Source organism: Triturus cristatus, chromosome 7 (genome assembly GCF_964204655.1).
Source record: "Triturus cristatus chromosome 7, aTriCri1.1, whole genome shotgun sequence".
Lineage (NCBI taxonomy): Eukaryota > Metazoa > Chordata > Amphibia > Caudata > Salamandridae > Triturus > Triturus cristatus.
In genome coordinates this window covers 1872419215-1872563393 of record NC_140590.1, presented here as the reverse complement: position 1 = coordinate 1872563393, position 144179 = coordinate 1872419215, and the positions used below count along the sequence as shown (strand labels likewise).

Sequence of the window (144179 nt, the reverse complement as noted above, 5' to 3'; positions counted from 1 at the left end):
GAAGAGACTCCTGTGGGAGCCTGATCATTCAGTCATGATGCTTCCGCACTGTCTGACAGTCTCGCGCCATAAGAATGAGGTCGTCCCAGTAACAGGGCGTTACTGGGGAGCTCACAGGTGTAGGAATCATTATGTGGTGACGACGGTTTGGCTTTACCATGCAATACTCTCACAAACCCCAAAGATGGTCCTTGGATTCACACTAATGAATCCTTAGCTCGCTCCTGGTAGAGTGGCAAAGAGCATTCAGGCTTTATTAGAGGAACATGTGTTAGGAATTTCAGAGTACCATCATGGACGATAAATAATTGACACAAATCGAAAGAAATCCGACACCAATTTATGAAAATAAAGTATATTCAAGCTGTGTGCTCTTTCTAGCCGTACTCTCAGTTGAAATTATACGTTGTGTCTCAGTGTCATGTGCATCCGGTTAACCAACTCTTGGGCAAGGACAATCTGCAGCTGTAGTTGTTGCTGAGGGTTTGGGACCTTCGTTCCCGTTAGTCCGTCAACCAGATCCAAGTTGTCAGTTTCCTAAAGGGCGTGTAAAGGATTAACATTCTTCACTGATAAGGTTTTGATCCACCTGAGACCGATTCTGGATTCAAACAGGGAGTGTGTATATGAATTCAAGGCTATCAAACAATCTGCGATGAATTTTGATTAAAAGTTAATTTTATGTCATCCAGACTCCCTATTTCTTGGCGGTGGCGTTCAGCATTGGCGCCTATTTCGAATCCAGCTTTAGCTTTGTTCTTTAGTGAATCCTCGTCTAACCTGATGCCCTGCTTTAAGCCAGGAACGTTTGTCATGAAGACATTGTAGACCCCTGCCTTAGGCTGATTAAAGTGTAGTTTGCTGGTGTGGGAGGTACGGTTTATTTGTTCTGAATGACTGTGAACCCCTCAGGTTCCCTTGTCCTGGTCTGTGGTTTGGCCTGATTCCCTTTGATGATACGGGTTTAGGGATAATCGGGTTGTGAATGCCTAGGTGCTCCATGTATGGTTCCTCATATGTAAGTGCGGGGAACCTTTTTGGCTTCGGTCCTGTATGCCGATGGTTGTTTTCCAGACCTCATGTGAATAGTGGAAAGTTGGGATGTGGTGGGCTATCGACATTCCTGCCATGTGGACTTGAGAAATCCAATTGCAGATTTGTGTGTGACCACCCCGAGGATTATCGCATTGGGTCTTTGTCGGTTTCGCACCAAAATGATATTTGCTGATATCTACATTGGCCTTTTCGGGGATGTTATTCCGAGTTAATAAGTCCCCAATCGTGTTTTTTAGGGCTAGTACCTCATCCTTCAAAGAATTCAATTTTTGTTGTATATATGGTGTAGTCAATGTTTTCTAACTTGTGTCTGTGCTGGAGCAGAGTTTTCTATTGAAAATTTATTGAGATTTAAACTCCAGTTTGTTATTTGTCATGATTAAAATTACTAATTTATAATCATTAATTATTAACTTTGTTAGAAATTTTGACTAATCAACATTACTAATGAGAGAAATTACACGCGGGTATGCATTTATGTTGCTTTACTAACATGTGAACTAAATTGGTGAGCGAATTAATTGGATATGTGTGGTTAATGTGCTATTTGTTATTTGTTTAAGCGCAAACGCTTTAAAATAACGTGCTTCTAATGCTTCTTTATGTTGCAGATGGCTAGGTAATTACATACACATAAGGGTGTTAGTGGGAATTAACACTGTTTAATCATTATGATGTAGTAACGTTGTTTTGTGTTCCTTTTAATTAAGATGCTCCGTTCAGGCCTAAACCAAGATGGCCGATATTTACAGCCTGCACTCGAGTGATTGAAATTTAACGAGAGGCCTTGCTGAATATGGTTGAAAGTCACCTGACCATGGCTTCTGGCTGAATTAAAAGTTTCCGTGAGGACAGCAGCTTCGGGCTTGCTTCCAAGTGCCCTTGGAAAAGAATAAAGCCACAATGGACTGTGATAACTTGCGGTGGCTTCACTATGGTACCAAGGAAGAGCATTCATGAATGTATCGATTGCCTAGTTTGAGTTTCCTTCTTCCGTGTTTTTATTTTTGTGATTTTTCTGAGCGGAGGTTTTCTAAATGTTGCCAGATAACATTCTTTCCTGCCCGCTCTGCTCAGCGGCTCAACGGACGTTCAGAGTTTGTTACTTTATTATTGTTATTTTTCTTATAAATATTACTAGACTAGAGAGGGTCTGTAGCATTTGAGGCCACTCCTTCCTGAACCTATGCTCGTGAGGATCGATGCTGGTCGAGAGGACGGCGATTCGGGAGACTTTACTGAGAGACCTGTCCTGACCCATTTATGACATTTAGCTAGAATAGGTAACTATGAGAATAATGATTTTGCTGTTGATTGACTTTCATTTGAACTAATTTAGATAAACAACCATTTGTTTGAATTCCAGTGTCGGGTGGTTATTTCTTTGTCATTTATTGAGTTTCAGATGTATTTCCTGTGTTTAAAATCATGACTCAAGACATATCTTTAAGGTTGCATTGACCTCGCATCAGATGCAGATTGGTTTAGGCTTTCTCTCGTATCTACAGTGTGGATAGAGTAATAGTTATGAATGTTACTGTGATGGGCCCTAGCGTATGATGAATGTATGTGCGTGTGACTGTGGAATTACTCTGTCCGTGGAAGTAGGGAGAATTTATATGTTCTGATCTGCAGCAGTTTCCTGGTAGCAGTATGATGGTTTAGATTATTGTCTTGATCTGATAGATTGCTTGTACATAGGCTTTTGATTCATTGATTTATTGATTGATGTTGATATATGTATTAACACTATATGTTGAAGTCGTCGTGTTGAGTTTTATGTAGTGTGTACGGCTTCTGGAACATGGGGAGCTGGTGACAGTTTCGTAGTAAGGCAGAGGGAAGTGTGTGCTGCTCTCGGGAAAAGCGGAATTGTTGGAATTACCTGTACGTATGCAGGAAAAACGTGTGACAATTGAAGTTGCGCGTCGCATTGTCTGGTTTCGGAATAAGTGACATCGTCGTGTGTTACTATTAGAGACATATTTTCAGTATGAAAGGAGTCTGTATGGTAGCGAAGGTTATCTGTGAAACTCTGGTCTTAAGTCCCAGGGATCCGTAAGGTTTGCCGTTAAAGCTTTCTGCTGGAGGAGTAATAGATATTCTCTGAGCTTGTTTGAAGGACTGGGCAGAGGTAAGCGTTGCTTGGTTAACGTGTGTTATAATTCTGTAGTGGAACAGACTGTTCGCTGTTCTTGGGAAAGGCAGGATTCTGTGTGTATGTACTACATTTTTCTGGTATGAAAGTGCGTGAATGTATGAGCATTTAGTTGATTGTGAGACTCTTTGGAGCATTCCAGGAGGAAACAGTTAATGGATGCATGTTAGAAGGGCAGAGTAGAGGGATGTGCTACTGTGTCAACGAAAGTGGTAATTCCGTAGTGGAGCAGAGGTAAGCGCTGTTCTAGAGAGAAGCGGGATCCTTGTGAGAAAGACTTTTCTTTACTATTCTGAGGTTAGCGAAGCAGACAATGGAGATGTTTATATGTTGTAACTAATAGACTTTGTAGAATCTGAAACGAAGTCTACTAAGAAGGCTTTGTAAAGGAGGAGTAGACGAGTGACAGGAGACAAAAGTAGAAGCTGCAGCCAGCGACTTCTGACGTCAGCAGGGAAGAGAGTCAGAGACAGACCGCGCTGTGATTGGACAGTAGATTAGAACAGTGCTCGCTCTGGGATTGGTGCGTTGGTGTGAGCCGCACAGGGATTGGAAGGAGTACAGGGTGACGTAGACGCTCCAGGATTGGTGCGTTGGTGTGAGTCGCGCTGTTATTGGACAAAGGATCGTACAGTTGCGGAAGGGACTAGAGAATTGTGGTAAACGCTAAAATGTATTACCAAACGGAGGAAAAGAAGAAAAAGTCCTTGTTCGGTAAAATAAAGAGATGGTTCGACAAGGATAAGAACATAATAACTAGAGAAGGTGAATTGCTACCTCCGACAAGAACTCCTGCATCCTTCATGGTTGCGAAATATGGGTATCATACCTGTATTTGGTTAGACCACTGGGCTAAGTACACTAAGGAGGATGGTGTTTTAGCGTTCCCGGAACATGGTTCATTTAATTTGGCCGTGTTGAGAAATTTACGGGACAAAATGATGTGTCTAGAGCCTAGACCAAGGCCGACACAGTTCGAGGCGTTGGTGGAATGGGAAGATGAGGTACATGAGCGAGAAAAGCAGAGGAATGGAGCTAACTATAGGTATATTTTCGGGAGGAAAAATGATCGTGAGACTCATCATGATCGAATGAGGAGATGGCGAGATGCTAGTATGACAGAGGGATTATATCCTATGAGGACAGTTGACGAGAAAGAAGAGAGGAAGGGTACGGAAAAGATACCTGATACAGAAGTGAGGAGGTATGGGGCTAATGATTATGAGGATGAAGTCTTGGATGACATGATCTATAAGAGACCGCCTCCATATAGACCAGAAGAGAGAACGCCAGTTGCTACTCCCATAAGAGATACTTTGCGAATTGTTAAAACTGAGATTGCGACACCTGATCTGAAAAGCGGTAGCTCTTTCACGGAAAGGGAGAGAGAGGGAGAGCGAGAGAGAGAGAATCGGATCAGTGAAGAGAAAACAAGAGAATTAGCCAGAACCACATCTGAGCTGACTGAGAAAATTAGAGAGCTGACGAAAAATCTAAAAGCTGTTACAGTGCCTGTAACCATAGGTCCGGTTGTGCCTATTTTTGATAAACAAAGAATGGGTGAGAATGGTTTGACAGTTCCCTATGTAGGAAATGGTTTGGTTGGCTCTTGTTCTTTGGAGGAATCAGGAATGAGGATGGGAGAAAATAATTTGAGACAGCTGAGACATGACACATGTAGTGGAGGATCAGATGTACAGCCTAATTCAGGATTGAATACTGGTTGTTTGGGAGGATCAATATTGGAACCACAGAGGATGGCAGAGCAAGTATGTACAGTGAAAAGGTCTACAGAAATAACAGCTGAGGATTTGAATGATTGGTTGAAGGTTCTTCAAAAGAAGGATAAAGATTCACAGGCAATTGATGTAGCCAGGTTGCGTATAGAATTGGAAGAGCTTATTGCAGGAACAATTCCTACAGAAATGTTGAAATATCATCATGATGGAGAGTTGTTATTTATGTGCAAGAGTATCACCTGGAGGGCTAAAAGTACACATGACAGGTTAAGGAGTATAGCGAGTGAAATGGGGGTTGACATGGATAAGGTGAAAGCTCTGCAGAAGCCTTAGAGTGGATTTCTCGGATAAGGACATTGAAAATCTAAATGGTGTTGGCAGAACAGGGCAGATTAAGGAAATTATTGCTTTATTGCGAAAATGGGGTGATGTGGAAAAGTGGAAGGATAGGTGGTACAAGAAAAGGGAAGATTCAGTGGACAGGACTTATTCAGCTTTCCCTATGAGAGAAAAAGAAAAAACAGTGGATGCTTAGCCTATGAGAGAGATTCCTGGAGGAGGATATGTACATGTCCCATGGACTAGACAGGATATTTTGTCATTTACAAATGATTTCCCTCGACTGAGAGAAAAGCCTGTCGAGTGGTATAGGCAGGTAGACAGGTTTGTGAAATTGTCAAAAGTGCTGTGGATTGACCTGAATAGTCTGTTTGATATAATTGTTCCAGCAGACTTGTGGGCAGAGTGTAAAATAGTTGTAGATTGGCCTGCTAAGGAGTATCCAAGAGATCCGAAAACGGGAGCACCAGACCCAGAGGTCATGAGGAAATATGATCAGGTTATAGTATTCCTGAAGAATAAAGTACCCCCTAAAGAGACAGATTGGGTTAAGATAGATCGAACACATCAGGAAGCGAAAGAATCAGTTCATGCTTTCTATGAAAGATTAATACTGGCTTTTAAACAGTTCATTGGAGATGAACATCTGGGTGATAAGGATTTGAGTCATTTTGTATACAGATTTGTATATGGCTTGAGACCTGAAATCAGTGAAATGATACGTGAGCATACGGTCGACTGGCAGAGTAAAAAGATTGATGAAATCTTGAGACATGCAAAATATTTCAGTGATGAGATTGAGGCAAAGCAGAGAAAGCTGAAAGAAAAAGCAATGTGGGCACAGGTGAAAGTTGCTGAAAGACAAGAAGCACAGATGGTGGAACAAGCAAATAATCCAGGAAATAGGCCCAGATATGCAGGAAAAGGAAAAGGGAATTTAGAAGAGGCAAAGAAAAAGTTCCCTTGTCACAACTGTGGACAATTGGGGCATTGGAGATCCGAGTGTACCAATCCACCATTAGTAAGTAATGGGAATAAACCCTTGAATCAACAGGTGCAGAACGAGGGGTGTAATCATCAGCAGCAACAGCAGCAGAAGGTGGTCAGACAGCAGAGTCAAGAGCCAAAACCGCCCTTGCCGCAGAATAGAGGGTCCCAGAAGTATAACCAGGACTCGGGATTCTACAATGATGAGCAGGTAAACAAACCGAGACGTACTAGTTACATCAGATTGGTCGCACACTGCTACACCTACCAGTCGTGTTCCCCCAATGAAAATGGTCCCTGAAGGTCAGCGTCGGCGGATACACCTATGCTCAAGAGTGCGTGCAAGTATGCGTGGCGTGTGCCATCCCTGGACACGTGTTTCGAGGTAGTTGCCTCTCGTCAGCAGGGAGTAGGAAAATGAGAGTGGGGTTGCTGTGTAAGCTGCTAAAAACATAATCAGGTCTAGTACCTCTCTTAGCGCGCAGGTGCGTAACCATGAGTCCGTCGACTCCACCGGCTCAAGGGAGCCTGAATATAAAGTTACATCAGATTGGTCGCACACTGCTACACCTACCAGTCGTGTTCCCCCAATGAAAATGGTCCCTGAAGGTCAGCGTCGGCGGATACACCTATGCTCAAGAGTGCGTGCAAGTATGCGTGGCGTGTGCCATCCCTGGACACGTGTTTCGAGGTAGTTGCCTCTCGTCAGCAGGGAGTAGGAAAATGAGAGTGGGGTTGCTGTGTAAGCTGCTAAAAACATAATCAGGTCTAGTACCTCTCTTAGCGCGCAGGTGCGTAACCATGAGTCCGTCGACTCCACCGGCTCAAGGGAGCCTGAATATAAAGTTACATCAGATTGGTCGCACACTGCTACACCTACCAGTCGTGTTCCCCCAATGAAAATGGTCCCTGAAGGTCAGCGTCGGCGGATACACCTATGCTCAAGAGTGCGTGCAAGTATGCGTGGCGTGTGCCATCCCTGGACACGTGTTTCGAGGTAGTTGCCTCTCGTCAGCAGGGAGTAGGAAAATGAGAGTGGGGTTGCTGTGTAAGCTGCTAAAAACATAATCAGGTCTAGTACCTCTCTTAGCGCGCAGGTGCGTAACCATGAGTCCGTCGACTCCACTGGCTCAAGGGAGCCTGAATATAAAGTTACATCAGATTGGTCGCACACTGCTACACCTACCAGTCGTGTTCCCCCAATGAAAATGGTCCCTGAAGGTCAGCGTCGGTGGATACACCTATGCTCAAGAGTGCGTGCAAGTATGCGTGGCGTGTGCCATCCCTGGACACGTGTTTCGAGGTAGTTGCCTCTCGTCAGCAGGGAGTAGGAAAATGAGAGTGGGGTTGCTGTGTAAGCTGCTAAAAACATAATCCGGTCTAGTACCTCTCTTAGCGCGCAGGTGCGTAACCATGAGTCCGTCGACTCCACCGGCTCAAGGGAGCCTGAATATAAAGTTACATCAGATTGGTCGCACACTGCTACACCTACCAGTCGTGTTCCCCCAATGAAAATGGTCCCTGAAGGTCAGCGTCGGCGGATACACCTATGCTCAAGAGTGCGTGCAAGTATGCGTGGCGTGTGCCATCCCTGGACACGTGTTTCGAGGTAGTTGTCTCTCGTCAGCAGGGAGTAGGAAAATGAGAGTGGGGTTGCTGTGTAAGCTGCTAAAAACATAATCAGGTCTAGTACCTCTCTTAGCGCGCAGGTGCGTAACCATGAGTCCGTCGACTCCACCGGCTCAAGGGAGCCTGAATATAAAGTTACATCAGATTGGTCGCACACTGCTACACCTACCAGTCGTGTTCCCCCAATGAAAATGGTCCCTGAAGGTCAGCGTCGGCGGATACACCTATGCTCAAGAGTGCGTGCAAGTATGCGTGGCGTGTGCCATCCCTGGACACGTGTTTCGAGGTAGTTGCCTCTCGTCAGCAGGGAGTAGGAAAATGAGAGTGGGGTTGCTGTGTAAGCTGCTAAAAACATAATCAGGTCTAGTACCTCTCTTAGCGCGCAGGTGCGTAACCATGAGTCCGTCGACTCCACCGGCTCAAGGGAGCCTGAATATAAAGTTACATCAGATTGGTCGCACACTGCTACACCTACCAGTCGTGTTCCCCCAATGAAAATGGTCCCTGAAGGTCAGCGTCGGCGGATACACCTATGCTCAAGAGTGCGTGCAAGTATGCGTGGCGTGTGCCATCCCTGGACACGTGTTTCGAGGTAGTTGCCTCTCGTCAGCAGGGAGTAGGAAAATGAGTGGGGTTGCTGTGTAAGCTGCTAAAAACATAATCAGGTCTAGTACCTCTCTTAGCGCGCAGGTGCGTAACCATGAGTCCGTCGACTCCACCGGCTCAAGGGAGCCTGAATATAAAGTTACATCAGATTGGTCGCACACTGCTACACCTACCAGTCGTGTTCCCCCAATGAAAATGGTCCCTGAAGGTCAGCGTCGGCGGATACACCGAGACGTACTAACCTGGTACAGCAGTACTGGTTAAAGAATGAGGGGAGTGAGTCTGAAGGGGACTATTGACGGTGCCGAAGAGAGGAAGAAGAGTGCATACTTGGTGCAACTCTAGAAATAGATCAGGCAGGACCATTTGTAGATGGGAAAATAAATGGGGAGAGTGTTACTTTTTTGGTAGACACAGGAGCGACAAGATCAACTGTCAGGTCAGCAGATATTAGAAATCTTCCTCTCTCGGACGAAGCAATCCAAGTGGTTGGTGTGGCTAATACACAGATTAAAACTCGTCTTACCGAACCAGTAAGGGTAAGAATAGGGAAATTTTCAGACATGCACAGATTTGTAGTCTGTGACACCAGTCCAGTGAATTTGTTAGGTAGGGACTTGTTATGTAAGATGAACTGCACAATTTTCTGTACTCCAGATGGAATAGCTTTTGAGACACCAGATGAGGATGTTCTGTACAGGATGACTCTAGATAATAGAGAAAGTGAGATTGTTGGTACATATGCTGTGTTTAATCCAGATGATTTGCCTCAAGAGTTGAGACACACAGTGAAGACAGTGGTTTGGGATTTTACTGGAGAAGATGTGGGATTGATGAATAATGTAGATCCGGTGAAGATTTCAGTGAAAGAGGGAATCGTTTATCCTAATATCCCTCAGTACAGATTGACACCAGAGATAATTGAAGGAATAACACCTATAATTGACAAAATGATTCAGCAGGGTGTTTTGAGAGAGTTACTGAGTAGCCCATGTAATTCACCGATAATGGGGCTGAAGAAACCTAATGGAAAGTTCAGGATTGTACAAGATTTGAGAAAAGTTAACAAAATTGTGGTGGCATGTTGTCCCATTGTGCCAAATCCGTCAGTGATTTTGTATCAGATTCCTCATGATGCTGAGTGGTACACAGTAATTGATTTGTGTCATGCTTTCTTTTCAATTCCATTGCATCATGACAGCCAGCCGATTTTTGCATTTCGGTTTGGACAGTGTATTTTAGCATGGTGTCGTATCCCACAGGGATATACAGAGAGTCCTTCGATATTCAATCAGTTACTGAAAAAGTCATTGGAGAGTTTGATCATGCCTGAAAGCTCAGTACTAGTGCAGTACATCGATGACCTACTGGTGGCATCGAAGACACGGGAAGCTTGTGAAGTAGATACCATAGCTTTACTGAATCATCTGGCAGATGGAGGGTTAAAGGTATCTCCAGCCAAATTGCAATTTTGCAAGAAAGAGGTGCATTATCTTGGACACAATATTGAGAAGGGTCTGAGAAAGGTGACCGATGACAGGATCAAGATTATCAGAGGAATGAGAGCCCCAGTGACCCAGAGAGAAGTGAGGATGTTTCTGGGGATGGTGGGTTATTGTCGTCAGTGGATAAGTAATTTTTCCCTGATAGCAAAGCCACTGATTAAATTGACTAAAAGTGAGGTGAGAGATCCATTGGAACTGAATGCAGAACAAATGGCAGCATTTGAAGAGTTGAAGAGCAGAATGTGTGAAGCTCCTGCTTTGGGAATGCCAGATTATGAGAAAGAGTTTGAGTTGTACTGCAGTGAGAGAAATGGTTGTGCACTTTCAGTGTTAATCCAGAAACATGGACAACTGAGAAGGCCCATTGCGTACTTCTCATCAACACTTGACCCTGTAGCTGTGGGTTTGCCAGGTTGCCTGAAAGCAGTAGCTGCTACATGCAGAAGCTTGGAACAGAGTGAGGGTATAATAATGGGATATCCTGTACGGGTATTCGTACCTCATGATGTGGCAATTCTTTTGACAAGAAGCAGAACTCAATATATGTCACATAGTCGGCTGACTAAATATGAGAAAATCATTCTGGGAGCATCAAATGTGACTCTTGAGAGATGTGTAAATGTGAATCCAGCAACTCTGTTGCCAGATGCTGAGAATGTGAATGTGGGAGATGATGTTGATCATGATTGTTTGGATGTGCTTGATTACTGCACGAAACCAAGACCAGACATAAGAGATCTGCCATTACCTGAGAGTGATCATGTGGTGTTTGTGGATGGATCATGTCTGAGAACTGATGATGGTGTGCTGAGTGCAGCATATGCGGTGTGCAAGGTTTCAGAAGTTATGGAAGCTTCGTCTTTGAAAGGAGTAGGATCTGCTCAAGTGGCTGAATTGGTTGCATTGACGAAAGCTTGCAAGATTGGGAAGAATCTGAGAGTGACTGTGATGACTGATAGTCAGTATGGATTTGGAGTGGTTCATGATTTTGGCCGACTTTGGCTACAGAGAGGTTTCTTGACGTCGAGTGGAACTCCCATAAAGAATGCTGAAGTGATTGGGAAGTTGCTTGAGGCGATACAGCTGTCTAAAGAACTAGCAGTTGTAAAATGTGCTGCTCATGGACAAGGAGATGATTTTGTAACCCTTGGTAATCGTTTTGCCAATGACATAGCACAGTATTGTGCAAAGAACAATCATTCGATTAATAGGGGACGAGAAAGGGAAATGTCTTTTTGTTCTGTGATGTTTACTAATGTCCTGGAAACGTGGGATGAAGTGAAACAGTTGCAGGATGAAGCAGGAGATGAGGAAATGAGGGATTGGATTAAGGCAGGTTGTGCCCCAAGAGAGACAGATCATGTTTGGATCTTTAGAGATGGAAGACCAGTCATGCCAAATAGCATGTTGTCAACGATGGCAAGAATGTATCATGGCCAGGGACATCTGGGGAGGGACGCAATGATTAGGTCCTTTAAACAAACTTGGTACAATGCAAAGTTCAGGCTGATTGCAGAAAGCATCTGTCAAAGATGTTTGATTTGTCAGCAGTTCAATACTGGAAAGAAGACAGTGGTGAGTCTAGGAACAATAGGCAGAGAAGGAGGTCCTTTTACCAGAATGCAAATAGATTTCATTGAAATGCCCCAAGTGAATAGATTGAGGTATGTTCTAGTGGTAGTCTGTTTGTTCTCAAGATGGGTGGAGGCCTATCCGACTAGGAGAAATGATGGAATAACAGTGGCGAAATTACTGTTAAGAGAGTTGATTCCTAGGTACGGGTTCCCAGTGACAATTGAGTCAGACAGAGGTGGACACTTCTACAATGAGCTCATGGGTTTAATTTGTGAAGCATTGAGCATACAGCAGAAGCTACATTGTGCATACAGACCAGAGGATTCTGGCGTTGTTGAGCAGATGAACGGCACAATAAAAAACAGGATTGGTAAGATGTGTTTAGCCACTGGAATGAAATGGCCTGATGTCTTGCCTCTAGTGCTGATGACTATTAGATCTACTCCAGATAGAACAACAGGGTTGAGTCCACATGAAATATTGATGGGACGTGCGATGAGACATGCTTTCGTGCCTGTCAACAAGTTGATGACAATAACTGATGACATGATTTTGGATTACTGTAAAGGCCTGGCTGACGCAGTTCATTCTGTGTTTCACCAGGTTGGAGAAGACGCTACTACACTTGAAAAGAAGCAAGCCCATGATCTGAGTCCAGGGGACTGGGTGAGGATAAAAGTGAACAGAAGAAGAAATTGCTTGGTTCCAAGGTGGGGAAGACCAAGACAAGTCATTCTGACTACAACGACTGCTGTAAAGTGTGCTGGTGTGAAAAGCTGGGTTCATGCAAGTCATACTCTGAGAGTTCCGAATCCAAAGGATGGGACTGGTAAGGAGTATTTTGAAGAGTCAGATTCCAGTGATGATCCAGACACTGAGCAAGTAAGAAGAAAAAAGAATCCTGAAAGGGGTGAAGGAGAAAGAGAGTCAGGTGATTCTTTTTTCTTACCAAGAGAGACTTCAAGAGAAACGTTGAGAGTCTCAGAAGAGAGATCGGATTCTGTAAGAGTGCCTGAAGTTCCGACGAGTGGTGAAGAAAGAGGAGAGAGGAGCAATTCCACAGAGACTACACCTGAGTCAAATGAAGAGATTGAAAATCCACATGAGATTAATCCTGAAGAAGTAGGGTCAGAAGAAGATAGAGAGGGACAGATTGCGGAAGACCCCCGAGGAGGTGTAGGGAACATTCCTGATAAGCTAGGTGAAAGGACAAGTAGACAGCAAGAAGATTGCGTGTCGGAGACCCGAGGAGGGACAGAAATAGGGAAATCTCAATCGGTGGAGGAAAAGTCTGTGGAGCAAGAGAAAGTTGTTCATGGACCAGAGGCAAATGAAATAGAATCAGATGAAAGTGAGAATGAGAAATCAGATGGTCGAGTTCTGAGAAAGAGAACTTGGATCAGAGAAAGAAATAATAAAGAAGTGAGACCGAAAAGGGTTGTGAGAGGAGATCTTTGGCCCAACAGGATAAAGAGGCTAAGGTACAGACTGACACGAGCAAGTTGAAGTTCATCGAAGGCTGAACAGGTGAACGAGGTGTCGAGTCAGAATCAAGCAAAGGGTGAGAAACAAGAAGTATCAAAAGCACCAGAGGAGATCAAGAGAATCAGAAAACCTAACCAGAAGTATAGGTCACCGGAATGGACGTACGTGGCACTGTCTGAAGGAGAAGAGACAGAAAGTCAAGGAAATCCAGAGGGGACCGTACGAGAAGTGGTTAAGGAGAAAACTGTTGGAATCCTGAAAGTTATCTTGACTGACATTGGAGAAGGGTCGGATGCTCAGGATGTTGAAGATCTGATACAATTTGATGTTGCTGAAGAAGAAGTAAAAAGTGATGAAAATCCAAATTGAGTAAATCAAAGGAGTCACTTGGAAAGAGTGAAAAGGAGAAAATCTAAAATTGGCTGTTTTGAAATAATCTAGAATTCTAGAAATTCAGTAGTGGAGTAATAGAGGCTAAGTCAAAAGACACTGCCAAAGTAATAACATGGCTAACACAGAAAATAATCAAAGTAGATGTGCCTTCTTGAAAAGATGGTGTAGAATGTGCTGCTGCTGTACAGGATTATTAATGCTACTATGGGGTGTACTTGCTTTACTAGTTACATTTAGAGTTACAATAGACACTTTTGGAATACATACTGAGAATGTGACTAACGTAGAGAAGAGTTCACAGAAAGTAGTTCCGACTAGAATTAGTAACATTTACATACATAAAGATAGGTCAATTAATGATTTTTCTAGCAATGTTTTTTCAAAGTTGTTGTACGAATACGTAAAGACAATGGAAGTAAGGGATTGCTACGTCTGTATGCAATTACCTGCATCCGTTTCAGAGGGTGTTACTTATCACCATCTACCAGCTACGTATGGGATTTCATGTAGTGTGTTGAGTAGTGTTTTTTATTTGTTAGGGAAAATAGATTATGAAATGTCTAACAAAGATAACATTTTTGGGCAGTTGCCTATGGATAAGAAGCTGAATCCAGCTAAAGAAGCTAACATTTTTGGTGAGATTTTTATTGAGACAGAAGAATTAACATTAGATTAAATTTTTAGAAACAATTTAACTTGCAGTTTGAAAGAAGAAGAAAAGGCTTTCCTAGACATGGTAGAGAAAAGGAGAGTGAGCATGCATGAAGAAGCAGGGAAATATAAAATGAGTGAGACAATATGGGATATTGAGATGGGAAAGGAGTTGAGGAATGGGGCCAGTCCAACTTTGGCTTTAGATGCACCACAGAAGGGTAAACTATGCATTACCAGAAAGAAGTCTCAATATGATAGCTATTTTGTTGGGACTAGTGAGTGCCATGATACATACTTTATTGCAACCGGATGGGGATTCAAGGGAGGAGAAGATCCAGTTTTCCCGGGAGTGTATTATATTTGTGGGAATAAGGCTTATTACAGGTTGCCTGACCATTGGTATGGCACGTGTGATGTTGGCCTGGTCTTTCCAAAAAATTTTCATGTAGATAAGATAGAAGATGTAGAACACATTAATCTACTAACACGTTTTAAGAGAGAATCTTGGTCAGAGATTGTAGGTGATATTTTTGGAGCTTTAATTCCAGCAGTGGGAATTTCTTTAAATGCATATGGAATTCGGAAACTGTCAACAGTGGTGGATCGCTTATCGACAAGTACCGCTGGAGGGTTTCTTTTGTAAAATACGGAGATGGTTGCCGTACGTGCCATGTCTATGCAAAATGGACTTGCCCTTGATCTTTTATTGGCCAAAGAGGGTGGAGTTTGTGGAATGCTGAAGGTTCAACATTGTTGCACTTACATTCCTGATGAAAGCAAAGATCTAAAGGTCTATATAAAAAATATTACTGATTTGCATGAAGAATTAGTACCACTGGAAGCTGAAAGTATCTGGACTAAAATAGCTAATAAGATAGTTGCTGTTAAGAGTTTTATTGCTAAGATAGGTAGTACCATTATTGGTAAGATATTTCCTTTGACATGTGTGGTTGTTGCTTTATTGATACTTAGATTAGGGTGTTTGTGTTGTAAAAACAGGGGAGGGAAAAAGAAAATAATTAGGCAGAATACTGAAAAGAAACAAAAGAGGTCAAAGAGAGACCCACAAGAAATAGAATTAGAAGAATTGAGGGAGAGTGTTTACTTGGAGTCGAAGAGGGATGATGAAAGAGAATCTGGTGTTTAATGTTGTGTCACAAAAGACATTTTCAATTTCTCCTAGAATTGGGACTATTTTTTTTTTTTTTTGGGTTGGTTTTTGTGGTGATATATATCACCAAAGGGGGGATTGCTGGAGCAGAGTTTTCTATTGAAAATGTATTGAGATTTAAACTCCAGTTTATGTTATTTGTCATGATTAAAATTACTAATTTATAATCATTAATTATTAACTTTGTTAGAAATTTTGACTAATCAACATTACTAATGAGAAATTACACGCGGGAATGCATTTATGTTGCTTTACTAACATGTGAACTAAATTGGTGAGCGAATTAATTGGATATGTGTGGTTAATGTGCTATTTGTTATTTGTTTAAGTGCAAACGCTTTAAAATAACGTGCTTCTAATGCTTCTTTATGTTGCAGATGGCTAGGTAATTACATAGACATAAGGGTGTTAGTGGGAATTAACACAGTTTAATCATTATGATGTAGTAACGTTGTTTTGTGTTCCTTTTAATTAAGATGGTCCGTTCAGGCCTAAACCAAGATGGCCGATATTTACAGCCTGCACTCGAGTGATTGAAATTTAACGAGAGGCCTTGCTGAATATGGTTGAAAGTCACCTGACCATGGCTTCTGGCTGAATTAAAAGTTTCCGTGAGGACAGCAGCTTCGGGCTTGCTTCCAAGTGCACTTGGAAAAGAATAAAGCCACAATGGACTGTGATAACTTGCGGTGGCTTCACTATGGTACCAAGGAAGAGCATTCATGAATGTATCGATTGCCTAGTTTGAGTTTCCTTCTTCCGTGTTTTTATTTTTGTGATTTTTCTGAGCGGAGGTTTTCTAAATGTTGCCAGATAACATTCTTTCCTGCCCGCTCTGCTCAGCGGCTCAACGGACGTTCAGAGTTTGTTACTTTATTATTGTTATTTTTCTTATAAATATTACTAGACTAGAGAGGGTCTGTAGCATTTGAGGCCACTCCTTCCTGAACCTATGCTCGTGAGGATCGATGCTGATCGAGAGGACGGCGATTCGGGAGACTTTACTGAGAGACCTGTCCTGACCCATTTAGCTAGAATAGGTAACTATGAGAATAATGATTTTGCTGTTGATTGACTTTCATTTGAACTAATTTAGATAAACAACCATTTGTTTGAATTCCAGTGTCAGGTGGTTATTTCTTTGTCATTTATTGAGTTTCAGATGTATTTCCTGTGTTTAAAATCATGACTCAAGACATATCTTTATGGTCACATTGACCTCGCATCAGATGCAGATGGGTTTAGGTTTTCTCTCTTATCTACAGTGTGGATAGAGTAATAGTTATGAATGTTACTGTGATGGGCCCTAGCGTATGATGAATGTATGTGCGTGTGACTGTGGAATTACTCTGTCCGTGGAAGTAGGGAGAATTTATATGCGCCGATCTGCAGCATCTGCACCCCCATGTCCTTGCTACTGGTTAATTTGGACATACTACTTTGTACCAGCTTCAAAAGACACGGACATACTTGATCTTGTAATGTTGCTAAAGGTGCATCTCTATTTGAGCAGCTAACACCTACTGCCTCACTGTCGGTATTCCCATTCTTAGTGGGAGTTAGTGTCCCAGGTTTAGGAACATATATTTGGGAATAATCACTTGTCGCCTGTCTCGGGGGGAGCGTTGGTGAAACTAAATTCTGGGGCCCTGTCTAACGGAGATTTTAGGTGATCGGGGTTGGACTGTTTGCTGTGATAGGTAGATATCTTTTTTGTGCTTGCACTGGGTAGTTTTTTCCCATTGGATAGTATTGTTTCTACTTCCGCTACTAAGTTGTCGATTGCTGCTAATGTACAATTCTCTGCTGCAGTTTTCTTAGACTTAGTTATCTTAGATACTTTGGGGAAGATTTACAAGCCCCTTGTGACACATTTGCGTGACGCAGCGGCGGCGTAAACTGTGCACCACATTGTGACTTATTTACAAAGTGACGCATCTAGGCAGATGTGTCACGTTGTAAAGCCCTTGCAAATGTGTTTGGTTCATGATATATATAGTTTAAACATGCACATTCCCCTAAACCATTCAGAATGACTGACCCGACTAAAAACATTCAGTCTAAATATCAGGCAACACTTGAACGCAGATTTTGCTACAAATTCAGGCACAGTTCGGAAAGGGATTTCGGCCAAGTCACAGATTTCCCCCGCTCCTTAAATGGAATAAAAGGAAGTTCTCGATAACTTTAGATAGATCCTACATGTGGGCTTGCATGACGCAGTCAATAGAGATGAGGAAGACCAAGGGGGGTGGCTCTGCCCTGTCTCTTCCTGTCTCTGATGGGTGGGATGGACCCGCCCTTGGCCCGGACTTTGGACAGGCGCGTCCTGCGCTGCGGGGTACGAGGCAGCTATATATGCGCAAGGTGGCCACGCCTCTCCCCGAGCTGCTGTGGCAGTTTACGGGCCTTCGGTACACCCTGGGACCTGGAGTCCCACCAGGGTGAGATGCACGGCAGCAAAAGAAAGCAGCACGATGACAAACAGCGTCCAGCACTGTGGGGGACGAGGCAGGTGGCCATGACTATCTCTGAGCAGCTGCGGCAGATTATGGGCATTCGGTGCACCCTGGGATCTGGAGTCCCACCAGGGTGAGATGCACAGCAGCAAAAGAAAGCAGCCCAGATGACAAACAGTGCCCCTTGCTGCAGGGGACGAGGCAGCGCTATAAGCACAAGGTGGCCACGCCTCCCCCCGAGCAGCTGTGGCAGGTTACGGGCCTTCGGTGCACCCTGGGATCTGGAGTCCCACCAGGGTGAAATGCACATCAGCAAAAGAGAACAGCCCCGATGACAAACAGCATACCATATTCTAGGGCTTTATAAGTGGGTTAAAGTTTGGATTACTAATCCACAGAGTTATAACCATCGGCATTAGAGCAAAATGTGGGGAAGTGACCATCCAAACAAGCCTTAAAAATGCAATAGGTCTCACGTTTGATGAAGTTAAAGCCATTTGCTTTGCTATACAATACCATTAGCAAAGCAAATGGCTTTAACTTAATCAAAGGCGAGACCTATTGCATTTTCAATGCTTGTTCTTCTTCTCTGTCCTCCTTGTTGAACCTTTTGCCTTCTGTAGCATAGATATGTTTTACTATGCCACACACACTTAAAAGTAGCCCTTTTCTTCTTTGAAATGGAGGTTTATTCTGACAACAGATGTTATCTGCTTTTATTATCACAACAGATGTTATATGTATTTACACTAAGACATGGGTGTAATTGCTTTATTTATGTGAAAGGATTTTTGGGCAAATGACATTTTTTATTTTTTCCATATTCACGCCTAGGCAGATTAACTGATTTACTCAGAATCACAGGGATCATGTGCCAAAACCTAAAAACCATAGGCAAAGCGGATAGGTCTCGCCTTTGACACTATTGCCTATGCCATTGACTTTTAACTATTCTGTACAGCATGGGCATTGCTGACTTTGTCAATAATTTGTAGCCATATTGTAGAGCAGTTAGTAGTAGTTCGGCTGCTATGTAGATTGGCAAAAAATGATAGTAAAAAATGGCTATAATCACCCACTGTTAATGCACTTTTAAATTAAAAAAACACTTTAGCCCTGGTTGCATCATAGCACTTTTTAAAATTGCTTTAAGCCGCACTGCAAAGCATCCGCGCTGCTATACAGCATAGCTACAAAACATTGCTAAATCTAGCAGCTCTCAAAGGCGAGACCTATTGGCTTTGTCAATGCTTGTTTATCGGTGTAATTGTTGACCTACTGGGCGCGAGGTTCCGGGGTTATCACTCTATGTATGTATGCCATTGATATGTTTTGTAGTTTGCCTTATCATTTGTGTAGACCCGTTTTTTCTTATATAGATTAGCAGGGGTGCGTAGTGAAGGCCGTCCGTTGCCCCAAACATGGTTATCTTTTGTATGACAAAGTAATATATGTTGACATTATTCTGGCTTTTCCTGGTTCATTAAAAGCAACAGGGAGGGTCACCGCCATGCCTAACTTCCTTTTGTGTTGCAATCCATCCGTAAAGGGCTGCAGGGGTTGTGAATACGTAGTACAAGGGCAGTGAGCTCCCAGTGGGAATTAATTGAAAGCTAATAGCTAACTTTTGGTGAGGAGAGTACAGGAAGGTTGCAGAAGCTGCCACTAGAAAACTATAACACTTGGAAGGGTAGTGCGGTGACTGCTATCTCTTTCGTTTCTTGGCGCTCTCCGCCCTCATACCACCATTCGTGCTCTCGAGGCTGCAGCCGCCTATGGAGCGGACAATGCCGCCGCCTCCGCCCATGGGCAGGAATGCACAGTGCAGCAGAGTGACTGTGGGATTGCTGCTGGCCTGGGGCAAAGGCATTAGGAACACACAGTGTAGACAAAATACGTCCGTGTTAAAGTCCCCAACCAGTTCATGCTTGCTATATCTGATCCTAGGCACGCTCCTGCAGTTCCAGACACACTCGTGCAAGAATACCAAAACTAATAGAACATGTCCACCTCACCCTTTAACCCCACAGAGGAATGCAGCATTCTCTCATTTTAGAATATATCCCTTGTTTGCTTCTGAGAGCGCCTCCGGCTCAGCAGCGCTGCTGGAAGGGACGAGCGTTTCTTGTGAGAAACTCCGTACAATATGTTTTACCCCGTGACACTAGGAGGGCTCCCAAACATCCGAACAAGGCACAGAGTGGGTTAAAGTAAAGAGTGGAGTAATAAGTGACAAAGCTCTGCGCATGAGATAAACAGCTCTACCACCCATGGATGGATGGCACACAGTCAAACTTTCTGCTCCACTGTGCGAGGGGCAAGGCTCAAGAGTTCCCTAGAGCTACTTACTGTATTAACCAAGCCATGACTAACTCCTTGGGAGGCACACTGGTCTGAGTTGTTCTGTTTGCATTTGGTGACTCGTCCTGTATGCTAGATGGCCAAAACCTTGCAGCAACCAACCAAGAACCGCATTACCAATATTGTACATTTGGAGTGCAAAGTAGCAGATTACCATAAACTTTCCTGCAAAGAGCCTCTTACCAAACATAGAACAAGCGCTCGCCATTCCCGCTGTTTATTTTTGCATCACGCTTTCACTTTAAAGTGAAAGCGAGATGCAAAAATAAACACGTGGCGCCATGTCACTTTTTTGTCCGGCCCAATCAGAGAGCCGGACTGGTGCGTGCATGGCAGCGTGACAAAGCTTCTGATAAGAAACTTCGTCATGACAGCCGTAATGCAGGCAAGCCAGTCGGAGTGGGCCGGAACAAAAAGCCAAAGGGAGGCAACCCAAAACCCTCCTTTTCAATGGGAAGCCAGCTACTCAATCAAAATGAGGGGCGGGGCTTTGAGTCCCCTTCTTGAAACTGACTTCATGACTATAGCTCTCGCAGGCGACAGCGCATGCACGCTCCAACGTCAGGCGAGACCTAAAAAGGCACTTTCCTACAACCGGACCAAGACGTACAGGCAGCAGGAGGAATGCACCAGCGATGCGTTCAGTTAAAGCTGCGCTTGTAGGAGCCGGAAATTCATTGGCACAAATGTGTGTTAGGGCCTGTGGACATAGAAAAGCGGTTACGCTGCTAAAAGAGACCAGGGTGTCCTGTTCCCCGCTCCCAATCCACAGTATAGGACTCTTGCTGCACAGCTGTCGAGTCAGGAGGCGAAGAGCGCTCCATCTGTAAATTAAAACGTTGATTAAGCGGTAAATTGAGTGCCGAAACGCAATGCAAATTATTGCACATTTCAGTCCATTTAATCTACAGAATATTACTTACGGCCTACAATGCTATTCTTAACACCAGTATCAACGATAAATTAAGTACATTGCATAAAAAGGAATAAAATACGCTTAACTGGATACCAGCAGCAAAGAAAGAGGACCTATGATGGCGGTTTCCAGTTAATATAGGGCTAGCTGCATTGATTAGAGCATGTGGCTGCTGGTATTTGCATGCTCATGGGAAATGTAGTTTTTGATTTTCTTGTTTATATTTGACTCTGCTCGGCTTTGTTCACTGATTAACTTCCTCTTCTGCAACTCTCTGATCATTGTAGGAAGGTGGAATCTGACTGCATGGTTACCCCCACTTTTTTCCTGGTGTTTTGCTGGTTTTTGACCACTCTGACTAAGATCCTGCTATCCAGGACCCCAGTCTATCTGCCTTCTCCCTTAAATTGCAATGCATGTACCCAGGGCAGAGGCCTCCCAGGGGCTGAAGCATGTATTATGCCACCCCTGAGAGACCATTTAAAATGGCACCACAGGTCTGCTACTGCTACCTATATCCACATATATACAGACACATATAAACCTATAAGTCACTCCTATGGCAGGCCTTAACAATCCAGAAGGCAGAGTGCTGGGTTTTATGTGAGAGGGTGCCCCTGCATGAGCAGAGCCCCTCTGCAGCCTTCGAAAACAATTTTCCGGGGTTGTCTGTGATGCAGCCAACCATATATATTTAAATGCATTATAACCTCGCAGTAAATGCTAACTTTAAAACGATTGCTTAGAAACATGTTGTGTTTGGTGTTAAACACCTTGGAATCATACCTCCCTGCCAGTAGCTGGCGGGGGAAGCATGATTTCACCCTTCTAGAGGGACTTATGTGAAACACCGGTACACCTGGTACCAGCTTTCTCGACCTGGGCTGCACAAAATGGATGCTGCCAGTCACAGACACGAGTCTGCCCTCCTGCTGCTGAGCCAAGTTCAAGCAGAGGAAGGTCTGACAATAGGTTTCCTGTCACAGGGAGGTGTGGCCAGCTCACAGACAAGCTTTAGTGTATTGGGGCTGGGTGGGCGCACTCTGAGAGCGCCAGAAAGTCTGCACTGGGGGCACATTTGGCGTCCCTGTGCATAGTCCAGCTCAAACCGGTCGCAGGAGCCATTTGCTCCTGCTCTGGCGCGAAACTGGACAAACGACATGGGTGTAGCCAGCTCTCTATCCTGACCCTCCCCTAGGTGGGTCCCCAGAGTTAGTCCAACCCCTTCCTTGGGTATAAAGTAGGAAACCTGACTACAGGACATTGGATTTTACCTGGACTAAACTCTGCAAGCAGAAACCGTGTACTTCGACGGTCTACACTTCGCTGGACGACAGAAGAATCTCCCTTGGAGTAAAGGAGTTACTCCCCTGCAGCAGTAGGCACCTTAACGCATCTGACCGGTTTGCATCTCCGAGCTCCTGAGGACTCCAAAGATTTCTGCAACACAGGGGGTGGGTTCCCAAGCGTCTGAGGTTGATCTGCTCTCTCAGCAATCCTGAGACCAGTATCCTTCGCGGGGACCGTGCAACCCGAACCCCTGTGCACCGTGTACTTTTGCAGCAGCATATGCTTTTTAGTGATCCCTGAAGCTGTGCTTTGGGCTACGTGTAGTCCTGACCCGAGCAGTATTTCCACTGAAAATTTCCGGCCTCCATTCCACGAGTGCTCCGTGGGCTGGTACTTTGTGATTCAGCTCCAGGTTCCTTTGCGATCCCTGGTCAGTTGGCCTGTGGGTCCCTGTGAAGGTAACTTTGATTTCCCGTGTGCTTCCCTGGTTGCTCAAGACGTGCCCTGACTCCCCATAGCTTGTCGAGTCTACTGGACCTTACTGGTCCTCACCGTAACTTGTTTCTTCTGCCCGCGTCGATTGCATTTGTCAAGACTTGTTGGTGTTCAATCTGGACACTGACCCCTCAGCACTCGACATTCTTCGTGGGACAGCTCACATCTGGACTTTGGTCATCATCGACATCTCCTGGTCCCCGTGGCTGCAGATTCAAGCATCCCATCTTCACACCTGAAGCCCCCAAGATCGGAGGGCATTCGTCTACCGAGCCCCTGGTCACACTGAAGTGATCCAGACTCTCTCCCCTCTGCATTCAGGTTCTTCTCACTTTGGATCCAGGCTTGGATTCCACCGGACACTTTTCATCTTCCCGGCAGCAGCACTTCTTCGCATCATGCCATTGAAAACAATGAGGGTTTCCGACACCACTTGACCCCTATGCACCCGGCTCCTCTGGGATAGGTAACACGGGTACCTTGGTACTCTCAAGGGTGCTGGCATTAGAACCTTCTATGGTCGAAAGGGTTTGCTTGAAGTCCTCTCCGAATTGTCCTTAAACTGTAATTTTCCAACCGCGACTTTCCCATAGAGTTGTACGGAGCTCGCATCTGTGTTCTCACACTGCACCTGTCCTCCATGGGCTCCCTGTGTCGCTCCTTTGGGTGGTTCCTTGGGGTCCCAGCGATTCTACGTGCTCTAGGCACTGTGTCTAGTGAAGTCATTGTTGTTATATCATTTTTTTAATATATGGTTCGGTCTCCCCCTGGAGCCCGCTGTGTGTTGTGCTATTTACTGTTGTTCTATTGATTCAGTATTGTGTGCCTTGTGCTCTAATCTGATAAAGAGGTTATTAGAGAGTGTTTAGTAATAAATACATATATTTATATAACCCTTGTGTGGTTCTCCTTTCATTTGGTCACTCAGGAGGTTTTGATCTGGTAAACAAGCTGCTTTACATTCCTTCGAGACTTAGCCTGAAGGCTGCTCTCCATAGCTACCACTAGGATAGCTTTCAATACAGGTTGTCTTAAACCTATCATCAATAAGGGTTGTTTGGACTGGTACAGGATGCCCACTTTAATTAGTGGACAGCATATACCAAGCCAACTTCTCACAATCATGACCAGAGCTGAGGAAAGTCCAGGATAGGCCTCATTACGCCTAACTTCTGGAGTAATGCAGCCAGGCACGCCCACTACACGCGAGCTGCTCACAGGCGCTCAAATCCCAAGGCAGCTTTCAATGCTAACTTCATCTTGCTGTGTGGCCAGGATTAGAACTGGGAAAAACATGTAGCACCAGCACACGGCACCTCCAAGTATGAAGACAGCGAAAAACTTATCAGCCTGGCACAGTGATGTGGCTGTGCTACCTTACCCCAATTCTAGGTCTACCACCTCTAGCCTTGCCTCAGGAAACACCAACCTGCCACTGCACCTCGAGCTCTGCTTACAGGGCCTCCGTGCCCACAGCTTCCATCCCTGTCTCTGATAAAGAGAGCGACATTAACCCGAGCTAGCTGCCAGGTTGTGGGGTGGGCATAGAGGTCAGGGGTGGGTATCACCCTCCTGGTAGCCTCAGTCCTGGCATGTTTGCAGGGAGCAAACGTACCTGTCCAGTCAACAACCGGTGTCACAACACCGTGGAAGACAATGGGCGTTTATGAATTACCTTCCAATCCCGTTTCCTGTGAATACTACCTGCAGGAAGGCAGAATGGCCCAGCAAAGAATTGGAAATGCTGACTCGGAAAAAATACATAAAACATAAGAATTATAAAATCATTTACAGTGCCTTAACACATTTTTTATTCACAGTACTGGGGAGAAAATGGATGCTTTTATATATGAAGCCTGTAAAAAGATATCAAATGACTGCACATATCGTTTTTTAGGCATTGCAGTGCAAAATAAAGTTGGTATCAAAATTAAAGTATTAAATAAAGTTGTTTACATGTGGAATGCCTGTTGCATAATGAATTTGTGCCCTGTGCACAGTTTACTATTGTTAAATGGGCTGTATTAATTGTGAAGGATGCACAATCTTTTGTGATGAAACTGTATGAATCTTTCCACATTTTCCAAGACTGGAATCGGACTCAAAAATGCAGATCAGAATGTTATGTGAACAACTTTTACATACTGATGTGTGAAGCCCATCGTTGAAAGGGAAAAGCTAAGCTAGCTGCTTCAGAATGCAAAGTGTTCTATCAAACAAGCTCAGACTAGCAATTACCATCCATAACACGGGCAGGTTTGGAGGTTATGCTTTTACTGTGGGGCGCATCGACAAGTTTGATTTTGCATTTAAGACAGGTTGGGCAGGTTTCAAAGCCTGCTCCTTGTAGAGCAGGAGAGTTGCCTAACGCGTGTCATTGGTACCTGTCTCAATATATGGACGCTGTTTCAAGGAGCTCACTATAATGCTCACTCCTTCTTTCATATTTTAGGAGATATGTTTGAAAGATTTGATGACATCATATTTATTTAGGAAACCTCAACATTACAAGTTTAAAATCTAACAGGGCCTACTCAATCTTGTCAGATGTTCAGCAAAACTATTGATTTTGATTATGCATTGACAGCTGCCACCGTCTTCAGCATTCATTTAACAATGTGCTGTGTTCTGTGATTGTAGCCCTGGAACACTTGTTTTGCATAACAGTACCAAATGACTTGCACAAAGAGGGCTTTTATTAATATTTATTCGATTACAGCTGCTGCTGTGGATTGGTCAGCCAAGCCCCATGCCCCGCCCCCCAATCCATCACCCTTAATACTTCCTGGCTACAGCCCTGGCAATTGGACTATGTTGGTGTCTCCCTTTGATAACAGGGCCACCTGATTACACCTGCGGCTACAGTGGTGAGTTTGAGGAAGATGACCCCGCACAGGGGGTCACTTTGGCGCACACTGCAGACAGGCCGGCTCCCACTACTCCAGTCTTTCTCCCACAGCACCGAACAAATAACTACCTTTCCTCCATTTACGTACTCCCCTACACCGGCTATGGATCCTTCATGCCCTCCTAGCAAAGCTACACCCTTTCTCACAGCTGGAGCCCAGCACGGCTCAAGAACAGCCCCGGGGTCCAGCATGCTGCCTTCACCCATCACCACCCGGCCTTCTACCTGTACATCCATCACCACCTCAGGGATCTCTCCAGGCCCTAGATCACGGCCCGTGAGTGCAACAGCACCCTGAAGGCTGAGCTCAACGAGCTCCGCAAAAACCCCAGCGATGGCGAGAAGATCATGCTGTGTAAATATGTAATATATATTTATCCAACGCTCATCGCTTCAACTCTTCTTAAAATGTAATCTCGAGTGAACTGGCAACTTGTATACATGTAACTCTAACCGCTAGTATCTATAGTAGACTTATGTACTCACTACCATTCTTATGTGAGTTTAGAGCTTATCTGTTTCGTATATTTTATGTAATGCATGTACTCTGAAGTCCTCATGTAATGTAACAGGTTCTATTGTAAAGCACTCTGACACCTTCGGGGGTTAAAGTTTGTGCAATATAAAAACGCATAAATAAAATTAAATAAATTACCTGGGCGTCACAGCTATGTTCTATTCACAATGAAGTGTCTCTCTAAGTGTCACACACATGGGATGTCGATCTCACACATAAACACATAGAAAACTTATGTCACACATAATGAAACTGAAACTAGGCAGCTATGTCATTGGCTGCTGTGAATTAAATGCTGCAGAAGCATAATCAGAGCCTCCGGGCCTGACATAGAATCAGAGCCTCCGGGCCTGACATAGAATCGGAGCCTCCGGGCCTGACACAGAATCGGAGCCTTCGGGCCTGACACAGAATCTGAGTCTCCGGGCCTGACACAGAATCGGAGCCTTCGGGCCTGAGATAGAATCAGAGCCTCCGGGCGTGACAGAATCAGAGCCTCCGGGCCTGACACAGAATCAGAGCCTCCAGGCCTGACATAGAATCAGAGCCTCCAGGCCTGACACAGAATCGGAGCCTCCGGGCCTGACACAATCAGAGCCTCCGGGCCTGACACAGAATCAGAGCCTCCGGGCCTGACATAGAATCAGAGCCTCCGGGCCTGACATAGAATCAGAGCCTCCGGGCCTGACACAGAATCGGAGCCTCCGGGCCTGACACAGAATCAGAGCCTCCGGGCCTGACACAGAATCGTAACCTCCGGGCCTGACATAGAATCCGAGCCTCCGGGCCTGACAGAATCCGAGCCTCCAGTCCTGGCATAGAATCCGAGCCTCCGGGCCTGACATAGAATCCGAGCCTCCGGGCCTGACAGAATCCGAGCCTCTGGGCCTGACATAGAATCGGAGCCTCCGGGCCTGACACGGAATCAGAGCCTCCAGTCCTGGCATAGAATCAGAGCCTCCGGGCCTGACATAGAACCAGAGCCTCCGGGCCTGACATAGAACCAGAGCCTCCGGGCCTGACATAGAACCAGAGCCTCCGGGCCTGACATGGAACCAGAGCCTCCGGGCCTGACATGGAACCAGAGCCTCCGGGCCTGACACAGAATCAGAGCCTCCGGGCCTGACATAGAATCGGAGCCTCCGGGCCTGACATAGAATCAGAGCCTCCGGGCCTGACATAGAATCGGATGCTCCGGGCCTGACATAGAATCGGAGCCTCCGGGCCTGACATAGAATCGGAGCCTCCGGGCCTGACACAGAATCGGAGCCTCCGGGCCTGACATAGAATCGGAGCCTCCGGGCCTGACACAGAATGCACAGAATTGGAGCCTCCAGGCCTGACATAGAATCGGAGCTTCCGGTCCTGACACAGAATCAGAGCTTCCGGTCCTGACACAGAATCGGAGCCTCCGGGCCTGACATGGAATCAGAGCCTCCGGGCCTGGCATAGAATCAGAGCCTCCGGGCCTGACATAGAATCAGAGCCTCCGGGCCTGACAGAATCAGAGCCTCCGGGCCTGACAGAATCAGAGCCTCCGGGCCTGACATAGAATCAGAGCCTCCGGGCCTGACAGAATCCGAGCCTCCAGTCCTGGCATAGAATCAGAGCCTCCGGGCCTGACATAGAACCAGAGCCTCCGGGCCTGACACGGAATCGGAGCCTCCGGGCCTGACACGGAATCGGAGCCTCCGGGCTTGACACGGAATCGGAGCCTCCGGGCCTGACACGGAATCGGAGCCTCCGGGCCTGACCTAGAATCGGAGCCTCCGGGCCTGACATAGAATCGGAGCCTCCGGGCCTGACACAGAATCGGAGCCTCCGGGCCTGACACAGAATCGGAGCCTCCGGGCCTGACACAGAATCGGAGCCTCCGGGCCTGACACAGAATCGGATGCTCCGGGCCTGACACAGAATCGGATGCTCCGGGCCTGACACAGAATCGGATGCTCCGGGCCTGACACAGAATCGGAGGCTCCGGGCCTGACACAGAATCGGAGCCTCCGGTCCTGACACAGAATCGGAGCCTCCGGTCCTGACACAGAATCTGAGCCTTCGAGCCTGACATAGAATAGGAGCCTCCGGTCCTGACAGAATCTGAGCCTTCGAGCCTGGCATAGAATCAGAGCCTCCGGGCATGACATAGAATCAGAGCCTCCGGGCCTGACATAGAATCAGAGCCTCCGGGCCTGACATAGAATCAGAGCCTCCAGTCCTGGCATAGAATCAGAGCCTCCAGTCCTGGCATTGATCACTGCGCAAGCGCTGGTTGAAGGGCTATCTTAACACTGCGCATAGACAGAGGGGACATTCTCCTAGTGCGCATGCGCGTAGGGTACAAAAGTGTCTCAAATCTGCGCATAGGTAAAGGGGACGTTCTCCAAGTACGCGCGCGTGCGAGCTGTGCCTGTCGTGGACAGACCCGGTGGTGCACATGCGTGTGTAAGCCGTGTCCCCGCAGAGGTGGATAATTAGTGCGCATGCGTATGTACGTGGTGTCCCTGCAGAGGATGGACCGATAGTGCGCATGCGTGTGTAAGCCGTGTCCCCCGCAATGGATGGACCGTTAGTGCGCATGCGTATGTACGCGGTGTCCCTGCATTGGATGGACGCGGTAGTGCGCATGCGGCAGGGGGTGAACCCATCCCCTGTATCTCCTGCGCATGTGCAGTAGCCTGCAGCCGGATCCGCGGGTCTTGACGCCGCTCTCACCCAGGCACCAGTGTCGCAGGCCGGGTCTCTCAGGCGCGTCGCAGCCGGCTCCGCGGGAGTGCTGTTAACGAGGCCCTGTTCATCGGACCCGAGCTCTGCGCCTCACCATGAGACCCAGACCTGGCGCCCAGCAGGCTCCGGATGAGGTGAGTGCCGGGTGATCTCGCCACCTTCGTCCTCTCCCTGTGTTTATACAGCTGTTTATAGACCCCTCACGCTGTGCGCAGAGTCCGCGGGGGGGGGGGGGGGGGTCTTGGCACTTCTTTGGGCCCTAAGACCCCTCACGCTGTGTACAGGGACCTGAGGTGGCCCCTCGGTGCTTCGTTGGGCCCTAAGACCCCCTCACACTGTGCACCGGTTCCTGAGGTGGCCCATTAGTACTTTTACGGGCCCAAGGCCCATCACGTTGTGCACAGGGCCCTGAGATGGCCTCTTTGTGCTTCTCTGGGCCCTAAGACCCCTCGCGCTGTCCACAGGGTCCTGACGTAGCCCTTCTGTGCTTCTCTGGGCCCTAATACCCCCTCACACTGCCAAGGGTCCTGGGGTGGCCCCTTGGTGCTTATTTCGGCCCTAAGACCCCTCACGTTGTGCACAGGGCCCTGAGATGGTCTCTTTGTGCTTCTCTGGGCCCTAAGACCCCTTGGACTGTGCACAAGGTCCAGAGGAGGCCTCTCAGTGCTTCTTTGGACCCTAAGACCCCCTCACACTGTGCACAGGGTCTTGGGTTGCCCTCTTAGTGGTTCTTCGGGCCCTCTGCACAGCTGCCTTCTGTGCTTCAAATCAGAGCAAAGAAAGAATAAACTAGAACAGAAGCCAGGCTCATAGGAGCACGGCCTCCCTCCCTCTTCCTGACATTCCACCGTCCAGACCAAGGTGCATTCCCCAGATCCAAGTCAAGATGAAGATCCTGGAAGAAATACATATGGGGTTGAAACACAGCAACACATTGCGCTTCAGGAGAGAAAAAAACTTGACTTAAAAACTATCACATCATGGAATGAGGCAAACGTTGAAAATGTGTTACTGTCACAGTGCTCGTGCCACTCTCTGTTAAGATATCACAGGATCATTTGAATTCCAGCTGTACCGAGAACACATTGGATTCTTCCTTCTCCTACTTGTATCAAAGGCTTCTGCTGTTTTTGTTTCTAAAGATCATTCCATTTTGGAGAAATCAGAGTAGTGCATATGAGGAAATCAATCAGGTGACTTGTAAATCGCAACTACTCACCTGTATGGGCTCAAGGCGTTGGGGGAGAGGGGGCAGACTGCTGATCTGTCGCAAGCACTGCGTTTCAGTCGAACATCCAGGTCTTGAGGTCCCTCCTGCATTGGGGCAGTGAGAATGATTGCCTTAGGGAGAGTCAGGGTGTTCCAGGTCTTTGCTGTGAGGTAGGAGAAGGATCTTCCCCCGGCCGTGGTCTTGCAGAAACTTGGGTTTGCAGCCAGGGAGAGTTGGGCAGAGCGGAGGTCTCTAGTGGGTGTGTGGAATGCTGATGTATGCTGGTCCTGCATCATGTAGGGCTTTGTAGGCATGTGTGAGGAGCTTAAAGGTGATTTTTCAACAGTGTATGGAATAGTGTATGTAATCATAAATTATATGTTATGTTTACTGTGTTTGACTGGGTGTTCATATCACCTCAAGAGTATCCTGGCGCCAGACAAAGGTCCATCATTGCTGCTGCCTGGTGCACATTGTATAGGACGCTGGATCTGCGTCTGAGCACTGGGTTCTACCGAATCCTTCAAAATAAATGAATGAAGAATACATTATTGACATTAGATGCTTACCTTTCGGTATGTATGTATTGCATTAAAATTGCAAAAATCTAATTGTTTCAGGGCCTGCTGACGTTCTGCGATGTCGCTGCCTGTTTCTCTGAAGAGGAATGGACGCTCTTACAGAACTGGCAAAAGCAGTTGTACAAGAATGTGATGATGGAAATCCGCCAGGCCTTCAGTTCTCTGGGTGAGTTTACTGTACATGATAGATTTGTTTCATGTTGCGCAGAGTTTGAATTTCCATGTCCGGCCCCAGGGATGAGCCGTAGGACAGACCTCTCAGGTTTCCCTGATCTATGCGTGAATAGTCAATGCACTTTACATATTTTGTCTTGCGTTCTGCATCTTTTGGACCTATTTTTATAATGGGATAATCAGAACTGCATCTCCCAGAATGCAATGCAAATACTTAAACAGGTAAAGTTAATCATGCATATACCTGGGAAGCTTGAGTACTCTGAAAAAAAGCTTCAGGTATACCTGTTGCCTTTTAAATTCTACATTTTCTTTTCCTTAGAAAGCGAAGATTTAGAGTGAAAAACGGTAAATGTCAGGGCAGAAATCAAAAATCCAAAGTGTTTTCTGCTGCACAAGACCCAGTTTGTTTCACCTTGCTTTACTTGGAGCCCAGTTTCATTGACCACAAAGAGAATAGGCGGTACTGGCATGGTTTAAAGCCTGTGACTCATGCAGACCTGTCACGTCACCCACGTTGTGGAATAACCACTCGCAACTGAGTCTGCCACCCGCATATACAGTGAGTTGCACTGGCTGCACCTGTGCTGCACAATGTCTTTTGAGTCTGTAATGATTTAGACTCACTGATCTCAGTCCCCCTCCAGACCGCACCAGGCTGTGCCAGTTTGTGCGCTGATGGCTCCTTTTTTGGTGCTTTCCCTCCACACAAAGTAATCCTTTGATCCCTACAGGACTGCAGACATTGTGCGCACCATGCAGGGTCCAGAGAGAGAACAAAGACCCCAGAATACAGATTAGTTCTTCCCACAGATTTTCAGTGTGCACTACAAACCTACTTCGGCCCAGTGTAAGAAAGCTCTGTTCCCAGAGGAGTGAAGTGCTGTCAGATAACCTAGGGGGGCATGAGTAAGAAAGCTCTGTTCCTAGAGGAGTGAAGTGCTGCCAGATAACCTAGGGGGGCATGAGTAAGAAAGCTCTGTTCCTAGAGGAGTGAAGTGCTGCCAGATAACCGAGGGGGCCATGGGTAAAAAAGCTCTGTTCCTAGGTTAGTGAAGTGCTGCCAGATAACCTAGGGGCCCAATGTCCTTGTTAGGTAGGTCGCTCCCCCACCACACAGCTCTGCCCGTGTGTCCTAACCCTGCCCCGCTGCTGAAGAAGTTGAGGCCCTCCTCCACCTGCAGGCTGCCACCTGCACCTCATCCCTGGTGGCCAGTGGTAGGCCTTAGGTTTGTATCACTGTCGCTGTCTTTCCCTATACTGCCCTTACTGTCTTCTGGTGTCTGTGACCGCTGTTGTCTGTCTCCCCCCTTTGCCTGCCTTCTTTTCTGTGCCCGTTTTTCTTTTGTTCCCCTCGTTGCCCCTTCATTCTATGCCCTCGTTTGTCTTTTGCTCCCCCTGATTTGTGCCCGGTTGCCTTCGGTGCCCTCGCCGCTCCCGCCGCTGCGTCCCCGCACCCCTCACTGCCCATTTGCTGCCCCTGCCTCCCAGCTGCTCCTCCCTCCCACCTCCCCATATATCGCGGCCGCTGCACGGTGAGGAGAGCGACCCGTGACCTTGTTAGGTAGGTCGCTCCCCCACCACACAGCTCCGCTTGTGTATCCTGACCCTGCCCCGCTGCTGTAGAAGTTGAGGCCCTCCTCCACCCGCAGGCTGCCACCTGCCCCTCATCCATGGTGGCCAGTGGTAGGCCTTAGGTTTGTATCACTGTCGCTGTCTTTCCCTATACTGCCCTTACTGTCTTCTGGTGTCTGTGACCGCTGTTGTCTGTCTCCCCCCTTTGCCTGCATTCTTTTCTGCGCCCGTTTTTCTTTTGTTCCCCTCGTTGCCCCTTCATTCTGTGCCCCCTTTTGCCTTCTGTTCCCCCTCATTGCCCCCTGATTTGTGCCCGGTTGCCTTCGGTGCCCTCACTGCCCATTCGCTGCCCCTGCCTCCTGCCTCCCAGCTGCTCCTCCCTCCCACCTCCCCATATATGGCGGCCGTGCGCAGCGGGTGCACCTAAGGCAAGCCCGTCCACGCCTGGATCGCGCCAAGCACCAGAAACCCTGGCCCCCGCCACGACGACTGCCGCCGCTACGATGCCAGCACCCTCCACGCTCTCAGCTCCGGATGGACCCACACCTGCTTCAAAGCCGCCCCGAAACGCACACAGGGTCCCTTCACCTGCCGAAACTGCAGCTACACCAGCCTCAGAGCCGCCGACCCTCCCACCAAGAAAGGCCACAATCACCTCCGATGCATCCTACTGAACACCCGCTCCGCACGCAAACATGCCGTCGAGCTCTGGGACCTGCTTGACACTTCATCCCCGGACGTCGCCTTCCTGACAGAGACCTGGATGAACAACTCCTCCGCACCCGACATCGCCATTGCCATCCCAGACGGCTACAAGATAACCCGCAGAGACCGCACCAACGGTGTCAGAGGAGGAATCGCCATTGTCCACAAGAACAGCATCAGGGTCTCAACCAGCATCGACGACACTCTCAGCACCGCCGAACACATGCATTTCCAGATCCACATAGACCCCAACTCCACCCTCAGAGGCACCCTCGTCTACAGACACCCCGGACCCTGACCCCAGTTCAGCGACTCCATCGCTGACTTCATTAGCATGCACGCCCTGACCTCCCCAGACTATATCCTCCTCGGAGACCTGAACTTTCACGTTGAGCACAACAACAACAGCAACTCCACCACCCTGATCGATAACCTCGCCAGCCTCGGACTTAGGCAACTTGTCACAACGCCTACCCACTCCTCCAGCCACACGCTTGACCCCGTCTTCTCCTCAAGCTCCCACGTCTCCTTCAGGTACACCACCGAACTCCTCTGGACCGACCATCGCTGCATCAACTTCACCTACCAGAAACCCACCACTGCGCCAACACCGTCGCCCCGCTGAAGAAACCCTCCTACAGAGACACCAGCAAGAGGGCCAGCTGGTTCACCTCAGAACTCCTAGCCTCCAAGCAAGCCTGCCGGAAATTAGAGAAGAAATGGCACAGTGAGCGGACACCGGACAGCCACGCAGCCCACAAGGACGCCATCCGCCACCACCATCACCTCATCAGGACTGCCAAGAGGACCTCCTTCAAAGACCGCCTCAAAATCAACGCACACAATAGAAAGGAACTCTTCAACATCGCGAAGGAACTTTCCAACACCAACGACATTCCGCCGTCGCAAGCCCCGTGCGAGTCCCTCGCCACTTTTTTCCACCGCAAAATAGCAGACATTCACTACAGCTTCAACACCCAGACAGCCCCAACAGACATCAACACAACTGACGCTCCGCACACCATCGACCACGACCCCCTGCTGGCCTGGGCCAACGTGAGCATCGATGACACCATCAAGACCATGAGCACAATCCACTCCGGCTCCCCGTCAGACCCATTCCCACACCACATCTTCAACAAAGCCAGCAGCTCCATCGCACTCCATCTGCGCAACGTAATTAATCTCTCCCTCGTGACCACGACCTTCCCAGAGAGCTGGAAATGCGCCGAGATCAACACCCTACTCAAAAAACCCAAGGCGGACCCAAGAGACCTCAAGAACTTCCGGACCATCTCTGCTTCCGTTCCCGGCCAAGGTCATCGAGAAGATCGTCAACAGACAGCTAACCGATACCTCGAAGAAAACAGAATCCTGGACCCTTCCCAGTCAGGGTTCCGCAGCAACCACATCACCGAGACTGCCCTCATCGCCGCCACCGATGACATCCGGACCCTACTGGACAACGGTGAGACCGCGGCCCTCATCCTCCAGGACCTCTCTGCCGCCTTCGATACCGTCTGCCACCGCACACTACGCGCGCGCCTCCACGCCGTAGGGATCCGAGACAAGGCTCTGGAATGGACCACCTCCTTCCTCTCCGGCAGAACCCAGAGCCTCCCCACATTCTGATCCGAAGCCTCCGAGATCATCTGCGGCATACCCCAGGGATCTTCCCTCAGCCCGACACTGTTCAACATCTACATGGCCCAGCTCACACACGTCGCCCGACAGCACGTCCTCAACATAATCTCCTACGCCGACGACACTCAACTCATCCACTCCCTCACCAAGGACCCCATCACCGCCAAATCCACCCTCCACGAAGGAATGAAGGCCGTCGCCGACTGGATGAAGATCAGCTGACTGAAGTTGAACACGGCAAGACGGAGGTCCTTATCCTCGGCTCCAACCCTTCAGCCTGGGACGACTCCTGGTGGCCGACGGCACTGGGGGCAGCCCCGACACCCACCGACCATGCACGCAACCTGGGAATCATCCTCGACTCAACTCTCTCCATGACCAAGCAAGTCAACGCCGTCTCCTGCTTCAATACCCTCCACATGCTCCGCAAGATCTACAGGTGGATACCGACAGATACAAGAAGAACAGTCACCCAGGCCCTCGTCAGCAGCAGACTCGACTACGGAAACGCCCTCTACACGGGAGCCCCGACCAAGCTTATCAAACGACTGCAACGCATCCAAAACACATCTGCACGACTGATCCTCGACGTACCTCGCCACAGCCACATCACCCCCCCACCTGAGAAACCTGCACTGGCTCGCCGTCAACCAGAGGATATCCTTCAAGCTCCTCATCCACGCACACAAGGCACTCCACAAGACCGGCCCAGCCAACCTCAACAGACGACTATCCTTCTACATTCCCAACCGCCAGCTCTGCTCCGCCGACCTCGCACTCGCCACCGTCCCTCGCATCCGAAGAACAAGCACTGGCGGGAGATCCTTCTCCCACCTCGCCGCCAAGACCTGGAACGCCCTCCCTCTGAGCCTACGACAGACCCAAGACCTGCTGACCTTCAGGAGGCTACTCAAGACCTGGCTGTCTGACCACTAGCGGCCTCCCCCCCCCCCCCCCTCCCAAGTGCTGCCAGATAACCTGGGGGGCTAGGGGTAAGAAAGCTCTGTTCCTAGTGGAGTGAATTGCTGCCAGATAACCTGGAGGCCCAGTGTAAGAAAGCTCTGTTTCCAGAGGGGCAACGTGCTCCCAGATAACCTAGGGGGCCCAGTGTAAGAAAGCTCTGTTCCTAGAGGATTGACGTGCTGTCAGATAACCTAGGGGGCCAGGAGTAAGAAAGCTCTGTTCCTAGAGGAGTGACGTGCTGCCAGATAACCTAAGAGCCCAGTGTAAGAAAGCTCTGTTCCTAGAGGATTGACGTGCTGTCAGATAACCTAGGGGGCCAGGAGTAAGAAAGCTCTGTTCCTAGAGGAATGAAGTGCTGCCAGATAACCTAGGGGGCTAGCGATAAGAACGCTCTGTTTCCAGAGGAGTGAAGTGCTGTCAGATAACCTAGGGAGCCAGGGGTAAGAAAGCTCTGTTCCCAGAGGAGTGAAGTGCAGCCAGATAACCTAGGGAGCCAGGGGTAAGAAAGCTCTGTTCCCAGAGGAGTGAAGTGCTGTCAGATAACCTAGGGGGCCATGAGTAAGAAAACTCTGTTCCTAGAGGAGTGAAGTGCTGCCAGATAACTTAGGGGGCCAGTGGTAAGAAAGCTCTGTTAATAGAGGAGTGAAGTGCTGTCAGATAACCTAGGGGGCCAGGGGTAAGAAAGCTCTGTTCCCAGAGGAGTGAAGTGCTGCCAGATAACCTAGGGGGGCCAGTGTAGGAAAGCTCACTAGTTTTTTTGCACTTTTCTTCAAATGGTTCTCTTGGTGTTTCTGCTCAGTGAACAGTCGCTGTGATGCATCCCACTTTCTTTTGTTTCAGATAATTATCCACTGCAACATGCTTTGTATTTGACAATAACTTGTTTTATTTTCTGCTTTTTTCTCTTGTTAGGCCCTTTGATTGCTGCCTCGGTCTTCTCATTAAGGCCCAAAGAAAAGGAAGATTTGAGCTTCAAATTCGTTCAAGACTTGGAGGGAGTAAGAAGTGTCCACACTTCCTCTGGTGAGTTTGAAAGGCTGAAGTGATCTCTTGATCTGGGGCGATCCTGTGCAGGTGCTTGATGCTCTCAAAGAACCCTTGAATTCAGCAAGGGGTCGCTTCTGAAAGATGTTGAATACCCTTATTTTTGTTCCCTTTTCTCTGCTGTGTGGATTGCTTGCTCCCAATCTCTCCTCCTCGCCTCTCCTCTGTGGCCCCACAGTTCTCGGTTATTCATGTGCAGACCACCTAGCTTCCCCTGCAGTACAAACACCTACTGTACAGACCTCTGTGGGTGTCTCCACCTCCTGCAGTACACTTTTTGAATGCACCGGCTGCTTGCATTCATGCTACTGCCATCCATCGTCTCCCGGCGGTTCCAGAACCGTGTCTTTTACTTTATGCTTCACCACAAGGCTCACAAGCAGGGCCGGACTGGGAACGCAAACAGGCCCTGGCAAGTAAGTGGGACTGGCGTGGGGGTTGGGGCTTGAGGAAACATGCTACTCCCTAGCATGATGGATTGCTCCTTGCTTTGAGGAGACCAGACACTGCCTAGCATGTTGGGGTGCTCCTCGCTTTGAGGAGACATGCCACTGCCTAGCATGGTGGGGTGCCCCTTGCTTTGAGACATGCTACTGCCTAGCATGGTGGGGTGCCCCTCGCTTTGAGGACACATGCTACTTCCTAGCATGGTGGGGTGCCCCTCGGGTTCGAGGAGACATGCCACTCACTGCCTAGCATGGTGGGGTGCCCCTCGGGTTCTAGGAGACATGCCACTCACTTCCTAGCATGGTGGGTGCCCCTTGCTTTGAGGAGACATGCTTACTCCCTAGCATGGTGGGGTTCTCCTTGGCTTGAGGAAACATGCTACTGCCTACCATGGTGGGGTGCTCCTCGCTTCACAGAGATGTGCTCCTGCCTAGCATACTGAGGTGCCCCTCGCTTTGAGGAGACATGCTACTGCCTAGCATGGTGGGGTGCCCTCGCTTCACGGAGATGTGCTCCTGCCTAGCATACTGAGGTGCCCCTCGCTTTGAGGAGACATGCTACTGCCTACCATGGTGGGGTGCTCCTCGCTTCACAGAGATGTGCTCCTGCCTAGCATACTGAGGTGCCCCTCGCTTTGAGGAGACATGCTACTGCCTAGCATGCTGGGGTGCCCTCGCTTCACGGAGATGTGCTACTGCCTAGCATGGTGGGGTACTCCTCGGCTCAAGGAAACATGCTACTGCCTAGCATGGTAGGGTGCCCCTTACTTTGAGGAGACGTGCTAGTGTTCTATACATGTCTCATCCCTCTAAGGAGGAAGCTCGGCTCAGACAGTGCGGACGGAGATCAGATGCAACTGGCGCATATATAGAGGCCACGCAGTCACAGCTGTGGTAGAACGGACCCCCGCGGATCCGCATGACGCCATCCGTCAATGTATGAGGGAATTGCTATGAAAGCTTCTGGATCCAGTTAGGTCCCTTTGGAAATTCACGAGGTGAGGAATTTGCAGTTAGATAAAGTCTACCAGAAAAGGTGTTACTAAAGGAGTCCTGGGCAGATCTTTCATGACGCAACATCAGTCTCAGAAATAACTGCACAGATCGCTGTGGTTTGTCAAAGCCCTAGCAGTGGCCAAAATGGTAATCTACTGGAAAACAATCGTCGTACTGCAGGCAGAAGGCTGGCTGCTAGAATTGTACCAAGTAGCTACCTTTGAACAGTAGAAATATAAATTAAAGACTGTTGGACCTGGGGTCTCCAGGCCCTATGGGGCGGTAACGTGACACGAGCGGTCGGGCAACCAAAGGTCTGTGTGTAAAGCAACCATACAACACGCACCTCTCATGCGACGAGGAACACACACAATAAGTGACGCCACACTGTAGGAATTAGGTAAATACTCAAGTTTATCCAAGTAGATCACGTTAGATGCAGTTCATGAGGTAGCAGTACATTTCATAAGCTGATAACACACTTCCTAGCGATATACATGTCAGTCAGGAGCTATCAAAGTTGGTCATAACAGGAATGCAATTCATGAAATATCAGTACTGCCTGAGGTACAACTACTATTCACGTAGCTGTACACGCGCGCTTCACCTTCCTGTAGCGCCTTAGGGGGGGTGATTATGGCGCTAGGTGCGCTAACTGGTGACGACCTCAGAACGGGGCATCTAGCTCTGCGAGTTACTCGTGATCGATGGCATTTAGCACTTCAACCTAGAACATGCATAACAGAGTGCTACTCGTAATCAATAGCACGTAACACTTCAATATGGCCCATGAATAACAGAGCGCTACTCGTAATCAATAGCACGTAGCACTGCAATATGGGCGTGAATAACAGAGCGCTACTCGTAATCAATAGCACGTAGCACTGCAATATGGGCGTGAATAACCGAGCGCTACTCGTAATCAATAGCACGTAGCACTTCAATATGGAACATGAATAACAGAGCGCTACTCGTAATCAATAGCACGTAGCACTTCAATATGGAACATGAATAACAGAGCGCTACTCGTAATCAATAGCATTTAGCATTTCACTACGGAGCATAAATAACATGGCGCTGCTCGCAAGCAATGACATTTAGCACTTCAGAACGGAGCAGGGATATCAGAGCGCTACTCGTACTCAAGGACAGTCAAGGCTTCACACGGGGCTGTCAGCAGGGAGCGCACGGGACTTGCGGAGCAAGTCTCTCGAGCTCCGGTGCAGTTCGTAGGGCACTGCGCTTCAGTGCAGTCACGGGGGCACCAGGAAGGGATCCCTCGGCGGGGTCTCTCTGTCGCAAAGACAAGGGGGACTCCCACGGAGAGGGAACCCGGGCTGAGGGTGCGGTGTGGCTCCCAACCAGTAGGGGGCGCACCAGGGACAATCCCAGCCTCCGGGCTTACCTTGTTCTCTACGTCGGAAGGCGTCCGCTCCAGCGACGATGTGGGAACTCGGCCCCGGCCTCGCGCACCTTCTCACGCAGCTGCGACGGCAGCGGCGGGGCCCCGGGCTTCTCCGCGGGCCTCGTGACTCTGCAGGGCACTTCTTCCGGCCTCCGGGCCGCGGCGGTGAGCGCGCTGGCTTCCACGTCACAGGGGGGTGCTCAAGTTAAGGATGGGGGTTCCGCGCTCAGCGGAGCACGCTGCCGGGGGTCCCAGGCCAGGTCAGGGAGCGCAGGGGTCACAGCGCTAATACCTGGTCGATCCCCGGTGGCTCTTCAATCTGCTTTGCATACGGCTTCAGGGGTCAGTCTGGACACGCAGTCTCAGCGCTGGGCATATAAGTTTAGAGTTCAATCTGGACACGCAGTCTCAGTGCTTGGCTTATAAGTTTCTGCTCTCAGATGTTAGATGAAGTCTTGTTGGCGCAGATGTATCTGGCGCCCTTAAGAGGTTCTGTTACAGGAAGGGGGTAGGTATGGAGAAGGCGACTAGGTCCTTCCTAGTCAGGCTGGGCAGAGGTTCTCTGGGTCCTCCTACTGCTGGGCAAGATCAGTGGGTTTCACAGGGTCCCTCACTCACTTAAGAGGCAGCACCTAAATCCTGTCACTCTCAGAGGCATAAGTCCCTGGCAAGGCCCTACCGCCTACACTCCTGGTGGATTTTCCAGCTCTGCTTCACCCCACTGGCCAACTCAACACAAAAAGTTCCCTCCCTCACTTAAATAGCCCTAGGTCAGGTGACCTCTAGCCAAGGCGGCAAAAGTAAAACCCCACCTCTCTTCTAGAAGGTTCCAGCACATTCCAGGAGCTTCCCCACTCTACCTATGGGACAAAAAGGCGGGCTGGTGTCGCAACATTGTTGTGGGGTTCCAGCCAGCTCCTGACAGCTAGGGTGCTACTATGAAAGACCACTCTGCAGTAGCAGGGGTCTGTGGCAGCCATCTTGGGAGAAGGGAGCACCTGCACCTTAACACTGATTGGCAATGAAAAGGCGCCCGGAGACCCAGTCCAACATAAAAATAAGGGTGGAAAAAATGAGGCATGATCAAAAATAGAAGGGGAGACCACCCTAGGGCTGACAGGTCCAACAAAGACTATTTGGACACTTACGAGACAATTTCTGGATTTCTTTGCTGATGAAGCAGTTCCTGAAAAACTTAATATATCAGATAATAGCCACGCACGAATACTAGCGAATGGAAGGCGCTGGAATGCAATTCCCGAGTGGCCAGATATATACACGTGCTGAGACTCCCTGGTGTGTGAGTGGGCGTAGTGGGTTCTAATCTTCATCATAGAATAAATCCACAGCAAGATGCTGATGGTAAGTCGTACAGGCAACTTGTGCTGCAGAGGTATAAAGGCCGAGGTGAGTGGGGTGAAGGGAGGAAGGGGACAGGGCTCTGCTGCACCTGTGGCAAGAGTTTCAAAAGTTAAAGATTCGCTGTTGGTTTCTTTTGGCAGAGAACAGGGCAGAATGTACATTTGTATTGGAAAATTCAAAGAAACTTCAATGTTGAAAAAGTGGGCCTTCTTAAAATTCTGCTCGCGGGTTCCACACCCTGCTAGGAGGTCATTCACAGATATGTAGTAAGAGCACCTGCTCGGAGTTCACCTCCTGGATTCCACCACGTGCTAGGAGGTTATTCAGAGATAATCACATCAAAAGCCCAGCTCCTGTATTCCATCTGTGTGCTTAATGATCCAGCACAGATGTATGCAGTAAAGAGGGCCATGTTTGAGATCTCATCAGGATTCCATCACTTGCTAGGACTTCATTCAATCTGCAGACCCATGACAGGGCACAGCACAGAGTATACATCTCGTAGTATCTGTCCACTTAAGCAGTAAAACAGTGTTGTATTCCCTCCTACAGAGGAAGAAAGTGGGCAGGAAAATGGCCTCCTGATGTTACATTGGTTATTCCTGGTCTCCCACCCCCAGAAGAACTTATCGCTCAAGCCTGTGTTTGATGTGAAACCACTGATAACATTTACTGTTTGGGTGAAAAGACACCCTTGCTGTATGCTTTCTTCTGTGTCAACGAAACCTAGATATAAAAAGTAGCCACATTGTCTTCTTTGCTGTCATCCAGTAATCGTAGTTTCCGTCTTCTCGTGCGATTTAAAACATCCCAGTACAATTCATGGCCCACAAAAGCCTGTCCTTACACTCTGAAACACACCACAGTCTTGGCGCCGAGAGGTGGAGTTGGTAATGAGCCCACAAAAGCTGTCCTTACCCTCTGAAACACACAGCAGTGGTGCCTAGAGGTGGAGTTGGTAATGAGCCCACAAAAGCTGTCCTTACCCTCTGAAACACACAGCAGCAGTGGTGCCTTGAGGTGGAGTTGGGAAGGAGTCCACTAAAGCCTGTCCTTACCCTCTGAAACACACAGCAGCAGTGGTGCCTAGAGGTGGAGTTGGGAAGGAGTCCACTAAAGCTGTCCTTACCGTCTGAAACACACAGCAGCGGTGCCTTGAGGTGGAGTTGGTAATGAGCCCACAAAAGCCTGACCTTACCCTCTGAAACACACAGCAGTGGTGCCTAGAGGTGGAGTTGGTAATGAGCCCACAAAAGCCTGTCCTTACCCTCTGAAACACACAGCAGTGGTGCCTAGAGGTGGAGTTGGTAATGAGCCCACAAAAGCCTGTCCTTACCCTCTGAAACACACAGCAGCCGTGGTGCCTAGAGGTGGAGTTGGTAAGGAGCCCACAAAAGCCTGTCCTTACCCTCTGAAACACACAGCAGCAGTGGTGCCTTGAGGTGGAGTTGGGAAAGAGTCCACTAAAGCTGTCCTTACCCTCTGAAACACACAGCAGCAGTGGTGCCTAGAGGTGGAGTTGGGAAAGAGTCCACTAAAGCTGTCCTTACCCTCTGAAACACACAGCAGCAGTGGTGCCTAGAGGTGGAGTTGGGAAGGAGCCCACAAAAGCTGTCCTTACCCTCTGAAACACACAGCAGCGGTGCCTAGAGGTGGAGTTGGTAATGAGCCCACAAAAGCTGTCCTTACCCTCTGAAACACACAGCAGCAGTGGTGCCTTGAGGTGGAGTTGGGAAGGAGTCCACTAAAGCTGTCCTTACCGTCTGAAACACACAGCAGCGGTGCCTTGAGGTGGAGTTGGTAATGAGCCCACAAAAGCCTGACCTTACCCTCTGAAACACACAGCAGTGGTGCCTAGAGGTGGAGTTGGTAATGAGCCCACAAAAGCCTGTCCTTACCCTCTGAAACACACAGCAGTGGTGCCTAGAGGTGGAGTTGGTAATGAGCCCACAAAAGCCTGTCCTTACCCTCTGAAACACACAGCAGCCGTGGTGCCTAGAGGTGGAGTTGGTAAGGAGCCCACAAAAGCCTGTCCTTACCCTCTGAAACACACAGCAGCAGTGGTGCCTTGAGGTGGAGTTGGGAAAGAGTCCACTAAAGCTGTCCTTACCCTCTGAAACACACAGCAGCAGTGGTGCCTAGAGGTGGAGTTGGGAAGGAGTCCACTAAAGCTGTCCTTACCCTCTGAAACACACAGCAACAGTGGTGCCTAGAGGTGGAGTTGGTAATGAGCCCACAAAAGCTGTCCTTACCCTCTGAAACACACAGCAGCGGTGCCTAGAGGTGGAGTTGGTAATGAGCCCACAAAAGCTGTCCTTACCCTCTGAAACACACAGCAGCAGTGGTGCCTTGAGGTGGAGTTGGGAAGGAGTCCACTAAAGCTGTCCTTACCCTCTGAAACACACAGCAGCAGTGGTGCCTTGAGGTGGAGTTGGGAAGGAGTCCACTAAAGCTGTCCTTACCCTCTGAAACACACAGCAACAGTGGTGCCTAGAGGTGGAGTTGGTAATGAGCCCACAAAAGCCTGACCTTACCCTCTGAAACACACAGCAGTGGTGCCTAGAGGTGGAGTTGGTAATGAGCCCACAAAAGCCTGTCCTTACCCTCTGAAACACACAGCAGTGGTGCCTAGAGGTGGAGTTGGTAATGAGCCCACAAAAGCCTGTCCTTACCCTCTGAAACACACAGCAGCCGTGGTGCCTAGAGGTGGAGTTGGTAAGGAGCCCACAAAAGCCTGTCCTTGCCCTCTGAAACACACAGCAGCAGTGGTGCCTTGAGGTGGAGTTGGGAAAGAGTCCACTAAAGCTGTCCTTACCCTCTGAAACACACAGCAGCAGTGGTGCCTAGAGGTGGAGTTGGGAAGGAGTCCACTAAAGCTGTCCTTACCCTCTGAAACACACAGCAACAGTGGTGCCTAGAGGTGGAGTTGGTAATGAGCCCACAAAAGCTGTCCTTACCCTCTGAAACACGCAGCAGCGGTGCCTAGAGGTGGAGTTGGTAATGAGCCCACAAAAGCTGTCCTTACCCTCTGAAACACACAGCAGCAGTGGTGCCTTGAGGTGGAGTTGGGAAGGAGTCCACTAAAGCTGTCCTTACCCTCTGAAACACACAGCAGCAGTGGTGCCTTGAGGTGGAGTTGGGAAGGAGTCCACTAAAGCTGTCCTTACCCTCTGAAACACACAGCAACAGTGGTGCCTAGAGGTGGAGTTGGTAATGAGTCCACAAAAGCTGTCCTTACCCTCTGAAACACACAGCAGCAGTGGTGCCTTGAGGTGGAGTTGGGAAGGAGTCCACTAAAGCCTGTCCTTACCCTCTGAAACACACAGCAGCAGTGGTGCCTAGAGGTGGAGTTGGTAATGAGTCCACTAAAGCCTGTCCTTACCCTCTGAAACACACAGCAGCAGTGGTGCCTAGAGGTGGAGTTGGTAATGAGCCCACAAAAGCTGTCCTTACCCTCTGAAACACACAGCAACAGTGGTGCCTAGAGGTGGAGTTGGGAAAGAGTCCACTAAAGCTGTCCTTACCCTCTGAAACACACAGCAGCAGTGGTGCCTAGAGGTGGAGTTGGGAAGGAGCCCACAAAAGCTGTCCTTACCCTCTGAAACACACAGCAGCGGTGCCTAGAGGTGGAGTTGGTAATGAGCCCACAAAAGCTGTCCTTACCCTCTGAAACACACAGCAGCAGTGGTGCCTTGAGGTGGAGTTGGGAAGGAGTCCACTAAAGCTGTCCTTACCGTCTGAAACACACAGCAGCGGTGCCTTGAGGTGGAGTTGGTAATGAGCCCACAAAAGCCTGACCTTACCCTCTGAAACACACAGCAGTGGTGCCTAGAGGTGGAGTTGGTAATGAGCCCACAAAAGCCTGTCCTTACCCTCTGAAACACACAGCAGTGGTGCCTAGAGGTGGAGTTGGTAATGAGCCCACAAAAGCCTGTCCTTACCCTCTGAAACACACAGCAGCCGTGGTGCCTAGAGGTGGAGTTGGTAAGGAGCCCACAAAAGCCTGTCCTTACCCTCTGAAACACACAGCAGCAGTGGTGCCTTGAGGTGGAGTTGGGAAAGAGTCCACTAAAGCTGTCCTTACCCTCTGAAACACACAGCAGCAGTGGTGCCTAGAGGTGGAGTTGGGAAGGAGTCCACTAAAGCTGTCCTTACCCTCTGAAACACACAGCAACAGTGGTGCCTAGAGGTGGAGTTGGTAATGAGCCCACAAAAGCTGTCCTTACCCTCTGAAACACACAGCAGCGGTGCCTAGAGGTGGAGTTGGTAATGAGCCCACAAAAGCTGTCCTTACCCTCTGAAACACACAGCAGCAGTGGTGCCTTGAGGTGGAGTTGGGAAGGAGTCCACTAAAGCTGTCCTTACCCTCTGAAACACACAGCAGCAGTGGTGCCTTGAGGTGGAGTTGGGAAGGAGTCCACTAAAGCTGTCCTTACCCTCTGAAACACACAGCAACAGTGGTGCCTAGAGGTGGAGTTGGTAATGAGCCCACAAAAGCCTGACCTTACCCTCTGAAACACACAGCAGTGGTGCCTAGAGGTGGAGTTGGTAATGAGCCCACAAAAGCCTGTCCTTACCCTCTGAAACACACAGCAGTGGTGCCTAGAGGTGGAGTTGGTAATGAGCCCACAAAAGCCTGTCCTTACCCTCTGAAACACACAGCAGCCGTGGTGCCTAGAGGTGGAGTTGGTAAGGAGCCCACAAAAGCCTGTCCTTACCCTCTGAAACACACAGCAGCAGTGGTGCCTTGAGGTGGAGTTGGGAAAGAGTCCACTAAAGCTGTCCTTACCCTCTGAAACACACAGCAGCAGTGGTGCCTAGAGGTGGAGTTGGGAAGGAGTCCACTAAAGCTGTCCTTACCCTCTGAAACACACAGCAACAGTGGTGCCTAGAGGTGGAGTTGGTAATGAGCCCACAAAAGCTGTCCTTACCCTCTGAAACACGCAGCAGCGGTGCCTAGAGGTGGAGTTGGTAATGAGCCCACAAAAGCTGTCCTTACCCTCTGAAACACACAGCAGCAGTGGTGCCTTGAGGTGGAGTTGGGAAGGAGTCCACTAAAGCTGTCCTTACCCTCTGAAACACACAGCAGCAGTGGTGCCTTGAGGTGGAGTTGGGAAGGAGTCCACTAAAGCTGTCCTTACCCTCTGAAACACACAGCAACAGTGGTGCCTAGAGGTGGAGTTGGTAATGAGTCCACAAAAGCTGTCCTTACCCTCTGAAACACACAGCAGTGGTGCCTAGAGGTGGAGTTGGTAATGAGTCCACAAAAGCTGTCCTTACCCTCTGAAACACACAGCAGCAGTGGTGCCTTGAGGTGGAGTTGGGAAGGAGTCCACTAAAGCCTGTCCTTACCCTCTGAAACACACAGCAGCAGTGGTGCCTAGAGGTGGAGTTGGTAATGAGTCCACTAAAGCCTGTCCTTACCCTCTGAAACACACAGCAGCAGTGGTGCCTAGAGGTGGAGTTGGTAATGAGCCCACAAAAGCTGTCCTTACCCTCTGAAACACACAGCAACAGTGGTGCCTAGAGGTGGAGTTGGTAATGAGCCCACAAAAGCTGTCCTTACCCTCTGAAACACACAGCAGTGGTGCCTAGAGGTGTAGTTGGGAAGGAGTCCACTAAAGCCTGTCCTTACCCTCTGAAACACACAGCAGCAGTGGTGCCTAGAGGTGGAGTTGGTAATGAGCCCACAAAAGCTGTCCTTACCCTCTGAAACACACAGCAGCGGTGCCGAGAGGTGGAGTTGGTAATGAGTCCACAAAAGCTGTCCTTACCCTCTGAAACACACAGCAGTGGTGCCTAGAGGTGGAGTTGGTAATGAGCCCACAAAAGCTGTCCTTACCCTCTGAAACACACAGCAGCAGTGGTGCCTTGAGGTGGAGTTGGGAAGGAGTCCACTAAAGCCTGTCCTTACCCTCTGAAACACACAGCAGCAGTGGTGCCTTGAGGTGGAGTTGGGAAGGAGTCCACTAAAGCCTGTCCTTACCCTCTGAAACACACAGCAGCAGTGGTGCCTAGAGGTGGAGTTGGGAAGGAGTCCACTAAAGCTGTCCTTACCCTCTGAAACACACAGCAACAGTGGTGCCTAGAGGTGGAGTTGGTAATGAGCCCACAAAAGCTGTCCTTACCCTCTGAAACACACAGCAACGGTGCCTAGAGGTGGAGTTGGTATTGAGCCCACAAAAGCTGTCCTTACCCTCTGAAACACACAGCAGCAGTGCCTAAAGGTGGAGTTGGTAATGAGCCCACAAAAGCTGTCCTTACCCTCTGAAACACACAGCAGCAGTGGTGCCTTGAGGTGGAGTTGGGAAGGAGTCCACTAAAGCTGTCCTTACCCTCTGAAACACACAGCAGCAGTGGTGCCTTGAGGTGGAGTTGGTAATGAGTCCACAAAAGCTGTCCTTACCCTCTGAAACACACAGCAGCGGTGCCTAGAGGTGGAGTTGGTAATGAGTCCACAAAAGCTGTCCTTACCCTCTGAAACACACAGCAGCGGTGCCTAAAGGTGGAGTTGGTAATGAGCCCACTAAAGCTGTCCTTACCCTCTGAAACACACAGCAGCAGTGGTGCCTTGAGGTGGAGTTGGTAATGAGCCCACAAAAGCTGTCCTTACTCTCTGAAACACACAGCAGCGGTGCCTAGAGGTGGAGTAGGTAATGAGTCCACAAAAGCTGTCCTTACCCTCTGAAACACACAGCAGTGGTGCCTAGAGGTGGAGATGGTAATGTGGAGTTGGTAATGAGCCCACAAAAGCTGTCCTTACCCTCTGAAACACACAGCAGTGGTGCCTAGAGGTGGAGTTGGTAATGAGCCCACAAAAGCTGTCCTTACCCTCTGAAACACACAGAAGCGGTGCCGAGAGGTGGAGTTGGTAATGAGTCCACAAAAGCTGTCCTTACCCTCTGAAACACACAGCAGTGGTGCCTAGAGGTGGAGTTGGTAATGAGCCCACAAAAGCTGTCCTTACCCTCTGAAACACACAGCAGCAGTGGTGCCTTGAGGTGGAGTTGGGAAGGAGTCCACTAAAGCCTGTCCTTACCCTCTGAAACACACAGCAGCAGTGGTGCCTTGAGGTGGAGTTGGGAAGGAGTCCACTAAAGCTGTCCTTACCCTCTGAAACACACAGCAGCAGTGGTGCCTTGAGGTGGAGTTGGGAAGGAGTCCACTAAAGCCTGTCCTTACCCTCTGAAACACACAGCAGCAGTGGTGCCTAGAGGTGGAGTTGGTAATGAGCCCACAAAAGCCTGTCCTTACCCTCTGAAACACACAGCAGCAGTGGTGCCTAGAGGTGGAGTTGGTAATGAGCCCACAAAAGCTGTCCTTACCCTCTGAAACACACAGCAGCGGTGCCTAGAGGTGGAGTTGGTAATGAGTCCACAAAAGCTGTCCTTACCCTCTGAAACACACAGCAGTGGTGCCTAGAGGTGGAGTTGGTAATGAGTCCACAAAAGCTGTCCTTACCCTCTGAAACACACAGCAGTGGTGCCTAGAGGTGGAGTTGGTAATGAGCCCACAAAAGCTGTCCTTACCCTCTGAAACACACAGCAGATCTCTTGACTGGGGGAGAATGTCTGCATTGTCAGCATTCCGTCCATCATTTGTTTGATGTAACGCTTTTCGCCCTAAGTGGGATGGGTATTCCCAGACGTGGGACCCGTGCTCACTACGCCGCTGGAGTCAAGCTATCCTGGCTGATGACGGCTGATAGCCAGAAACCGGTCCTAGGATGCTTGATTCCGGTCCAGGGAAGACATGGCTTGGCAGTTCGGGCTGGACTGTTCCCATGAGGCACAGGGTCAAGACTGATTTGCATATGGCCATGTCTGAACTGGGGTGGTGTAGTGGGCAAAAGAACGATGGATTTAACCCAGATCTCTTGACTGGGGGAGAATGTATGCATTGTCAGCATTCCGTCCATCATTTGTTTGTTGTAACGCTTTTCGCCCTAAGTGGGATGGGTATTCCCAGACGTGGGACCCGTGCTCACTACGCCACTGGAGTCAAGCTATCCTGGCTGATGACGGCTGATAGCCAGAAACCGGTCCTAGGATGCTTGATTCCGGTCCAGGGAAGACATGGCTTGGCAGTTCGGGCTGGACTGTTCCCATGAGGCACAGGGTCAAGACTGATTTGCATATGGCCATGTCTGAACTGGGGTGGTGTAGTGGGCAATAGAACGATGGATTTAACCCAGATCTCTTGACTGGGGGAGAATGTCTGCATTGTCAGCATTCCGTCCATCATTTGTTTGTTGTAACACTATGTGGAAAGCAGCACTTGGGTCCAACCTTTATCATTTCCGCAAAACCACCTTGCTCTAGATGGAGCAAAGTTCCTTGGTGCCTACCAGTAGTGCAGTCTCCGTACTGCAACCTGATCTGAAACCTTTCTGAGTGGACCGGAGGACGTTTTGAGTTTCCAAGAACCAGGACAGATGTTTATTAACATAATTTTCTTGTAATTTATTCACTACTGGAAGCAGGGAGATGGGTCTATAGCTGTCTGCCAGGTTGGGATTCGCTGGAGTGTTATTTTTTTTTTGTGAGTGGTGAAGAATATCCATAAGGGTGGATAATACGGAATTGCCACCTTGACTTAAAATATCAGGAGGGGCCGGGTCCAAAGGGAATCCAGATTTAATTTCCTGAAGGGTGGAGTCCATAGTTTCCCAGTTCAGAACAGGGAAATGACGGGATGGGACCACACCTTGGCATTCCCAGAGTACTGACATTTGATATAATAGCTGGAGGTCCAATTTTGTTATTACATTTTGTTAGTAAAATAGTTGCCGAGCATATTGCACTGTTCTTTTGAAGGTGGGGGCTGCCTTGGAACATGAAGGAAGAGTCATGAGACTATTGACTACCTTAAATAATTCCTTGAAAGAATTGAGGGCGGTCTCTTTTTTCCTCCTCGAGACCGGCGGTTGTGGCCTGCCTTATTGCTTTTTTGTACTTTTTTATGGCTATTTTATAGCATAGCCGTTTTTGCTGTTATCATTATATGTGCCCTCCTCCATTCTCTTTCCTTCTTTTTAGCTTCTCTTTTTAGCACGGTCAGCTCTGGGGTGTACCATGGGGCCCTGCCTTTTATTTGGTTCGGTTTAGGATATTTACAGGGGACTCTAGGCTCTAGCATCTTTTTTTTAGCCATTTCTCAAATAAGTTATATCGTTCCGTCGTAGCACCATGTAAAGTCGGAACAGTTTCAGTGAGAGCTTCCATCTATTCCCTTGTGTTAAGCGCAGACCATGAACGCCTAGGTTTCTGAGAAGGGGTGGAGGGTTGTTTGATCCTTGTTTCAGGGACCTCAATTCAGAAGGGGGCCTATATGGCGGTCCGAGCATGAAATTGGGATAGTTTCCCCTGTGGTGAAGTTGTTCAGATTCATAAAACTGGGTCTAAGAGGTGCCCATGACTATGGGTAGATGTCTACAGTTTGGCGTAAAAGTAGAGCGTCTAGATTTTGAGTTAAAGTCTTTGCAGTTTCACAACCATTTTGTCCGAAGTTCTTATTAAGATCACCTAATAAAATGAAATGAGATTTTCGCAAGCTGCATTCAACCAGACTCCTGTAAAGCTGCCACAAATTGAGAAACCATCCAAGGGGGACGTTACATAACAATGACTGAGAAAGTGAAGGTAGGAGCCAACTTTAGTGAGAATTGAAGACTCTCTCTGCCCACTATATCAATAGGGTGGCTTTGCATTCCTTCTTAAGGATTATGGTAACCCCTCCTTCTCTTCTGTGTTCTTTGATCCGGCTAGCTATCCAGTAGCCAGGAGGAAGGGCCATTACAATATCTGGGGTGGATTCGGTTTTTAGCCATGGTTCAGTAAGAAACATGGCATCTGGTCTCCTCTCCTCTTAAAAGGTAACTAGCTCTTCGCTGTGTTTAGGGAGAGATCTGCAGTTCAATAAGTAAATCCGCAACTTGTGAGTGTAATGCAGCTTTTTAGAATATTTAATACTTGTAGTTGAGGTGGAGTAATTTCCTAGCTTCCAGTTGCGTGTTGTGCAAGTTGTGGGAACATCAAGCACAGCTGTCGCATTCTTACAAGTATTTGTCTTCACCCTCTTCAGTTGATGCAGTTTATCTTAGCCATAGGTTAATCTAATGTTCAGACAGTGAGCAGAGTCTCTAGCCCTGGCCGAACGCTGACGGGCACAGACGGTCTTTCATTTGGGGTGCCGGCGGCACACCCGCACTGCAGTGTGTCTTTTGTACCGGGCTGACTACTGCAGAAAGACTAGACCGCACTTCAAAATGACAGTTCTGGTCTGAAATAATGGCCCTCGGGGAGTGGCACTGAACACGGCCACACTTACAATTCCTAAGCAGTACAACAATCCTACAGCGGCGAAAAGTAAATCCCTTAAAATACACAAATGACTAAAATGAAGAAGAGTTCCTCCAACATCGATTTTGACGTTAAAAGTGTAATGAGTGGGGAAAAAAACTAAAGTAGTCCCCTTGTTGATAATAGCAGCAGTATTATTTGGCAGTATAAGCATATAATATTCCCCACAAGTCAGTTCTGGCTGCAATAGAATTAGGTAGGTAGTAACAGTACGGTACTGGTAGGAGCAAAGCAGTAAAGCCAACATCATCTTACTTGGATCTTGAGGCCTGGAGAGTATGGTAGATGCACCAGTGAGTGTTAACTCGCATCTTGGAGGCATGTAGGACATACAGCACTGTGCGATGGCCAGTTATGTCAGATGCTTCTGTGATACCAAGAGGATAAAAATGCCGGTGCCCCAACATCCATCGTACGATGAGCACTATTTAGCATCTGATGTTCCAGCGATTATGAAACTCAGGCTTGTTGGGACCGGGAGATTCTAATCCATTACTCTTTGCTAAGTTAGGTAGATAAAGATGGCTCCATGGTCTTTCTCAAAAAGGATAGAGCAGAAGCTGGCTTCATTGGCACCAAAACTGAGCTTGTGGGTGTGGTTGGTGCCAAGAACGACCCTCTCTCACTATAGGCTGTCAAAACTGGGGCCAGCACTAGTCATATCACACAAAAGGAAAGAAAGGTTCTGTCCTCAGTTTGGTCTCAGTCCTCACCTTCGAGTCCCAAATAAATTAAGTGAAAATAAGCACAGCCAACTTTCTCTGTTTAGCAGGAGTCACGCCCTACTGAGTCTTGCCCCGCCGAGTCTCGCCCCGCCGAGTCTGCTGAGTCTCGCCCCGCCGAGTCTGCTGAGTCTCGCCCCGCCGAGTCTGCTGAGTCTCGCCCCGCCGAGCCTGCTGAGTCTCGCCTTACTGAGTCTTACCCCACCAAGTCTGCTGAGTCTGGCCCCGCCGAGTCTGCTCTTTTTGCTCGGACCCTTACCGGAGGACGCTGCCTATTTTCTTTGCCCTGTGGTCTTGGGCTTGGTGTTGTGGACCTGCGCCTGCTGCCATTCTAACACCTCGCCGCACCCGCTTCGCGGGTGCCGCTTCGCGGGTGCCGCTTCGTGCAGCTGGTGGCGACGCTCCGAGGCGGCTGGCCGTCTGAAACAGGGGAGGAGAATCGCGCTGCAGGGACTCAATCTCCCAGGAGTCCCGGCACGGCCCCTGACACCTGGCCTGCGCACCCTGTGAGCCACGCCCCCGGATCGGCACCTTGTTAAAAGGTACAGCCTCTTGTGACATCTGTGGGTTACTCTTTTTGCTCGGACCCTTACCGGAGGACGCTGCCTATTTTCTTTGCCCTGTGGTCTTGGGCTTGGTGTTGTGGACCTGTGCCTGCTGCCATTCTAACACCTCGCCGCACCCGCTTTGCGGGTGCCGCTTCGTGCAGCTGGTGGCGACGCTGCGAGGCGGCTGGCCGTCTGAAACAGGGGAGGAGCATCGCGCTGCAGGGACTCAATCTCCCAGGAGTCCCGGCACGCCCCTGACACCTGGCCTGCGCACCCTGTGAGCCACGCCCCCGGACTTGCATATCCCATATTTAATTGGACCTACTCCTAGCCTCGCAGGACGCGAGCGGGGCGCGCCGGGAGAAGCCCGGGACAAGGGCGGGACCGTCTGTGGCCGTCAGGGGCCGGAGGAGGCCGGGCAGGGCCATCCCCCTAAGCCGCCCAGGCAAGGAACAGGGTCGTGGCTTTTCCTATCAGGTGCCCGTTGTTTTTCCTTGTGAAACGTATTTAGGTCACCCCTTTCCCCTTTAGGTAGCGCGTTGCTTCAATTTCGAGCCATTTGACCATCTCTAAATGCCGATGGCAACTCGCTCGAATAAGTTGCGAAGAGGGGGGGGGTGACTGTGTGAGTGGCTTCATGGATCAATTCATAACGCGTGCCTTTTCTATCGTAGAGAAGGAGATTGTCCGGACGGAGCGTGAACTCTCTTGGGAATCTCTTACCAACAAACGCTCTTCCCTGGGCAACCTGGTACTAGCTCCATCTCTCGTCCATGTTCCTGTTCCCCTGATTGTCGATCTTTCACCACCTGATGAGCACCGAGTTAATAGAATTAGGGCAAGCCTGGATAGGCTGTCTCTAATTGCTCAGGGTGGTATTAATTTAACTGAACCAGACAGCCCTCCAATACTTCAGCTAACCTGTCCAGTAGTTATAACTTCTCCTGTGTCTCAGGCCCCTGATATTCCCTCCCCTCAGCCTGATTCCCAAGTACAGGCAGTGGGGGGAGTTGCCCCAGTCAAAAGAAAACGTGCTGTTAGCCCTCGTAGGGGGAATTTGATCAAACCCCACATTAAGCTAAGGAAGAAAAATCCTCATAAGGGGGTTGTATTGGGGAAGAGCCCAGGGGGGGGCTTAGATCCTTTAAAAAATCAGCAGGCAGTAGCAGGGGCGGATATTCTCCCTCAACAGTCGAATATAGAACTAAATCTGGCCCCACACCTAGGTATGCCCTCGGAGAGCCTCTTGCTCCCTAAGTTTGAGTGTATAGTGAAATCACTGTTACTTCCGGTTATAGAGCAGTTAAAGAAACTGTCAGAGCGGGTGGATGCCTTTGAACAGACTGTCCGCGACAACTTTTTTTCGGTAAAATCTTTGATTAAATTCAACTCCAAATTTAGAGAGGATGGGCAATCCTCTCACTTGTTACCTGGGCCCCCTGTAAGGAGTCCGGGTCCAACACCAGTCATAGCGGGGAAGACACAGGTTGTAACCAGGGAAAGCATGCCCTGTAAACCCACTTTGTATCCGGGGGGGGGGGGGAGGTACCAGGGATTTCAACCATGGTTAATAAAACACAGCTCAAAACCATTGGTAATCTAAAAAAACCTACTAACTCTGCCTTGAAGACCACAGATCACTCAAAATCGGGTGCAGTAGCTTTGGCCAAGAATACCAATACTTCCAGTAGCGCTATTGCTGGCGGGCCATGTCTAGCACCCTCAACCTCTTCTACTTCCCCAGCACCAAAGGTCCCGGAAATAGGGAAGAAGGGGACTTTAACTGCACCATATCCTAGCCTTCCCCCGGTTGCCAACCATTTGTGGTGGTCCTTACTGGGGTCCCCCCATTAAACCCAGGCAGTAAAGAGTCTTATACTGAGCTAAAAAACAAAACAGTGTTCTGGCTCAGAGAAAATAGACCTCTACCTGGTGACATTGATGGTCGGATTATTCATGTGAGACGGGTTGGTTGGGTGGGTAACAGGCCAAAGAACCAAAATGGAGATTTTATTCTAGTTAACTTTAGGGATCCGAGAGCAGCTAGGCACATTTGTAGCCAGGAGCCTGACCGCGCCCTATCTGCCATTAGTACTTGCGATCTCAGCTACTTTTATCGGCCTCCACCATCGCACTGGCCTGGTAGGCAGACAAATAGTGAGGGTAGGGGCTGTTGGTACCCCCGTTATGATACTCTCGACCCCAGACTTATGTCTCGGAACCTCGGCCCTTGCCCATATCTAGCGTGGCAGGATTGCTGACGTGATGATCATGGAGCAACCAATCCGGGTTCTCCGGGGGCCGCTGGGGCTACATATAGTGACCTGAGCGTAACAGTATGCATTGAGCCTCCTTGTGTCAGCGATCCTTCTTCACCTCCCTCCTTGACCCCTTTGTATAGCTGTCAGAATGGGATTGCTCCTATTGGATCCAGCACTGTTGCAAACGGAATTGAGTCGGCAACAATTGATGTTGGAAGTAACCTCATTTCCCCCTGGCCGCCCCTTGACCCCTCTCTACTCCATGTAGTGCAAGCCCCCAGCATCGAGAACCTTAAGGTGATCAGCTGGAATGTGGCGGGCATAAGCCGTAATTTAGAGCTGGCTGATTGGAACTCTTTCATTGAATCCTTTGACATCTGTGCCTTCCAGGAGACTTGGTCTGTAGAACCCCGGCACAAAGTGGGCTATATGACCTTTTGTGTTGCTGCAAGCATACCTACTGCGGGAAGGGGGCGCCCGTCAGGTGGGTTACTCATATGGGTAAGACTTTCTTCTGGTTTGCACGTGAGGCAGCTCAAGACTAATTCCTCTGATTTAATGAGACTGTCTGTGAGGGGCTCTCACAGTGGCAGCCCTCTGGAGATTTTTAACATCTATACTAGAGGTCCAAAAGGAGGTTTGCCTTCCCCGACCCTAGTAGCTTTGGAGGACGGGCTCAGGGAGTGCAACCCGAATTCATACACTCTAGTCATGGGGGATTTTAATTGCACGTATGAGCCACTTGCAGGGGACGATGTCCTAGACACCCTAGGCGAGGACACCCGAAGAGGTATTCCGCCCCTTAATATAAGCCCAATTAAGAGATGGTCCCAACGTGCAATACAACTGAATGCACTCACACTGGAGTTTGGCCTAAGGGCGACCAATGGGAGATCCATTTCTGACCAGAAAGGGGCACATACATACAACAGGGTTGGACACATCTAGGATAGATTATATCCTCTTAGATTTTCGTCTTTGCCCCATTTGGTAGATATGGAGGTTGTTGCATGTACGGATAGAGACCACAATCCGCTCTCTTTGAGTTTAACCTCCTTATGGTGCAAGAACATCAGCCGTGTAACCCCTCCTGCCATAAGGTCGACCGGGGAAGTCTGCCCATCGAATTGCGAGAGGCGGTTAAAATGGGACAAGCTTATCCTCGATGAGGAGAAGGTCATGGGCATAAGGAAAATTATGTCAAATATCATACCAAAATTCTTAACAACAAAAGCCCCTAGTCATAGGAAGAATAAGGTTAGTGATAAATAAGGACCCAATCAGTCCTTATTTTGAGGAAGACTTGTCCAGCCGGACAGAGGTCATGAATTTTACTAATATACAAAAATAACTAAAATTAAGAAGATTCATAAAGTGGGACACAAGCCTGCGTCCAGTACACACATTAGGTCAAGAAGACAAAGAGGTTCAGGCATAAAAACATAGTTTGCTTACAAGTATCAAGAATAATTGAGAAACAAACATTTTAAGCAACAACACCCTTATGTGTCAAAATCACGGTTTTTTCAACATATCGGGTATTTGTAAGTGTCGACGACGTTTCGATCCTACTAAACAATTGCAAGGATCATCATCAGGACAAGGGACAGTAATGCCTGTGCGATATAACCTGAATAACCTTAAGGAGAAGAGGAAGGGAGAGGATATTTAAGATCATTATGGACTCGTGAGAGCCATGACTGAAATGGTGACAACAAGAGAAACACAGAAAACTATAGTGCACCATTTGTAACGTGTGCTAATAATAATGCTCAGAAGGAAAGATACACATAAGCACAACACATTGAATTATTACAACTCTAGATTGAAACAATAAGGAGTGAAATTGGCACTCAATTTAAGGTGGAAGTAATGCAGATTGCTGGAATCCGATAGCATTGGAGAATAAAAACAGCAGAAAAATAGAAAAAGTTGTCAGGCAAGTGTGCAAAAACCGATCAGCTAACGCGTGGGCATTCAGGTGCATGCTGTATAGGTTACGATGCCGGGTGAGGTGTGTGCTCGTGATAATCAAATTACGGAACCGCTACGGTGAACGGGACGGATGGCAAAGTGAGGCGGAAGGTCAAGTAACGAGCGAAGGCTTACCGCAGCCGCGGTTGAATCAGAGACGTTCAACTGTAAGGGGAGAGGGTAAGAATTAGTGGAGAAGGTGAGAGGGTGGACGGAACCAGTGTGCTAACCGCGGGGAAATTAAACTTACTTGGAATAAACAATAAGAAAGGCGTAGCCAGGGGGCTAGGATGATAGATTACTTTCTTCGTCTGGACTCGTAGGTCTGTGTACCGCGGACCTAGGATGAGGTTCCTACGGATAGGGAGGAAGGCAGAGTCAAGGAAGATACTGGTGGTGAGAAGGGTGGGCGGGCGTGTGTGAGCAGGAAGGGCACTTACCGGAGTGACTGCGATATTGCAAGGCCGGCGATGCGGGAGCAGGATTACGACAATGCGGCTGCTAACGGGTGCTTGGGAGCATGCGTGTTAAATCCGCGTTGTGGTGGGACGGGCTACAGCTGATTAGAGGAAAGAGTAAAGGGACTGCAAAAGAATAGAAACCAAAGCGGCCATCTTGAGATGGTCAGGGATGATTGAGAGGAGATTAGCCAGCGTATAAGGGAAAGATAAGAAATAAAAATTATAAAGTTGTAGTGAGCACGTATTTCAACCAAGGGGGACAGTATCCCATGGGACCAAAGGAGAACACATGAATACATAATGGAGACAGAATGGTGGATGGGTCGAATGTTTTACAGTTCAAGGATTTCAAGGAAAAGAGTTTAACTTCGGAATCAAATGATGGTAGTCCAATCCTCAAGACGATTTAGCCCCGTATTCAGGCTGTCAGTTTTAAGGATCCATTTCAACTCTTCTTTACTTAGAATTTTAGAAATGTCACCGCCCCTCGGTGGTAGCTTCACAGCAGTAATCACAGTCCAACGTAGTTGGTCCTCAGAGTGGTTCTTTTCAAGAAAATGTTCAACCAAGGGGGCAGTAAGGATTTTGCAGCGAATTCTGCTCCTGTGTTGTGAGATACGCAGGCGAATCTTTTGCGTGGTTTGACCGACATAAATTTTGTCACATGGACAAAAAATTGCGTAAATTACATTGTTAGAGTTACAGTTTGTAAACAATTTCAATTAGTTTCTAATGTCACCAAAAACAAATATTTTACATTCAATAGTAAATGGACATACAGCACAATTGCCACATTTAGCATGACCAGTTAATGGAGGAAGTGACCAGAGTTCATTCGAAGTGTTCATATTGGCAGTTACAGGGAGTGCTGCGCGGACCAAGTGGTCTTAATATTTTTGTTCTTCTTGAATGCAAACAAAGGTCGATCAAAACCGAGATTGCCTGCATTCAAGATAGGCCAATTTCGTAGAATAGTTTTACGTATGGCACTCGAGATTGTGGAAAATGTTGTGACACATACTAGTGGATTGGACTCCTGTTTGGTTTTTGGTTCTAAAAGAGTATCACGGGGGCAGTACCAGGCGCATTTCATAGGATTGCGCACTAGTCTGCGTGGGTAACCTCTTTTAAGCAGTTTTTGACAAAGTATTTTAGCTTCATAAAAGTAATCTATTTTTAGGAAGCAGTTTCTTCGAATTCTCAGGAATTGTGAAAATGGCAAAGAATCTCTAAGAGCACGAGGGTGGCTGCTATCATAGCTAAGTAAAGTATTGCGTTCAGTGGACTTTCGGAAGAGGCTAGTTATAAGATAGCCGTCCGTGTGTTTAATTGTAAAGTCAAGAAAGGGAATTGATTCTTTGTCGTGTGACATCGTAAAATTAAGTCCACCGCAGTTATTGTTAGCCAGTGGAGGAAAGGCGCAAGTAAGTTATCATCGCCCTGCCAAATTATGAATATATCGTCTATGTATCTTTTCCATTTATAGATACATGACGAAAAGGGGTTGTCTGTAGTGAGTATATGTCCCATTTCCAATGTGTCCATGTAGAGAATGGCCAAATTGGGTGCAAAAATTGCACCCATGGAAGTACCTTTGACCTGTTGAAAGAACTGCTGTTCAAAGGTGAAAAAGTTCCTGGTAAGGCATACTTCCAATAGTTGCAATATAAAGTTGGTCGGAACCGCATGGGGACGGGGTCTTTGGTTAAGAATGGTTTCAATGACAAGTAGCGAATCCCTTTGAGGTATATTCGTGTACAAGGATTCAACGTCCAAGGTACATAGGGTATTGGAATCAGGATCATAGGGAAGATTCTCTACCATATTTATCATTGCCATGCTGTCACGAATATAACCGTGGGTATTGGGAACAAAATCTTTAATAAAGTAGTTGACATAGTGGCCCAATGGCTCCAAAATTGAGCCACATCCAGACACAATTGGTCGACCTGGTGGTTTCTCAAGATTTTTATGAATCTTTGGAAGCGTATAGATTACAGGCAGCCTTGGGTTTTTTGTGTTTAGGAATTGGTATTCTAACTTGCTCAGGAAGCCCTGGTGTAAGCCTTCATCAGTAATCTGTTTAATCATAGTTTGTAGTTCTTTGGTAGGGTTAGTGAAAAGTTTACAGTAATGATCTGTATTTGCCAATTGCCGATTTATTTCGGCTTTATAGTCATTTTTCTCCTGTAAAACTATACCGCCACCCTTATCTGCCGGTTTGATTATCAGTTTAGTATTTTCACGTAATGATGATATTGCTGCCTTTTCGTCCCTGGTTATATTGTAGGGAATGTAGTGATGTGCGGCAGAAATATTCATTACTTCTTTTAGTACCAGTTTTTCAAATGTAATGATCTCACTGGGGATCAAATTAGCAGGTGGGGAAAATGTGGATGGGAGTCTAAGCGGGGTGTTAGATGCTTTAGGAGTAAAGGGATTCACTTGGAAGTAGCTCTGAAGTCTTAACTTCCGAAAGAACCTTAAGAGTTCCGTTTGCAGGTCTAAGAAGTTGGGGTAAGTGGTAGGGACAAATGACAACCCTTTGCTCAGTAGTGAGATCTCGTGACTAGATAGTACGTGTGCTGAGAGATTGAAAAGGGGAACTGTTAGAGTTTCATCAGTCATATTGGTTTGCAGTGTGGGGTTTACCACCGATAAAACTTCTGTCGCGTTTGGCGTTCTCCTGGAGGATTGTACCAACGAGAGCGTTGTCTCCCCCTGCCTCTCCTGGGTGGGTCTTGTTGATCTCGACCTAAAAAAAGAGGACTCGGGGTTCTGGTGATGTTACTTGTACCCTCTCCTGGATCTGAATTATCTGATGACTCTGCTGATGTGTCAGAGAACCCTACCAAATTCTGCCGTTTATTGAAACGGCCCCAGGGGCGAGAGTTCTGAGGGTTATTGTAAGCGCGATTAGTATAGAAATATTTATTAAGATAAGGGTACGCTCTCTCTTGGGTGAATGATTTTATATCCCTTTTGACTTTATTGGATTTCTTGTTCTGTTCCAGACGATGGAATTCTTCAGATGTTTTTTCAACTTTTCCAGAAGTTTTTTAGCTTCAGGAATTGTGTTGTTATCTTTAATGTTTTTCTCTGTCATTAATGATTTTAGTTAACTCTTTGAGTTCCTCAGAGGCAATGTCTATTCCGAGTACAAGCCAGTGCCTTGAGCAGGTGGTACCAATATAACTAAAATTATTGATATATTTAGGATTGTCAGTGAAGACACCAGGAATGTTCCTCACTATTAGCCCTTGTGGGATTGTGTTAGATTTGAGATACTCTGTTAACATACGTATCATTAATTCCAAACGGATGAATTTCTTTTTTAGTTTTTCTAGCTCTTCGGAGTAATCAGTCGTGCGACTACTTGTCTCATCTAAGCTAGAGAAGAGCGAGGGGCCTTCTAGGATTTTCTTTATGTAATCATCCGAGTAAAGTGGTGTGTTGTCAGACATGTCAAGGGTGTTAGAGTTAAGGGGTAAGGAGGGGGGTATGGAAAGGACAGAAGGGGAGGGACCCACTTGGAAAGGGGGTAATAGGACAAGGCCCTTGCAATCAGGCGATTGCGCTAATTATATTAAGTAACAACAAGAGCACCCAGAAAGGTCAGCTAGGGACCTTGGGAATTGGATAATTCTTAACAACAAAAGCCCCTAGTCATAGGAAGAATAAGGTTAGTGATAAATAAGGACCCAATCAGTACTTATTTTGAGGAAGACTTGTCCAGCCGGACAGAGGTCATGAATTTTACTAATATACAAAAATAACTAAAATTAAGAAGATTCATAAAGTGGGACACAAGCCTGCGTCCAGTACACACATTAGGTCAAGAAGACAAAGAGGTTCAGGCATAAAAACATAGTTTGCTTATAAGTATCAAGAATAATTGAGAAACAAACATTTTAAACAACAACACCCTTATGTGTCAAAATCACGGTTTTTCAACATATCGGGTATTTGTAAGTGTCGACGGCGTTTCGATCCTACTAAACAATTGCAAGGATCATCATCAGGACAAGGGACAGTAATGCCTATGCGATATAACCTGAATAACCTTAAGGAATCCTTGAACTGTAAAACATTCGACCCATCCACCATTCTGTCTCCATTATGTATTCATGTGTTCTCCTTTGGTCCCATGGGATACTGTCCCCCTTGGTTGAAATACGTGCTCACTACAACTTTATAATTTTTATTTCTTATCTTTCCCTTATACGCTGGCTAATCTCCTCTCAATCATCCCTGACCATCTCAAGATGGCCGCTTTGGTTTCTATTCTATTGCAGTCCCTTTACTCTTTCCTCTAATCAGCCGTAGCCCGTCCCACCACAACGCGGATTTAACACGCATGCTCCCAAGCACCCGTTAGCAGCCGCATTGTCGTAATCCTGCTCCCGCATCGCCGGCCTTGCAATATCGCAGTCACTCCGGTAAGTGCCCTTCCTGCTAACACACGCCCGCCCACCCTTCTCACCACCAGTACCTTCCTTGACTCTGCCTTCCTCCCTATCCGTAGGAACCTCATCCTAGGTCCGCGGTACACAGACCTACGAGTCCAGACGAAGAAAGTAATCTATCATCCTAGCCCCCTGGCTACGCCTTTCTTATTGTTTATTCCAAGTAAGTTTAATTTCCCCGCGGTTAGCACACTGGTTCCGTCCACCCTCTCACCTTCTCCACTAATTCTTACCCTCTCCCCTTACAGTTGAACGTCTCTGATTCAACCGCGGCTGCGGTAAGCCTTCGCTCGTTACTTGACCTTCCGCCTCACTTTGCCATCCGTCCCGTTCACCGTAGCGGTTCCGTAATTTGATTATCACGAGCACACACCTCACCCGGCATCGTAACCTATACAGCATGCACCTGAATGCCCACGCGTTAGCTGATCGGTTTTTGCACACTTGCCTGACAACTTTTTCTATTTTTCTGCTGTTTTTATTCTCCAATGCTATCGGATTCCAGCAATCTGCATTACTTCCACCTTAAATTGAGTGCCAATTTCACTCCTTATTGTTTCAATCTAGAGTTGTAATAATTCAATGTGTTGTGCTTATGTGTATCTTTCCTTCTGAGCATTATTATGAGCACACGTTACAAATGGTGCACTATGGTTTTCTGTGTTTCTCTTGTTGTCACCATTTCAGTCATGGCTCTCACGAGTCCATAATGATCTTAAATACCCTCTCCCTCTTCCTTCCTCTTCTCCTTAAGGTTATTCAGGTTATATCGCACAGGCATTACTGTCCCTTGTCCTGATGATGATCCTTGCAATTGTTTAGTAGGATCGAAACGCCGTCGACACTTACAAATACTTGATATGTTGAAAAAAACGTGATTTTGACACATAAGGGTGTTGTTGTTTAAAATGTTTCTCAATTATTCTTGATACTTATAAGCAAACTATGTTTTTATGCCTGAACCTCTTTGTCTTCTTGACCTAAAGTGTGTACTGGACGCAGGCTTGTGTCCCACTTTATGAATCTTCTTAATTTTAGTTATTTTTGTATATTAGTAAAATTCATGACCTCTGTCCGGCTGGACAAGTCTTCCTCAAAATAAGTACTGATTGGGTCCTTATTTATCACTAACCCTATTCTTCCTATGACTAGGGGCTTTTGTTGTTAAGAATTATCCAATTCCCAAGGTCCCTAGCTGACCTTTCTGGGTGCTCTTGTTGTTACTTAATATAAATATCATACCAAGGCTTTTAGCAGCTACACTAAATATTGATGAGGTTTCCTCCTTGTTTAGTAGTATCACTAGATCAATAGGGGACCTTTTCTCTATACCCATTCGACCGGATGGTGATCGGAGGGTGCCGCGCCCAAAGGGTAATTCGGGCTGGTACTCCGCCCCCTGTCGGAAAGCAAAGCGAGAATTAATTATGGCAGTGAAGAAAGAGGATGGAGGGTTAGTGGCGGTTGCGCGGAAGAAGTATAGATCAGCTCAACAGGTCGCTAAGAGAGACTGGGAGGATAAGTTCTGGAGTGACCTGAAATCCGCAAGTGCAGAGAAAAATCCCAGGGGTTTTTGGAATTTAATTAGAGCCAAACACAGGCCCATAGACTCGCTCATTACCTGTAACATTCCTGAGGAGTCCTGGTTTGAGCACTTTTCTTCCCTCTACACTGTGCACATGGAGGTTGAACTAGATTCTTTTTTTCCACCCATTTCTGGTTGTCACGACTCAGGGGTGGATGTCCCTTTTACAGCTAGGGAGGTTGAACACTCTATTAAATCCCTTGTCCCGTTGAAAGCTGCAGGGCCAGATGGTTTTCCTGGGGACCTGTTCCGCCTTAATCCGGGAGAGTGGGGGGTTCTTATTGCTTCCCTGCTTAATGCATCTAGGCAAGGAGCTTCACTCCCAGAGTCGTGGATGGGTGCAGAGGTCGTCCCGATCTTCAAGAAAGGGTTTCGGGATGACCCATCTAACTATCGCCCCATAAGCTTGATAGACTCGTCCCAAAAAGTGGCAGGGAACGTAATTCTGAGTAGGGTTCTCCAATGGGCAGAAGAGAACAAAATATTATCTGACTTCCAAGCAGGCTTCAGGGCTGGTACCGGGACCATCGAACAGTCATTTCGACTGTTGATGATTTATTGGAAGGTGGTAGTTATAGGCAAAGGCAGTCTGTATTTGGCATTTATTGATCTACGGACTGCCTTTGACCTAGTACCCCGGGAGCGCCTGTGGCGGGTCTTGGTAAAATTAGGCATGCCCTCGTAACTACTGTGTCTTATAATAAAACTTCATGAGAACAACTTTGCGCAGGTGAGGTGGGAAACCCAGGGACAAAGGACTGCTCGCATTAAAGTTAGCAGAGGTGTGCGCCAGGGGTGCGTCCTTGCTCCCACCCTCTTTTCACTCTATATAAATGGAGTTGTGGATCACCTCCTTAAAATTCCAGCTGATTCACCATCCTTGGCAGGGAGGAAGATCCCAACCCTATTATTTGCCGATGACACCCTGCTAATTTCCAAGACCCCGGCTGGCTTACAGAGCCTCTTGGATGGTTTTAATCAATTCTGCGAGTTAACAGGTTTAAAGATCAATACTGATAAAACCAAGTTCCTTGTTTTGAACCCCCCCAAAAAACTTGGACGGCCCCCAGTGCTTAACCTGGTTCCTTTGGAAAGGGTCAAGGAATTCGATTACTTGGGCATACGCCTCCTTGATACCATGAAGTGGGACAGTCACCTCCTTAAAATGATCTTAAGTCACAAAAGGGTGGTGGGGGCTCTTTTGAAGGAGCAGAAGGCATCCTCTATGAAACCTATCGCCCCGGTGCTCGACATTTATGCTGCCAGAGCAGTTAGCGCAGCACTTTATGGAGCAGAGCTATGGGGCGCCCAGAACATGAGCCAGTTGGTGTGCTCAGAGAATAACTTTCTGAGGAACTTGATGTCCCTTCCTAAGAGCACTCCCACTCTTCCCCTTTTGTTGGACATGGGGTGTCGTCCCATCCAGGACCAGGCTAGGCTGCGTCCTCTTTTACTGTGGGCTCGCCTGTGGAGGGTCCCGGAACTGGCCAGTTATGCCGAGGGGCTAAAGGAGATTTTAGGCTTGTCTGGATGGGCAAAAATAAGGTGGTTAAGGGACGTGAAAAGCTTGCTGACTGATCTTGGTCTTGAGGGGGCTTGGCATTCTCGGTCTGCCCCTCCCAAATCAGTCTTGAAGAAATTTTACTGTACTTGGGTAACAAGTAAAAGAAATACCGATTCTAGCCTGTGCCATGCCTCCAGGGATTTTTTGCTTGTAAAGGATGTGGCAGTTCGGGAACATTACTTGGACTTCATTGCAATTCCCAGGGACAGAGCTTTGTTTTTCAAGTTTAGAATTGGTGTGTTGCCGGTGAGATCATTGACCGCCCGGTGGAAACCCCCGGCCCAAACTACACCCTACTGTCCTTTTTGCCCTCTGAAGATAGAATCGATCCCCCATTTTCTGTTTGTATGCCCTGCCTACAAAGCGCCCCGCTCCAGGTGGCTAAAGCCACTGTGCAGGGAGCTGGGTACTCGACAATGCAGCATGGCCTTGCGAATTTTGAGCTCAGACACTCGGCCGCTGTATGTCTGTGGCTTAGCCAAATACTTAAGCTGGGCATGGCTTATTAGGACAAAATGGCTTTTACTAAATGTTTAATCATGGTCTGTGTGATCCGACCTTTTTTCGCTATTTATTGTCTATGTTTATACAGATTTTAATTAACTTTGTTGTGTTTTTATTGCTGTAAAACTTTTAAAGATATTTTTATATCGAAATAAAGCCACTTTGACTTGACTTGACTTGAGTCTGCTGAGTCTGGCCCCGCCGAGTCTGCTGAGTCTCGCCCCGCCGAGCCTGCTGAGTCTCGCCCTACTGAGTCTTACCCCGCCGAGCCTGCTGAGTCTGGCCCCGCCGAGCCTGCTGAGTCTGGCCCCGCCGAGCCTGCTGAGTCTGGCCCCGCCGAGCCTGCTGAGTCTGGCCCCGCCGAGCCTGCTGAGTCTGGCCCCGCCGAGCCTGCTGAGTCTGGCCCCGCCGAGCCTGCTGAGTCTGGCCCCGCCGAGCCTGCTGAGTCTGGCCCCGCCGAGCCTGCTGAGTCTGGCCCCGCCGAGCCTGCTGAGTCTGGCCCCGCTAAGTCTTCCAAGTCTCGCCCCGCCGAGTCTCCCCCCGCTGATACCTAAACTGGCATATAATCTACACCATTTACAATAAATTCTAAACCAGACTACTAGGCTGAGCCTCAACAAAAACAAGGTAAGACTTTGATGCCTGCCTTAAAAATCATCAAGTGAAAGGTCAGGAACAGATTAAAAATGCTGGAAGCTCTGACCGCCACCAAGTCTAGTAAGTCTCATTTCATAAGGATAATAACAAAAGGAGCGGTACCAAGTCAGTCTGGTCATGCAACAGAGTATTGCTGTGTCTGTTTGCAAACAAGAATTTGTGGGTTTGATTATAGTTGAAAGGTGTGGTATTCCCAGCACACGCCTGCCGTGCGCCGTGCGGAGCATGACAACCAGATCAGTATTCTCTTCCAGGCCCCTGGGGATGTTCCAATGTGATACAATGTGATACACACTCATCCGAGGGTCGCACAGACTTCTCACTGTGAGTTTATGATCATAGGTGTGGGAGGTGGTGTCTCCAGCACACACCTGCACTGCGCAGAGGGTAATATATTAACCTGGAGGTGACTCCACAGAGGAGTCTACGCATGCTTACTGCAGGCTCCGGAGCCGCTCTATTGCATATCATGTTAGCATTTGCCCCGTTCTGTATATATCCCTTTCTACTCTCTGCTTTGTTTAACTTCCATGTCTGACAGTGAATAAAAGCTTTACAACCTGCATTTCCTTCCTGAAACCCTCAATTTAATTCTCGTTGTGTTGTCTGTATTTATCTGGTAGGACATTATGTTCCTGGTGATGGTCTGACGACTGAGGAAGAGTCTGAGTTTGGTTTAATGGATTCTCATGATGTGGAAGAAGATGAAGGAAGTGCTGGCCCCTGGTTTGGTAAGGCTCGCACTCTAAGGTTTCTTATGCTGCCCCTGGTTTGGTAGGGCTCGCACTGTAAGGTTTCTCATGTCCCCTTGTTCGGTAAGGCTCGCACTCTGCCCCTGGTTCGGTAAGCCTCGCACTCTAAGGTTTCTCATGCTGCCCCTGGTTCGGTAAGCACTCATGCTGCCCCTGGTTTGGTAAGGCTCGCACTCTAAGGTTTCTCATGTCCCCTGGTTCGGTAAGGCTCGCACTCTAAGATTTCTCATGTAAATTCATCACCAGAGCTGCATCTGTGCTTCGCAAATAGATCACGTTAAGACACTGCCTGCTCTTTCATTTGTGCGTTCCAGATGCAGACCATAACCTTCATCACACATTGGAAATGTTCTTTGAACCTTTCTACTAAAACGGCAGCATGTCCCACACTACGTAGTTTTATGACATGCGATCACACATCAGTGTGAAAAAGACGAGTCCCTCACAGAAGATGAAACGTATTTGCTGGAAATCACCCTCTGCATCGATCTTTTCCTGGAGGTTCCTTGTTCCCATTGTGTGCACTCCTTGTATCCCCATTGCCGGTGCTTGTGCCTTGGGAGCATGGAGAAGCTCGCTTTCTCAAATCCCTTTTCTCCACTGGCAACATGGAGTCTGGCATGCAGCAGTGGACCTGACTGCGGACTCGGTCTCTGGGGTGGTCAAGGAGGATTACAGGTCACCCAGTGCACAACCAGCATTGCCTCCCTTTGACTCTCTTATTCTAAGAGACAGTGGTCCCTGGGACAATGAGGTGCTATATTTGTGCCAGTATCCAGCCCGATAAAGCCAATTTTAATATGCAAAATAATTGAGATTTAGAACAAAAAATTGTGAGTCAAGTAACAGTGGGAGACAAGCCTGTATCCATAGACCCACGTAGAACAGACAAACAAAGAAAAAAGAGCTCAGGCAATTTGTGGTTGTTTCTATAAAGTCATAAATACATTGTGAAACAACAAATATGAGGAAGTAACCTTAACACAATATTTAGATACGAGAATCAATGTGTATAAGGTTGACTATTGTGCCGACGGCGTTTCGATCCTTATCTGTGAGATATTGGATCATCATCAGGACTATTGAATAAAGTGCCTGAAAAACATTTGCCTGCAGTGGGACCAGGATGGCAGGTGAGGCGTTTTGACCCTAGGAGATCGGATTTGTCTATGGAGAAAATAACATGACGCTGTTAGCAGGTAGGGCTGGACTCGCGGCATGATGAACAGATTATGGCAGCCTAGATGAGGGAGCGGATGCTCGTGATACTCGCAAGATTGTAGATTTCGGGTCGGCAGTGAATCGGCCTCAAATGCAGCTCATCGAGGAGTGGGGGTGATCCTTTGACTCTCTGGCTGTTCAGACCTCCTTTCGGGTAGTTACAGCCAGTTGGACTAGAATGTTTTTGCTTTTGCATGATTCTCTTCCTTGTGGGCTCCTCGGCTCACGCCTTCAGTCAGCTGGGATTTGGTATTTGTTCTCGATGTTAGCACTGCTCCCCTAGGCACAGTCCAGCAGCTCTTCCTACAGATCAGAGCACAACTGTGAGATGGCTGTAGTCCCCGCTTTGGTTCGAGTAATAGCAACAAGTAGTCCTGAGACAGTGTCTCTGAGCTGGGCTGCAGGATTCCATTCGAACCAAAGCGCCTACAAAGTACTGTATCTGAGGGGCCCGTTCTTATCCAGTTCTGATGGCATTGGCAGGAAGTTGGGGCCAATGAGAAGAGGTCTACCTTCAGGATAGCAGGTCTGGCATTGGCAGGAAATCCGCTCAATGAGAAGAGGTCTACCTTCAAGACAGTAGGTCTGGCATTGGCAGGAAGTCGGGCCAATGAGTAGAGGTCTACCTTCAGGACAGCAGGTATGGCATTGGCAGGAAGTCGGGCCGTGAGAAGAGGTTTACCTTCAAGACAGCAGGTCTGGCATTGGCAGGAAGTCGGGGCCAATGAGAAGAGGTCTACCTTCAAGACAGCAGGTCTGGGATTGGCAGGAAGTCTGGGCCAATGAGAAGAGGTCTACCTTCAAAATAGCAGGTCTGGCATTGGCAGGAAGTCGGTGCCAATGAGATGGGGGTCTACATTCAAGACAGCAGGTCTGGCAGAGGCTACCACCCTTTTTATATTTTATAATTCCTCTTTTATCGCAGTTTTTGCAAAACTTTATTTTGAAGGTGATGTTGAGCCCTCGCAAATATGGGGAAAAAAAGCATTGGCTCAAAGCAAAATATTTTGGGGAAAAAAGCACATACTGCCTTAGTAGTCTCTGGCACAGACAGAACTACTTTGTTGTGAATGTGCAGCTTTGCGAGCATGCAGAATGGCGTGAAGACTCACCGTGAAGTTCGCCAGTGGCTGAAGTGAGCTGACCCATTGCCCCTTGTTGTACGCTGCAGCGGGTAAAAAAATTCATGTGAATGACACAACAGTTGACCAATAAATGAAGAGGTCTGGCTGAAAGCCTTTAAAGTGAATAAAATATTATATAATTTCAGCAAAATCAAAGTTCTTAGCTAAAGCTAGACCTGAAAATCATGACTTCTACCAATCAGGTGCCCGGCACATCTCCATGGACATTCCTGCAAAGGCCCCAACAGGGAGAAATGATGTTTATTCAAGGAGAAATTAGCCAGACCCTTGAAGAGATATGTCCTATTTCCAAAAAGGTCTCACACATTTCAGCACAAAGGACGAGGCCCCAAATGACCCCAGAGATCTAGGTTTGGCCCTGCACAGCTCAGACAGGTTGCAAACAGATCATACAAGGTAGTGAGGCTGGTTTTGTTCACTGTTTTTTCATGCAAGGCACTAGGCCGGACATGCATACCTGCAGGTACCAAACAAAGAAGAAGAGTCTAAAGGGCTCCTACGGCACAGAGCTAGGTGTGCTCCAAAAACAGGATAGGCTTAACTATGTGTCCAGAACTGCAGTCTTCCGCAACATGCTCTACAGCTTCACGGGTGACACCACCCATGTGCTTTCTTTAATGAAGGATTATTAAGGAGCTTGACAGATGAGAAACTCAGTGCTCTAGCAGGGACATACCAAGAGCCTGCAGCCTGCTGTGTCTGTCGCTGGGTGATTTGGCCTCGGTCAGGGTCGCGCTGGGACGCCCCGTTGCTGGGGCAGCCATGCGCGTTACAAATTGAACTAATAATAATAATAATAATAAGTACGGTGTAGCATAAAGACTGTACCAAGATCATCGGTGCCTTAAATCAAATACCTACTCTGAAAATAATGTATTTTTGCATGAGAAGCCAGTGGAGTGCACAAAGTGGCTAGAAACGTGGACATGTTGTGGAAGATTAAGTAAAGGACGTGCTGACCACTTGGAGACATGAACTAAAAAAGTTACTAGCCGAAGATATAGAGTCTCGGTATGGTAGAGTTGAAAACCGACAAATGCTAAGTTATTTAGCAGCTGGGAGCAAGAATTTAGGTCATAACTATCTCAGTCTGAGGAGAAAATGATAATGTGCTGTCCATTATAACTCCCAAATTACAAACTGTATGAAAAGGGCAGAGACGTTACCATAACTTGGCACACCGCAAGTTGGTTCTCAACAAGATGGCAGTCTACCTAAAGTCAGCACCTTGGTTTTGGCTGACTTCAACTTTAGACAATTGGTGGACATTCAGTCGGCAACAGCTACAAGTCCATTCACAAAATAAGCTTTCACAGAATTCCAGTCCTGCCTAATCTGTAAAATTTTGAGCAACCTCTCTGTAACCCCTACAGGACAGCTGAGGCTCCATTAGTCAGTCTGAGAGAAGATCTCTGTGGAACACTGCGCATTAATACTTTGGATGAGGATCCGAACAGTGGTGCATCTCTGGCTTGACTTCTGCCAGTCAGTAAGTCGTATAAACATTCTAAGGGTTGGTCACTTGCAATGATTTCCGCCTACCTTTTCAACAGCAAAGGCTGAGAACTGTACCCAAGTTAGCGGACAGGTCAAAAAGAGTGAGGGCTACAACTCTGCCTTGGTCCAAAATATGGTGTGATTCATTTTGTATTGTTAGAAGCGCGCCTTCGGTGCCGTTATACAACCGGAAACATGTTTGGAAAGGATTAAATGAAGGTAAGTAAAAACAAAATCAGATAGCTGATTAATGATCATTTTCTCAGCTACTTTTCACAGAAGGGATATTGGGTGGCAGCTGTTGGGAGTCAGAGAATCTAATGGCGATTCTGAGGGCAAACACCCTGACTTCAACGAAGGAGTAAACGGAGAGCACAAGCTAGACCCAATAAAGATGCTAACGTGTAGTATTCTGGCTCAGGAAGCGTCTTGGGGAGATCCTGGTTTTAATGGACTAGAACAGTTGTAAGTCGGGTCTGTGGTGACCGCATTGAATTAGAAAAGACATTGTGCTGGATCAGAAGAACCGGCTGATGACATTTGTGCATCCTTAGGAGGTGTTATGAAGGATTGATAAATTAATTGAATTTTGTCCAACAAGTAAGTAGGCAAGGAGTCACGTAATACTTCTGAAGAAGAAGCACTGTGAAAAATGACTGGCAGTGGTAAACGCCTGAACTATTTTAAAGACTTCATGAGGGGCATTATTACTAGAACCAATGAGGAACGAAAATAACTTGTGAGGGGCTTACCTAAGTTGCGCTCAGTAGATTTTTATATTTTAATAATTTTTATTGAGTTTTAAATAAAGGTATGAACATAAGTAAACATAACATTGAGCAGCATACCGAGATCTCAAGGCAGTGATACATGTCTCATCAAGTGAACGGAAAGATCTTTCAGAAATCACATATGGGCAAATTATTCTAAGTGAGAAGTAGCTGGTACAAATTTGTCGCCTCGTTGCACCCAAGTGTTAAGTGTATCCCATTCTCGATCTTCTCGCATTGGGGTGGGTCCCGCATCTAAGCCCCTATAGGAGCGCCATCCCATCCACATCTTCTCATTTATACGGGCAGCCCCTTCCTTGATATATCGGCTTCTCATTTATCATACACCAGTCTAAGTCCCGCTCCCAACCCCTCACCGCTGGCGTCACAGCTGCTCCCCACAGGTGTGCAGTATTCCACTTGGCTGCTGAAAGGCCCAGTGAGACCCAGATCCTGGTGTATTTTGGTGGCGGCTCCTCTCCCAGATATGCAACTGGCCTCTCTTCGCTGTTTGGGGGGGGGGGGGGGTCTGTAATAACTTCCTCCATGATTCGCTGGTGTTTGATCAAGGCTTGAATCGCTGGGCATGCCTTCTCCCAGATATGTGAAATCCATTTCTTCGCTGTTTTTTTTTTTTGGGGGGGGGGGGTCTGTATTAACTTTCTCCATGATTCGCTGGTGTTCGATCAAGGCTTGAATCGCTGGGCATGCCTTCTCCCAGATATGTGAAATCCATTTCTTCGCTGATTTTTTTTTGGGGGGGGGGGGGGGGGTGGGGGGGGTGCTGTAATAACTTTCTCCATGATTCTCTGTAGTTTGATCCAAAAGGCTTGAATCGCTGGGCATGCCCATATCGTGTGGAAGAAGGTTCCTTCACTCCCAGAGCCCCTAAGACCGAGGTCTGTTGGGGCACGTCCTATGAGTCTGAGTGTTGTGCGTGATTAGTAAGAGCAGTGTAGTATGCGCAGAAAAATCAGTCAGTACCCAGTGTGTATAGCTACCTCGTGGAAGGTCCCCAATGCCTCCTCTCATTCTCCGTCATCACAGTCCCTAATATCTCCCTCCCATTTGGACCTCAACGCGGTCAGAATAATGGGAGAGTTATTCCGTAGCCTTTTATAGATCAGGGAGACGGTCTTTTTATTTAATGGCTCAGTTGGGATTCTATCCTCTACGGGGGAGAAATCCGAGAGGGGCGTCCCCCCAGAGATATGTGTCCCATGGGCATGTTTGAGCTGGCGGTATCTATATACTTCAGTCGCGGTCAGTTCATGCTGGATCTGTAGCTCCTCCTAAGTAAGCATATTGCCCTCCCTCCATACATCCCCCAACGAGGATGTCCCTATTAGGTTTCATGCTTTGAAGCCCCGGAGGTCACTCACCTGGGAGAGGTCACTATGCCATAATGGGGTCATGTCAGTGAGCTTCCTCCTCCAACCCAAAAAGGACGTAGCTGTTCTCCATATTTGAGCTACTGGTTGCGTTTGGGGAAATATGTTTTTGGCCTTAGGTGAGTTAGAGTATGGCCTGATATCCCCCAGGCCCCATAGAGAGCCGTTCCAGCGGAAAGGTCGGGTCATTCCAGGGAGCATACACTCAATCGTTTGCTATCGCTAGATGCGCTGCCCAGTAGTGCTTCTTTAGGCCTGGGAGGCCTATGCCTCCGTCGTATACTCCACACATCAGCTTGGAGAGGGCAATGCGTGGTGAGGCTGCGTTCCACAACAATGAGCGGAGAAGGGATTCAATGGTCTGGAAGATTTTATCCGGGACATGATATGGGGTGATTTGCAAAATATAGAGCATTCGGGGTAATTTCATCATTGTAAACATCGCCTCTCGCCCCAGTAATGGGAACGGCAAAGTTTTCCAATTTTGTACGCCTGCCGCAAAACGTTCAAGGAGGGGGGCTAAATTCAGACGGTAGAATAGGGTGGGATCCATGAGTGAATGCCTAGGTATTTGAAATCCTCAGTTGATAGAGGGAGGTCGACACTTCTGGGCAGCGTGGGCATAGGGCCTGTCATTAGGTGCATGAGGGATTTGTCCCAGTTTACCGTGTAACCAGAGTATTGCCTAAGAAATGCGCAGAATATGTGTGAGGTGGGTAATCATTGCGGGGGGGCTGAACACATAAAAAAGGATAGCATCCGCTCATAGAGATATGAGTCCTTCCCATGGTTCCCCCCATGTAACGACCCGTACGATCGTCCGTGTGATGAGGAATCGGGCCAGGGACCAGCCAAGAGCCTGGGTATCGAGCACGCCTGCGCTGCTAATCACTATCCATGTGCCGACGTGTTTGTCTTAACTGTTCTAGGTTCTTCAGAGTCTTTATGAGTTGAGGACCATTTGAGGAAAATTAAATAATAAACCTTTTCTGACACAATGTATCTAGGAAGTAACAAAATCTTGATACGTTTTGCTGATGATATATTTTGGTTTCGTTTTATTTTTGACAGGATCGGCATATGTTACGCCTGATGCTTCATTGAACATTAAACGAGAGGGCGGGCCGCGCTCCCTGGATGCCCTGCCCTCTGAGGTGAAGGGACTCGCCTCTGCAGGTGAGTACATTGGGCCTCCAGGGGAGATTGGGCGTGGCTGCAGATGTGGCTCTACAGATGCTCAGTGGACTGATGCGTCCAGTGTAGGGGCATATGTTCCACCTCATGGTCACAGGTTCAAATCCCTGCAGGGCCACTCAGCACTTTATGCTTCTGGGTCGATAAAATGAGTACGATTGAGTTGGGTAACAAGATTCCCTGAATGGCGCTGTGCTCAGGAGTGTGCTGCGTCCGTGTTTTATTACAAATTGCCTTCATTTCTGTGTCGCATAGACTTGCATTACATGCATCACTTGGGGACGGGTGGTGTGTAATTTGGTATATTCCATATTCTTTGTTCGTCCCACCAGTCAGTGGTAATGAAGCTTTGCTGATGGCGGTACTTGGAGCTTGTGAACTTCACTACTAGTCTCCCCCTTGGTAATTAGCCCTTATAAACTTATGACAGCCTTGGAGGTGAACCACCCGAGGGGTGCACTTACTGCAGGTAGATCTTCGCTGGTTCGCAGACTTCCCTGCTGGCTCAAGGATCCGACTGCTCCATGGAGGATGAATGAGCCTCGTAGGAGTGAGATCTGACAGGACCTCAGTGGCAGAAGGCTTCAAAGGTGCTGGTTCTGATCTTAATTTTATACACTTAGCAGCCCCCGTAGCGGGTAGTGTGGAGCCTTTAGGGCGCAAGCTGGACGAGTGCCCCCCTACTCCCGATGCGTGCCTGGCCTGGGCACTGCAGTGCCTACATGACCTTGTTTTACTCCGTTTGATAAGCGCTTCACATCGGCATGTTATTCATGGGAGCAGTGACATGGGTTAAAGAAGCTCCTTTCACTGTGATGGAGGCAGACACAAAGTACAGCGCCTGACATGCAGTGAGTGTTTAAGCGCCAAAGCGCTTTGGATGTCGGGTGTGTCGTGGTATGGCTTCGGGATGTGAAGTAGGTGCGTGTCGCACACTCATAACACCGCCCACAGACACTGCTCCACACTCCAAGAGATGCAATGACGGAGGGAGTTCTTTATTAAGTATATTTCAATCTGTGAAGAGGTTGAAGTGACGCGAGAGGACAGGTTGTTCACATGTGCACAGCCAGATGTAGTAAGCCAGAGCACATCACATGCTGTACAAAACCTGGGGACGTATTACACATACGCCCCGGGGGCACTTTGGTACTACAGACGGGGCAGCAGAATCTTGTACATCCTCTTCTGTAATACCAATAGCGCTGGTGCTTTATCTTCAGGGGGCGTCCCTCATTTGCATGGGGGCGTGCCCCATGCAAATGAAGGAATTCCTTTGCACTTGCTCCGTATTATAGATGCAGGCAAAGAAGCTCTCAGGAGGCGCACTGTCAGTGCGCCCTCTGATGGCAGCCCTCTGGAGGGAGGAAAGGGGGTCACTCACTGCACCCCCCTGTAAGGAGATCTCTAATACCCGCCTAAATGTGCAGGTGGATGCCGCCTGCACTGTGAAAACATGGAGCAGTTTTGCTTTTAACTTGAATACGCATGAGTTCAAAACTGCTGTGGGGGCAGCACATTCTATGTAATTAGGTGCACTTTCCCTGTTTGTGCCGGCGCACTTGTTTCAAGGTATGCCTTGCGCAGACAGGACCCCTGGAGCCTCTTTGTCTCCTACATCGTGTGCGGCCAAGACTGCTTCAAAGTATTTCAGAGAAAACAATGGAAGAAAACCAAAAATGTAGATGTCCTTGTGTCGGCCCTGAAACCGTTGGCATATTGCGTCATTTTCATGCATTACATGACAGGTTTATTAGGAGCTAAGTTATTACGCACACTGATGTGCACACTAATACACAAAGGAATACTCGCACTGATGGGGCACACTAATAGACAAAGAAATACTCGCACTGATACTCGCACTGATACACACACTAATAGTCAAAGTAATACTAGCACTAACACCTATAAGGTCCAGGGAGAATATGGATGAACTGCGGGGAAATTATGTAGTTGCTTTTGGGCGTAAAACCTCACTAACAGACCGCCGGGTAAAGGGTGCCCGAGTAAAAGGTGCCCAGAGTGGAGGAGCGCACTCGGATCTTGAGTGGAAGAAGAAAGGCATACATTGTGAAAGCAGATCCCAGAAGGAAATCTGTGATTTTTTTAGCAGAAGTAAAGCAAAGGTGGGCTGGTCGCTTTACAAGCAAGGACGAGACTGGGTAGCTCTAAGCCGTGCGCTTTTAGTAAGAAATGCCCTGTTGTAAGTCAGAATTGTGTATGGCACTGAATGGGTATGTAGGAAAGGAAAGACAGAGTTCGGGTAAAGCTTGTTACAGATGCAGGACTCTGCGAGTGGCTTAGAAGAGAGCAATGTAAATGAGGGGGTGGGCTAAGTGTAGAAGTAGTGGTATTGGGTGTTAGTGGGTTGATGAGGAAGAAACCGTTGTGTGAAATGACAATTAGCAGCATTGAAATTAATATTGTGGTGACCTCAGGGCACACATTGTATACCATAGTGAACCAAGGTGTCTGCGAGGATAAGTGTGTGAGAAAGCTGGGAGTGGGATTGGAACTGGCTGAGCTAAAACTGGAGGGTTTTACTGGAGAGACGACCGATGGGGAGCTATACCGAATGATGAAGGGGTGGACGAGGAGCTGTACCAAGGGGTGGACAGGGAGCTGTACCGAGCGGTGAAGGGGCTTACGGGGAGCAGTACCGAGCAATGGATGGGTGGACGGGGAGCTGTACCGAGGGGTGAAGGGGTGGACGGGGAGCTGTACCGAGGGGTGAAGGGGTGGACGGGGAGCTGTACCGAGGGGTGAAGGGGTGGACGGGGAGCTGTACCGAGCAGTGAAGGGGTGGATGGGGAGCTGTACCGAGTGGTGAAGGGGTGGACGGGGAGCTATACCGAGCGGTGCAGGGGCAGAAAGGGAGCTGTACTGAGCGGTGAAGGGGTGGACTGCGAGCTGTACTGAGTGGTGAAGGGGTAGACTGTAAGCTGTATCAAGCGGTGAAGGGGTGGACGGGGAGCTGTACCGAGCGGTGCAGGGTCGGAAGGGGATCTGTATTGAGTGGCGAAGGGGTGGACGGCGAGCTGTACTGAGTGGTGAAGGGGTGGACGGGGAGCTGTACCGAGCGGTGCAGGGGCGGAAGGGGAGCTGTATTGAGTGGCGAAGGGGTGGACGGCGAGCTGTACTGAGTGGTGAAGGGGTGGACGGGGAGCTGTACCGAGCGGTGAAGGGTCAGTAGGGGAGCTGTACTGAGCGGTGAAGGGGTAGGCAGTGAGCTGTACTGAGCGGTGAAGGGGTGGACGGGAACCTGTACCGAGCGGTGCAGGAAAGGATGGGGAGGAGTACCAAGTGGTGAAGGAGTGGATGGGGAGCTGTACCGAGTGGTGCAGGGGTGGACAGGGATCTGTACCGAGCAGTGAAGGGGTGCTTGTTAGATCAGGGTGCTCTTGGCAGGATGTTAGATCTTGTTAGTCCTGAACCTGTGGTTGTGGGAGATGGGATTAGAGCCCTGAGCAGAAACTGAAGAAAAATTCTCCTGTTCTCTTTTCTGGCCAGACTGGTAAGTTGTCAGGATTCGTTCACTGAGTAGTTTTAAACAGTAATGCTTAAGTGTGCCACATGATGTGAGAAACGTACCCGTGTCTGTGCGGGAAAGAGTTACATAAGAATTGCATAAACTGCAATCAGCAGGAATCGTAGAACTGGTAAAATTGAATCCCACAGGGTTTAACCTCTGTAAACGAGTATGTATGATTCTGTCTCAGCCTGAGAGATCTGAATTGGGATATTGTGGATAAGTATCCTTTATCAAAAGTCGGCGAATTGTTTTCAATAACGACTAGCATTAAATGATTTTTCACTATTGGTTTAACTACAAAGTACCACCAAATGTAAACCAGTTAATGCCATCTTGTTTTCTCAATGCATTTTCCATTGAAACTTTAGACAAGGCTACAGGTCAAACTGCTGAACGGAATTATGCCAAATTTGGCAAGGCAAAACGTCTTGGTCCAGAAAGCACGCTTTCGTTTAAATGGTGTAAATCCGTTCAGTAGCATTTGAGAAATATCAAATTTTACAGATATCGATATTTGGGAATTCTGACATCTGATTGCCTGAGGGGTTACGAGCACAAGCTTGCAGCTCATTGGCTGTGAACGGTTGAAACTAGGAAGTGTTGGCAGCCATTTTGTGATTCAGTCCGTCAGCTTGCATCTCTCCGTCTACAAGCCATCGGGTCTGTAGTTCTACCTCTGCGAGGCAACACTGAAAATGTACCGCAACTCTGTCTCCGCGAGATACCCCTTTCACGGTCCCTCTCCCCACATTACCAGCTTGCAGTTATGCTTTTAAAAGTCAGTCCGTCGGCTCGCAGCTCTGGGTCTGTGAGCTGTCAGACATTTTGTGCCTCAGTGCACCAGCTCGCATCTCTCCCTCTACAAGCCATCGGGTCCGTAGCTCTACTTCTGCGAGGCAACACTGAAAATATACCGCAGCTCTGTCTGTGCGAGATACCCTTTTCACAGTCCCTCTCCCCACATCACAGGCTCGTGGCTCGCTCCCCACATCACCGGCTCGCGGCTATGCCTTTAGAAGCCAGTGCGTCGGCTCGCAGCTCTGCTCTGCGAGCCGTCGGGCCTGCAGCTCTACCTCTGCGAGCAACCGTGTTAGCTTGTAGGTGTCTGTGCTAGCAGGCCCGTCGGCCCACTACTCTCCCTCTGCGAGTCAGCCCGTCTGGTCGCAGCTCAGGCTCGCAACAGTTCGTCTGCGATACAGCCCGTTTGCTTGTAGCTGTGTCTCTGCTAGCAGGCCTGTTGGCCCGTTGGTCTCCCTGTGCGAGTGAGGCCACAGGTCTTCCTCTGTGAGCCAGTACGCTACTGTGCTTTTGCGAGCTGACGGCCCATAGCTCTCCCTCTGCGAGCGGAGCCCACGGGCTGCAGCTCTTCCTCTGCGAGTCTGCACGACGGGCCATAGGTCTCCCTCTGCTAGTCTGACCACAGCTGTCACTCTGCGAGCCGATATTGGGAATACAAGGCGGCTCTAAAAAGAGCCCTTGTGTTTATTAGTTGGAGCTACATGTAAGTGCGGATGCACAGCTTCAGGTTATTCAGAAAAACTTGGTTTCCCTCATCTGTGAAGTGTACTCCATCACTTCTGTAGATATCAGCCATATCAAAATGTATATATATTATCTACTGGCGGTCGCCAGTAGATAGTTATAGTTAGGACCACGTTTCCATAGGAAAAGCATTTTTTCATGTGCTTATAACTTTGGTGTCGTTTGACGAATCTTTACGAAATTTTCCAAAAAGTTTCTCTTTTTTGATCAGCTCCTATCTTTAAAGTTTGGGAGTGATTGGTCAAGGGGGGGGGCTGAGAAAAAAGGGGGGTCTCAAAACGTGTTTTGTCAATGCATTTTCCATAGGAAACTTTAGACAAGGCTACAGGTCAAACTGCTGAACGGAATTACGCCAAATTTGGCAGGGAGAAAGGCCTTGGTCCAGAAACCACGCTTTTGTTGAAATGGTGTAAATCCGTTCAGTAGTTTTTGAGATATTAAAGGAAATAAATATATATATGTATCTGGGCGGAGCCTAAGTCCCGAGCACGAGCTTGCCTCTGATTGGCTGCTAACTCTTCAAACCAGGAAGTGTCCTCTGATTGGCTGCTAACACTTCAAACCAGGAAGTGTTAGCAGCCATCTTGTGCCTCGCATCGAGTGAAAATATAAAACAAAGGTGCCGGGGGCAATTTAATATACCGGAGCTCTGTCTGTGCGAGATACCCCTTTCACGCTCCCTCTGCCCACATCACCAGCTCGCAGCTATGCCTTTAGAAGGCATTCCGTCGGCTCGCAGCTCTCTACGTTTGCGAGCTAGTACGCTGCTGTGCCTCTTTGCGAGCGGACGTGCCACATTTGGCAGGGAGAAAGGTCGTGGTGCAGAAAGCACGCTTTTGTTTAAATGGGCTAAATTCGTTCAGTAGTTTTTGAGAAATATCATATTGTACAGATATCGATATTTGAGAATTCTGACATCTGATTGGTTGAGGCGTTACGAGCACGAGCTTGCGGCTCATTGGCTGCGAACTTTTGAGACTAGGAAGTGTTGGCAGCCATTTTGTGATTCGGTCCATCAGCTCGTATCTCTCCGTAGTTCTGCCTCTGCGAGGCAATACTGAAAATATACCGGAGCTCTGTCTATGCGAGATTCTCGTTTCACACTCCCTCTCCCCACATCACCACTTCGTAGCTATGCCTTTAGAAGCCAGTCTGTGGGCTCGCAGCTCTCTACCTTTGCGAGCTAGTACGCTGCTGTGCCTCTACCTCTGCGAGCTAGTACGCTGCCGTTCCTTTGGGAGCGGACGGCCCGAAATTCTCACTCTGCGAGTCAACTCCACGGGCCGCAGCTGTCCCTCTGCGAGCCTGGGTGCGAACTGTTGATAAGTCACACTATATGAGCATTGAAAAGCCATTATGTGATTCAGTCCGTCAGCTCGCATCTGTCTGAGCCAGCTCTGAAAACATACCGGAGCTCTGTCTGTGCGAGATACCCCTTTCACACTGCCTCTCCCCACATCAGCAGGTAACGCACCCTCTTCCCACATCACCAGCATACCCCCAACAACCTTCTTGGACACCCAAATCTCCCTCTGCGAACCACCGGTCGGCTCGCAGCTCTTCGGGTGCAACTTCTCGGGCCCGCAGTTGTATCTGTGAAGCCAAGACTGGAAATATACTGCAGGTCTCTCTCTGCAAGATACCTCCTTCACGCTCACTCTCCCCGCATCACTGTTCCTCAGCTATCCCTTTGGAAGCGGACGGCCTGCACCTTTTCCTATACCTGTCGGCCCACAGCTGTTCCTCTGCGAGCTGGCCCGCAGCTCTCCCTCTGTGAACTGACGGGCTGCGGATCTCCCTCTACGAGCCAGCCAGTCGGCTCACAGCTCTTCATCTATGAGCCAGCCCGCAAGTCTCTGAGAATAGATGCAATGGAGCCAACGATCATGCAGGTCGGACACCCAACACTGCTCCGACACCCCCCAGCAGCAGCTCCTTGTCCGCCATCCCCCTCACCCCCACCAACAAATGTGACAGTCGCGTTAGGGAATCTGGAACGTAAAAAATTGGCTAATGTGGTACAATTATTAATAAGAAGATGCTTGTGACGTTGGACAAATAAGAATCTTAGTCATGTATGCATTTACATATAAAACATTTTATTTAAACAAAAGAACAAAATAAAAGTAGGTACAGGTATGACGTGTCATCCTTTGATAATTTGTGAATCACAGCCTGCAAGACAAAAAGAAAGATAAGATGGTGCGTCATGCGTCCAGCAAAGGAGAGAGGAAGAGAGAAAGAAAGAAAGAGTGAGAGAGAGAGAGGAAGACAGGGAAAGTGAGAGTGAGAGAGAAAGAGTGAGATACAAGGAAGAGAGAGAGAGAAACAGTGTGAGAGAGGAAGAGAAAGAGTGAGAGAGAAAAAAGAATGAGAGAGAGGAAGAGACAGAGAAAGAGAGAAAGTGTGAGAGAAAGGAAGAGATAGAGAATAAGAGAGAGAGTGTGAGTGACAAAAAGGAAGAGATGGAGAGGGAGAGTGAGTGTTGACACTGTGGACAAAATCTTCGCAGCTCACCTCTCTGCCACCGGTGTGTCTCCAACCACGTGCTGGGATATAATGCAGCCCTCAAGTTTAGTCATCTGAAACATAGTATAGAAATAGTAATGGCAGAGTACATACAACTGCACACATGTAATTCTCTGTTTTGCCCCTGCGCACTCAGGCTGCTGCACCCCATCGACTCCCGTCGCCCAGAGGTGTCTGTCCGACCTGCGCACTCAGGCTGTTGCACACCCTCGACTCCTGCCGCCCAGAGGTGTATGCCCGCGTCTGTGCACCCAGGCTGATGTACCCCATTCACTCCCACTGCCCATACGGTGTCTACCCGCTGCTGTGCACCCAGGCTGCTGCACCCCATCCACTCTCAGTGCCCGGGGGTGACTGCCCATTCCTGCGCATCCAGGCTGCTGCACCCCATCCACTCCCAGTGCCTGGAGGTGTCTGTCCGCTCTAGTGCACCCAGGCTGCTGCACACTATCCACTCCCACCGCCCAGAGGTGACTGCCTGCTGCTGCGGAAACAAGCCTCTCTACTCACCTTCCGCCACTGGCGTGTGTGTAAGAGGGTGCACCACGTGCCGAAGCAACCTTCTCAGGCGTTGCGTACACGCGGTAAACAGAGCTCTCAATTCAGAATGTGTGTTGATTGTCAGGATGGCCACGCATCATCGCAGGCTGCACATGTGTTCAGCTCTGGTGGCACTGAGTGGCGGGAGTTCCGTGTTGGGAGGGGGAACGTCAATTCGTGAATCACAGCTTGTTAGTCAAAAAGAAAGATAAGAGTTCGAGGCATGTGGGCTGCTGAATTCATATCTGTGCATAGATCGCCGCCTAGTGTTGGGTCCGGATGTTTGCACGTTGTTGTCCTGGAAGAGTCTTCGAAGTATCCTTGGATAGGTGACTCCTCCCCTGGACTACAGTGCGCATGGGCATCCTCTCCATCCTCAGATTGTTTTTTTCCGCCATTGGGTTCGGATGTGCTATCTTAGCTCAAGTTAGGAAAATATTTTTTCGAGGCCAAAAGGCCTTTAGTTCGCGTCGGTACTGTTTATCGATCGGGTTTCGATAGAATTTTGTTAGTTTACTAACTTTCAGCGCCGACTTCTTTCGCATTTACCTGTCCATCGACTACTTCGACGATGGAATCCAGGACGCCATTCAAAAGGTGTCCGGTATGCAATGCGAAGTACCCACACATCGACGTCCATCCGGTGTGCAACAAATGCCTTTCGCCGGACCACGACGAATCAACATGCATGGCCTGTGCCCGGTTCCGCTCCAAGAAGACTCTGCGGAATCGACGAGCGGCGAGACTGGAGGCGCAGCACGCGGCACCGGCCCCAACAGACATCTTCGACGAGGCCGAAGACGTCGAGGAATTGGAAGTCTTGCCCTCCAGTCCGTTTCCGAACACGAACCCGGATCGGACGAGGAAGACGAGTCACTCTTCCACAGAGGTGAAGACGACACCGAGGTAGGAGACGACGAGGAGGCCTTAGGGGCCGAAGAAAGTAGCTCCAATGATGAACAAGGCCTACCTGTTCAAACCGTTCAAACACCAGTGCCACAGCCTATGGCTCCGGTCGAGGGATCGCCTTCGGGCCTTACCCGAGACCCATCCCGCAGTTCTTCGGCCCCGCCCTCGGGCCCGGCCTCGGACGTTCAGCGGCAGCCATTACTACATAAACAGGCTGGTTTCCCTACCACAAAACCGAAACCGAAAGCTGCTCAGGTTCCACCGAAACCGAAACTGAAAGTAGTGCTGGTCGGATCGAGGCCTTCGACGCCAGCGCACCGTGTCGGCACCGACCGCACCAAGAGGGACTTCGGTGCCGAACTTGAAGCGGGCGACGTTGGAGTCGACAAACGGAAAAAAGCCATCGGCACCGACAAACCTGCTCGGCTACCGGCACCGACGACACCAAGGTACCGCCTGCTGTGTCTCACATCGCTCCCTCGACGACACCTAAGCCTCAGGTATCGAAGACTTCGACGGTGATCTCTTCACCTCGACTCGATGACCCGCCGGCGCCGAAAAAATCTACGGCCGCCTCTACGAGCCTGGCCGGTGCCAAAGCCTCGAAGGCGCCCCAAGTACGACCTGGTGCGACGCAAGGCAGCAAAACCACACCTGTCCTCCAGGACACGTCGGGCTCCGGTTCGGTCGGAGCTCCAGCAGCCTCTTCGGTGCCGACCAACATTACCTTCGGCTTGCCTCCGTCGACAATCCCAAAAATGTTCCAACTCAGGACACGGGTCACCCAACCTACGGTCACACCTGCTGAGACGTCTCCGGCACGTATCATCGACGCCGGCACTGGCCGGATGATTCTCCACGACCGAAGGATAACTTCGGAGCCGCCATTGGACCCTTTCAGGATCCCACTAAAAAGGAAGTTGCCTGCAGAATCGGAACCTCTCCTTTATGAACCCTTCCATTCATCCTACCAGGATCCACACCGGTTCTCCCCCACACGCTCCGATACAGACGCATTGGAGGACTACATGGCTGACCAAGTCCCCTACCATGTAGACACGGACCCTGATGACCAGCAGGACCCTGATCAAACTTGGGGCGACCCTGCAGACCCCAGTGCACCTCTCGATGCACAGGATCCACAACTCTATGGGGCAAAGACATCTCCTACGGAGGATACTGCGGCGTTCAATGCTCTTATCGAACGTGCTGCCAATAACCATGGGGTACAGCTTCACTCTGATACCATCGAAGATGACTTTCTAATGGACACCTTTGCATCCTCAGAAAGACATGTAAAGACTCTGCCAATGTTGAAGGGGGTCCTCAAACCAGCCAAGGACATTTTCAAAGAACCCACCAGGGCACGAGTGATAAACCCCAGGATTGATAAAAAATACAGATCAGCACCTGGGGATCCTACTTACATCAGAGGACAATTACCACTCGACTCCATCGTCGTAGCGAATGCACGCAAGAGGGCACACTCGCAAACAACAGGTGACGCTCCTCCCCCGGACAAAGAGTCCAAGGTGTTCGAAACCTCTGGCAAGCGAGTTGCCGCCCAAGCTGCCAACATATGGCGCATAGCCAACACTCAGGCGCTCCTTGCTCGCTATGATAGAGCGCACTATGACACACTGGAGCAAATATTCCAACATCTCCCTGACCAGTTCACGGAAGGCGCAGAAATGCTCATCAGAGAAGGACAGCTACTAACGAACGCTTCCATCAAATGCGCACTAGATGCTGCAGACACGGCTGCCAGAGCCATAAACACAAGCGTCATGTTGCGACGACATGCCTGGCTACGGATCTCAGGATTCAAGCCTGAGGTACAAAACAATATACTGAACCAGCCCGTCAACCCCGACTATTTATTCGGGCCAGAGGTTGACACCACCCTCGAAAAGATAAAAAAGGATACGGACACTGCAAAGTCCATGGGCGCACTACAAACTCAGTCCTTTCGGAGCGGCTCCTTTCGTCGCCCCGGAAACAAGGGAGCAGGTAGAGGACAGGGGTCACAACAAACATATAACAAAATCAATACACAGACCACCTATGATAAAAACACCCGAGGTGGATATCGTGGCTCCAGCACAAAGGGCAGAGGACGCGGCTACGGCAACACCAGGTCCTCCCCCAAGAACAAGCAGTGACGCCCTCTCCCTTCCTCCCGACCACATAACACCTGTCGGGGGAAGGCTACAAAGGTTCCTGTCCACGTGGAATTCCATCACCACGGACAGGTGGGTCAAAGATATTATAAAATACGGTTACTGTCTGGAGTTAACCTCCACTCCACCCACAATACCACCAAGAAGCCGTCCTATGTCCTCAGAGCACTTAACGCTCTTACAGCAAGAAGTGCAAAGTATGCTTCTAAAAGGCGCTATAGAGGTCGTACCCATCCACGAGCAGGGTGCGGGAGTGTACTCCCTCTACTTCTTAATTCCAAAAAAGGACGGGTCGCTCAGACCTATATTGGACCTGAGACCCCTGAACCAGTACATTCTTTCAGAGCACTTTCATATGCTCACTCTACAGCAAGTCCTTCCGCTTCTCAAGCAGGGAGACTTCCTAGCCACATTGGACCTCAAGGATGCGTACTTTCACATACCCATCCACCCCTCACACAAAAAATACCTCAGGTTCACTGTTCAGGGGCAGCACTATCAGTTCAAAGTCCTTCCCTTCGGCGTGACAACAGCGCCCAGGGTTTTCACGAAGTGCCTAGCTACGGTGGCAGCACATCTACGGAGGCAGCATATACACGTCTACCCCTACCTAGACGACTGGCTCGTTCAAGCGAAGTCAGCCCAGCAATGTGCAAGCCACATGTCCCGCACCATTCACATTCTTCACAGTCTGGGATTCTCACTAAATTATCCAAAGTCCCATCTCCAGCCCGCACACGTACAACAGTACCTAGGTGCGACTATAGACACTCTGGCGGCCACAGCTCAGCCAAATTTAGTGAGGATCAACAGCATACAACTGCTGATCTCCAAATTCAAACCCAATCACTCACTTCCAGCGCGAGTGTTTATGCAGTTGATAGGCATGATGGCCTCCTGCATCTTCATAGTCCCGCACGCGAGATTACATATGCGCCCACTTCAGGAGTGCCTAGCACGTCAGTGGAATCAGGCTCAAGGACAGTTAAAGGACCTAGTGTTGGTGAGCGGTCGGGCATACAACTCTCTGCATTGGTGGAATCCACAAAACCTTTGCAAGGGCCGACCGTTCCAAGAGCCTGTCCCACAAATAGTACTGACAGCGGACGCGTCTCTCCAGGGATGGGGAGCTCATGTACTCCACTACACAGTGCAAGGACTATGGACAACACAACAAAAGAAGTTGCACATCAACCTTCTGGAATTGATGGCAATCTTCCTAGCCATGAAGGCATTCAAAGTACATCTATGCAACAAGGTCGTGTTGATCCGGACGGACAACATGACCGCAATGTACTACATACAGAAACAGGGAGGCACACACTCTCCACAGTTGTCTCATCTGGCTCAGAGCATGTGGAAGTGGGCCATTCAGAGGAACATGTTCCTCATGGCGGAACACCTCCCTGGCAAGGACAACCAGATGGCGGATCTGCTCAGCAGACACAGCCACCAAATGCACGAGTGGGAGTTACACCCATCAGTACTCCAACCGTACTTTCAGCAGTGGGGTCATCCGGAGATAGACCTATTCGCGACAAGCGAAAACGCAAAATGCCCAAGCTTCGCCGCCAGATTCCCACATCCGCAGTCGCAGGGCAATGCGATATGGATGAACTGGTCCGGCAGATTTGCGTACGCTTTTCCCCCAGCGCCATTGATACCGCTAGTGGCCCGCAAACTCCGACAACACTCCCTGACACTCGTCCTAGTTGCTCCCACGTGGGCACGCCAGCCGTGGTACACCACCTTCCTCGAACTTTCCGTGGTGCCGCATCAAAGGCTGCGGATCAAACCCGCGCATTTGACGCAGAACCATGGAGAGGTTCAGCACCCAGATCCGCAACAGCTGAATCTGGCGATCTGGCTCCTGAAGTCCTAGAGTTTGGCTATCTCAACCTGCCACCTGACTGTATGGACATCATCAAGGAGGCCAGGAGACCCACTACCAGAGCTTGCTATGCAGCCAAATGGAAAAGGTTCGTCATTTATTGCGGTAATAATGACATCAACCCGCTGGACGCATCCATCCAAAACATCTGTTATCTCTTACACCTATATCGATGCAATCTGGCGTACACCTCTATACGTGTCCATTTGACCGCAATATCAGCCTATCTGCAAACCAGGCAGCACCTCTCTCTATTCAGAGTGCCTGCCATCAAAGCATTCTTGGAAGGGCTCAAACGAGTCATTCCACCTAGTCACCCACCGGCTCCAATGTGGAACCTCAACTTGGTCCTCACACGCCTGATGGGTCCACCCTTTGAACCTCTACACTCATGCGAGATTCAATTCCTTACCTGGAAAGTGGCCTTCCTAGTAGCGATCACTTCCCTCAGAAGAGTTAGTGAACTCCAGGCACTAACCGTTCAAGAGCCATTTATTCAGGTTCACGCCAACAGGGTCGTACTACGTACCAACCCCAAGTTCATGCCCAAGGTAATATCGCAGTTCCACATGAACCAGACTATTGAACTGCCCGTTTTCTTCCAAAACCCACAAACTGTTGCAGAAAGGGCACTACATACACTAGATGTACGGAGGGCCCTCATGTACTACATCGACAGGACTAAACCATTCAGGAAGACAAAACAACTGTTCGTTGCCTTTGCCCCACACCACAAAGGTAACGCCATCTCCAAAGCAGGGATAGCCAGATGGATAGTTAAGTGTATTCAAATCTGTTATCAAAAGGCAAAACGCACATTAACTATTCCACCACGAGCCCACTCAACACGTAAGTTGGGGGCTTCCATGGCCTTCCTAGGAAATATTCCCCTGCATGATATATGCAGAGCAGCCACATGGTCCACTACACACACATTTACAAAACACTATTGCGTAGATGTGCAGTCAAAACAGCAGGCAGCTGTAGGACAGGCTGTTCTCAAAACACTTTTTCAGACCGCTGCAGCTGGCACGGGTAGCCGCCGCTAATAGAGGGCACTGCTATGTATTCTATGCACAGATATGAATTCAGCAGCCCACATGCCTCGAACTGAATATGCTACTTACCAGTATGCATCTGTTCTTGGCATGTAGGGCTGCTGACATTCATATCGCCCTCCCTCCTCCCCGGCGCCTGTCGCAGCTGCAGCTCTCAGAATTACTGCAAGCATGGTCATCACTTTCTGTATCTACTCCATCACTGCCACAATGGCGAAAAACAATCTGAGGATGGAGAGGATGCCCATGCGCACTGTAGTCCAGGGGAGGAGTCACCTATCCAAGGATACTTCGAAGACTCTTCCAGGACAACAACGTGCAAACATCCGGACCCAACACTAGGCGGCGATCTATGCACAGATATGAATGTCAGCAGCCCTACATGCCAAGAACAGATGCATACTGGTAAGTAGCATATTCATTGTGCGGCATGCGTCCATCAAAGGAGAGAGAGAGAGAGAGAGAAAGACACAGAAAGAGTGTGAGAGAGGAAGAGAGAGCGAGAAAGAAAGTGAGCGGAAGAGAGAGAAAAAGAGAGTGTGAGAGGAAGACAGCGAAAGAGAAACAGTGAGAGTGAGAGGAAGAGAGAAAAAGAAAGAAAGAGTGAGAGGAAGACAGAAAGAGTGAGAGGGACGAAGAGAGAGAGAAACAGTGAGAGGAAGAGAGAGAGAAAGAGTGTGAGAAAGAGGAAGAGAGAAACAGAGGAAGAGAGAGAGAGAAACAGTGTGAGAGAGAGAAAGAGAGGGAGAAAGAGTCTGAGGGAGAGAAAGGAAGAGATGAGGATGGACAGTGAGTGCCCACACTGTGGATAAAACCCTCACAGCTCACCTTTACGCCACTGCTATGTCTCCAAACACGTGCCGGGACCTAGTGGAGCCCTCAAGCTCCCACATCTGAAACATAGTACAGAATCAGGAATGGCAGAGTATATAGACTGCGCACGCCTAAATCACTGTCCCGCCCCTGTGCATCCAGGCTGCTGCACCCCATCCACTCCTGCCGCCCACAGGTGTCTGTCCGCTCCTGCACACCTAGGCCTCACTGCTCACCCTCCACATCATGCAACCCCGCTCCGCAGGCCAACAGGTCTCACATTTGGTGCTGCATCTTGATTCTGCTATGGCAGAGGACATACCAGTGCACCCATCATCATCGCAGGTTGCACACCCGCTCAGCCCTTGCACTAACTCAGTGACCAGTAAGGCCATGCACGTGGCGGTAGGCCCCCGCTGTTCGATGGCTCAGGCCTACACTGCTGTCCAGCAGGGCACACAAAACATCAGCTGTCCGGACCACAGGGACGGGGCATCATTGCAGGCTGCACACCCGCTCAGCACTTACAATGCCCCTACCTCAGTGGACCGAAATTCACTGTCCCGTGGCGGTATGCCTGTGCCGGCCGCAGTGCATCCGGTGCACTAAGTCTGAAATGGAAATGGCGTGGAACACGTGCGTCCGGTCGTTTTTTATTGGCAGGGTCACGTGTCCTGTGACGCCTGTGCTTGATGGGTGTGGGGTGAGTGAAAACCAGCCGTCAGGGAGTGGCTGTGGCGTACTGACAACTAGACCAGTGAGCAGCAGGTCACAACAATGAAAAGCGTTGTTGTCCCTGTATGTGTAAACGGATTGGGCTGGCCTGGTGTATGCCAGTCCTGCGTGAGGCTGTGAACAATGACTCCGGAGCTCTGGGCTGTATGAGGAATCAATTGATGCAGGTGTCCCTGTTGTAGTGCTGCCGCCACCCAGGCCACAAGCACCAATGTGTCATCCTGTACTCTTGGTATTGTGTACATTATTATTGGTGGGTGACTTGCTTTCTTCACACAAGTTTGGTTGCTACATCTCGCTACATTCAACTATTTTGTGGCTGAGGGGCCATGCCGTTTTGGAAGGTCCGCTGTCCTGTTGTGCGCTGTCTCGGTGGTAGTAGGGGGGGTGGTCCAGGGGGCAGGTCCTGAGGGTGGTGGCAGTGGGTTTTGTGGCCTTCTTGGGTGTGGGAGGTGCATGATCAGTAGCTCCATGATATGTGTTGGTCTTCAGATGTGATTCTGGGCTGGGCTCCCTTTCACACTGTAGGTAGTCGTCCTACTTTACACCAGTAAAAGGCAGATGTTACATTCCTACTGCTAACGCAGCTTATCGCTTGTTTTTGGAACGCATCGCAGATTTGGCTGCTCGTTGAAAATATCGGGAAGTGGTGTTTTCGTGTCATTTTTGTACAGGAACGCCTACTCTGCATATTATTTGCGTTAGTTGTTGCTCTCACTTGTGGCTATTTTCTTGGGCGGAAGCTATTGCTGGAAAACTGGCGATATCGGCTGTTTTAACCAGGTTGAGAATGGAATGATAATTTGAAAAAACTGTAGGTTTAATGAACATTATAATTAGAAATTAACATTTAAAAAACCTTTGAAATTCACTGAAAAAAACATAGGTTTTCCAGACATTATAGTTAGAAATTAGCATTTACAAAACCTTTGAAATTCACTGAAAAAAACATAGGTTTCAGGGATGTTATAGTTAGAAATTAGCATTTAAAAATTCTTAGAAATTCACTGAAAAAAACATAGGTTTCAGGGATATTATAGTTAGTTGGTCATTTCACTTGTACAAAAACAGAGAAATTTGAACGTTATAGTTAGTAGAGGTAACTATAACTCGTGCCCCCGCAATGCTCTGCTGATGATGTCACATATTACATCACTCATGGCATGGTCAGTGACATCACTGATGACATCTCAAATGGCATCACTGATGACATCATCCACGTGATAATCTGATGCACCTCTTCACACCCTAATATAACCTTTGATACACCCACTCTAAAATACTGACTACCATTTTCTAAACCATAGACCAATCAATAGCCGTTACTATACACCCACTGACTACTTCGTAGGTATACGCACACATTCATTCAACCATACAGTAACTCATACATGCAGTCACTCATCAGTACAGCACTACTATATGTACTCATACACCTATACAAACACTCATACACCGTCACTCATCCATACAGTTATTGATACACCTAGCTAGTCATGTAAAGAATCTATAACACTGCTGTTTACTCACCTATACAGTTATACATTCACTATCTAACCTATTCATACAGATACTAACATATACTCACTGCCTTAGACAATCACTGACACAAGCAGACACTTAGTTATACAGCCACTCTCACAATTACTCACTATTACAGAGTCATTATACACTCACATATACTGCCTTTCACATATGTAGTTACTCACACATATACTCACCAACCCACTGATACACACACTCACTCACCGAAACAGCTATTTCCACATGCACTATTGAACCCATACACCTAGTATATTAGCTACTCACACATGTTGGCAGAAAGTCACACACCGCCCACCCACCTACACACACAAACACTGAGCCACCCATACAAATACTTATGCTACCAATAAGTAACCCATATAGACAGTCATGTACCTAATCATCAACCCATGCAGCAGCTTATACAACTGAGAGACTGATACAGACATTCACACAGTTTAGTCACTAACCATGCATTCAGTAAGAGACATTTAATCACTAACTTATACAGTCAGTCAACACACCTATTAAATCCTCCACCCAGACACTTATACACAATACTCATTCTTCAATACACCTTTGCATTAACATATATAAGATATATTTAAACTTTACAGAAACACAGATTCACTGGATGATGTCATCAGTGATGTCATTTGAGATGTCATCAGTGATGTCACTGACCATGTCATGAGTGATGTAATATGTGACGTCATCAGCACTGCATTGCGGGGGCACGAGTTATAGTTAGCTCTACTAACTATAATGTTCGAATCTCTCTGTTTTTGTACAAGTGAAATGACCAACTAACTATAACGTCCCTGAAACCTATGTTTTTTTTCAGTGAATTTCTAAGGTTTGTTAAATGCTAATTTTTAACTATAACGTCCCTGAAACCTATGTTTTTTTCAGTGAAAAAAATATATATATATATAGTTTGTTCATACTTATGCAATAGAAAACACGGTTAAACTAAGTTTAGATTCTAGTTGAACTCTGCTAAGTGACTGTAAGAAAGTGCCTATTTTTGTATTGCCCCCCCCCCCCCCCCCCCCCCGACAATTTTGCTGGTTTTCCGACTCTGAAGTTCACTGGCCCTCATGATCAGGCCCCAGTGCATGTGCTCTGACTCCCCCCAAAGGGTATGTGCCATTGCCTGCCCCCTGATTTGTACATTTAACTTACCTCTAAGTCCCTGGTTTATGGTATAAAGGGTTCCCAGGGCTGGTACGTTAAATGTCACTAGTGGACGGCAGACTTTATTGCGCCACCACTGCGGTGACAAAGTGAAAGCACGGTTCTAGGTCTGCCATCGCAGCTTAGTCGGGCAGCTTTTAACCTGCCAACTCAACATGTCAAGATAACCCTTCTGCCATGCCCAAACCTTCCTTTATAATATTTGTAAGTCACGCCTAAGGCAGGCCTTAGTAGCCCATAATGGTGCCAGATATTAGAAAGAATGACCATTCGAATTTTACATTTAAATGTCTTGACACTGAACACTCACAATTGTCATTTTCACTGTAGAAAGGCTGGTCGTCCTGTTGGCTAACATGGGGTTTCAGTAGCCTATGCGCTAAGTGCTAACTTACATATTGGACAACAGAATATAGTCCTTCAAGGTATCAAATAAATTGTAATATTAAACATGACTTACTGCGGGAGTCAGATTGAAATAAACTTTTAATGCAGAGGTGGCTTCAGCAAGTCACCACTTTCTTGTCCCAACGTTCTAGAAACAATTTCTGATTTAACCTCAGCTGTTGTCACATGAGAAAGGCTTCTGCCCTCCTGCAGAGAGGTGTGAAGTGCTCCCAGGAATAGGGAACAAAAGGTCTGATAGTGGGAGGAGTTGTGACCATCTCCAACAGGTGGGCTCTGACGAGAGATGGCACAGTTTCAAAGGGGCTACCACCTCTGCTAGGCAGATGTGAGTCACACTGCAGCCTGCCCTTCACTTCGTGTAGGTAGGCAGGCTGGCACCTCTTCCAGTTGCAGGACCAGTTTTCCAGAAGTGCGGGCCTAACTATACTGGGCACACCTCGGGCTGTGCCCATGGCTCTGTCCCAGGTAAGAAGGGTCCTGACATCTTGGATTTGGGCATAAAGATGCACTGTGGGGTTGTTTAGTACCAACCCCATAGGAAATGATGTTAGAGTGTGTAGGAATGCCTCGTGGGAATTGCATCGCCATTGATTAGTGGGTCCTCCCCAGCCACAGTCTCTAAATTGGCACAAAAGTGGCCCCCCTGGCTACCAGCCTCAGGACACTGTTGGACTCTGAAAGAATAGAAGAAGAACTGCTTCTGCTGAGCCTGTGGACCTCACAAAGAAAGAATGCACCCAGAAAGACTCCACCTGCTGCACCCACTGAGCCAAGACGGGACTTCAGAAAGAGAAGGGCTACTCCTGCTGTTGAACCTGTGGAGCGAGACCACGAAGGCTCAACCTATTCCACTCATGCCAAGGATCTGTGAGTGGATTCCAAGGGCTAGTTGACTTGCCTCCTGTTAAGCTGTAGGGACATAAAGTCTAAAGAAGCCTTGCACCTGCAAAGTGCCCAGCTGGCCATTTGCTACTGGACTTGCCCTGGACACCCTTCACCACCACCATCACCGACTTCATCGCACCCCACGCCATCGCCTCCACGAATTACATACTCATGGGAGACCTGAACTTCCACTTCGACAACCCCAGGGACCCCAACTCCACCATCCTTCGTGACAACCTCACCAGTATCGGACTGAAACAACTCGTCAACACACCAACCCACAGAGCAGGACACACCCTGGACCCCATCTTCGCGGCAGGAAGCAGCCACACAACACAACCACCATGGACCGACCACCACTGCATGCACTTCACCGTCGACAAACCCAAGACACCCAAACCAGCCCCACGCCCACCACGATGGAACTGGAGCAAGGTTACTGAGGAACAACTCCACTACACTCTCATCCAAGACAACCGCACCTGGGCATCCGAAGCAAACATAGCAGCCAGAGAACTCCACACCTGGATCTCTGACTGCGCAGACGAGCTCGCCCGCTGCGCAACCCCGATATACAATACCCCAGGAAAGCCGCCTAGTTCACCTCCACTCTCCAAGAAACCAGGCACACCTGCAGACGCCTGGAGAAGAACTGGAGAAACACCAAGACAGCCGAAACCCACACCACCTACAAGGACGCCATGACTGACTACTACAAATAAATCAGAGCCACCAAGAAGAACTTTATCCACAACAAAATCCTCGCCAACTCCAAGGAACTTTTCAGAGTCATTCAAGAATTTACCAGCCCACGCAGCGAAGCCACAGACATCACCCCGTCCCAAGACCACTGCGACACACTTGGAACCTACCTCCACGTCAAAATCAAAAACCTCTACTACAACTTTGTTGATCACCCACCACAGACGGTCCTCCCCCCCCAGAGACTCCAGCCGGTTCACCATCTCCAACTGGACACCAATCACGGCTGAAGACACCGCCTCGACCATGAAAGGCATCCGCTCCGGGGTCCCCACGACCCCTGCCCCCCTCGTATCTACCACAGAGCCACGGCCGCCATCGCACCCGAACTACAACGCACCATCAACACCACCTTCAAAACAGGAACCTTCCCAGACGACTGGAAGCGCGCAGAAGTCAGACCCCTGCTCAAGAAGCCCACAGCTGACCCCACCGTCCTCAAGAACTATCGGCCCATCTCGCTGCTCCCTTTCGCAGCCAAAGTCGCAGAGAAAACAGTCAACCGGGAACTGACACGATTCTTCGAAGAGAACGTCGTCCTCGACCCGCCCCAATCCGGATTCTGAAACGACCACAGCACAGAGACCGCCCTTCTCGCAGCCATGACATCCGCACCCTCCTGGCCCAAGGCCACTCCACAGCCCTCATCCTACTCGACCTATCAGCGGCTTTCCACACCGTCTCCAACCGCACACTAGTCAGCAGACTACATGACGCAGGGATACAAGGAACAGCCCTGGACTGGATCCGTTCATTCCTCATCGGAAGAAGCCAAAGGATCAGACTGCCACCCTTCCTCTCCAACCCCACAAACATCACCTGTGGAGTCCCACTGGGATCGTCACTGAGCCCAACACTCTTCAACATCTACATGGTGCCCCTCGCAGCCATCGTCCGACAACACGGCCTCAACATTGTATCCTACGCTGACGACACCCAACTCATCCTATCCCTCACCAAAGACCCCGCCACCGCCAAACTCAACTTCCAGGAAGGAATGCGACACGTCGCAGTCTGGATGATCAACAGCTGCCTAAAGCTCAACACCGAGAAGACAGAAGTCCTCGTCCTCGATACTACCCCTTCAGCACATGGTGGCCAACCGCCGTCGGAAACCCATCTACCCCCTCAGACCACGCCAAGAACCTCGGCATCATACTCGACTCACCATGGACCACCAGGTTAACGCAGTCACCTCCAGCTACTTAAACACCGTGCGCATCCTCCGCAAGACCTTCAAGTGGATCCCCCCCCCCCCCCCCCCCCGATTCAAGGGAGGCAGTCACCCACGCACTCATCGCCAACAGACTGGACTACGGACACGCACTCTACGCCAGCATCAACAAGTCCCTACTCTGCAAACTCCAGACAATACTAACACATTACCCAGCACCTACGAAGACTACTCTGGCTCCCCGTGGATAAGAGAGTCACCTTCAAAATCCTCACTCACGCCTACAAGTGCCTACACAACAATGGACCCAAATACCTCAATGACCGAATCAACTTCCACGTTCCCAAAAGAAACCTACGATCTTCCAACCTCGCACTGGCTGAAACACCGTCCATCCACAGAGCTAGAGCAGGCGGGAGATCCTTCTCCCACATTGCAGTCAAGACCTGGAACGAGCTACCAGCAGATATCAGATGAGCCCCCTCCCTGAACACCTTCAGGAAGACCCTCAAGACCTGGCTCTTCGGCTAGACAGATCTACGGACCCCCCTCCCCTTGAGACCCTCACGGGTGAGCAGCGCGCTTTACAATTTCCTGATTGATTGATTGACTCTGCTGGTGTAGCCTGCGAGATCGAGTCCTAGCCCCAAGAGGTGTCTCCAAGGTTCTGGCCCCTTGGCTGGTGTCAAAGGGTACTCTTCCACCCCCACCCCCAGAATTGCAACTATCATAAAAGATTATGGGTTTTAGGTACAGATTCAGAGGTCCTAGACTACCGCTACTTGCCAGTTCGTGGATAGTCTCGAACACTGTTGAGAACCACTTAACCGGACTGCTGGACTTCGCCTCTGTGGTGGCGTTGAGGCCAGTGCTGGCCTCAAGCTGGAAAGGACCCACCCAACATCACTGTCGACGAGAGAAAGAACTAGGCAAGCTTCCTAGTGCAGAGGTAGAATCTGGACCAGGATCAGCATGGTGCTCGCATCCAATGCCGACTTCCGTCACAGTCGACCTGAAACTTTGACTGTGACCCGGACTCTTTACGAGGATCAGCCTGGCGCTCGCATTCAGTGCCGACTTCCGTCACAGTCAGCCTGAAACTTTGACTTTGCCCCGGACTCTCGAGTTCGAGGCCCATAGACCACCGCTAGGAGTGAAAAGCGGCAATTTACTAACTTTCTAAAAGTTTTCCTAAAGTTTAGAATTAAAAAGCAATGATTTAGCAAAAACTTGCAAAAATCATACCTCTGCTTCCCATTAGCAGTTTTTTGTTCTTTCGGTGTCTATTTAAGGATTAAAAATAAGCTATTTTCAGAAGTCGGAGTTTTTTTTATTGTGTTGTGTGTTCCAATGATAAATGCTTCACACTTGTTTTCCTTTGAGCTAAGCCTAACTAGTCTGTGCCACAGATATCCCGGAATGAGCTGATGTTTATTTCAAGAAACATCTCTGGACCCTATACAGAATAGTGCCATTATCGCTTGTCGATCTCTCACAAAAAGCCCAACAAGTAATCCACGTTATCATAGACTAAAGCCCTGCCAGTTATGATTTGCAGCGCAAACTATAACTATCAAACATATATACCATCATATAAAAAAATAATTGTAATGAGAAGTAGTGATTTTAATTGATGAAGTCATGACTAGCCTCATTCTGCACCATTGTGACTCGCCTGACCGTATGCTGCCTGGGACCGGTTAATCTGGCAGTGCCCCTCTTAGCTAGCCTCATTCTGCACTCTTCGATAACACGGAGAAGCCAAGGACCAGTCTCGTTTGACTGTGTCTTACCTTATCTAGCCTCATTCTGCACTCTGTGACTGGGGCAGGTACATCTGGCAGAGCTCCACTTAGCTAGCCTCATTCTGCACTCTGTGATGGCCAGGAGCCAGTGCTTAATTTGTGCCAGTGCTTAGCACCGGCACTTACTTATCAGGGCCGGGTCTACACGCATCTGCAGCACACGCACATTGATGACATTGATGTACTATTTTTGAATTTACCTTCCTGCTGTACTCGGTTCAGTCACAGTGTGTTTTTCACGTCTCCTGAATGTGTCACAGCGGTTACCAGTGTTGCGGCTGTGAGACTTAGTCACTAATCCTGCCCTGAGCCCAAGAGGTGATTCATTATTCATATAAATTAATAAATATAATATGTTGATGGCGGGCTGTGGGCGGTCCGCAGTACACTGATTTGAGCAGTTTTTTGGTTATGATGGGGTAGAGGGTGTGCGACAGCGTGCGCAGATTTTTTTCACGTCGCCACGCCCCAGCATAACCACCGCAGCAGCTCACCACGAGTCATCGTCGTTCAAGTTGGCCTGACCTGCCGACAACGTTGAGGGTAGGGCAGCCTGGGCAGGCATCGATCAGCCAGTACTGTCTGGTAGTAAGCAGCACCAGGCCTAATCAGTTATTAAAGGCAGTGCAGCCAGTATGTGTCCCTCCCTGCCAGCCGGCCGGCCCATCATGAGTAACGGTAAGTTAACTACTAACTTACTTATTAGTAGGTAAGCCAACTAGCGATGCCAATATGCCATCATTGCCTTGCTAAAACCAACGCTGCTTTTTTTTTTGTTTTTTTGTGGAGCGTGATTAGGGTAGCGTGACGGTCACGGTCATCAGATCACCGTGGTGGTAGGGGCAGCTAGCCTCTGGCTCCACAAGATTCGATTAACTGGATATGGTGATTCATTCCAATTCACTGCCTGGCCTATTAGCCAGCGCACCCGCTGGCTGTAGGGACACTTTAACCTATGTGGTTTCGATAGGGCCTGCCTTGCCGGTGCCGCAGTACTTGCCTGCCGGGGTTAAGAAGACTTAGTAAGTTAATGCCAGTGAGCCAGTGCCTGTCCTAGTAGCCACCGCGCCTGCCCGTCATAGCGTAGATACACTTGTCTTTAACTAATGTGATTTCTATAGCGCCTGCCCTGGCTGCGCCACAGTACTGGCTTGCCGGCTGCCGGGGTTAAGACATAGTAAGTTAAAAGCCAAGGCCCTGCCCGGCGTGCCCACCCAGCCCCTGGCTGGCTCGCTGATGCTGACTTGTTGTCCAAACAAGAGCCGCGGCCGCGCACACATTAGTTTCACTTCCTGTTCCCGATGAAATGCAGTTTGATTTTTTCAGGTGTGGTGGTCTCACCCAACAAACGGCTGGGTACCACCGGGCATACTCAGATGAGTAACCCCTTGCCTAAAAGATAAGAAAGCAGCATTCCCTCTTCCTTGCATCAGGGTCAGTTTATGTATGCGAGTTACTCGCTCACAGAAAATCATGAACTGATGCTGATTGGGTCGGGGTCCTGTCAAATAACACTCAGTCTGAATGTCTGAGGCGTCACAATTCTTGACTGGAATTAATAGATCGGGCGCATCGCATGCTCTCCAAAAGAATTTTATTCAAGAGGAGTTTGGGCTCACTCGCCCAAATGCTTGGCACCATCCTATACCAGTCCTCCTGACCGGCCATATTCACGATTGATTCAGGCTCTGGCTTTAAAGTTGAAACCTTGTGCACGCACGACACGCGCACTGCCACCCCATAGTTCTATGGATGGAATATATATGCAACTGTTGTTCCTGTGGGTTTCTGTATGAAGATCCATGAGTAGAGCAGAAGGCACTCCGTGGCTACGTGTCTTTGCAGTGGAGCTCATAGCCTCTATTGACAGGCTGCAGCTGCAGGCCGTACTCCAGCCCATGCTCGCGTCTCATCCACAGACCAGAGGCCATTAATGCAGTCTGCCTCTAGCCTGTGCCTATGGGAAGGAATGTATTATTATCTGTATCAGTCTACTGATCAGGTTTCCTTTCCAGAATGGTGTTTACCCCATATCAGTGGGTGGAGCCGAAGAAAAGTGGGTGTGCCTCCAAAAAACAAGACAGGATGTGGTCCGTCGGCTGCGCTGCCGACTTTGGTGCTGGAAACCAGGGTTCAAGCCTGGGGGTCGCATCCGCATCCTGTGATTCTGGGCAAATCACCTAATCCCCCATGCCTAAATGCGTAATGTAAATACGGTGCTCATGTAAAGCGCTCCAATACCTTCGGGTCGAGTTCGCGCTATATAAATATGCAACAAAAAAAAAAAGTCTGAGCACCTGCACTTCATATTTTACAAATTAAGCACTGCCAGGAGCAGCCAGGGACCAGTCTCGTTTGACTGTGCCTTACCTTATCTAGCCTCATTCTGCACTCTGTGACTGGGACGGATACATCTGGCAGTGCCCCACTTAGCTAGCCGCATTCTGCACTCTGTGACGGCCAGGAGCAGCCAGTGACCAGTATCGTTGGACTGTGCCTTACCTTGGCTAGCCTCATTCTACACTCTGTGATGGTCAGATGCAGCCTGGTACAAGTCTCGTTTGACTGTGCCTTACCATGGCTAGCCTCATTCAGCACTCTGGGAAGGCCAGGAAAAGCCAGGTACAAGTCTCGATTGACTGTGCATTACCTTGGCTAGCCTCATTCTGCACTCTGTGACGGCCAAGAGCAGCCAGGGACCAGTCTTGAGTGACTACGCCTTACCTTAGCTTGCCTCATTCTGCACTCTGTGACGGCCGGGCACAGCCAAGGACTAGTCTCAATTGACTGTGCCTTAACTTGGCTAGCCTCATTCAGCACTCTGTGACGGCCAGGAGCAGCAAGGTAAAAGTCTCGTTTGACTGTGTCTTACCTTGGCTAGCCTCATTCTGCACAGTGTGGCGGCCGGGAGCAGCATGGGACCCGTCTCAACCAACTTCCCTGCCTTTACTACTCTCTTCTTTGAGGATGGACAGATTATTGGATATAGATATAAACCCTGTCTACTGGTTCTGCAGATTTTGTGATGGATTACTCATGAATAACATAACCAGGACGACACCATATATACGAAAGGGAACACCAGAAGGAGATTCCCATGTGCAGGCTCATTCGTTCCCACTCACTTGCATTGCTGCAGAGTGACAAACTAACATTATATAATAACTGGTCGAGGCATGTGTGCTGTAAAGAAAAAAGGACGGTGCACCAGGATGAAGTCAAATCAGTCCGTATATATTCCAAAATAGACTCTTTATTGCTTTTTCAGTTAAAATCTTGGACATCAGCCAACGCGTTTCGTTCCAAATGGAACTTCGTCAGGGCTGAAACAATACATGAATAAAAGACATGTGTGCTGTAGATACACATACTTTGCATACACCTGCCATTTAGTTTTGGGTCCGGACGTTTGCAAGTTGTTTTTCTTCTAAGAAGTCTTATACAGTCACGGGGTAAGGAGACTCCTCCTTTCGGTGATAGTGAGTGGTTTGCGGCGCTCCGGTCAAGACCGTTCTTCTGGATCCCTTCAGTGCGCAACCCACTTTCCCCTCATTGGTATTGTTTTGAACGCATTTCCCATCTTCCACGTCTTGGAAATCTGAAAACTTTCTTAGCTGGATCGCGAAAACTCCAGCCATGGCCTTTGGGTCTAGCCCGTTTCCGTTCCACTCAGGGAAACATTATTGAGTAATCTGCCGATAAAACTGACTCTGTTCCAATCTAAATATTCATGCACCAACTTTCACAAGGTCTGTAACCTGTGCCTGTCTCTGGAGCACAATGAAGAATAATGTGACACCTGTCGCTTATTTAGATTCCTTCCGCCTCCAGTCAAAACAGCACACTTTCAGCCCCATAAACTTCAGTTCTGAAGGACAAAAAGGAAAAATCCATCTCGACCCCAAAAGTTCAACACCGAAACATAAAGATGCTCCTCAGAAGCCTCCGGAGCCAATTCTTGAAACTATGCATGAAAAGCTGGATGCAAAACAATAGAAAATCTATATAAATCCAGACACTGGACATGTTACAGCAAAGCCAGAGATTCCATCCTCCAAGAAGAAAATGGAGACAAGATATAAAATCCCTCTCAAAAAGGAGGAGGACATGGCTACTAGCCCTCTCCACTCCCATTCCTCATACCCCTCCATCATCTTCACCAGTACTGTTATACCACCTTCAGACTCTCTGGACACCACAGGGCTCTCCACAGACAGATCCTGATGCAGGGGCTGGGTATGACACGTATGGCCAATCCCCACCAGATCCATGGGTTGATTCTAAAATAGATCCTCCCACAGGCACAGATCCAGAGCTATACCCTGTAAAACCTTCACCCCCTGATGATAACACCTCATGCCATGGAGTCACTCTTCATAAAGCATCTTTAGGAGATTTTTTTATTTGAAACATTGGGTACTACACATAAAACAAGACAGTCGTTATCAGTGTTAAAAGGCATGATGCGCCATGCTTAAGACATTTTTAAAGACCCTGTATGTGCACGTATCATAACACCCAGGGTCGGGAAAAAAAATACAAACCCCCACCAGGGCCAGCTCCATTAGACTCTTTGATTGCGTCCAATGCTCGTAAAAGAACAAAATCCCAAACCTCAGGTGATGCACCACCTCTAGACAAAGAGTCTAAATTAATAGATGCCTCAGGCAAAAGAGTGGCTGTACAATCAGCCAATCATTGGCGTCTAGCCAATGTATACGGTCTTTTGGCTAGGTATGATAAGGCCCACTGGGACGAAATGGAGGTTTTATTCCAAGACTTCCCAAAGAAGCACGGAAAAATGGCAGGAATTAGTGCAGGAGGGAACACTAATTTCCAACGCCTCCATCAGGTGTGCGCTAGACACTGCGGATACTGCCGCCAGAGGAGTTAACACTAGTATTCTCCTCAGAAGACACGCATGGCTGCGAATCTCTGGGCATAAGCCAGAGGTACAACAGACAATTCTTAAAGCTCCCTTTGACAAGGAACATCTTTTTGGTCCTCAAGTGGATGAATCACTTGGGGAAAAATGAAACCGAGTTTCCTTTCGCCACTCTTTTTATGGGGGGAAACTCCAAAAATACCTCCACAGATGCCAGCACATCTTCCTATAGACCTTAAAATCAATCCTCCCCCTGTAGAGGATTTTACATAGGTGGTTACAGAGAGAACAATGTTAAAGGCAGAGGAAGAGGTACACCAACACGTACCACTTCATCTCCCAACAAACAGTGACTTCATAACAAATCACCCTGACCATCATACACTCGTTGGGGGAAGACTGCATCAATTTCTTCCCGTTTGGCATTACTCCCAATATTCCACTTCACATTCACAAACTCTCTCTAGAGCACCAACAACTGCTCAAGCAAGAAGTACAAGTTCTTCTATCAAAAGGACCTATAGAACCAGTTCCAAAGCAACACCATGGATCAGGGATTTACTCACTTTACTTCCAAAGCCCAAAAAAGGACGGTTCTCTACTACCAATATTAGATCTTAGACCTCTAAAGTTGTACATACTATCTGACCACTTCCATTTGGTCACACTTCCACAAGTGCTTCCCCTTTTACAGCAAGATGACTTATGTCAACACTAAACTTAACCAACGCATACTTTCACATTCCTATTCACCCAGCACATCGCAAATATCTCAGATTTATGATAGCAGGAAAGCACTATTGATTCAAAGTGCTCCCATTCGGAGTCGCTACTGCACCCAGAGTATTCAGCAAATATCAGTGGTAGCAGCCCATCTAAGGAGACTACAGAGTCATGTCTTCCATATCTGGACGATTGGCTCATCAAAGTCAACACACACCACAAGTGTTAACAACACACACTGTTCACAATAAATCTTCTTCATCAGGTCAGATGCACAGTCAGTGCACAGAAATCCCATCTCCAATCCTCACAGCTGAAGCCCAATCCAGGAGCTATGCTAAACACTCAAACAAGTTTAGCCTATCCCAATGCAGCTAGGATTCACAACTTCCAATCACTGCAACTGCAATTCCAAAGCAACCAGTATCTAACAGTGAGAACTTTCATGCAACTTCTAGGGATGATGACATCATGCATTGCTACAGTGCCTCATGCAAGATTAAACCTGTGCCCTCTACAGGAATGCTTAGCACGCCAATTCAATCAATCATTGTGTTAGCTAAAAGATCTAGTGTTGGTAGACAGCCGCACACATCGCTCTCTGAAGTGGTGGAACACAAAACCTATCAAAAGGATGGCCCTTCATCGACCCTGTTCCACAAGTTGTGCTCACAGCAGACACATTCCTCACAGGGTGGGGTGCCCATGTACAACATCTGACCGTTCTGGGTCCCTGGGATACCAAACACCAAATCTCCACATGGACTCACTTGAGCTTGAAGCTGTTCACCTAGCGTTAAAAGCATTTCTACCTCACCTGAAAGGGAAAGTTGTCCTAATCCGTATGGACAATATGACAGCTATGTACTATGTACAAAAACAGGGAGGGGCACTCTACTGTGATCACGCCTCTCTCAGACCATTTGGTGTGGGCAAAACATCACAAAATCCAATTACTATCAGAAAACCTTCCAGGGATGAACAACAAATCTGCCGACCTCCTTAACAGCCTGCGGCAATAGGTCCACGAGTGGGAACTCCACCCACAAGTCCTCCTCCCATACTTCCACAAATGGGGGTTTCGACAAATAGATTTCTTTGCACCAGCAGAGAACTCAAAATGCCCAAACGTTACCTCCAGGTTCCCACACCCTCTATCCAAAGACAATGTCCTATGGATGAATTGGTCAGGAATATTTGCTTGCGCTTTTTCTCCTCTCCCTCTTCCTCCATTTCTGGTTCGGAAGTTCAGGCAAACATTTCTCACCCTTATTCTAGTGGCTTCTACAGGGGCCCGTCAACCTTGGTTTACCACACTCTAGAACTCTCAGTAGATCCACATCAGAAGCTTCACCTCACCTCAGACCTTCCTACTCAGAGCCATGGAGAAATCAGACATCCAAACCCCATGGAGTTCAACAAGCGATTTGGCTCCTGAAGTCAGTTTGGATACCAAAATCTACCTCCAGATTGCTTGACAATTCTTAAAGAAGTAGGAAAGCCTACTACTAGAGCATGCTATGCAGCAAAATGGAAACAGTTTGTTATATAGCTTAATAACAAAACCATTGATCCATTAGATGCTTCTATACAACAACTCATTTGTTATCTATTGCATCTATAACTTGCAGGCCTTGCCTACAGATCCATATGTCTACTCCTTGCAGCAGTAGCTGCAGATCTTCAAAACAGACAACACTTATCCCTATTCGAAGTACCAGTGATTAAAGCCTTTATGGAAGGCCTAATAGAGTAATAACATCAAAAATTTGACCTACACCTGAAGTGGACCGTAACATTGTTCTAGCAAGACTTATGGGTCAATTGTTTTAACCATTGCACAATTGTCCACTGCAATTTCTTTCTTGGAAAGTTGTTTTCTTGATTGCTATCACTTCACTAAGACGTGTCACTGAGCTTCAGACACTAACCTTGGAAGAACCATTCTTCCAACTCCATAAAGACAGTGGTTCTTCGAACTAACCTAAAGTTCCTTCCAAAAGCAGCCTCTGCTTTTCATATTAACCAGCCAGTTGAGTTACCTGTTTTTTCTTCCCTCGGCCTGATTCTGTAGCAGAAAGAGCACTACTTACACTCGATCTCAAAAGAGCATTATTGTATTATATCTATAGAACTAAAGATTTTCACAAAACAAAACATTTTGTTGCCTTTGCTCCCCCTCATAAAGGGGACCTATCTCTAAATCCGCCATTTCTAGATGGATCAGCAAATGCATCCAAACATGCTCTATTGAGACCAAAATAACTTTGTCTCTACCTCCCAGAGCCCGTTCAACTAGTAAAATAGGAGCATCTATGGCCTTTTTAGGTAACATTCCTATAGCCGACCTCTGTAAAGCAGCAACGTGGTCCACACCACACACATTTACCAAACTGTGACTGTATGAGCACATCAACAAGATAATGTAGGACAGGCAGAGCTAGGAACACTTTTTCAGACAACTGCAATGCCCACTGGTTAGCCACTGCTTTGGAGAGTACTGCTTTACAGTCTATACAAAGCACGTGTATCTGCAGCACACATGCCGCAAACAGATTGTTACTTACCATGTTCTTGGCATGTAGAGCTGTAGATTTACATGCGTGCTCCCCGGACATCTATGGTCTTTGCAGTTATTATTCGAATTGTACACGCATTGACATCTCTGTACTACACTTACTTACTCCATTCTCAGCCTCTTGCGGAAAAACAATCTAACAATGGAGTCGATGCCAATGCGCACTATCACCAAAAGAAGGAGTCACCTTACCTCGTGACTGGGAAGACTTCTTCGAAGAAAAACAGCTTGCAAACTACGGACCCAACACTAGATGGCAGCAGAGTGCAAAATATATGAATCAACAGCTCTACATGCCAAGAACAGATGATTACAGGGTAAGTCACTTAATTCTTATTCTGTGGCATTAAATACTGCCCTTCCAAGTGCTGTGATAACAGATGGTATTATCACATAATTAGTGCTGCTCAGTTTAAATCACTCAGACGAATACACTTGGCACTTATACTCATGACCTGATGTAAGGGAAGTGAGGAAACAGATGCTTGTACCGGCAGGCTAACTAAACAAGCTGTACTACCTAAGGTAAACACAAACCCTTCCACATGGAGTGCAAGAAACATATCCACGGCCCACCTCAACCCCTCCACATGAAACTTCAGTACTGTCACTCTGCCTACTGTACAGAGGGCATCATACATTTACTGTCTGCTGTACACAAGGCCAGAGATTTACACATCACCCCCTACTGCCCACAAAACCAGGAATCCTACTCATTGCCCCCTACTGCCCACAAAACCAGGAATCCTACTCATTACCCCCTACTGCCCACAGAACCAGGAATCTTATACATCATCCCTTACTGCCCTGCACACAGAAACAGGACACTTACACATCACTCACTACTGCACACGGAACCAGGAAATGTACACATCACCCCCTACTGCACACATCACACATACCGCTCACAGAACCAGCAAACTTACACATCACCCCCCTATTGCCACAGAACAAAGAAACTTACACACCAAACCGTACTGCAAACAGGACCAGGAAATGTGCACACCACCCCCTACTAACCACAGAACCAGGAAACGTACACATCACCCCCTACTGCACACATCACACCTACTGCTCACAGAACCAGGAAACTTACACATCACCCCCCTATTGCCACAGAACCAAGAAACTTACTCACCAAACTCTACTGCACACAGGACCAGCAAATGTACACACCACCCCCTACTAACCACAGAACCAGGAAACGTACACATCACCCCCTACTGCACACATCACACCCACTGCTCACAGAACCAAGACACTTACACACCAAACCCTACTGCACACAGAACCAGGAAACCTGTACATCACCCCTTACTGCACACGGAACCAGGACATTTCTACATCACCACTTCTGCATACGGAGCCAGGAAACATACACATCACCCCCTTCTGCACACCGAACCAAGAAACTTGCAAATCAGCCCCTACTGCACATGGAACCAGGAAACGTACACATCACCCCCTACTGCACACAGAACCAGGAAACTTACACATCACCCCCTACTGCACACATCACACCTACTGCTCACAGAACCAGGAAACTTACACATCACCCCCCTATTGCCACAGAACCAATAAACTTACTCACCAAACTCTACTGCACACAGGACCAGGAAATGTACACACCACCCCCTACTAACCACAGAACCAGGAAACGTACACATCACCCCCTACTGCACACATCACACCCACTGCTCACAGAACCAAGACACTTACACACCAAACCCTACTGCACACAGGACCAGGAAATGTACACATCACCCCTTACTGCACACAGAACCAGGAAACCTGTACATCACCCCCTACTGCACACGGAACCAGGACATTTCTACATCGCCACTTCTGCATACGGAGCCAGGAAACATACACATCACCCCCTTCTGCACACCGAACCAAGAAACTTGCAAATCAGCCCCTACTGCACATGGAACCAGGAAACGTACACATCACCCCCTACTGCACACAGAACCAGGAAACTTACACATCACCCTCCACTGCCCACGGAATCATGAATACTACTCATTGCCCCCTACTGCCCACAAAACCAGGAATCCTACTCATTACCCCCTACTGCCCACAGAACCAGGAATCTTATACATCATCCCTTACTGCCCTGCACACAGAAACAGGACACTTACACATCACTCCCTACTGCACACGGAACCAGGAAATGTACGCATCACCCCCTACTGCACACATCACACATACCGCTCACAGAACCAGGAAACTTACACATCACCCCCTATTGCCACAGAACAAAGAAACTTACACACCAAACCCTACTGCACACAGGACCAGGAAATGTGCACACCACCCCCTACTAACCACAGAACCAGGAAACGTACACATCAACCCCTACTGCACACATCCCACCTACTGCTCACAGAACCAGGAAACTTACACATCACCCCCCTATTGCCACAGAACCAGGAAACTTACACACCAAACTCTACTGCACACAGGACCAGGAAATGTACACACCACCCCCTACTAACCACAGAACCAGGCAACTTACACATCACCCCCTACTGCACACATCACACCCACTGCTCACAGAACCAAGACACTTACACACCAAACCCTACTGCACACAGGACCAGGAAATGTACATATCACCCCTTACTGCACACAGAACCAGGAAACCTATACATCACCCCCTACTGCACACGGAACCAGGAAATTTCTACATCACCACTTCTGCATACGGAGCCAGGAAACATACACATCACCCCCTTCTGCACACCGAACCAAGAAACTTGCAAATCAGCCCCTACTGCACATGGAACCAGGAAACGTACACATCACCCCCTACTGCACACAGAACCAGGAAACTTACACATCACCCTCCACTGCCCACGGAACCATGAAACTTGCACATCACCCCCTACTGCACACAGAACCAGGAAACTTACACATCACCCTCCACTGCCCATGGAACCAGGAAATGTGTACGTCACCCCCCACTGAACACAGAACCAGGAAACTTACATACAACACCCCCTACTGCACACACAACCAGGAATGTTACACATCACCGCCCACTGCACACACGACCAGGAAACTTGTAAATCACCCTTCACTGCCCATGGAACCAGGAATTATGTATGTCAACCCCACTGAACACAGAACCAGGAAACTCAACCATCTCCCTCTACTGAACAAAGGACCATGGACTTGCACATCTCCCTCTACTAAAGACGTGACCAGAGAACACAATTCATCTCTGTCTGCTGCCCACAGTCCCTGGAACTTGCACATCTAGCTCTGCTGAATACTGGATCAGGGAGCTTACACATCACTCTTGGCTGCACACAGGACCAGAGAGGTCACACATCACTCTTTATTGCGCAGAGGGTTTGGATTCTGAAGTCACCTTCATCACACACAGGATGAGGCTGACACTTCACCCTCTACTGAACCCAGCACCAGGAAACACAACATGCTTCAGTTATGACTGAAATCCTTCTTAGCCCTACACCTTTGTCCTAATCTCCACACTCTTCAATTTAACTTCACCTGAAGCAACCAAGTGGCATACCAACATCCTAACACCTCACAGCCTAGGCTGAGCGGAGCAGGGACAGGAAGAACAGAAGAACCCATGACAGCGGGTTCACCTCACAACCTATAACTCAAGAACCTATAACAGCAGGTTCACCTCACAGCCTAGAGCTCAAGAACCTATGACAGCGGGTTCACCTCACAGCCTAGAACTCAAGAACCTATGACAGCGGGTTCACCTCACAGCCTAGAGCTCAAGAACCTATGACAGCGGGTTCACCTCACAGCTTAGGCTGAGCGGAGCAAGGACAGGAAGAACTCACGAACCCGTGGGTAGGAAGCTGGCTCTGTATATACTATACCAAAGTGAGGTATGGTGTGCACAGAGTCCAGTGGAACCCCAAAGGTAAGCAGAGGTAAAGTTAGATAGCACCTCACTCTCTATTTGTGATAGTGTGGTCGAGCCGTAAGGCTTTATCAGAGGGTAGTGTTAAGCATTTGTTGAACACACTCAGGAATGAAATGATGCCACACACTCAAAGACTGAACTCAGACCAATTTTGTTTGTATAAAAATATTATTTAGTTATTTTATTTCTAGAACCAAGCCAGGCCTGGTGCAGGTGAGTGAAATAATACTTTGCAAGTATATTGAAGCTGAATACAATTGAAATGCAGTTGGTTTGTTTACGGGTAATTCAACAGTTCAAATTATTTTAAGTTACTTTTGAGATTACTTTGTACGTTACTTTTCAGATTACATTTTCTACTCTGTGATATGCCTAGCTTTCACACAGGGACATTTCCTAGAGAAAAGGTAAGTAATTCAGTTTTTGTACTGACCTTAGAGTGACTACACCCTTGATGTGCTCACCCCACGTGGCGGAGTGGGCATAATCCTGATTGGAGAGTGCCTGCCATCTGCAAGATGGCGGGCACTGAAGAGTGGGCTTCACCTCGCCTCCCCCACCTGAGAGGTGATGTTGGCAGAGGTGGACACACCTTCTGGGCTGCTCAAATTTTTCCTGCCCGTCTTCCTGCCGAAAAGGAGGGGAGATACGAATGGGGGCTTCTCCTGATAGCAGGGGAGGCTGGGGTTCACTTTACAAAGGTGGCAAGGCCTTTGAAGCTCCCCTGTCACAGATGGCTCTTCCTGAACTGGGGGAGGTGTGAACACCTCCGCCCAGGAAAGGCTTTCTTTCTGGGCTCAGGAAGCAAAGGCTCCCACCCCACGGGTCCATAAACTTGTCTTGTGATGGCAGGCTGGCGTTTACCGCCAGGGAACCCAACAGAGGTTGGTTGTTTTTCAGGGGGCATCTCTAAGATGCCCTCTGAGTGCATGGTATAATAAATCCCACACTGGCATCAGTGTGGGTTTATTATGCTGAGAAATTTGCTACCAAACTTCCCAGAAGTCACTGAAGCCATTCTGGTGCTGTGGAGTTCGTAATGACCAACTCCCAGACTATATACTCTTTATGGCTTTACTGCACTTACATAGTCTAAGAATGGACTTAGACACTGTAGGGGTACAGTGTACAGTGCTCATGCAACTGTACCCCCACCAGTGGCACATTGCACCCAGCTAGAGGGGTGCCTTACCTATACCTAGGCTTTCCTGTTTTCAGTTTCTATTTTTGGTAAATTCTGGTGGGGTTTTTTCAGTGTTTTCAAGTGAATTCAATACTTTAAAAAAACAGTGGTTATCAGTGGTTTCACATTATCACGCCATTAAAAACTACAGAAACAGTGTTTTTCCGGTGTTTATGGAATGTTTTGCTTTTATTATTGCTTGCTTTCTGCACTGATAGAGCATGGTATATAGACAGTGTAAGTATAGTGTATATGAGGTCCAAATAGATTTTTGAAAATTAAACTTATTGAAGTATACCATACAATACTTCTTCAGTGAGTCTTTGGTCATGTATGCTCGATCTTTCCTTCCCATTTAAACTTCTGTGAAAAGGCCCTCTCAACATTGGTACTTGAGATGGGCAACGCCAAAACAGCCAGTACACAATTTGTTAACTCTGGCCACTGACATAGCTTTCCATGACAATACTGGTTCACTTGAAGATTGCAATTCTCGGAGCAGGTTCTGCAACATTTGCGCTGATCTGGGCGCTTATGCCCTCAGAGTTATCGAAGCGGTACCACAGTGAGGTTTCATTGACTTCAAATGCCATTGGTGGTGAAGGGTCATTTCTATGCATCATTGCAAGTAATTTCTCATACATTGTAAAATAAAAGTTCCGGAATTGCTCTTCACTATTGCTTTGCTTACCAAGCGGCAAGCACTCTAACATGGAACGTGTTGCAGTGCAAAATCACTAAAGGTGTCGCCCAGCCTACTCTCAAGGAGATGTTTCACATCTACACCAATTATGCTGAACACTTGGCAGACAAGGGTGTTTTCCGACTCTAGTTTTTTTTTTATTATGTTCACTACAGCAGTTACGTTTTCCTGTAAAAATCTGAGAATGCAGTATAGTGTACTTTTTCACATCACTATCAATATGTGACCAAAGATCCTCACATTTCTTGCCTTTGGCATCCTCACTCAGCAAAAATTCTGAAAACAGTTGCCACATGGATAATATAGCATTCATAGCCCCTTGGACTGAGAACCATCAGCTAAGGGACACAGTTGGGATGACTCTTTCTTTGAAGCCACACAAAGCACAAAATGATAAATATTTATGTTTTGATTCTTGTGCATAAGAAAACAGTGCACCGGAATGGACTAAAAGTCAATAGCATTATTCATTAACTCTGAAGATTGTAAGGATGCTTTCAGCAGACATCTAACAAGTGGCAAGGATCTCTTACAGGGAAGCACTTCAGCTCAGGTATCAATTTTGACAGGTCATCACAAAACTTTTTCATATACGTAGCTGAATCACTGCAAATACAAACAATATCACTCCAATCTTTATTGAACTTGGAAAGAACCTTTTGTGCAGAGCATTCCAAGTGACACTGTGTTCCATGTTTTCTAAAAGTCTGGTATCATGTTTTAACCACTATCCCAGATGCATGGTGATAGCACTCTTTTAACATATACTTGTCACTATACCTGGCATTGAATGTTTAAAGACTGAGGGGTTGGCAATTCGCCTACTATCAATACTGACTCACTAGAAAGTGGGAGCTGATGTATTAAGGGTTTTTACCCATTCTCTTTGGGTAAATGTGATGACACATATTAGGAGAGATTCTTGTGAAACTAGCCATTTTACCTGTCAGTGAAAGAGCCAAACGCAGCCAAAATATCAAATATGATTTAGATATTTCCTGATTCTCTACAGTTTATAAAATAATTAAACAAGACCTAAAACATGCTTCTAAACCCTGCATCTTTAGACCAAAGACCACAAAACTGACCAAAAAAATAATAGAAAGAAGAAACAATATTTTAGTGGCATCCCTAAACAACAAAACTCAGGCAGACTAATGCTACACCAGACTTTCTTACTGCTAGCTTGTATAACAAAGTTACATTGAATTGGCCCCTTCAGGAGGAAAGAAAATGACTCTTTCACTCTCTTTTTCCTTTCTTTGAATTGCATTTAGTTTGTGGTTGTGCAGGTGTTTTTTCAGTGTTTATAAGTTTTCACTGGTGAGAGCTATTTCTCTTTCAGTGGGGTTTTATCAGTTATAATAGGTTTAAACCTAAAACCGGACAGCCTACCTATACCATAAAGCAAACACAAGGAGATGATGGACGGAGCGCTGAAACTTTACAGACACTCACCCCCAGTCACAGATCTGGGTTGAATCCATCATCGTTCTTTAACTCTCTTTGCCACCCCTGTTCAGACCCCTTCATATGCAAATCAGTCTTGACCCTGTTCCTTATGGGAGCAGTCCAACCCGAACTAACTGCCAAGCCAGGTCTTTCCTGGACCGGAAACAAGCATTCTGGGACCGGTTTCGAGGTAACACCCCTCATCAGCCAGGCTAGCTTAAATCCAATGGCAAAGTGAGCACGGGGCCCATGTCTGGGCATACCCTGCCAACTTGGGGCGAACAAAGACACGTGGATGCATGCGGTGCAGAGTTGTGTATATCACTGGTGTGGATTGTTCAGAAGACGTGTGGATGCATGCGGTGCAGAGAAGACGCGTGGATGCATGCAGTGCAGAGTTGTGCCTATCACTTTTGTAGATTTCACAGAAGATGCATGGATGCATACAGTGCAGAGTTGTGCCTATCACTGTTGAAAATTTCACAGAAGATGCATGGATGGATGCATGCAGTGCAGAGTTGTACCTATCACTGGTGTAGATTTCTCAGAAGACGCGTGGATGCATGCAGTGCAGAGTTGTGCCTATCACTGATGTAGGTTTCACATAAGGCGCATGGATACATGCAGTGAAGAGTTGTGCCTATCACTGGTGAAGATTTCACAGAAGACGCATGGATACATGCAGTGCAGAGTTGTGCCTATCGCTGGTGTAGATTTCACAGAAGGCGCGTGGATACATGCAGTGCAGAGTTGTGCCTATCACTGGTGTAGATTTCACAGAAGACGCGTGGAAGCATGCAGTGCAGAGTTATGCCTATCACTGGTGTAGATTTCACAGAAGACGCGTGGATGCATGCAGTGCAGAGTTGTGCCTATCACTGATGTAGATTTCACAGAAGACGCGTGGATACATGCAGCGCAGAGTTGTGCCTATGACTGGTGTAGATTTCACAGAAGACGCGTGGATGTATGCGAAGCAGAGTTGTGCCAATCACTGGTGTAGATTTCACAGAAGACGCGTGGATGCATGCAGTGCAGAGTTATGCCTATCACTGGTGTAGATTTCACAGAAGACGCGTTGATGCATGCGATGCAGAGTTGTGCCTATCACTGGTGTAGATTTCACAGAAGACGCGTGGATGCATGCAGTACAGAGTTGTGCCTATCACTGGTGTAGATTTCTCAGAAGACGCGTGGATACATGCAGTGCAGAGTTGTGCCTATCACTGGTGTAGATTTCACAGAAGATGCATGGATACATGCAGTGAAGAGTTGTGCCTATCACTGATGAAGATTTCACAGAAGACGCATGGATACATGCAGTGCAGAGTTGTGCCTATCACTGGTGTAGATTTCACAGAAGGCGCGTGGATACATGCAGTGCAGAGTTGTGCCTATCACTGGTGTAGATTTCACAGAAGACGCGTGGAAGCATGCAGTGCAGAGTTATGCCTATCACTGGTGTAGATTTCACAGAAGACGCGTGGATGCATGCAGTGTAGAGTTGTGCCTATCACTGATGTAGATTTCACAGAAGACGCGTGGATACATGCAGCGCAGAGTTGTGCCTATGACTGGTGTAGATTTCACAGAAGACGCGTGGATACATGCAGTGCAGAGTTGTGCCTATCACTGGTGTAGATTTCACAGAAGACGCGTGGATGCATGCAGTGCAGAGTTGTGCCTATCACTGGTGTAAATTTCACAGAAGACGCGTGGATACATGCAGTGCAGAGTTGTGCCTATCTCTGGTGTAGATTTCACAGAAGACGCATGGATACATGCAGTGCAGAGTTGTGCCTATCACTGGTGCAGATTTCACAGAAGACGCGTTGATGTATGCGAAGCAGAGTTGTGCCAATCACTGGTGTAGATTTCACAGAAGACGCGTGGATGCATGCAGTGCAGAGTTGTGCCTATCACTGGTGTAGATTTCACAGAAGACGCGTTGATGCATGCGATGCAGAGTTGTGCCTATCACTGGTGTAGATTTCACAGAAGACGCGTGGATGCATGCAGTACAGAGTTGTGCCTATCACTGGTGTAAATTTCACAGAAGACGCGTGGATACATGCAGTGCAGAGTTGTGCCTATCACTGGTGTAGATTTCACAGAAGATGCATGGATACATGCAGTGCAGAGTTGTGCCTATCACTGGTGCAGATTTCACAGAAGACGCGTTGATGCATGCGAAGCAGAGTTGTGCCTATCACTGGTGTAGATTTCACAGAAGACGCGTTGATGTATGCGAAGCAGAGTTGTGCCAATCACTGGTATAGATTTCACAGAAGACGCTTGGATGCATGCAGTGCAGAGTTGTGCCTATCACTGGTGTAGATTTCACAGAAGATGCTTGGATGCATGTGGTGCAGAGAAGATGCGAGGATGCATGCAATGTGTCTTATCACTGCTGTAGATTTATACATTCTCAGGCGTCCAATGAGCTTCCTTTACACTCTATGCAAATTATTGGTTTCAGACATGCTTGTAGTTCTGTGGGCATATTCAGTGGACTATCTGCATGCCAGAACCTGGGTAGAACTGTGCCATTGCACATTGTTAAAACGTTTTTCTTTCTACGCTGGGAAAGTATTTCCCCCCTGGAGTAAACCTACTGTCATTCAAATACGGAGTTGCATCCATTTCTTTCTCACGCCTTCTGTTTAAATGAGCAACTTTCCAGGGAGGCAGTGGCCACAAAACAATATTGTGGGCCGGGCCTAGTGGTCTCAAGTTTACAAGGAGCTTTACTAAAATACACGTACGTGTGTCTCTTGTGGTAGAGGGAGCGATACATGAATGCAGGCGTTAAAGACAGACCGGGCACTGTAACGCTTTGTTCGCTGCACTTCGAGGGTAGTACCATAAACATGTGTACACTTGTGTTGTACTTTCATAACAGGTCCTGAAGTTACCTCCCCAGCTGCGCCCATCGGTATTGATGAAGATGGTGAGCTCTACGCCATCGACAGCCAAGATTATCAGAGAATGGGAAGCTTCAACCGCCCTGCAGGTGAGGCTAATCTGCTGCTTTTAATGCACACATAAACTACCCGAGGAAACAATGAAGAATTATTTCTTGCGATCTTTCATGAGAATGAACTTGTGTTGTGTTACTGGTTTGTAAAGAAGTGGGTGTTTCTCTCTGGGTCCCCTCTGCCAACTCTCGTGGTCATTTCATGTGTGAGTGGTATTATGGTAGTGGCCACACATGCTGCTCTTTAGAGGTTACAGCTAGGCTTCTGAAGGTGGAGCTCGGCGTTCTATGTGGTGTTTTAGGGGGTGCCTGTCTCTGGGTCCCCTCTGCTGACTCTAGTGGTCATTTCATGTGTGTATGGTGCTGGCCTTACATGCTGCTCTTTAGAGGTTACAGCCAGGCTTCTGAAGGTGGGGCTCTGTGTTCTTTGTGGTGTTTTAGGGGGTGCCTGTCTCTGGCTCCCCTCTGCTGACTCTTGTGGTCCTTTCATCTGTGAGTGGTGCTACGGTGTGGGCCACACATGCTGCTCTTTAGAGGTCACAGCCAGGCTTCTGAAGGTGGGGCTCGGCGTTCTTTGTGGTGTTTTAGGGGGTGCCTGTCTCTGGCTCCCCTCTGCTGACTCTTGTGGTCCTTTCATCTGTGAGTGGTCCTACGGTGCTGGCCGCACATGCTGCTCTTTAGAGGTTACAGCTAGGCTTCTGAAGGTGGAGCTCGGCGTTCTTTGTGGTGTTTTAAGGGGGTGAATGTCTCTGGGTCCCCTCTGCCGACTCTCGTCGTCATTTCATGTGTGAGTGGTGCTACGGTGCTGGCCACACATGCTGCTCTTTAGAGGTTACAGCCAGGCTTCTGAAGGTGGGGCTCGGCGTTGTTTGCGGTGTTTTTAAGGGGGTGCATGTCTCTGGGTCCCCTCTGCAGACTCTTGCAGTCATTTAATCTGTGAGTGGTGCTACAGTGCAGGCCGCACATGCTGCTCTTTAGAGGTCACAGCCAGGCTTCTGAAGGTGGGGCTCTGTGTTCTTTGTGGTGTTTTAGGGGGTGCATGTCTCTGGGTCCCCTCTGCTGACTCGTGGTCATTTCATCTGTGAGTGGTGCTACGGTGTGGGCCACACATGCTGCTCTTTAGAGGTCACAGCCAGGCTTCTGAAGGTGGGGCTCTGTGTTCTTTGTGGTGTTTTAGGGGGTGCCTGTCTCTGGGTCCCCTCTGCTGACTCTAGTGGTCATTTCATCTGTGAGTGGTGCTACAGTGCTGGCTGCACATGCTGCTCTTTAGAGGTCACAGTCAGGCTTCTGGCGGTGGGGCTCGGCGTTGTTTGTGGTGTTTCTAAGGGGGTGCCTGTCTCTGGGTCCCCTCTGCTGACTCTAGTGGTCATTTCATGTGTGAGTGGTGCTACGGTGTGGGCCACACATATGCTGCTCTTTAGAGGTCACAGCCAGGCTTCTGAAGGTGGGGCTCTGTGTTCTTTGTGGTGTTTTAGGGGGTGCCTGTCTCTGGGTCCCCTCTGCTGACTCTAGTGGTCATTTCATGTGTGTATGGTGCTGGCCTTACATGCTGCTCTTTAGAGGTTACATCCAGGCTTCTGAAGGTGGGGCTCGGTGTTCTTTGTGGTGTTTTTAAGGGGGTGCCTGTCTCTGGCTCCCCTCTGCCGACTCTCGTGGTCATTTAATCTGTGAGTGGTGCTACGGTGTGGGCCACACATGCTGCTCTTTAGAGGTCACAGCCAGGCTTCTGAAGGTGTGGCTCAGCGTTCTTTGTGGTGTTTTAGGGGGTGCCTGTCTCTGGGTCCCCTCTGCTGACTCTAGTGGTCATTTCATCTGTGAGTGGTGCTGCAGTGTGGGCCACACATGCTGCTCTTTAGAGGTCACAGCCAGGCTTCTGAAGGTGGGGCTCGGTGTTCTTTGTGGTGTTTTTAAGGGGGTGCCTGTCTCTGGCTCCCCTCTGCCGACTCTCGTGGTCATTTAATCTGTGAGTGGTGCTACAGTGTGGGCCACACATGCAGCTGTTTAAAGGTCACAGCCAGGTTTCTGAAGGTGGGGCTCGGTGTTCTTTGTGGTGTTTTAGGGGGTGCCTGTCTCTGGCTCCCCTCTGCTGACTCTTGTGGTCCTTTCATCTGTGAGTGGTGCTACGGTGTGGGCCACACATGCTGCTCTTTAGAGGTCACAGCCAGGCTTCTGAAGGTGTGGCTCAGCGTTCTTTGTGGTGTTTTAGGGGGTGCCTGTCTCTGTGTCCCCTCTGCTGACTCTAGTGGTCATTTCATCTGTGAGTGGTGCTACGGTGTGGGCCTTACATGCTGCTCTTTAGAGGTTACAGCTAGGCTTCTGAAGGTGGGGCTCGGTGTTCTTTGTGGTGTTTTAGGGGGTGCCTGTCTCTGGCTCCCCTCTGCTGACTCTTGTGGTCATTTCATCTGTGAGTGGTGCTACAGTGCTGGCTGCACATGCTGCTCTTTAGAGGTCACAGTCAGGCTTCTGGCGGTGGGGCTCGGCGTTGTTTGTGGTGTTTCTAAGGGGGTGCCTGTCTCTGGGTCCCCTCTGCTGACTCTAGTGGTCATTTCATGTGTGAGTGGTGCTACGGTGTGGGCCACACATATGCTGCTCTTTAGAGGTCACAGCCAGGCTTCTGAAGGTGGGGCTCGGCGTTCTTTGTGGTGTTTTTAAGGGGGTGCATGTCTCTGTGTCCCCTCTGCTGACTCTAGTGGTCATTTCATCTGTGAGTGGTGCTACGGTGTGGGCCTTACATGCTGCTCTTTAGAGGTCACAGTCAGGCTTCTGGCGGTGGGGCTCGGCGTTGTTTGCGGTGTTTTAGGGGGTGCCTGTCTCTGGCTCCCCTCTGCTGACTCTAGTGGTCATTTCATCTGTGAGTGGTGCTACAGTGTGGGCCACACATGCAGCTCTTTAAAGGTCACAGACAGGTTTCTGAAGGTGGGGCTCGGTGTTCTTTGTGGTGTTTTAGGGGGTGCCTGTCTCTGGGTCCCCTCTGCTGACTCTAGTGGTCATTTCATGTGTGAGTGGTGCTACGGTGTGGGCCACACATATGCTGCTCTTTAGAGGTCACAGCCAGGCTTCTGAAGGTGGAGCTTGGCGTTCTTTGTGGTGTTTTAGGGGGTGCATGTCTCTGGGTCCCCTCTGCTGACTCGTGGTCATTTCATCTGTGAGTGGTGCTACGGTGTGGGCCACACATGCTGCTCTTTAGAGGTCACAGCCAGGCTTCTGAAGGTGGAGCTTGGCGTTCTTTGTGGTGTTTTAGGGGGTGCATGTCTCTGGGTCCCCTCTGCTGACTCGTGGTCATTTCATCTGTGAGTGGTGCTACGGTGTGGGCCACACATGCTGCTCTTTAGAGGTCACAGCCAGGCTTCTGAAGGTGGAGCTTGGCGTTCTTTGTGGTGTTTTAGGGGGTGCATGTCTCTGGGTCCCCTCTGCTGACTCGTGGTCCTTTCATCTGTGAGTGGTGCTACAGTGTGGGCCACACATGCTGCTCTTTAGAGGTCACAGTCAGGCTTCTGGCGGTGGGGCTCGGCGTTGTTTGTGGTGTTTCTAAGGGGGTGCCTGTCTCTGGGTCCCCTCTGCTGACTCTAGTGGTCATTTCATGTGTGAGTGGTGCTACGGTGTGGGCCACACATATGCTGCTCTTTAGAGGGCACAGCCAGGCTTCTGAAGGTGGGGCTCGGCGTTCTTTGTGGTGTTTTAGGGGGTGCCTGTCTCTGGGTCCCCTCTGCTGACTCTCGTGGTCATTTCATGTGTAAGTGGTGCTACGGTGTGGGCCACACATGCTGCTCTTTAGAGGTCACAGCCAGGCTTCTGAAGGTGGGGCTCGGCGTTCTTTGTGGTGTTTTAGGGGGTGCCTGTCTCTGGGTCCCCTCTGCTGACTCTAGTGGTCATTTCATGTGTAAGTGGTGCTACGGTGTGGGCCACACATGCTGCTCTTTAGAGGTCACAGCCAGGCTTCTGAAGGTGGGGCTCGGCGTTCTTTGTGGTGTTTTAGGGGGTGCCTGTCTCTGGGTCCCCTCTGCTGACTCTAGTGGTCATTTCATCTGTGAGTGGTGCTACGGTGTGGGCCGCACATGCTGCTCTCTAGAGGTCACAGCCAGGCTTCTGAAGGTGTGGCTCAGCGTTCTTTGTGGTGTTTTTAAGGGGGTGCCTGTCTCTGGGTCCCCTCTGCCGACTCTTTCATTTCGATCGGAGAATTCTTTTGTATTCACCAAGAACAACAAATTATGTCCGTTCTGCACATTCTGCTGCTTGTGGGGACAGAGTACGACAAAAACATGGGCAGGGCCGTTTCTAGGTGTTTTGCCACCCTAGACAAGAATTGAAAAATGCCGCCCCCTCCCTTTTTCTACCATCACTCTCTCCCCCTGTCAATTAGGCTAGAACAATGAATGCATTAGATATTCCCAAACTCATGTTTTTTGCCGCCCTCCCCCTTGTGCCGCCCTAGGCGGCCGCCTAGTCTTGCCTAATGGTAGAAACGGCCCTGAACATGGGCGCAAAGAAATACAAGATCGAGTCAAGTTTAGTTTATGCCTTTTCTGGTCAATGCTCGAAAACACAGTCATGTAAAGTGCAGCTATCTCCTTTTGGGTGCAAACCTTTCATATTATTCTGCTTGGTCTTGTGTGTTGGCGTGCCTGTGTGTGACTATGCATCTGCATGTATGTGCGTGGGCGCATGTTTGTGTGCGTCTGTATTTGTGTTTACTGAAATGAGCTCTTTCTGTGCTCCTCCTCCTTATCCGTTTGTTTTCGATTCTCAGGCCATCTTCTTTCTGGCAGAGGTTGCTCTGTTTTAGTGCATCTGTCATACAATCTTGTAGGTAGGGATGTAAGTCGCAAATATTTTGCTACAGCGTGTTCAGTCAGCTGCGGCGAAGCTGGCGTTAAATCGCAAGTACGACTCTTCCTCTACTCAGGCGCTGCGTGAACTCCACTGGCTGCCCATTAGAGAAAGGGTTCTCTTGAAGTCCCTTTGCCTAGTTCATAAAGCAATCTATGGGAGGGGCCCGGTCCCGCTCCAAGAAAGATTCACACGCTACTCCCCCACAAGGCAGCTGCGATCCTCTAATGCTAGCCTGCTGACGCAACCTAGGTTCAAACGATCAAGGTTGGGCGGGAGGGCTTTTAGTGTGGTTGGAGCCCGGATGTGGAACGAGCTCCCGCAGGGGCTTAGACTGACAGATTCGTTGATGGCATTCAGAAAGAGCCTCAAGACCTGGCTCTTTCCAGCAGCCTGATGACCCCGGACCTCTCCCCTGCTCAGCATAAGTGACCTTGTTCTGTCAGAGCGCCTGGATACCCGTAGGGTCGCAGTTCTGCGCTTTATAAATGCTAATACAATACAATACAATACAATTTTACATATTTGCCAACTTGGATTTTTTGCTGTGAACTTTGGTTCTAGATTGCCAGGAAATGATATCAGCCTACTTACTACACAGTGACCGCTTCAGAGCAGATGCAAACACATCTCCTAATGTATAAAAAAGTGTATTAAAAAAATATTTAGGGTACAGGGTGCACTGTGTCTTCTGTGACACTGTATGCTGGGCTGATATTAGGGTACAGGGTGCACTGTGTCGTCTGTGACACTGTATGCAGGGCTGATATTAGGGTACAGGGTGCACTGTGTCATCTGTGACACTGTATGCAGGGCTGATATTAGGGTACAGGGTGCACTGTGTCATCTGTGACACTGTATGCAGGGCTGATATTAGGGTACAGGGTGAACTGTGTCATTTGTGACACTGTGTGCAGGGCTGATTTTAGGGTACAGGGTGCACTGTGTCATCTGTGACACTGTGTGCAGGGCTGATATTAGGGCACAGGGTGCACTGTCTCATCTGTGACACTGTGTGCAGGGCTGATATTAGGGTACAGGGTGCACTGTGTCATCTGTGACACTGAGTGCAGGGCTCATATTAGGGTACAGGGTGCACTGTGTCATCTGTGACACTGTTTGCAGGGCTGATATTAGGGTACAGGGTGCACTGTGTCATCTGTGACACTGAGTGCAGGGCTCATATTAGGGTACAGGGTGCACTGTGTCTTCTGTGACACTGTATGCAGGGCTCATATTAGGGTACAGGGTGCACTGTGTCATCTGTGACACTGTAAGCAGGGCTGCTGAAGATGGGTCCTCTCTACGGGGCCTTGAGCCTGAAGCAGTTAGGAAAACATGTTCTGCTAATTCAAAATCTTGTTCGAAAGATCTCCCAGTAAGTTCAGTTGTGCTTGTAGGAGGCATTCAAGTCCTGACATCCCCTTTTCTTTTCTTCTTATACTTATTTCTCAACCCTACTTCAAGTATGCCTCCCTCCCATTGCCTCACTCCGGCATTAGCTGTTCAGACCAGCCTGGAGGGTGGACGGTGAGGTAGGTACAGTACAGGAACCTGGACTGAATATTATGTGAGCCCCATGATGTCATTCTAGGTCGAGCCTACCCGGCAGCGCAAGCTGTCTGGTTGCGAAGACTTATTGTGCACTTACAAGAACTTACAGGGTTTTACAGCCTGCCCATTGCTTGTCTTTAATGTCACTTTCATGTCATGTTTCTCATTCAGTGGCTTTACTTGTCTCAGGTTGTCCATCTCAAACCCACAATTGTATTGTTTTAGACCTCCTTCCTAGATCAGCAATATAAAAACATACAAAATATGTGCAATTAATAGCATTATTCTCTGAGATCTCCTCTGAGATCAATATAAATACATAAAAAATATGTGCAATTAATATCATTATGCAAGAGCTAAACATATTTAAAATAGTGTTAAAAAAGTAAACAGATTATTGCATATAAATTCATTTGGAGGTATTCTAATTAGATTGATCAGCTCATTAATTCTAGAAATCTTATATCTAAAACATATGAGTTTTATAAAACTGCGCCGAGCTTCCACCAAGACCTTATGACGGCCGGGCTGGTTTATCCGATGTATTGCTGACGGTCCTACTGATTTCCGCTCCAGGATTTCTAAACAGGAGATCCGTGAGGTCTAAGAGAACCTGCTATTCTAGCGTCTCTCTGTTATCATTCCGACTCAAGTTCCCCTGTCCTACAAATTGTGTGTTTTTGACTCGTTTGAATCCTGTTGGCTTCCTCGATCATGGTGGCGTTCTGATCTTCAAACATGAAGGCAGTCGTTGTTAGTTTTCTGTATCATTCCGGGTCCTGAATATGATGATCGTGTCCACTCCCTGACACATAAATCTGGGAACGATCCCGTCAGACCACCCCCGTTGAAGTGGAGCATCCTTCGTACTTATCAAGTACCCCTAATATGTTGATGACGTCTATTTTGACCACCACTTTGCTGGTTGGATTTTAAGTACTATTACTGTCCCTCACTGTTTATCGGTCCTCGCCCTGATGAAGGTGGGACCCACGACTGGGTCCAATACCGAAACGCGCGTTGGCGCTTGAATTTTCGGCCTTTTCTCATAACGTTATCTCCTCTTTACATCTCGAGGAGACATGAGCCTACCACCCATACAATCTTATCTGGACGTTTTTCTCTACCCTGACCGGAATTGGTTTGCAGTGTGTTTGCTGAATGAATGTGTGCTATATGAGTTGAGTCGTGTGTGGGACATTTAATATATGTTTTAGATATACAAATCTGTATTATTGAACACTGAATGTTTGTATATATAAATATCAACTTAAAAGATTTTGAAAACATTTCATGTATATAAAAATTAAAAATTGACTAAAAATATATTTCTATATTCATTTTCTCTGTATGATGCTTACACCTTTCTGTTCGTTCAGCTCCAGTTGAGTGTCCTTTGCATGTAGGGACCTATCTCTTAGGCCCTTGTAATTATGGGGAGGTGGTCCTTCTTTCTTTAGAATTCTAATTAGATTGATCAGCTCATTAATTCTAGAAATCTTATATCTAAAACATATGAGTTTTATAAAACTGCGCCGAGCTTCCACCAAGACCTTATGTCGGCAGACATATAAAACATGTGCGATGTCTTGAGCACCTCCTCTACATAGAACTCAAGATCCCATATTACCTGTCCATCTAGAGTTTGTCCCTCCCCTGGAGGATAGCCATTTTATCCTCACTTGGATTAACTGGCTTCTATCCTTCCACTGTTCACGTTTATGGAATTACCTTTTTATTTTTGCTTAAGCACTTCATGAGAGTGCATGTGTTTTTCAGCTTCCTCTCTCATGTGATTCTCCCCGCAAATGCTCACCCTGTTGTCCATCTTGCTATCTCCCTCATGTTGCATTCTCTTCAGTGCCTCTCCCCGCCAGACTTCCTGGCTCCCTCTTGCTCCATGTTGCTTTTTCAGTTGTGTGCTTCTTCGGCCACGCCTGTATTGCTCTCCCATGTGTGCAGTTTATCCCCTCCCCACCCATTCTCTGTTGCTTCACGCTCCTCTGTTGCCCCCATGCCTAGATTCACCATTTTTGGGAAGGGGGCAGGCAGCACGTAGGATCGGTAAATAAAAAAGATTGTCACTTATGTCGTTTTAAAGGTGTGTATGCTTATTGACAAATGTCAGCGCACACATTGTCATACCTTTTAGTACTGGCCATGTTGCATAGCCTCTTGCTAATGTTGTAAAGCATTTCCACAAGTCATTAGCAATGTCAATGGGTCCCAAAGACTAGACCTATTGGCTGTGCCAATGCTTGTTCAATACGCCCCCAGCAATGCTGTTGCTATTCAACGATGAAAAGTTGATGATTGGTAAAAGGCTAAACTATTGTTTTATGCACCTGAGCGCAGAGTGTCAGGAGTGCTGTTGTGTGGCTCTCTGTGATTTTACATTTTATCTTTTGACATATATTGCTGAAAATGGAACAATGCTTTTGTTTGTCGTTGGGGAATCCTAGCTAGGGTTGTTTATCCTTCGTTATTTTTGGTCCTTTCTTAGCATTTGGTGCAAGTTATCTCATGTGCTTAAGATGTACTTCTAAGCACTACATTCCCATAGATGATCACTGTGGCGCCCTTCAGGCGATGGTCCCTTCTGCGCACAACAGAAGTGTGGGAACTGTGCTGCCATGTGCAGCACTTCCACGTTTATAGCTGATAACAATCATTTCATTCTTTTTCCACAGGTGAAGGAAGTGTGGACCCGAGGAGAGAAGTTGATCATTCTTCCATTTGTAATGACAAAGGGATATTACGTGAATCCGCAGCAGAGCAGCTCAAAGTAAACATTAAAATGGTGAGTGTTACTGAGACAAAGAATCTGATAAGGACGATGTGGTCCGGGAGCGACCAGGAAGTGAAGGAAGAAAGAAATGAAGAGGGACAGAATGGATGCAGCCAGCAGATGTTTTCCAGCTTCCATCAGGTCATGCCAAGTGCACAGAGATCAGAAGCGTACACTAAACATGAGATCATGAGTAATCACAATCCAGTTTCATACTTGTACCCTGAGAGAGAGCAGAATCACGAGAAGAGCGCAAGCACTGGGCACCAGCGAGCACACAAAGGAAAAGAAAGACATGCATGTACTGTATGTGGGAAAAGCCTGCGTTCAGCCTCAGCACTTCTCAGACATGAGAGAGTACATACGGGAGAAAGGCCTTTCCTTTGCAGTATTTGTGGAAAAAGCTACAATCAAAAGGAAGTTCTTCGAAGACACCAAAAGATGCACACCGGTGAAAAGCCATATCAGTGCAGTGTATGTGGGAAGAGATTTGCTCTAAAACACAATCTCGTTGGACACCAAACAACACACAAGAGGCGACAACGCAGTTACGAGACGGGTCTATAGGGAACATCACAAATGCTGCAATGTGTAAATCCTGAAAGAGAGAGGAAACCTCAGATGAACTAGCTGGTACCACACCCAGAGAGCCAACAGGACCAAGCGCCAGTCAGAACAACTCAACTCATGATAGTTGGGATCACGGGGTGTCCAGATACAAACTGAGAATTGTGTGGAAAAGGCAACTGAATGAATAATAAACGCTTTTATGGTGATGCAGAAAATATGGAATTTGAAAGAGAGAAGCTAAATATGGATTAAAACACTGACACTGTACCAATCGCTTCACACAGATTTCTTTTCACAGGGAGTGTTAGCACTGATTTGTAGCAAAGGAGTGTATGCAACAGAAATGGAACCATGTGATGCGTTACAGAGCGCTGACTGATGTAGCGCACATTGGATACAATCACCAGTTGATAACTATAAGAGACGAGGCAGTGTTGGACTCAGGTTCTTTTCCAACAACAGATCAATTTACCAAACAGAACATCTTTTTCCATTACTTGATCTAAAAACAATGTATGTCATGCTAACATTTGAGGTGCACATGAGAGGGCAGAATTTGTACAAGTTTATTCACATCAACATCTGTTACCATAAGTAATGTCATAGTATTTAAATGAACCAATGGCATTCCAGTGGAAGAACCATGGCCCCGACCCCCATTGCAGGACTGAACTCATTTGAAAAAGTCTTCGACTGAATGCAGTTTATTTGTTCTCACTGCAGTGCAATAAAAGTGACAGAAACAAGAATCTGGAGCTGTGTCCTCAATGGAACGTCCCAGGAGAAACTGTTGCTAAACCATACAGAGTAGGACATACCTCGTCTTCCAGGCACTATTGTGCTCCACACACAAGAGTAACAAAGTGATTCGATATTGAGACTTAACATCACAGGATCTCAAACGTAAAGCATACACTGATCTAGTCTCGCAAAATCCAAACCAACCTTTAACATAGCGCTCACCGCAGTAAGAGCGCGTGACCTGGAGAACAAAGCCATTCCTGCCATATGTTGGAGGGCTTCATATCCTCTGGAGCCGTGGTACTCATAGTACGGCCCGCGGGCCACCAGCGGCCCGGCAGGCCTTCATTGGCGGCCCGCGGACCTTGCCATGCCGTTTTTACATTGCCAGGGAGGCCGACAGTAAACCCAGAAGATGACCACAGCAGCACGTAGTGAATACGTATTAAAGAATTATTCACTATGTATGCTCCTGCAGCCATCTTCTGTGTTTACTGCCAGCCCCTGCGACCTCACACATGTCACAGTCGGAAAGCTTCCTAAGAGGCCCTTTAAAAGTCTGCTGTAAGCATTTTCACAGCTGACTTTTAAAGGGCCTTTTGTGAAGCTTCCTGTTTCGTGTTGACAACGACGTCCTCCTCTCCTGTGGCCTCTACTCCACCCACAGAGACAGACACACAGAGACAGAGAGACACACACACATAGACACACACACAAACACACAGAGACAAACAGAGACACACAGACAGAGAGACACACACACAGAGACCGAGAGAGACAGAGACACACACACAGACAGAGAGACACACACACACAGACCGAGAGAGACCGAGACACACACACAGACAGAGAGACACACACACAGAAACACACACACACAGACATACACACACAGACATACACACACAGACATACACACAGACATACACACAGACACACACACAGACAGAGACTAAGACAGAGAGACACAGACAGAGACTGGGACAGAGAGACACAGAGACCGAGACACACAAAGACAGTGACACACACAGAGACACACACACAGACAGAGAGACACACAGACAGAGAGACACAGAGACAGAGCGAGACACATACACAGAGACTGAGACACACACACAGAGACACACAGACCGATACAGAAACACAGAGACAGAGAGACGGAGACACACACACACACACAGAGACACACACAAACACACACAGAGACACACACACACACAGAGATAGAGATACCACACACAGACACACACACAGACACATAGACAGAGACACACACACAGAGACAGAGACAAACGCACAGTGACAGACACACACACACAGACACAAAGAGGCAGAGACACTCACACAGAGACACACACACACAGATACAGAGACACACAGACAGAGACAGACATGGACAGGGACAGAGACAGACAGGGACAGACAGACAGACATGTGTGTGTATGCCGGGTCCGGTGGCTCAGTGGACTAATGCATCCACTGCAGGGGCCTGTGTTCGACCTCATGGTCACAGTTTTTTTTCTCTAGCCCCGCCCCCTCCCCCACTGACCCCGCCCCCACCAGTGCGGCCCTCGGCCACAAACCACACTGTAAATTTGGCCCCCGAGAGAAAGTTTGTGAGTACCCATGCTCTGGAGGAAGAGCAGCATTACCACAGCTCATCTTGACTCGTAATCAAAGTGGACAATGTGCTGTTTTAAACATTACTTCCAGTTGCAGAAGTAATTTGTGTTTATTAAATCAGTTGCCCAATGACGACAAAGACAGGTCGATATAATGTTCATTTCACATGGAATTGTTTTTAGTGTTTACTTGTAAATGAATAATCTTTCATTTTAAATAACACATACAATAATGTTTGCCTTAATAAATGTTAACGTTCAGTATCTTTTGTGTCACATATCGATGTAAACTGTAGCCTTTATGGGCTGTAACCTTCTGCCAAAGGCTATAACGGTTGTTAAAGGCCATTGTCCTAAGTTATAGTTTTAAGCCTCTCCATTGTCTTCACCTGAGCTTTGAACATTCCATTATTTTAATATTAATTATTATTGATTAAACATGTTAGGAATTTAGAACAAAGAATGTTGTCAGGTGAGTGTTCCGGGACGTAGAGACCTCCGAAGCAAACCATGTAACTGTTTTTTCATTCGGCCTTGGAGCCTCAGGAACCAGGTACAACTGCGAGCTTGCTAAAATATCTTGAGAAGCGTCTTCCGGCTTTGCTCTCAGATGTAGCAAGTGGGTGAGTTAATGTTTATCCTTGGATGGCAGTCTAGGGCTGATGTCACCAATACATATAACATAGATCTGTAATGCAATGTATAGAAAGCAGCAGCATTGTGTTAAGCTAAAGAAGAGGATACAATTTCTATTCACTGTATGATCCAGCTCACAGGGGAGCTCTCACTCTGCCGATTTACGGGGGAGTTCGCGCTCTGTCGGTTTACGGGGGAGTTCTCGCTCTGTTGGTTTATGGGGGAGTTCTCGCTCTGCCGGTTTGCGGGGGAGCTCTCACTCTGCTGGTTTACCAGGGAGCTCTTACTCTGCCAGTTTACGGGGGAGCTCTGGCTCTGCCAGTTTACGGGGGAGCTCTCGCTCTGCCAGTTTACATCGGAGCTCTGGCTTTGCCCGTTTACGTGGGAGTTCTTGCTCTGCCGGTTTACGTGGGAGCTCTGGTTCTGCCAGTTTACGTGGGAGCTCTGGCTCTGCCAGTTTACATCGGACCTCTGGCTTTGCCACTTTACGTGGGAGTTCTTGCTCTGCCAGTTTACGTGGGAGCTCTGGTTCTGCCAGTTTACGTGGGAGCTCTGGCTCTGCCAGTTTACATCGGAGCTCTGGCTCTGCCACTTTACGGGGGAGCTCTTGCTCTGTCCGTTTACATGGGAGCTCTGGCTCTGCCAGTTTACATCGGAGCTCTGGCTCTGCCAGTTTACGTGGGAGCTCTGGCTCTGTGGAGCTCTCACTCTGCCAGTTTATGGGGGAGCTCTCACTCTGCCAATCTGTATATGAGGCCCTTAGTCTCACACCAATAAAGAAAATTCAGTATAGTTTTGCAACTTGAGACCAAATAGGGTAGGGAATTGAAGTGCAGCTGAACATGATCAAGATTGTATATACTGCAATCACAAGTTACATGTATTAATGGATGCAGTCATTTTAAAATTAATACTTACAATAAGCATATTTTGCAACTACATGTACTGTTGAAAAGACTAATCAAAGATTTCATGCAGGGTTTCTTTTGTATGGTAAGTAACTGATCCCATCCCATGTGCACATAACCAGTCCGAAACATGCTCAGTCTGCATTCCATGAGGCATCAGGGCGGAGGTGACTTTTGCACCACAAGCGGTAAGCGCGTACTCTTGTGTGGAAATGAGGCTTGACCTGCCTTGCAGCCTTCAGGCAGCCCTTCATTTCTTATTAGAACACTGGGAGCGTTATTGAAGACAGTGGGGTGGCTCTGGACTTATAATGACTAGTATCAGTATCTCTGCCTCCTACCCCTAAGTATCAAGGAAATGGATGACATGTGGCAGAGTTCAAGGAGCTCAAATGACCCCCTCCGCCCGCTCATATGCATGGCCACAGCTGCTGCAAGGGCAGAAAATAACCACGCACACCCTCCACACACAACAGTGATGTGATCGCACAGAAGGGTACTGTTGTATCTTGGTTTAGAGTACTGCATGAATACTCTGGCCTCCGAGATGGAAAGTGTGCTGCAGAGTATTCGGAGTGTGTGAATATTGCACCAGGAGTAAGGCATGGAGCGATTAAGAGAAGGGCTGAGTCAAAATAACACCTAGGTTGTAATAGGATATTTGTCATGGAACATTTTTAAGCTTTTTCTTAAACATGTTCATAGTTAAATAAACTATAAACTTACTAATGTGAACCTTCTTGCCTATGGATAGTAAACACAACAGGTGCCTCAGGCAGCCCATATAATGTGAACTCCAATACTCTAGCGCCGGTCATTTCAGCCTCCTACCCCCCTCCCACCGCTGGCTACTTTTTGTTTAAATGCCTCGCCACCACCTGCGGGTGTGAGGACTGCTGTTTGTAGGCTGGTTGTGTCGCTTTTAAGTCTTTCTAGTTTCCTAGCACCTTCCTACTGTGTAGTGTCTCTGAAATTGATTCTGCTCGTGGCCACTGTAGTACTGAAGATGGAGGTGGTACAGAAGGGACACACATCTTTACCTTCTTTACTTGAACGTTCCAAATTACTGGTATCGCCACTCAGGGAACCAGTGTGTTTCGTGCTTAGTTTCTGAGGACAGTGTGAACATGGGAACCATTACTGGTAGAAAAACACACACACACCAGAACCATTGTTCACTTATTCATTCTCAGACTAGCTCTACACTACACCTTCCTCCTTTAAGTCCATGCACAAAAATAAAGGACACGCTTAAGACTACACGGGTCCTACTCAACAGGAGCCCAAGTGGTTGAAAAAAGGAACAAAGAAATGAGTCACTCAGAACCTGATAAGTAGTCTTATTGACTGGTTTGCCTCCTCAACCTCACCCCCCCCCCTTCGTCTGTGACTATGAACCTCCTCATTGAACACTCTCGACCCTCATACACTTTGTGATCCTTCACAAAGCCATCATGCGGTCGAACCGAAGTGCAGAGTTTGGCACTCCCCTGTCTCAGCTTGGAGAACAAGGACTGTACTGTGCAATAGCTTAATTCTCACCCTGTCACTCACTCCTATAACCAAACTCCACAGCATTGCACTGGTCACTGGAACACTAAGGTCCTGATTATGATTTGCTGGGAACAGTATTCTCTATGAGAATACCACTCTGGGCAACTATAAGTTTCTACAAACTCCCCACACTCCAGGCCAGATCATTCCATACCTGGAGACAGCTGACTCAGAAACTTGAAGCAAAAGAAATGCTGCTCTCTGACCATCCCCTGCTTCCCCAAACCCACCCGGCTCCCCAAGATTTAAAACTGTGGGAGAGCAGCCCATATGAGACCCTTAACTTTGATGAAGAAAGTTGGGTCATGCCACACTTCCACGAAGGTGGTTGTCAATCAGTAGGGCACGGAGAGACGACTTGAAGAACAAAATATCTTAGCCCAAGAAAAGTTTAAGGAGCTGGAAAACTGTTTATGTGATAACTTAATCATACGAGGTGTCCCACAAGAGGTAACTAGAGAATCACTTCAATCAATCACTTGTAGAGCGCGCTAATCACCCGTGAGGGTCTCAAGTCGCTGAGCGGGGGTGGAGGTGCAGCTACTGCTCGACCAGCCAGGTCTTGAAGTCTCCTGGAAGTCAGCAGGTCCTGGGTCTGTCGCAGCTGTGTGGGGAGGGTGTTCCATGTCTTGGCCGCGAGGTAGGAGAAGGATCTGCCGCCGGCGGAGGTCATGTGGATGCGTGGGATGAGGGCGAGGTCGACGGAGCGGAGCTGGCAGTTCGGGGTGTAGAAGGTGAGACGCCTGTTGAGGTATGCTGGTCCAGCGTTGTATACACCTGTCGCGCCCGCTGCTCCGCCAGCCCTGGGTGGGCGTCAGCGGCTTGAACTGCAGGAACAAAGCCCTGGGAGCTGCACCAAGTCAGTGGCTGCACCGTGGCCAGGGCAGGAAGGAGTTAATGATTGCTGAGTGTTGCCGAACCCAGCAGCGCCTGGCGAGGGAAACCAATCGATTTCCTGGTCGCTGCAAATTTCAGATGGTGGCGGGGAAAAGGTGTCTCCGTCTCTGATGGAGAAGGCTGACCCTCGCCCGTTCTTGCCGGGGTTTCTGATGTCGGACGGCCACCAGTAATGCCGCAGCGCTTCTGTGCCTGGGTCTGCTGCGGAGAGCCGAGGTGTCCCCCTTGGCTGCCTGCCACCCTCCCCTTACTACTGGGTGTTGTGGAGAAGCGAGGATGCCCCCTGTCAGGAAGAACGGACGTCCAAGGATAGCTGCAGGACGCTGGAAGAGCGCACAGCGTTGACTCGCGCAAGAAGAACTCATTGGACAGCTGGATTGGCACCCACCTGGTGCTATGGGGAACCTCTCGTCCAACATGTCAGCCTTCCAGTCCTTGTACATCGTCATGCTTGGCCTAGACTCGGCTGGGAAGACCACTGTACTCCACAGACTCAAACTCAACGAGTTCGTCAACACTGTGCCCACCATTGGCTTCAACACTGAGAAGATCAAGTTGAGCAATGGCACCGCCAAGGGCATCAGCTGCCACTTCTGGGATGTGGGGGGCCAGGAAAAGCTGCGCCCCCTCTGGAAGTCCTACAGCTGCTGCACAGATGGCATCATCTACGTGGTGGACGCAGACCGGCTGGAGGAGGCCAGGACAGAGCTGCACAAGGTGACCAAATTTGCTGAGAACCAGGGCACACCGTTGCTGGTCATTGCAAACAAGCAGGATCTGCCCCGCTCGTTGCCCATGCCGGAGTTCGAGAGGCAGTTGGCCTTGCAGGAGCTGGCAGCCTCCACTGCTTACCACGTTCAGCCATCCTGCGCCATCATCGGCGAGGGCCTGACCGAATGCATGGACAAAATCTACGAGATGATCCTGAAGAGGAGGAAGTCACTGAAACAGAAGAAGAAGCAGTAGCGACATGGGTGCTTAAAAGACCGGAGAGAACTGAGACACGAACAAACCCACCAGCCAACTCAATTTTGGGTCCTTCTTCCATATCCTTCTTCCTGTTGGACCTGCAGAAGTGGTGATTTGAGCATGGCAGGACTGAATGCATGCCTGGGGGTTTTACTGTGGACCTGTTATATTCCCTATATGAGGACTGTTACTGAAACCACATGTCAATGGAAGCTTCTCTCCATTGGACCATCCCCCATGGCCACAGAGAGAAAACAGTCTGTCCCCCAAATTGATGCTGTTTGTTCCCATTTAGTACTCTCTTTCTTTGTCTACTTCCTTTGCTCCCATCCCCTCTCCCCTTGCATGCTACACCGCTTAGCCCCCTGCCCTTTTGTGCCCTGTGACTAAGCACTCCTTCTCCCCTTGTTGGGGAAAGATCCAATATTTATACTCTGGAGTCTCAGCGAACCCGCTGAGAGCCCACAGCGCCAAGGGAGCCAATCACAGTTGAGGTATGGTATGGCACCCCTTGCCAAAGCACTCCCTCTCCCCTTTTTGGGGAAGGATCCATAGTGTAGGCCTTGGAGTCTCAGAGACCCCTCTGAGAGAGTCCACTGCGTATAGGGAACCTCTCGCAACAGAGATAGGGAAATGATACCACATCCCCTGGGATCACAGTTTACCGGACTTTGGACGCAGCTTTGACTCGTCTACCGGTTTGTATCCCGTCACCCTCCCCTCCTCTTTCCATGCTGTGTCTCTCACCCTCCCCTCCTCTTTCCCTCCTCCTTTCTCTGTCTACTTCCGCTGCTCCTACCCCCTCCCCTGAATCTCTCCCCTTGCCTGCTTTTTCCTTACGTATATGTCCTTTTTGTTTGTCTCGACCTTACATGTAACTATGTTACCATGCTCTAATAACTGTGTAACCTTTTGTAACGATGTAACCTGCAACTATGGTCTGATACTCATGTAAAGCACTCTGATATCTCCGGGTCTAGCCAGTGCTATATAAAACCTTTAAAATAAAATAAATAAAAAGTAGTGCTTTGTGGGCGTGGGTGAGGAGCTTGAAGGTGATCCTCTTCTGAACTGGGAGCCAGTGCAGGTCTTTCAGGTGGGCAGTGATGTGGGTGTGGCGGGTATGTCGAGGATGAGGCATGCGGAGGCGTTCTGTATGCGTTGTTGACTCTTCTGGAGCTTCAGCTATATGTACTCGAACATTTTGACACTGTCCTGGTGTCAAGAATTCCTGTCATACGAGGGGAGGAAAACGGTAACCAGCGAAAACGGACTACATCTCCCAGGATGCTTAGCGGTTGAGAGGTTATGTAAACAAGAGAGCTGTTACATAACTCAAGGGAAACACGCCCTTATGTAAACAGGAGAGCTGTTACATAACTCAAGGAAAACACGCCCTTATGTAAACAGGAGAGCTGTTACATAACTCAAGGAAAACACGCCCTATAAAGGGAGGAACCGGGAGGCACAACGCTGTCGGATATTGTGTTTACACCGACGTACCTGCTTCGTGAAGAGCAGTGTTCCGGAGTGGTGCTCCAGTAAGGCAAGAACGGAGGTAGGTCGAGTCGTTACTCCCTGGGCCGTGTCTTGCCCCATCGTCACCTGTGAAGGACCCGGAAGCTCTACCGGTCAACCATTGAGCTTCGCTTTTTGACTCGGCTGAGTCCAAGCGCAGTGGCGCTTTTGCTGGTTGGAGTCGTAACTCCCAGCCCGACCAGAGACACAGGGACTGCCAGCTGTAACGCACACCAGGAGGTGTTTGCCGCGTTACAGACTCGGAAGTCCACAGGATCGATCGAGCGGCTGCTCTCGGTTCAGTCTTCTTGCTTTTGATTGGGGTATCGGTGACGCATCACCAGGAGGTGACTCCGCGTCCCGGTGCAGTCAGAGGAAGAGGTTGAGCGGCTGCTCCCTTCAGGTAGAGACCCCGGCTGGGTGTTTCCCTGACTCCTCGATTCTCCCCAACACTCTTCGTGCCCCTCACAGCCTACCGATTGGCATTGTCGGCCATTTCATTTCTGCCCTCTGTTGGCATACGCCGGGATCGGCGTATATGCAGAGGACGGTTAGGACCATCCGTGCTGTGGGCTGGTAACGTACTTAGCCTGGAGGATTCCAGTGACTATAACTTTTGTTTATTCCTTGTATTATATTTGCCTTCATTAAAATAACTAACCCTTCACAAGTGGTTGCGTCCTCATTGTCGTGTCTGTTAAACGATCCTGAGACGTTCAGGGCGTTACAAAATATCCAACCTTAATAACACTAACTGTCTCCCGGTCGATAACAGACATGGCAACACTTGATGATGTGCTGGCTGCTTTAGCGGCCATGCAAGTTGAAGTGGCTGCCTCTAGGCAAGAAACAGCCGATGTAAAAGCCAGACTGGATGCTATCCAAGTGGACCCGCTCACGCCCAGCACCTCCCTCACGAACCAGACCCCTGCGGTAGTAGTGGAAATGCCGGTAGCCATCCCCTTGGCGACACCAGAGAGGTACAGTGGGGATCCTAACACAGTGCAGGTATTCCTCACACAAGTGGCGCTACATTTAACGTGCAAACCAAAGGCGTTCCCCACGAGTCAGGCTCGTGTGGCCTTCCTTATATCCTATTTGGCTGGAAACGCGGCACAATGGGCCGTACCTCTGGTGAGCAGGGACGACCCCATCTTATGTGATTGGGGTGCTTTTCGCGAGGCATTCCTGAAGGTATTTGACAGAAGGGCTGACTCGTACACGGCGGACCGTGAAATGCTTGAGTTGAGACAGGGATCCAACGACCTGGTGCAGTATCTCAACGCGTTCCGAAGGCTGGTTGCGGAAACCAAGTGGCCTGTTGCTAAACAGATGGCGCTCTTCCATCAAGGGCTGTGCGATGAGCTCAAGGACGCCGTGGCTCATATTGACCCTCAACCCAAGACATGTGAGGGCCTTATCAACCTGGTATTACGGCTGGAACATAGGCTAAGTGAAAGAAAGGGGGATCATGGGGAAAAAGGAAAATCCCTTCCATCCTATGTGACGGTGGGAAGTCCTGAAACTTCCACCGCATCCAAGGGAGAACCCATGGACATCGGCGCAATACGAGCGAGCCTCACAACCACGGAGAAAGAGTCACGCCGTAAACAAGGATTGTGCCTATATTGTGGCAAAAAAGGACACTACGTACGTGAGTGCCCTGCCAAACCGAAGACGTCACGTTATCGGGCCAACCGGTCGGTAACAGCCGTGGTGGACATACCGGCGGAAAACTAGAGGACTCCCAGACCAAAGAAGGGGCATCTCGGAGTCACTCATCCATCCCTTCACTTTCCAACTCGGTCACTAAGGGACAACGACACCTGTTTCTCACGGTGCACGTGGGAGTGCATGACCAGTGGATACCCGTTGTGGCCATGGTGGATTCAGGGGCCACTGGCATGTTTATGGACCACAACGAGGCATGCAGGCTAGGGCTAGTGCTTCTTCCCAAAGCTGTACCCGAAGACGTCTATGCTGTAGACGGAAGGCGATTGGTGACGGGGCCCATCGGGCAGCACACGGGGGTCCTTCCGATGAGATATGGGAGGAACCATTTGGAACAAATCGATTTTAACATCATCCGAGCGCCCCAATATGGCGTCTGTTGGACTTGGCCCTTCTGGCAGGTTCACCCCTGGACTTTTTGGATTTTTATTGGTGACTTGGTATGGTGATTGTTTGGTCTCTGCGCACTTTCCCTGTGTCCCAGGGTAAAGTGCGTGCGTGCTCTGAGTGCATGTGGTGAGATAGGCCTGCCCTCCCATAGGAATGCATGGGGGATGTATGTGTCCCTAGTAGTTCCTGATGCGTGGGGTGTGCAGGCCCGAGTTTGGTATGTGCGGACTCGTGGGAGTGAATGCTGCGCGATGATGTGTGCGGCGTGCATGTACCTAGTGTGGAAGTGCCACTTCTAGAAGTGGGCACTTCTGTGTGCAGTGTGTCTGTCGCGTGATTGGCTGGTCGTGTCATGTGACGGGCTAGGGATTCCCCAGTGTCAGGATGAGTCACCCAGTGGTGAATGGGGAGATCAGCAGCTAGATGGGTGGGAGGAGTCCACCTGGGTCCTGAATAGGACAGGGTTTTCCAAACACAATGCTGGCCCCGCCCCCTGTGGTGCGACTGACGACCCTAGCCCTGCCAGTGAATAGAGTGAGGGGCTGAGCACATCAAGGGTGCTCCCCAACCAGCTGCGACTGGTTTTCCCCCTCACCCTGAACCCAGAACAAAGGGTTTGCCTGTATAAAAATGGGGCTGTGTCCCCACAGAAACTGTTCTCTGCCAGGATCTTACCTGAGGGGGGCTGCTGCTGCTGCTGGACCAGAGGACCGCCACTTGGACTACCTCCCTGCCTGGAGGCCCAGTGAGCTGGCTCTGGATCCAGCCTTGCCCCCCTGCTCTTGAAGGACCATTTGTTGCTGGACTTTATTATCATTCTTAAAGCGCTGGGAGCGCTTTTTGCAGCCCTAAGCGCTGGGAGCGCTTTATTTGTCCCTCAAGCGCCTGGAAGCGCTTGTAATTGCCTTTTAGCGCTCAGAGCGCTTTCACGTTTTCTCCCTAGCGCTAGGAGCGCTGTATTTCTGGAAGCCGGTGCCCACCCGGCATTGTTACCTCCATAGCGGGTGCCCACCCCGCTTCATTGCGTGCCTTTGGCCTTGACAACGAACGCGGGTGCCACCCCGTATTGCCAGCCTTCGCGGGTGCCCACCCCGCATCACCGCAATCCAGAAATCACCGCCGCAGCCGGGCTTCAGCCGGGCTTCAGCCGGAAGTCAGGCGGGCCGAGGGCGGGCCTCCGGGACAACCGGAACTTAAAAAGGAGGGCGGGAGCCTACCCCGCCTCCTACCGAGCGTCGCGGCTGATCCGAGCCCCGGAGCAGGCAGGAGCCTACCCTGCGCCCCGAGGCACTCTGCCCAAGAAAGAAGTGGCAGACAAGAAAGGAGAGCCCCGCAGCCACCGAGGAGGTAGGAGCGCTGCGAGATCCTGGCAGCTGTCTCCATCGCCAGACCGGAGCAGTCCGGGGAAGCTCGGGTGAGTGGGGGCTGAGGGGGGAACCGGGTTCGCCCTCTCCCATTTGCTGCACGAGCCTGCGAGGCTCACCAGTCCCCAGAGCGGGACTCCACCGGCAGGCACCGGGGCAGTGCAGGTGTCGGGCGGCCCCGGAAGGCAGCGGGCCGCCCCAACGTGTACTCGAGCCCACGAGGCTCCAACGAAGCAGCGTTGCCGGGGCATTTCTTCCGCGTTTGAGTGGCCCCAGATGGCAGCGGGCCACTCCCACCTTGCCCCACATTAGTTTACAGAGCCACAGAGGCTCTAGGGGGCTTTTGTTGTTGTTTTGAGCCCCGAGGCTCCACGGGAGCGACAAGAGTTGTTTCCCAGGCACAGTGGTGCCCACGTTTGCTTTCTCCAGCTGCCCAGCACTTAGTGGGCAGCTGCATCGTTTAGGTCGGGGCCCTCGGAGCTTTGGACCGCGCCTCCTGCGCAGCCTTGCCCCTGACTTTTCTGGACACAGGGCGTCCTTGCCCCTACAAGGCCAGTTGGCCTAGGGACTGCCACAGGTGGTGGCGAATGTGAGTTTTGGCGCCATTGTACCTGTTCTGCACCTCTGAAGGTGTTTTTGCGTCGTGTGCTTTGCTTTACACCTCTGAATGTTATGCATCATGTGTTTATGTGCTTAGACCCCTACAGGTATAGTGATACTTAGGTGGTTGTTTTCTCCCTAGTACAGGTGGTGCCAGTGAGGTCCTGATTCCCTGCGCAGTATTTTTCCTAAGGTGGTTAGGGTTGCGTCGGTGGTACTTTCTGGTTACCAGTAGTTACTGGTTGTGTGCGACATATGTTATTTTATACTACAGTAATTTTATTTCCTATGTTCCAAGTGCTAGGTTCTGAGAGTGCTAATTCCGGACAGCGGTCCAGGTGGCCCTGTCCCCTGTATATATAATCCCTTGTAAATTCTGCCCGTGCCTGTTGGCACATTGTAGAGTGTGTGTTTTTATCTAATGTGTTGTGTATAATACAAAGGCTATTTTTATAGAATACCTTGTGTGGAGTTTCCTTTGTGGTGGGCCTTGGGTGTTGTTGCTGGGTGCGCGCGTAAACGCTTTACACATCGCCTCAGAGATAAGCCTGACTGCTCGTGCCAAGCTACCAAGGGGGTGAGCAGGGGTTATCTTTGGCGTGTAACTCCCCAGCCCTGACTAGAGTGGTGGTTTCTGTCTGGCTTTGGCGCAAGCCCTAGCCAACCAGAAATCCCATTTCTAACAGCGTCATATTGGGATTGCCGTGGCTACAGAAACACAACCCCTTTGTGGATTGGCCAACACATCGCATCGAAATGACGTCACCGTATTGCATCCTGCATTGTGGAATAAGAACGGAATCCCTTGACGCAGATGAGAGCGGGAGTCAGACGGTGGCTACAGCGGCAGAAAAAGATGTGGCTCTCCCCCAGGCTTATCACAGTTTTGAGGATGTATTTGATGAGGTGAAGGCGGAAGTGCTACCACCACATAGACAGTTTGACTGCCAGATCGACCTGGTGCCAGGGGCCAGCGTTCCCAGCGGCAGGCTGTATGCCCTGACGGAGCCTGAAAACGTGCATCTCCAGGGGTACCTGGATAAACTCCTCAAACTAGGATTCATCCGCCCGTCCAAGTCTCCGGCCGCCTCGCCCCTCTTCTTCATCCCGAAGGCTAATGGGGAGCTGAGAGCCTGTGTGGACTTTAGGGCATTGAATGCGATAACCATAAAAAATCGGTACCCCTTGCCTCTCATCAGTGTACTTCTGGAACAGGTCAAGAAAGCTCGTATCTACACCAAGTTGGATTTGAAAGGGGCATACCATCTGGTGCGCATGAGAGACGGAGACGAGTGGAAGACCGCCTTTAAGACCAGGTTCGGCCTTTTTGAGTACCTCGTCATGCCGTTCGGTCTGTGCAACGCCCCGGCAGCCTTTCAGTACTTTTTGAATGAGGTATTCAGAGAGGAGTTGGATATCTACGTGGTCGTATATATCGACGACATCCTCATCTATTCGTCCAGTGTGGAGGAGCACGTACACCACGTCAAAGCTGTGCTCCAAAAGCTGAGGGAAAACAAGCTGTTTTGTAAACTCAGCAAGTGTGACTTCCACGTCACATCCGTGGAATTCCTCGGAGTGATGCTGAGTCCAGAGGGACAGGAGATGGCAGAACGAAAGATCAAGGCGGTGAAAGACTGGCCGGTGCCCCAAAGCGTAAAGGACGTCCAAAGTTTCATTGGCTTCGCCAACTTTTACAGGCGGTTTATAGATGGATTTTCAGGAGTGGTGGCCCCAATCACACAGCTACTGAGAAAGTCCAAGGAGTTTGTCTGGTCCCCTGAAGCGAACAAAGCCTTTGAGGCCCTGAAAAGCGCCTTTGGTAAGGCGCCGGTGTTGGCTCACCCCGATCCGGATCTCCCCTACGTGGTGGAAGCGGACGCGTCGGATGTGGCGCTGGGGGCTATCTTGTCCCAACGCAACCACGACACAGGGGTGCTTCATCCCGTTGCGTACATGTCCCGCAAACTCAACGACGCCGAACGCAACTACCATATTGCGGAGAAGGAGCTTCTCGCAATCAAGGACGCCTTCACCGAATGGAGGCATTGGTTGATGGGGGCGAGACATGTGGTATCGGTGTACACGGACCATCGGAACCTACAGTTCATGACGGCCACTAGACACCTTTCTCCCAGGCAGCTGCGGTGGATGATCTTCTTTGCGGGGTTCAACTTCCGCATCACATATCGGCCGGGGACGGAAAACCGGAAGGCGGACGCCCTGTCCCGTCAATCTGCAGTTAAGGAACCATTGCCTGCGACCGAGCGTTCCATCATTTCCCCGAGGATGGTATTGGGGGTTATCCAACCGGATACTTTCCTGAGGGGAATAAAGAGAGGGATCAGGTCATTCGCATGGCGGAGGTGGCTCCTCAGTCACAGAGAATGGCAGCTGAAGGACGGGATACCCCTGAAGGGCAGGTGCCTATTGATACCCACGCCTAGGCTAAGGAAACAAGCATTCATCTGGTGCCATGACTCTCCATGCGCAGGTCATTTGGGCTTTGAAAAAACGGTGGCTAGCATGGGACGGCATTTCTGGTGGCCAACCATGAGAGTGGATGTCAGGAGGTGGGGACAGGAGTGTCCTACGTGTGCTACCATGAAGGCCGACCATGGCCGAACCCAAGGGCTCTTACATCCACTTCCGACCCCGGATAGACCATGGGATAGCATATCACTGGACTTCGTGGTGGGCCTACCGGTAGACCAGGGGATGACGGCAATACTGGTGGTGGTGGATTACTTGACGAAAATGGGGCACTTCATCCCCTGCAAGAGAGTCCCTACGGCCGGGGAATTGGCGTCACTACTCCTAAAGAATGTGGTACGACTGCATGGATTACCTGGGGTGATCGTGTCGGACCGGGGGTCGCAGTTTACTGCGCAATTCTGGAAGACTTGGTGCACTGCGCTGCATGTTAAGACCGCCCTGTCCACCAGCTACCACCCTCAAACGGACGGCCAAACCGAGCGCCTGAACCAAACGCTCAAACAGTATCTGCGATGTTTTGTGGACCAGGGCAGGGAAGAATGGGTCGACTTGCTATGGGTTGCAGAGATAGCCTATAACAACGCCACTCACAGCTCCACACAGTCATCTGCTCCTTCAACTCCGCCACCTTCCCGGAAAAATGGAAACACGCTGAACTCACCGCCCTTCTGAAAAACCCCACAGCGGACCCCACCAAACTCAAAAATTACCGCCCCATTTCGCTCCTTCCATTCCCGGCCAAAGTAATCGAGAAAGCTGTCAACAACCAGCTCGCCGCTTTTCTCGAAGCCAACAAATCCCTCGACTCCTCACAGTCCGGCTTCCGAGCAAAACACAGCACTGAGATCGCCCTCATCGCAGCAACAGACGACATTCGAACTTTACTGGACAATGGAGACACAGTCGCCCTCATCTTCCTCGACCTCTCTGCAGCCTTCGACACAGTCTGCCACAGCACCCTTTTACAACGCCTCAGAAATATCGGAATACAAGGAAAAGCACTTGAATGGATCACCTCGTTCCTCACCGGTAGAACCCAGAGAGTCCGCCTTCCACCATTCAAGTCCGAGGCCACTGAAGTCATCTGTGGCGTACCACAAGGATCCTCACTCAGTCCCACCCTCTTCAACGTATACATGAGTCCCCTCGCGACCATCGCCCGCCAACACAACCTCAACATCATCTCCTACGCGGATGACACTCAACTGATCCTTTCTCTCACCAATGACCCCAGCACCGCCAAAACTAACCTACACGAAGGAATGAAAGAAGTTGCCGAATGGATGAAACACAGCCATCTGAAACTGAACTCAGATAAAACAGAAGTCCTCATCTTAGGTACTTCCCCCTCTGCTTGGGACGACTCCTGGTGGCCGGAAGCTCTTGGAAAAGCACCCATCCCGACAGACCACGCACGGAACCTAGGCGTTATCCTGGATTCTTCACTCTCAATGTACAGACAAGTCAACGCCGTATCCTCATCCTGCTTCAACATTCTTCGCATGCTCAAAAAAACATTTCGCTGGATCCCCACCGAAACCAGAAAAACAGTCACCCATGCTCTGGTCACGAGCCGACTGGACTACGGAAACACCCTCTACGCAGGTACTACCGCTAAACTCCAGAAGAAACTCCAACGAATCCAAAACGCCTCAGCCAGGATCATATTAGACATCCCGCGCAACGAACACATCTCTGGTCACCTGAAAGACCTCCACTGGCTACCCATCAATAAGAGGATCACTTTCCGACTGCTAACCCACGCACACAAATCACTCTACGACATCGGACCAGAATGCCTCAACTCACGACTGTCCTACACCCCCTCCCGCCAACTACGTTCTTCCAGCCAAGCCCTCGCCACTGTACCTCGCATCAACAAGACCACAATGGGAGGCAGATCCTACTCATACCTGGCTGCTAAAACATGGAACTCACTCCCCACTTACCTTCGCCTTACCCAGAACCACCTAGCATTCAGAAAGCAACTTAAAACGTGGATATTTGACAAGTAATCCTCCTCCCCTCCCTAAGCGCCTTGAGACCCTCCGGGTATGTAGTGCGCTATATAAATTCTTTGACTTGACTTGACTAGTCATCGCCGTTCTATAGCAACTATGGCCAACATCCCAGGTTCTTGCCGTTTCTACATCCGTTCAGAGAGGACAGGATTCCCGCCACAGCGGACAGGGTGGCACACATAAAAGACACGTTGATGCGCTCAAGGGCTGTCCTAATAGAGGCCAAGAGAAGATACAAGGCTGCGGCAGATAGGAAGAGAAGGCCCGGGCCGCTGTACCGCACTGGAGACTACGTCTGGATATCCACAAGAAACATGAGGTTTCGAAAGAACAGTGTGTTCCATCCCAAGTACATGGGCCCCTATCGAATTACCAAGTGTATGGGTCCCGTGAACGTGAAGGTGTGCTTGCCCCAGTCATTGCGGATACACCCTGTCTTTCATGTATCGTTGCTCAAACCAGCACCCTCCAAGCCGTCTGGGACACCTAGGCCGGTATGCGTGGAGTCGGAGGTGGAGTATGAAGTGTCGGGCATACGGGCGTCCAAATGGCGCAGGGGGAAGCTGTGGTACCTGGTTGCGTGGAAAGGCTATGGCCCGGAGGAGCATTCATGGGAACCGGCTGAAGGGGTTCATGCTCCGCGCTTGGTCTCCTTGTTCCATCGGCGTTTTCCTGCCAGCGCTGGACCCGTGGGGAGCCGCTGAGAGGGAGGATGTACTGTCAAGAATTCCTGTCATACGAGGGGAGGAAAACGGTAACCAGCGAAAACGGACTACATCTCCCAGGATGCTTAGCGGTTGAGAGGTTATGTAAACAAGAGAGCTGTTACATAACTCAAGGGAAACACGCCCTTATGTAAACAGGAGAGCTGTTACATAACTCAAGGGAAACACGCCCTTATGTAAACAGGAGAGCTGTTACATAACTCAAGGAAAACACGCCCTTATGTA

The 144179-nt window shown here is 48.6% G+C and overlaps 2 protein-coding genes across 3 annotated transcripts; both read left to right on the top strand.

Annotated features, from left to right (window-relative positions):
• The first annotated feature begins 28902 nt into the window (after positions 1-28902).
• On the top strand, positions 28903-127259 carry LOC146813557 (uncharacterized). 2 transcript variants are annotated; one of them, XM_085620336.1, is made up of 7 exons: positions 28903-29101; positions 30798-30924; positions 36732-36842; positions 66799-66906; positions 74023-74127; positions 115969-116079; positions 125115-127259. In XM_085620336.1, the coding sequence occupies exons 1-7, from the start codon at positions 29063-29065 to the stop codon at positions 125777-125779; spliced, it is 1266 nt and encodes a 421-aa protein (XP_085476462.1). In that variant the 5' UTR covers positions 28903-29062; the 3' UTR covers positions 125780-127259. The 2 variants fall into 2 exon arrangements, with proteins under 2 accessions (XP_085476462.1, XP_085476463.1); XM_085620337.1 differs by lacking the exon at positions 115969-116079 and having other exon boundaries at positions 28930-29101.
• A 5277-nt stretch (positions 127260-132536) lies between these two features.
• On the top strand, positions 132537-133106 carry LOC146813556 (ADP-ribosylation factor-like protein 4C). The gene has a single exon (XM_085614774.1). The coding sequence runs from the start codon at positions 132537-132539 to the stop codon at positions 133104-133106; it is 570 nt and encodes a 189-aa protein (XP_085470900.1).
• Positions 133107-144179: the final 11073 nt, after the last annotated feature.

Excerpts from the sequence above, each read along its gene's own strand:
- LOC146813557 (XM_085620336.1), top strand. The coding sequence starts at position 29,063 with ATGAGACCCAGACCTGGCGCCCAGCAGGCTCCGGATGAG. Across the intron at positions 30,925-36,731 it reads CCAGGCCTTCAGTTCTCTGG|GCCCTTTGATTGCTGCCTCG; the intron begins GTGAGTTTACTG and ends TTCTCTTGTTAG. Across the intron at positions 116,080-125,114 it reads AAGCTTCAACCGCCCTGCAG|GTGAAGGAAGTGTGGACCCG; the intron begins GTGAGGCTAATC and ends CTTTTTCCACAG.
- LOC146813556 (XM_085614774.1), top strand. The coding sequence starts at position 132,537 with ATGGGGAACCTCTCGTCCAACATGTCAGCCTTCCAGTCCTTGTACATC.